Source organism: Bubalus kerabau, chromosome 2, assembly GCF_029407905.1.
Source record: "Bubalus kerabau isolate K-KA32 ecotype Philippines breed swamp buffalo chromosome 2, PCC_UOA_SB_1v2, whole genome shotgun sequence".
NCBI classification, from domain to species: Eukaryota; Metazoa; Chordata; class Mammalia; order Artiodactyla; family Bovidae; genus Bubalus; species Bubalus kerabau.
Window position 1 is genome coordinate 99,120,330 of NC_073625.1, and position 144,179 is coordinate 99,264,508.

Below are 144,179 nucleotides of genomic sequence, written 5' to 3' on the forward strand. Positions count from 1 at the left end.
AGCCCACCAGGCTCCCCCGTCCCTGGGATTCTCAGGCAAGAACACTGGAGTGGGCTGGCATTTCCTTCTCCAATGCATGAACACTGTCCTTTAAATGTTAGTAGATTTCAACTCAGAGAAGGCAATGGCACCCCACTCCAGTACTCTTGCCTGGAAAGTCCCATGGATGGAGGAGCCTGGTGGGCTGCAGTCCATGGGGTTGCTAGGAGTTGGACATGACTGAGCAACTTCACTTTCACTGCCTAATGGGCATTTCTGTTTAGCTATCTCATAGACATATCAACAATCCCCAAATTGAATTATGATCTGATAACTCCTTTTTCCTTCTTTATATCTGTTAGTGACAACTCTGTACTAGAAATTTGAGATGCAATCTCTTATTCAAATGCAAATTCATGCATTTTTAACCTATATATCTGCTGAATTTGCCTCCCAATCCCCTCTCCCACTCTTTCTCCTGACATTCTTCCTTCCCGGCTGGCTCAAGTTTTCATCTTTTTCACACTTTCTGCACTTGAACTGTGACCTAATTTTTCTTAACACTGTACCTCTGTCTTTCTGAATCTTACACTCCCATTGTACCATAGCCATCTGTCTGCAGTTCCCAATTCTGTCAGTTCCATGTTTAAACCCCTTTGGGGGTTTTCTATTATCGCCAGCAGTTTTCTCAACTGGTAGGGCTCTTTTGAAAGTTTGGGAGGGACAAGAAGGTCTTCATTGTGCTGGGCTGTCTCTTCACATTGCAGGACATTAAGCATCTCTGTAAGCACACTACTAAATGCTGACAGAAAATCTCATTGTGCTGAGGAGTGTTCAGATCAGATCAGATCAGATCAGTCGCTCAGTCGTGTCCAACTCTTTGCGACCTCATGGATCGCAGCACACCAGACCTCCCTGTCCATCACCAACTCCCGGAGTTCACTCAGACTCACGTCCATCGAGTCAGTGATGCCATCCAGCCATCTCATCCTCTCTCGTCCCCTTCTCCTCCTGCCCCCAATCCCTCCCAGCATCAGAGTCTTTTCCAACGAGTCAACTCTTCACATGAGGTGGCCAAAGTACTGGAGTTTCAGCTTCAGCATCATTCCTTCCAAAGACATCCCAGGGCTGATCTCCTTTAGAATGGACTGGTTGGATCTCCTTGCAGTCCAAGGGACTCTCAAGAGTCTTCTCCAACACCACAGTTCAAAAGCATCAATTCTTCAGCACTCAGACTTCTTCACAGTCCAACTCTCACATCCATACATCACCACAGGAAAAACCATAGCCTTGACTAGACGGACCTTTGTTGGCAAAGTAATGTCTCTGCTTTTGAATATGCTATCTAGGTTGGTCATAACTTTCCTTCCAAGGAGTAAGTGTCTTTTAATTTCATGGCTGCAGTCACCATCTGTAGTGATTTTGGAGCCCAGAAAAATAAAGTCTGACACTGTTTCCACTGTTTCCCCATCTATTTCCCATGAAGTGATGGGACCGGATGCCATGATCTTCGTTTTCTGAATGTTGAGTTTTAAGCCAACTTTTTCACTCTCCACTTTCACTTTCATCAAGAGGCTTTTGAGTTCCTCTTCACTTTCTGCCATAAGGGTGGTGTCATCTGCATATCTGAGGTTATTGATATTTCTCCCGGCAATCTTGATTCCAGCTTGTGTTTCTTCTAGTCCAGCGTTTCTCATGATGTACTCTGCATGTAAGTTAAATAAGTAGGGTGACAATAAAGAGCCTTGACGTCCTCCTTTTCCTATTTGGAACCAGTCTGTTGTTCCATGTCCAGTTCTAACTGTTGCTTCCTGACCTGCATACAAATTTCTCAAGAGGCAGAACAGGTGGTCTGGTATTCCCGTCTCTTTCAGAATTTTCCACAGTTTATTGTGATCCACACAGTCAAAGGCTTTGGCATAGTCAATAAAGCAGAAATAGATGTTTTTCTGGAACTCTCTTGCTTTTTCCATGATCCAGTGGATGTTGGCAATTTGATCTCTGGTTCCTCTGCCTTTTCTAAAACCAGCTTGAACATCAGGAAGTTCACGGTTCACATATTGCTGAAGCCTGCCTTGGTGAATTTTGAGCATTACTTTACTAGCTTGTGAGATGAGAGCAATTGTGCGGTAGTGTTACTGAACTGTAATTCAGCTGCTCTAGTATGAAAGGCAATGCTCAAGAGGTAAGTGCTGGTGGGAATGGAATGGTTGCTTTATTCTGAAGGCCAGTGACACGGGGAGATGGCGGACTTGTGTTCAAAAACCAACTCCAAAGATTTTGATCAACCATGAAAGTTTTTAAAGAGAGGATCATTTAGGGAGGAGGTCAGCATCTTCTTTATCTTACATGGTATACAGATTTTCTTCTGATTGGTCGGTGGTGAGGTAACAGGGTGGTGCTCCAGAAATCTTGTGCTCAGCCTGGAATTACCACCCTTCATCAAAGGTTTTATATTATACACACACACACATATATATTATATACACATATATATAATATACATATATATATATATATATATATACATAATAAATACATATATTTCTTGAGGAGGAGCCAGGGTCCTATCCCTGGGCAGCATTATTTTTTCTTGACTGCTCCTCCTTAGTTTCTGTATTCTCTCTCTTCCCTGATAAGCAACCCTTTGAATCTGCCCTGTGAAACTCAGGGAAGATCAAGGAGACTGAATGGAGTGTGTTTCCTACAAACAAGAAGCGGGGGACATAGAGAGAATTTGTATCTGCAGGGCCCCACAGGGTTCTGCTCCATTTAAGGAGGGGGCAGGATGCATCACCACACAATACACCATTTTGGCACATTGATTAATTGAATTAAATTTGTTTTGTAAACACCAGTGCAGGAAGGACATTCTGACCGCCTTTTGTTCCCCTGAAAACAGGAAATAAAATGGACCCTCCCTGGATCAGGAGGAAGAAAGTTATCTTTATACCAGACAGAGGAAGTTTAGGGCCAAGAAAGCTATATAAACAAAATTTCTCATTTATTTATCAGTTTACAATCCATGTTTGGATCACAAAACATGGTCCACTGGAAGAGGGAATGGCAAACCATTTTAATATTGTTGCCTTGAGAATCCCATGAGCAGTATGAAAAGCAAAAAAAAACATGACACTGAAAGATGAAATTCCCATGTCGGTAGGTGCCCAATACACTACTGGAGAAGAGTGGAGAAATAGCTCCAGAAAAAATGAAGAGGCTGAGCCAAGTGAAAACAACACACAGTTGTGAATGTGACTGGTGATGAAAGTAAAGCCCTATGCTGTAAAAAGCAATGTTGCATAGGAACCTGGAATATTAGGTCCATGACTCAGGGTAAATTGGAAGTGGTCAAACAGGAGATGGCAAGAGTGAACATTGACATTTTAGGAATCAGTAAACTTAAATGCACTGGAATGGGCAAATTTAATTCAGATGACCATTATGTCAACTATTATGGGCAGGAATCCTTTAGAAGAAATGCTGCTGCTGCTGCTGCTAAGTCACTTCAGTCGTGTCCGACTCTGTGCGACCCCATAGACAGCAGCCCATCAGCAGTAGACCTCATAGGCAACAAAAGAAGCTGAAATGCATTACTTGCGTACAATCTCAAAAACAACAGAATGATCTCTGTTTCTAAGGCAAGCCATTCAATATGACAAATCTATGCTGCAACCACTAATGCCAAAGAAGACGAAATTGAACGGCTCTATGATGACCTAAAAGACTTTCTAGAACTAACACCAAAAAAAAGATGTCCTTTTCATTACAGGAGAATGGAATGCAAAAGTAGGAAGTCAAGAGATGTCTGGAGTAACAGGCAAATTTGGGCTTGGAGTACAAAATGAAGTAGGACAAAGGCTAACAAAGTTTTTTGCCAAGAGAACACACAGGTCATAGCAAACACTCTCTTCCAACAACACAAGATATGACTCTACACATAGACATAACCAGATGGTCAATACTGAAATCAGATTGATTACATTCTTTGCAACTGAAGATGGAGAAGCTCTGTACAGTCAGGAAAAAACAAGACCAGGAGCTGACTGTGGCTCAGATCATGAACTCCTTATTGCCAAATACAGACTTAAACTGAAGGAAGTAGGGAAAACCACTAGACCATTCAGGTATGACCTAAATCAAATCCCTTATGATTATACAGTGGAAGTGAAAAATAAATTCAAGGAACTAGATCTGATAGACAGAGTGCCTGAAGAACTATGGACAAAGATCATAACATTGTACAGGAGGTGGTGATCAAAATCATCCTCAAGAAAAAGAAATGCAAAAAGACAAAATGGTTGTCTGAGGAAGACTTACAAATAGCTGAGAAAAGAGAAATGAAAGGCAAAGGAGAAAAGGAAAGATATAAGCATCTGAATGCAGAGTTCTAAAGAATAGCAAGGAGAGATAAGAAAGCCTTCCTCAGTGATCAATGCAAAGAAATAGAGGAAAACATTAAAATGGGAAAGACTAGAGATCTCTTCAAGAAAACTAGAGATACCAAGGGAACCTTTCATGCAAAGATGGGCACAATATAGGACAAAAATGGTATGGACCTAACAGAAGCAGGAGATATTAACAGGAGGTGGCAAGAATACACAGAGTTCAGTTCAGTCGCTCAGTCTTGTCCGACACTTTGAGATCCCATGGATTGCAGCACTCCAGGCTTCCCTGTCTGTCACCAACTCCCAGAGCCTACTCAAACTCATGTCCATTGAGTCGGTGATGCCATCCAACCATCTCATCCTCTGTCATTCCCTTCTCCTCCCATCTTCAATCTTTCCCAGCATCAGGGTCTTTTCCAAAGAGTCAATTCTTCACAACAGGTGGCCAAGTATTGGAGTTTCAGCTCCAGCATCAGTCCCTCCAATGAATATTCAGGACTGATTTCCTTTAGGATTGACTGGTTGGATCTCCTTGCAGTCCAAGGGACTCTCAAGAGTCTTCTCCAACACCACAGTTCAAAAGCATCAATTCTTTGACACTCAGCTTTCTTCATAGTCCAACACTCACATCCATACATGACCACTGGAAAAACCATAGCCTTGACTAGGTGGACCTTTGTTGGCAAAGTAATGTCTCTGCTTTTTAATATGCTGTCTAGGTTGGTCATAGCTTTTCTTCCAAGGAGCAAGCGTCTTTTAATTTCATGGCTGCATTCAATATCTGCAGTGATTTTGGAGGCCAAAAAAATAAGGTCAGCCACTGTTTCCCATGTTTCCCCATCTATTCGCCATGAAGTGATGGGGCTGGATGGCGTGATCTTAGTTTTCTGAATGTTGGGCTTTAAGCCAACTTTTTCAGTCTCCTCTTTCACTTTCATCAAGAGGCTCTTCAGTTCTTCTTTGGTTTCTGTCATAAGGGTGGTATCATCTGTGTATCTGAGGTTATTGACATTTCTCCCGGCAATCTTGATCCCAGCTGTGCTTCCTCCAGCCCAGCGTTTCCCATCATGTACTCTGCATATAAGTTAAATAAGCACAGTGACAATATACAGCCTTGATGTACTCCTTTTCTTATTTGGAACCAGTCTGTGTTCCATGTCCAGTTCTAACTGTTGCTTCCTGACCTGCATATAGGTTTCTCAAGAGGCAGGTCAGGTGGTCTGGTATTCCCATCTCTTTCAGAATTTTCCACAGTTTATTGTGATCCACATAGTCAAAGTCTTTGGCATAGTCAGTAAAGCAGAAATAGATGCTTTCCTGGAACTCCTGCTTTTTTGATGATCCAGCGGATGTTGGCAATTTGATCTCTGGTTCCTCTGCCTTTTCTAAATGCAGTCTGAACATCTGGAAGTTCACGGTTCATGTCCTGTTGAAGGCTGGCTTGGAGAATTTTGAGCATTAGTTTGCTAGCATGTGAGATGAGTGCAATTGTGCCGTTTGAGCATTCTTTGGCATTGCCTTTCTTTGGGATTGGAATGAAAACTGACTTTTTCCAGTCCTGTAGCCACTGCTGAGTTTTCCAAATTTGCTGGCATATTGAGTGCAGCACTTTCACAGCATCATCTTTCAGGATTTGAAATGGCTCAACTGGAATTCCACCACCTTCACTAGCTTTATTTGTAGTGATGCTTCCTAAGGCCCACTTGACTTCACATTCCAGAATGTCTGGCTCTAAGTGAGTGATCACACCATTGTGATCATCTGGGTCATGAAGATCTTTTTTGTATAGTTCTTCTGTATATTCTTGCTACCTCTTCTAAATACCTTCTGCTTCTGTTAGGTCCATACCATTTCTGTCCTTTACTGAGCCCATCTTTGCATGAAATGTTCCCTTGGTATCTATAATTTTCTTGAAGAGATCTCTGCTGCTGGTAAGTCGCTTCAGTCGTGTCCAACTCTGTGCAACCCCATAGATGGCAGCCCACCAGGCTCCCCCGTCCCTGGGATTCTCCAGGCAAGAACACTGGAGTGGGTTGCCATTTCCTTCTCCAATGCATGAAAGTGAAAAGTGAAAGTGAAGTCTCTCAATTGTGTCCAACTCTTAGAGACCCCATGGACTGCAGCCTACCAGGGTCCTCCATCCATGGGAGTTTCCAGGCAAGAGTACTGGAGTGGGTTGCCATTGCCTTCTCTGGAAGAGATCTCTAGTCTTTCCTATTCTATTATTTCCCTCATTTTCTTTGCATTGATCACTGAGGAAGGCTATCTTATCTCTCCTTGCTATTCTTTGGAACTCTGCATTCAAATGGGTTTATCTTTCCTTTTCTCCTTTGCCTTTCACTTCTCTTCTTTTCAAAGCTATTTCCTCAGACAGCCATTTTGCTTTTTTGCATTTCTTTTGCTTGGGGATTGTCTTGATCTCTGTCTCCTGTACAATGTCATGAACCTCCATCCATAGTTCTTCAGGCACTCTGTCTATCAGATCTAACCTCTTGCATCTATTTCTCACTTCCACTGTATATGCAGAGTACATCATGCCAAATGCTGGGATTGATGAAGCGCAGACTGGAATCAAGCCTGCCAGGACAAATAGCAATAACCTCAGATATGCAGGTGATACTACTGTTATGGCAGAAAGTGAAGAAGAACTAAAGAGCCTCTTGATGAAAGTGAAAGAGGAGAATGAAAAGTTGGCTTAAAAGTCAACATTCAAGAAACTAAGATCAAGGCATCTGGTCCCATCACTTCATGGCAAACAGATGGGGAAACAATGGAAACAGTGACAAACTTTTTCCAGGGCTTCAAAATCACTGCAGATGGTGATTGCAGCCAAGAAATTAAAAGACACTTGCTCCTTGGAAGATAAGCTTTGACAAACTTAGACAGCATATTAAAAAGCAGAGATATTACTTTACCAACAAAAGTCCATCTAGTCAATGCTATATAGTTTTTCCAGTGGTCATGTATGGATGTGAGAGTTGGACTGTAAAGAAAGCTGAGTGCCGAAGAATTGATGCTTTTGAACTTGATTTTGAAGAAGACTATTGAGAGTCCCTTGGACTGCAAGGAGATCCAACCAGTCCATCCTAAAGGAAATCAGTCCTGAATATTCATTGGAAGGAGTGGGTTGCAAAGAGTCAGACGTGACTGAGGATCTGAACTAAACTGAATCGATCCCAAGCCCAAATCCCTTTGCCTCGTCAGCTCCTCATAAATTCATTGTTTCTTTGTCTAAATGGTATAAAAGCTGCCTGCTTTCGTCAGTTCTTTGAGTCTCATATTTTTATGAGTTTCTGTACATATGTGCAATTAGGTTTTACTCCTGTTGATCCATCGTATGTCAATTTAACTATTAGGCCAACGAAAGAACCTAGAAGGGAAGAAAGAAAGAGTCCTTCTCGTTTACAGTGACAACCAAGAAATGCAAACACAGATGCCCAGACATGCGCTGCTACTTCCCCAGCTGACAATCTCCTCTAAGAAAAAACTCTGTATTTCTTACCATGGTCTGCAAAGCCCCCAGAGACCCTACCCGTACCTAGACTCCTGGCCTCCTTATCACACACTCGGTTCTCTGTTAACAGTGACTGCTGTGCTCTGCCACCTGTGTGACATCCAACCCCTCCCCCAGCTGACTGCTCACTGCAGAGTCTCGTCCCCCCAGAAACCTTCCTTGAACTCCTCCCTTGCTTCTCTTTGCCCCTTTCCTCTTGCCCCCACCCTCATTCTGACACTGACTGGACGAGAGTTTCTCCTCTGCGTATACCCTGCATCCTGGGAATACTCTCCCAACACCCAGACTACCAGGTTACCCGGACCTGTTAATGCTTCATGATTCCAGGAAGGTCTTTGTGGACAGTGCGGAAGAAGACAGATGGGCTTCCCAGGTCTTTCTTCCAGGAAGCACTTGCTGTTTGTAAGGCTGTCCTAAGGCTGCTGAAACAAAGTCCCAGGAACTAGGTAACTTAAATCAATAGGAATGTATTCTCTCACAGTTCTGGAGGCCAGAAGTCTGAAATCAAGGTGTCAGCAGGACAACGTGCCCTCTGAAGGCTTTAGGTGGAATCCATCCAGGCCTCTTCCAGCTGCTGTTGGCTCCAGGCTTGTGTCTGCATAACTCCAATCTGTGTGTTTATCTTCAAATGGCCTTCTCATCTCTGTCTTGTCTGCTCTTCTGTCCCTTATATGGACATGTCATCAGATTTAAGACCAATCTGCATAATCCAGGATGATCTCATATCATGATCCTTAATTACATCTGTGATACCCTTTTTCTGAAAAAAGTCATAAGTGAAGAGGAACTAAAAAGCCTCTTGATGAAAGTGAAAGTGGAGAGTGAAAAAGTTGGCTTAAAGCTCAACATTCAGAAAACAAAGATCATGGCATCCGGTCCCATCACTTCATAGGAAATAGATGGGGAAACAGTGGAAACAGTGTCAGACTTTATTTTTTTAGGCTCCAAAATCACTGCAGATGGTGACTGCAGCCATGAAATTAAAAGACACTTACTCCTTGGAAGGAAAGTTATGACCAACCTAGATAGCATATTCAAAAGCAGAGACATTACTTTGCCAACAAAGGTTCGTCTAGTCAAGGCTATGGTTTTTCCTGTGGTCATGTATGGATGTGAGAGTTGGACTGTGAAGAAGGCTGAGCGCCGAAGAATTGATGCTTTTGAACTGTGGTGTTGGAGAAGACTCTTGAGAGTCCCTTGGACTGCAAGGAGATCCAACCAGTCCATTCTGAAGGAGATCAGCCCTGGGATTTCTTTGGAGGGAATGATGCTGAAGCTGCAACTCCAGTACTTTGGCCACCTCATGCAAAGAGTTGACTCATTGGAAAAGACTCTGATGCTGGGAGGGACTGGAGGCGGGAGGAGAAGGGGACGACAGAGGATGAGATGGCTGGATGGCATCACTGACTTGATGGATGTGAGTCTCAGTGAACTCCGGGAGTTTGTGATGGACAAGGAGGCCTGGCGTGCTGCGATTCATGGGGTCACAAAGAGTTGGACATGACTGAGTGACTGAACTGAACTGATGGGTTTAGGAAGTGGACATTCTTACTTTGTGGGACCATTATTCACCCTGTTCCACTGTCTAGCTATGAGGAGTGTGCTCAGCGAATAGCCTCTGGCTGTCAGCTCCTTCAGGCGCCAAGGAACCAGCCTGTAGGAGTGTTGTGTTAGACCAGGTTGCCTGATGGTTGAAAGTTGGGATGGGTCACTGAAAATTAGGCCACTTGTTACCTGGCAGTGATTGGAAAGACCCGCAGTCACATTCTTTCTCCTGTACTTTCATTACCTTACACTCGCTGTGACCCACTTTCTCTGGGTTTCTTTCAATAGGAGTCATTTACTGAGAACCTTTGAAACCTGCCACAGAGTGAGAAGTTGAGGTTGTGACAGAAGAAGCCTCATAGATCTCCTTGTCCTCTTGGAGCCAGGCTGCTTGGCCGGGAAGACGGGAAGCAGTGAGAACACAGGTGGGATAATCACTAAGCACCATGACAAACCGTTAAGGAAAAGTGACAGCTTCAGAAAGGGAGCTGGGTCTCTGGCCATCAGCCGCATTTTCCTGAGCTGCAAAGAGGGCCTCATTCTGAAGTCCAAGTTCTTTCAACACCCAGTCTGCTCTGTGTGCTGAGATAATTAAGGGATTTTTATGAAAGCCTTGAGACTTAAGCTGACCTGTGACGTATAGAAGAGGTCAAACAGGAGAAAGAGAAGGGAAGACAGTCCAGCCTGAACAAGAAGCTGGAGGGCCTGGGCATCTGGAAGGAGAGGGTGGGATTTGCCTTCCCTGGAGGAGGAGGAGAAATGGCCTGGGAGAGTGTCAGGGGTTGGATGTGAAGCTGAAGGAGACAGGGTGGATGAGACAGGGCCGAGGTGCGGGGCTCCAGGACCCTCTGCTGACAGTGTGCTGGAAGGGTTTCAGAAAAGGAAGGAGATGAGATTATAAAAGTGGTACTGGGACTTGCCTGGCGGTCCAGCGGTTAAGATTCTGAGCTTCCACTGCAGGGAGCAAAGATTTGATCCCTGGTGGGGAACTAAGATCCTTCATGCCACTTGGTGTGGTCAAAATAATAATAATAATAAGTGGTATATGGGTGTTTTTCTTTTTTTTTAAGCTGCATGATGTGGCGAGCATGTGGGATCTTAGTTCCCTGACCAAAGATCAAACCCACGTCCCCTGCATTAGAAGCTGGATATCTTAACCACTGTACCTCCCAGGAGCCCGGGTATTTGTTTTTGAAAAAAAGTGTTTGAGATTCAGCATAGACAAGAAAAGGGCTTCCCCTGCGGCTCAGCAGTAAAAAATCTGCCTACAAGGCAGGAGACACAGGAGACGTGGATTCAATCCCTGGGTAGAGAAGATCCCCTGAGTAGGAAATGGCAACCCACTCCAGTATTCTTGCCTGGAGAATCTCATGGACAGAGGAGACTGGCAGGCTACAGTTCATCGCGTCACAAAGAATTGGATACGACTGAAGCAACTGGGCACACGCACGCCTAGGTAAGGAAAAGTGAGAGGCCAGAAACTGGAAGGTGACTCAAGACACTTTTTGCAGTCGCCCAGGTGGGGGACTTGATGTGATTGGAATTCAGGCAGCAGTAACATGAGAAACCCATCTCAGTGTTTGCTTTATCAACTGGTAGGAACTTAAGACAGAGAAATCTTAACTCCAAAGTTAGGATCCTGGGAAACATCCAGAAATAAGAACACTTGCAGGTCATAGAGATTAAAAAAGACTGTGAGCTTGCTCTGGGACCTGTAGAGTTGGGTACTGTCAGGACATTCGCATAGAAATGTCTGACTGCTTGTTAGGGACGCCTTATTGCTGCCCTGTCACCGCTGGGCTGTCCCCCTCACGGGCTGTCTCTCCAAGGCTCCTGGGAAGACAGCCTCCTGTTAGCGCCACAAAGGCATCTCTGCTATATTGAATGTGACCTTTCTTTTAATTTATACTATCTACTCTTGAATCTTTTGGTGTGCTAGCATCTGTTTTCCACTCTCTAGTGGATGAAAAGAAGCATCAGGGGTGATCAGGAGAGTGTCCATTTACTCATTTGTTCAATAAATATTCATTGAGTACCTACTTTGTGCCAGTTATTATGCTAGGCACTGGGCATCTAAAAATGAGTTAAACTCCCCTGGTTCCTCTTGTGGTGGGAAAGATGCCAAATGAGGGTGAAGAGAGGAAAATGCAGGATTCTTCAAACAAAAAGCAGGGATGTCTGAAGAATGCTGAAGGGTTACAAAAGGCTTTTAAAAGAAGCAGCATTTAAGTGACATCCTGAAGAATGCTTGGGGGTGACCCGGGGCAATGCTGCAGGGCTGTCCAGCTCCAAAGTCACCTTGTATGGTGTGCTCTGTGTGAATGAGAGGAGATGTGTGAGGACGTGGCCCAGAATGAGGGTTGGGACGTGTGCTGGGGGTGGGGGACAGAGGAGGGGAGGTACCTCAGATCTGATCAGTGTTTAGACACTGACTCATCCTAAAGAAACTCCTAAGGCATTAATAAATATAAACCAGCATAGCTGTTTGCTAATTTTCATGAGAAATTAGAGTATATATCTTTCACACAGAGCAGAGATTGACAGCTTTGAGGTGCTGACTCATGCCAACTAAACTCTCAAGGCATTAATATATGCAAGTCCGTTCTCCGGTTTGTTAATTTTCTAGGAGAAACACAGTCGATCTGTCAAGCGGACCAAAGATGGACATCTCGTCCCTCTCCCTGCATGGGGGCCTCCCCGGGAAGCCCAATTATCCCAGGGTTTCATGGCAAGCCTGGAATCAGAGGAAAGAGCAGTTAGTTACATGACCTGAGGACTTCAGGACCTCAGGCTATGTATCTGATGTGTCCATCTCTCCTCGGGGACAAGCTTAGTGGATTTGTGGGGGGAAAGAGAGGTGGTAAGGGCCTGGCCCACCCTGACCTCTTTGCACCTCTCCACTCCAAAGCTTATTAACCTTCCCTACTCTGACAGTCTTCCTTGAAATGTGTGAATGTTAACTATAGCTTGGGATTAACTGCTTACTGCATCCCTTTGTTCAATCAACTATGCTGTTGATGTTAGCGTTTCATGCCAGGGGCACTCCCAGTGTTCAGGTCCTCTGTGTCACCTCTCTGCTGTCTTTAGTGCATGTGTACAAGCTAATTTGGTATCTTGGGCTATTGTAGTAATTGCTACGTGAATGGTTTTAGGGCACAATGAATGCAAGTCAACTTTTAACCAAGGTAAAAAGCAAGGCAGGTCTTCGGATATACTTTAAGTCCTCTTACCAAGATTAGAACTCACACCTCCTGACTTCTGCTCTAGCCCCTCCCCCTGGTGCCTGGTGCAGGACTAGTTAGTTAAACATGCCCTGACACTGGGGCAGCTCAGGCCTGACCTACACTGGTTTTTTTTGATCTGGATACTTCGTGCAAAAGGTAGAAGAGTGTCCCCCCAAAAGAAGTCCACATCCTAATCTCTGAACCTGTGACTATGTACCAAGGGACTGATGTGGTTAAGAATCTTGAGATGGAAGATTGTTGGGGATTATCTGAACCCAATATAATCACAAAGCTACTTAGAAGAAAAGCAGGGAGGCAGGAAAGTGAGAGAAAGAGTTAAAATGACAGAAGCAAGAGGTCAGAGAAAGAGATTGGAAGATGCATCTTTGCTGGCTTTTCTGGGAGGGAGGAGACAAGAGCCTCTAGAAACTGGAGAGAGCAAAACAATGGACTGTGCCCTAGAGCACTTAGAAGAAATGCAGCCCTACTCCCATCCTGACATAGGGTTTCTAAAACAGAGAACTCTAAGATAATAAGTTTGTGTGCTATGACATCACTAAGCTGGTGGTAATCTGTTACAGCTGTGATAAGAAAATGATACATTCAGCTTCTCCTGTCTCCAGGACCTACCTAGTCTTGTCCACCCTCCTGTGTAGAGCCCCTCACTCTGGAGAGTCTGCTGATGGGAGACAAGACACGCAGTGCCTGCGCAGAGTGGGGGTTACGCTTCTCACAAATGGTGCAGCATTTAAAGCTCTGGTTTACTGCTGCCCATGCATAAGTGTTGATTCCATGCTCTGGAATTGCAGTTGCAAATCTGAAAATGCAGTTGCCCTCTCACTGCTTGTGCTGTGACACAGGCCTCCTAGGGTGCTGGTGGCGATGCCAGCTTCCTTTGAAGCTAGTCATTCAGATCAGCTCTATGGGAGCCCTCAAGCAAGGTGAGAAATAGGTCCAAGATTCTCATCAGGATGCAAGTTTCATATCAAAAATGCACAATCAATTGACTGGAACAGGAAATAATTAATCAGGACATTATAGAGCAGTTAAGTATAATTAATTCAAACAAAAGGATGTGAGTGTGCAGTCTTAGCTACCAGAGTAATTTTATTTCCTTGCAAATTTAGTTCGAGATAAACAAACATCTGAATAATCTTTTCAGGTTTTTCATGACTCATGGGTTAATTTCCTCCTTTCTAGTTATCAAAAATATTATTAAACTCACACGCCAATACCTCTAGGTTGATCATACTCTGTAGAAAAAGCTCCATGCTCCTGGTAAATGAGAAATTAACTCTGACATTAGGAATCAGTTTCCATGTATGTATGTGTGAGTTTGTATGTGAGGGGATGGTGCTGAATAAAAGCTGGAGGGAAATTTGATTTCTTATCTAATATCTTAAAATCTAAGCACAAATGCATAAACATTTATGTTATGAAAACGCCATCTGAGAAAGTGACTTAATCTCAAGGGTAAACTTATTGATACTGTGTAGGTTTTTCTTTCCTCTTATCTTTTTTTTGCCCCTAGAGCTGAGAGCTCTTATAAGGAAAGAGGTGAAAAATGTAAGGCAATATGAGCTGGCTGCAGCACAGCATTATTGTTCTCCTACCCGGTTTTTTTTTTTCCTTTCTTTCCTTTTTTGTCATTGTTGGGACATTCAAAAAGCCCATAAGACAGGCCTGTAAGCACGGCTTTATGTAGAGGTGGAAGAATTCATCATGCAGCAAGATTGGAGGGAGTATTTTCCCCCCTTTGTAGCTTCAGAGAGCACACTGAGCCCTGTTGAGCTAGAAAAATAGAACTGGGTTCATGTGATGGGTGATTACTGTTTGGAAGTGCAGATCCATCAAGTTAACAATGGGAGAGGCAGGGCTTCCGGGCAGCTCGCAGGCCTGCAGGGCTTCTCTCTCCCTGATAGATTCACTCCCCAGATTAACCTAATCACAAAGTACAGCCAAAGGGCTGTCTGGTCACCTAAGGTGGAGCTTGTAATGTGCTATTACGTGACAAATATAAACAGGTTCTAATTTCTGATTTAATTCACAGTGTAATAATAAATCAGTCAAGCTCCTGAGAACTTTACTCTGATGCCTTTGATCTCTACCTTCACTGTAGGGGATGGTTATGGATGAAAGTTATGACCCATCAACAGGTTTTTAAATAAATTTAGTGTATTGCATGTGTGCATGCTAAATTGCTTCAGTCATGTCCCACTCTTTGTGACCCTATGGACTGACTGTAGCCTGCTTCTGTGCCCAGGAAGATTGCCATGCCCTTCTCCAGGGGATCTTCCTGACTCAAGGATTGAACCCAAGTCTCTCAGTCTCCTGCATTGTCAAGTGGATTCTTTACCACTCAGTGCTACCTGGGAAGCCATTAGTGGATTATAACCAGCATTTTTTTGTAAAATAAAAGAATAGAAAAGAAAATATCAAAGCATATCACATGAAGTAAGATGATGGTGTTTAGTTTAGTTAGATGACAGTTAGTTTGAAAGATTAGTTGTGTGCGTCCAACTATATATCTATATTACAGCATGTACATTCACCTCCACAAGTGCATGTGTGTGTGTACTTAGTTATAATGAAAATCTATTAAACAGTGGCCAAAAAGGTTTGAAAGCATTTGCTGACTGTGTTAGACATTTGAATGCCTATTTCACCCACAGAAGAGATGCAGGGTAGAGCATCTACTAGTATAACAAAGCTAGTCTACACTGGGAAAGAGAAATGGACAGAGCTAGAAAGAACTGACGGTGCAGAGGCACGCACGCCGATTGTGACTGCTCTGGTCTGGGCAGCTGCCCTGGACCCTGTCGACGTTTCCAGGAGGTCTACTCACCCACCGGGCTCTTTACCGGGGTGCCGGGTGCCTGCGAGAGCCCCGTTTCCCTGTTGCTCTGTGTGCACACAGAGTGAGTTTTCAAACAGCAAATGGGACTTAATATGATTGATTAACTAGGGGAAATGAGCTTACACCCAGTATAAAAGTAGCTTGCTGGGGCAGAGGGAAAGACCTGCTGCTTGAGGTCACCACCCTTTGTGATGCTCCAAGTAATGGAAATGCATAAGAAATGCTGCCTTGTTGAGCACATAACACGTGATCCTTGAGCAAGAGCTAGAGGGACTCTCACACTGCATGTTTATGTGTACATTTAAGTATTCTAGCAGCACACATAAAACTATAGCAATGATTATTTTATAGCAATTCCTACAACCCTTGGAGTTCACCCAAGTTCGCATCCATTGAATTGGTGATGCTATCTGGGAGCTGGTGAAGGACAGGAAGGCCTGGCATGCTGCAGTCCATGGGAGTCACAGAAAGTGGGACACGACTTAGCGACTGAACAACGACGACGATGACAGCCCCCATTCCTCCTCTCTCTCTCTTTTGTAAAAATACAAGTTTGTATGACGCTGTTTTTGTTAAGGTAAGGTTGCCCGGGTACACAGCTCTCATATCCTTGTAGACAGCTCTTCTGGAGCCCCCATTATTTGGGCCAAGCCAAGGGAATTACTCTGACTAGTAACCGATAGGATCTTTGACTCAATAGTAACATATCCAATGTCTCAGATTCTTGATTTTTGATGTATATTTTTGGGGGTAGTTCTAGTAAATGAGAAAGTCATCTCAAAAGTGATGATATGACCTAAGCAATTATCGTCATAGCTCATGGCATCCAAAGATAGAGACAGTCAGGTATGATGAACCTCATGATGGAAATACTACAAACCCCAAACTAAGTCTGCACAAACCTCCAACTCTGCACACCATTTTATAAGAAATTGGGGAGAAAAGGAAGCTTATTAAACAACATCAGGGGCATGCCACCTGCGGAGCTAAACTGTGGGGAATTCAACCAGACAAAAGACCTGGGTTCTTCAACAATAACAACACAACCAACAGAAAAAAGTATAAACTTTGTTTGGATCCTGGGGCAAATAAACTACCACAAAAGGAAAAGGGAGAGGAACTCTCAGCATTAAAAATTTGCCTGCAATGCAGAAGATGTAGATTCAATCCCTGGCTTGGGAATCTCCCCTGGACTAGGAAATGGCAACCTGCTCCAGTATTCTTGCCTGGGAAATCCCATGGACAGAGGAGCCTAGTGGGCTACAGTCCATGGGGTCCAAAGAGTAGGACACAACTTAGTGACTAAGCAACAACAACAGGGAACTGTAGATACTAAATGGATATGAGATGATATTCAGGAATTGTTAGTGATTTTAGGGAGTGTGATGATCCTGTCATCATTGTTTTTTAAAAGCATCAGTCTTGGTTGTTTACAAATATATACAGATACATTTATCAGTGAAATGCCCTGACATCTGTGATTTTCTTCAAAATGACATGGGTTGGGGAGGGAGTGGAAGAGAAAACAAAATCACCTGAGTTGAAAATCCTGAATTGGGTGATGGGAGTTCACCACAGTACACTATCTACTTTGGTATACGTTTGAAACTTTTTCTAATTAAAAAAAAAGTCAGTGTCTATTTTGTTGAGATATTCGTCCTTCTCATAAACATATTGAAATCATACTGCCCGCTATATATTGGGGATATAGAAACAAATTAGTGTTCTGGCTAGACTTGTCATCATTTCATATTTCCTATTTCTAAGATACCATTGGTTTTAAAACACAATTATTTTTACTGCAGCTTTTGATATCTCTTGATTTAAGGTCAAAGCCCACTTGGGGTGGGGAGGAGAAAAGACAGCCCATTAAATGACATATTGACTTTGAGACACCCAGCTTTCAGACTTCCCAAACTACCTATCTTGGAATCAAGGAAGGATGGTGATTCTTATTTTCTTTTAGTTCTAAGGAAATATTTGTTTGTACAACCTGAAGCTTTCCTAAGAGGAAATGTTACTGTGTTCAGTGTAACTGTAGGTTTTGTCCTTTATATATTTCCTTCCCCTCAGTGTGTCGGAATCCAGCCATCAAGTTGAAATAGGTTAATCTGGTCTTAGCAGACATGTCTCAGTCATCTGGAAGAAGATATCAGCACAAGGAGGAAGTATGGGGACATTCTTTAGAAATTGTGTTTGCAGTTGGTTTAAAACTCTTCCAAGAATTCAAGGTGAATTCAACAGTATGAGACCAAAAAATGTTTCCACAGCACCATCTTTGCAGGCACAGCTGCAGAGAACAGAGGGAGCTTTGAGCCAGAAGGAACTGATCCTGGGTGGATCAGTTAGCGACTGAGTGACCTTGGATTGCTTCTTACCCTCTCCGACCCTCACATGCCTCAGCAATAAAATATGTCTGGAGAAACTACTGTTGAGTTCTGGAAGTAAATAGAATAACAACATACAGAAGCACACCTATGCAGTATTAGAAGTTAGAAACTCAAGTTCTGACCATTTTCCTGGTCAGGCCCCTATATACTCTGGAGGGAAGATGTTAGCCCAGCCTTCTGACTGGTGCTCACAGGTTAAGTGGTCATTCTGCAAAACGATCATTTGGTGGATTTGTTGCTGAAGAATTCAATTTGGGAGGTATCTTAGCTCAGGCTGCCATAACAAAAATACCACAACTGGGTAGTTTAAATAACAAACATCTGCTTCTCACGGTTCTGGATATCCTGTGAAGTCCAAGATCTGGGGTCCACCAGATTTCCCAGATCTGATGTCTGGTGAGACCCAGCTTCCTGGTTTGCTGAGGCCTACACTGACCTTCCCCTTTTTTGAAGGCACTAATCCCATCATGAGGTCCCCATCTTCGTTATCTAATCTAACTCTAGCTGCCTCCCAAGGCCCCACCTCCAAATACCATTATAGGAGAATCAAGGCTTAAACATACAAATTTTGGGGAGACACGTTCAGTCCATAGGAAGTGAATCAGCTGCTTCCACACTGACTTGGAGCTTCAGACATAGAAGCCTTGGAACTTTCTTCGGATCTGGCCCATGGTCAACAAACAAGCTCCTCTGTGGCTCTTGTGGCCTCATCCAGGGATGCTGAGGACTGTGTATTTTCTGGGTACCTAGCACAGAGTAGGTACTCATCAGATAGGGATTGAGTAGATGACTATCACTGAGGCAAGGCCACCCAGAGTCCACATCTGGGGCTATAATGTTACTGCACCCACACCAGTGCTACTGGGTTGCTCTTTTGCTAGGATGTTTATATACCCTCTGTGCATCATGACTGCACTGATTTGGCTTCTGCTCTCAGTCTCAGTTCCATTTCAGAGCTGGGATAAGTATTTACTCCCTTCCCAATGCCCTCTAGACTGGGATCCAGGCAGCACCAAGCAGCCTTACCTAGAAACCTGGGTGAGCTTATGGCCTATCCTTGTCCACGCCTGCTGAGGGCTCCAGCTCCTGGCTCTCAGCGGTCAGCCTCAGGTGGTGGCAGCTGGCAGTGGCCATCCCATGGGCAGCAGGTCCACAGCATGCAGAGACCAGCTGGCTCCTCTCCCGGCACCACTCCATCTGCTCAGTGAGGGTGACACCAGGAGAGGATGGGAGGAGCTGGCCAGCTTACAGCCTTCCAATATGTGTATGTTCATGTTGCCTTTGAGCTGGGAGAACAAGGAAGGGCTGGGTTGGAAGGGCATCTCACTGTCCCCAGAGAAAGGGCAAGGAAAAGTTCCCTTCTCAATCCCCTTTCTAGACCAGCTGATACTGGGATGCCACCCTTGGGGTATGATACTTACCTGTCTGAGCCTAAATTTCCTCATTTGTGTGAAAGATGGAGAAAGTCATCAGAGAAAGCCCTGTTATTAGTATCAAGCAAATGAACTATGGATTAATTTCCTAGATTCCTACCTGCCCAAAGGCTGATGGATGAAACTTGTCAAGTTTGCTGCTGATTATGACAAAGCAAGGTCTTAAGATAAGAGGACTCCTGCCAAGGTTAGGTGCCAAGCCTACCCCACCATGACCTTACATACCTCTGAAAGAGGAAGGTCTGGAAGAAAGCGGCAGACTGTCTGCAGATTTCCATCTTCCAGGTTTTCCAGGGAGAGGAGAAGAAGTTCACTGTTTTTGTGAGTTAGGCAGGTAGTGGAAATGAATGGAGTATGCTTGGGGTCTGCATAGTAAGCATTAACTACCTCTCCCACTTTCACAATGATGCTTTCTCTACTTGCTGGTAAAACAAGTGGTCCTCTGTGTATATGTTTTGTTTTCTCATTTTTTGTGAATTTGTGATCACAGGGAAATTATTCCTCTAGTACAAATTCTAAACTACAGGATCACATTGCACCTTTGGAAACCCAGAAGCTGTGCCACTGAGCCCTTTGTTGGGGGGTGGGCATGGGAACCAGTGTGGCCAGATCTTCTACTGTGTTTATTTAATAAACGCTGGAAATATATATATATATTTTTAAATGGAGAGCCTCCTGTTTTCACAGTTTCCTTTTATTCTTTTCTTTTAATAGTGCACATGTTGTTTAAATCTTTGTGTACACCACATAAAACCTACCCGTCTGTGGTCTGTTTGTATCCCACCTTCTGCATGGTACTCTGAATGTTGAAGTGTTCTTGCTAAATTATTCCAAATTTAGCATTCCACGTGTGCCTCCTCTTTCAGTTGGGAAGTTGGGAGCTTTGGGAACCCTCATTGACTAAGGGAAGCTATGTCTTTGACCTTAACTTGGGCCTCGTGTCCTTAGGGGATGTCGGGGGCTGGCATGGGCTGGACAGAGGTACAGTCTCCTTCACACAGCAGAATTTCTTTCCTGGGGTCTTTCTATCACCCTGAGCCATTGGTTCCTTCTGTGGGCCACCTCCTGGCTTCTTGTATAATGGATACTAAGAAAGGAACACTGCCCTGCTATTTGCACTGACTTCTGGGAGAGATGTCAGACCAGTAGTGCTAGGGAGAGCCCTTCAGGCATGGAGGCCAAGCCCCTCACTTTACACATAAGGAAGAAGAGATGCAGAAATCTCCCAACACCTTCGAGGGCCCACTGCTTGTGGATGACCCCTGAGGGATGAATCCCGGGACTCCTGCCTCACTGCCCAGCACTGTTTACTATCTCCTGCTGCGCCTGCCCACACAGGGCACACTTAGCCCTCCAGGCCTTCTCTGGAGGTTATGGGCATTCGCGTGCGTGCAGAGTCGTTTCAGTCGTGTAGCCCACCAGGCTCCTCTGTCCATAGAATTCTCCAGACAAGAATACTAGAGTAGATTGTCATGCCCTCCTCCAGAGGATCTTCCCAACCCAGGGATCAACTCTCATCTCGTGAGACTCCTGCACTGCAGGATGATTCTTTACCACTGAGCCATCGGGGAAACCAGATTGGATCTGCATAAATAGCAGACCTCAGAGCAGAGGCTGGGAAAAGTGAGGAAGGCCAAAGGGAAACAGAGGTGGGAAGGAACTTTGGAATATTCTCTCTTGGAAGTGAACAAAATTTTCCTGAGATCCCTCCAAAAAAGGCTTCTTGCTTATTTTGTTCCCAGAGCCTGGGAACACCAATAGGTCATGCCAGGCAAATTCAACTTGCAGGCCACCCTGGCAGAGCTGGTCTCCCCAGTTCACAGAGCTGCTCCCCCAGGTCAGCCAAGGAGCTGGGCACTGGCTCTGCAAAGACTTTGGCTCAACCTCCCAAGGTCTCTCCCTCCATCCTTTCGGCTCAGGGGTTTCCACTATCTTGAGATGAAAAACTACACACTTCTGACTCAGGCGAATGATTTGCTTTTTCTGATAGAATGTATCCTGGGAGGGAAAGAGTGGCTTGAAGATTCTGGTCCTGTGATCTCTAACCTGTGATCTGCTGTTTCGTCCTAAATGACGTATTCTTTTAAGTGAAGACCTTAAACTTTCTATTAAACAACAATCTATTTTTTTAAAAATTGTTAAGAAATGGGGAAATGTGTGAATTCAGTTTTTTTTCCTTTTCTTGCTTATGATGGGGGTGGGGGAAGTAACATGATTAAACTCTTAAGTTATATTCCACTAGACAATTTTATATACATTATCTCAAATAATCCTCAAAAAATTTCTGGAAGGCATGATACCTATTTAAAAAAAATTTTTTTTTCTATGTTACAAATAAAGGGATCACGGCTCAGAGAAAGTGAGAAACTTACTAAATACACAGCCCAGCTTGGAGGATTGTGTCTGTCATTGCAGCTGTATCCTTAGGCCTTTGTACGGTGCCTGGCCGGGAACAAGTGCTCAGAAGAGTTGCCAATAATGTTATTTCCCCTGTGGAAACCGGTGAGCAATGAGACCTTCAGGAAAGATGAAAAAAGACCTTGTAGGATGAAGAAAAGAAAGAGGTTTGCATAATTAATACTGAAATAAGAAATGACTTTGATTTATACCACCGCATCTTTCTTCCAAGGATTTTGAGGTATTGGACAGTTATCTCACTGTTTCTTCATCAGTCCTGGCAATACTCTTGCCAAGTGAGAGGACATGAAACACGGAAGGATTTAGAAAGGGCCACACACAGAGCCCCGGGGCAGACACAGTTACTTCCTGCTCTGTGTGCCTGCCTTCCGGCCCCACTGGAACCTTCAGGGCACCCCCTCTTCAGTACCTGTGCGGAGAGGGACTTCTGCCCCTGATTCCATTCCATCACCTTGGAGATGAACTCAGCAAAGAGGAATAACTCGAATTCACCTTGGACTCTTAGCAGGTACAGAGAAAACAACTTAGAAGAATTGACTGTACAGAAGTGTTTACCAGCAGTCTCCAACTTTCTGGCAGCAGGGACCGGTTTTGTGGGAGACAATTTTTCCATGGGCTGGGTGGGGGTGGGGGACTGATCTTTGGAATGATTCAAGCACACTGCATTCATTGTGCACGTTGCTTCTATCATTATTACATCAGGCTCCATCTCAGATTCTCTGGCCTTACATCCCAGAGACTGGGAACAACACAGATGAGAAATGACCTCCCAGATCTTCTTCCCCATATCTGATCTGTAATGCTTTCTGTAAGACCTAAAACATTGCAGGAAATTGAGTTGAACTGAAGCAAAACCTCATGTAAACGTAGTGCTGAACATTTCTGTGTTGCTTTTATTATTAGAAAAAAAAGAACATACTAATAATTTTAGCTATAGCTTTAAGCTTTGCTTTTTTAAGTCTGAAATGGTATCTTTTTATCAAAATGACAAAATGAAGGTAATAGAGGAAGGGGCTTTACAGTTGCAATACTATTAGGAGAGTTCTGTACCCAAACAGGAAATCTAAAGACCTGTAAACTGGAAGCTGAGGCAAGTTCATTCGAGATTCTTAAGTACACACTTGCCACTACCTGTCTCAAAAGCTTGTCTGAGACACAGAAGTCTTAATTAAATGCAGATGAAAAGGTGTCCTGAGTTGATTTTCTCATTTAACATTAACATTTCTTGAATTAAGCAGCTCAGTAAGAAACGAGACATAATTGAGTCTTGCTTTTAATTAAACATATAGAGATATATTTATTTATTTACTAGTTCCACTAAGATATTGCTGAATTTTCATTAACACCGTTGATTTTTTTCTTTCCACAGAACAATACTCTTGTTAATCTTGCTTGAATGCAATTAATTGTGCTGTATTTATCTTCCTGGCTTCACCATTAATTCCAGTGTAGAACCAATTATTATCCAGTGTAGAACCAATTATTTATATTTTTCACTGCTCCTAACATTCTCCCTACTGAACATTCATCAATAATGCCGTGACTCACAGTATACTTTAATTTGGGTGGAAGAAAGTGAGGAATCAGTTTGGAGGAAGAAATGAGAGAGAGGTGTCTATAAAAGATGTTTCATTGGGTAGCATGGATTGGAAATGTCCCTGATGAAGGACACAAGTGCCTACTTTTGGATATAATTATGGTGCTGTGATTGGCTTTCTGCATTACTCTCTCTTTCTTCAGATGCTGATGACAGACTAAGAAAAGACTCCTATAGTTACTGCATCTCTAAACACCCAACAAACATAAACAGTAAAACACCTTAACAGACTGTGACATATTGATTCACAACACACATCTGGCCAAGTCGGGAGTCAGGAGCTGAAACAACGTACGAGGATAGCTCAGATTCTGTCTCTGTGGAAAGTACCCAACAGTCTAAGCATTCAAGGCTTAATAGAAAACCAAGCCTTCAAATGAACTGGGGGCCTTTAATCAAGCACTCTCTGAAGCACGTTTTGTACTCCACTCAAAGGACTGCAGCCAGACAGCCCCACTTGGCTTTTGACCCCCCTTGAACTGGGCATCATCCGTGGCCATATGAGTAGGTGGAGAAGAAGTAAATAGAAGTCACTTCCAATTCACAGCATGTCTCCAGCTGCCTTTTTTGCTCTCTGCAGATACCCAGGAGCACTGGTAGAGCAGAGACGCTTATCATTTCAAAGAGAGTGAGCTGATTACATATCACCTAAGCCTTATTAAAACCCCTGACTGAAATACTTCCATTGGTGAAAGAATATTTACCAGGCCTCTATATTTTCAACAAGCACCTCCACTCCCATGTATCAATACTTGGCTTTAGTCTTTGCTAGTTATTAGCCTAAAGGCAGCTCTGAGTTCTCCCATGAATCTACAGTGATTTAAGGGCCTGCTCTTAGCACACTTTTAGAGTCTTGAGCATCAGCCTCTGATATGAATGAATAAATGGGTGAGTTGAGTATTGCTGGCAGGTAAAGTAGTTTCTAAAGACCCTCCACGTGTTTATGAGGACAAGCTCCTGTCTCTCCAGGAAAGGGCGAATCAGATCTTCCGATGCCTTTCTCTCTCACTTGCCATCCTCTGGTTTCACGGAAGGAACCAGCACACGTACGTGTGTGCTAAGTCGCTTCGGTTGTATTCAACTCTTTGCAACCCTATGGACTGTAGCCCTCCAGGCTCCTCTGTCCATGGGATTCTCCAGGCAAGTATACTGGAATGGTTGCCATGCTCCTCCTCCAGGCGATCTTCCCAACCCAGGAATCAAACCTGTGGTTCTTACCTCTCCTGCATTGGCAGGCAAGTTCTTTACCACTAGTGCTACCTGGGAAGCCCCAAGGGAACCAGAGGGTACACCTAACAAGAACATCGTGTTTGGATGGATCAGGTCTGCAGTGTAGCAGTGCTTGTCGTATCACTTTATATGCCAAGTCAGTTTATGTTTGATTTGCTTCTTTGGCAGTAACCCAACATAGGTAAGTATGAATTCCAGTATATGTTGTGCTCATCTCTAGACTATCATGCTAAGTTTTTTCCTCCCCAGCCAAAGTTTAATAAGAAGGGGAAAAAGAGAAATAGTTGACAGTTCCTGAGTACCTACCATGGGCCAGGTACTGTGCTAAATACTTCACATGCATTATCTTATTTCATCTTCATGTGTAAAAGGGAGGCGCAGAGGGCCCAAAGAAGTTAGGTTATTTGCACAGGGCCACACAGCTGATGAAGGCACTCTGACTCCATGCGTACTGCCTCTCCTTTAAGCACCTGCATGGGGAGCTGGCTCTAAGGTTTACTAGGTGATAGGAAGAGATGAAATCTAGAAGCATAGGCAGCATCTCTACTCCAAAGAAAAAGGAACTGTTGTCAGAAAACACTGCAACCACTGTGGCCTTCTTTCCAGGATAAGAATAAATTTGCTGAATTCTCCTTTAAGGCACTAATGACTGGGCTGCTGAACTCCATGAGCTATTATTGTTTTCCAGGCTGACACTTGGCTGGTTCTTTCTCTTCTTTACTTTCAGGCTAATAATTAGATCTAAATCCCTGACAGGACTCTAACCACCACCCCAGGGGGTTCTAGATTTCTTTACTATTGCTTGTAAAGATTTCATTTTAAAAAAGCCCTTTGAAGCTATAAGTTACACTCAGCCACAGCTTTAAAAAAAATCTATTATCTATTTGAGTCTTTTGAAGAACACACACTACCGTCTCTCTCCTCACCTTGAGAGATCAAATCTTATTTTTATCTCCAATTTGAAGACCAAAGATCCCCAGGAAGACCAGAGAAGTTAGCGTCATCAAATGTCGTTTCCATCAGCACCTGTGTCTTTGAGAGGCTCACTTGGATTGCATCCAGGCTGTTGGAATGTTTTAAATATAAATTTTCTACATATATGTGAAAATTATGGTGGTGGCTTTGCTCCTCAGGGCGGAAAATATAAAACTGCTTTTTATATGAACAAATGAATCTCTTGGCCTCATGCGAGGTCGCTTTGAGCAGGGCGTTTAGGCTTTGCTGTTTACCCAATGCTGCACTGCTCTCCTTCACACCCACGCTGATTTATAACCACGCTTGAGTGGTTGTGATCATGGAAAGCAGCTATCTGACCCAAATGGGGCACTCTAAATCCTTTGAGGAGCAAGAAAAGCCACACAAATATGAAGCTGGCTCAGGTGGGGGATCACGGGCCTCATTAACATATGTTAAAGCCACTGAGTGGCCTCTTGGGACCCAGTCACTCAGGAGAAATCTGTTCTGAGACTGTCTTATCACTTAATATTATAACTCCTTTGGAGAATCCCTGGTGCCTTTGAGGAGGGAGACAAAGGGCTGGCTGGTCTCTCTTTACTAAGTCTTGTCTATTCACACAGTAAAGTAAACGATTCCAGCCAGAAGGCCCAAGGATGTGATTTGGTAAATATTCCAGCCAAACATTTCAATCAAATGTTTTCTGGGAGATTGCATCAATGACTTTTTCAGAGGCATAAAATAATATATGAGTGTTTAATTTTACCAAACTTGTTGCTTTTGAAAAAGTTGAAAAAATGTTTTGTGTAATTTCAAGCACAATGATTTTAAGCCATTAATAAATAAACCACAGTCTGTCAATCAGCTTAAAGAATAAAGATTCTATAATTTTTTTTAACAACTTCCCTTGAATGGGGGTGAAAACAACTGATATTTGTTGATGCTTTCAAATACATCCCTGCCCAGGACCCAGAGTAGTATTTTCTATTCCACATAGTGATAGCTGTTAAGCAACAACCCCAGTTGATAGTTAGGCATATAGTTAAAGATATGAGGAGGCATGAGTTCTATTGAATCAAGGATAATAAAACTTTAAAAAACCCAACATATATGCCTACCAATTCAACCGCAAGAATTAAATGACTGTTAACATTGCAATAAAGAAATGTTTCTTGGGGTAACCACATATATGCATCTAACTTGCAAAGAGGTTTATGAACATTACATTCTAAAAATGTCTGGTGGAGCTGGGGGTGGAGACTCCCTGGAGAGTGAGCAGCATTCCTAGAATGACTTACCTGGGAGGTGGGTAAGTCATTCCAACACAGGGCTTACACGAAGGTGGTGGGGCAGCTACTGCTACAACTGTTGGAGAAAGAGATGTAGCAGTTTTCAGTGCTTTCTGGTTGCCCTCAGTATGAGTGCATGAGAGAAAAATTACCCCACAGAATTTACACAATGATTGCTATGTACCCCAAAACTTCACCCATAATGCAACCTAACCACAGCACCCCCAAAACAAACACTTTTTAAATAAAAATGACTCAGAAGGCCTTTATGGACTGGCTTAAAAAGATTAATTATCGTTTATTTAAGAAATTAATAAGTAGAGAGTATATCCAGGGAAGATATAATCCACATTTTAAACAAATACGCTTTAACTCTGAAAACTACATTTGTTTAGAATGGAAGTCCACCAGATTTTACGTTGTCAGTTTGACCTTGAAGAATTTAGCAGGCAATTCAAAGAAAATTAGGAAGCAAACCATAGTGGTTCTTTTTTTGGAAGACACGTCTATGATTAAATAAGGTCATTTTAAGAGGAGGATCTGGGCGCCCGGTACAGTGCATGCAGTTGCAACATCTGTAAGGGAAAAGCAGCAGCAGGTTCATGAATCCGCCAGATTTGCCTGCTATCTGGCCTCCAGATTGACATCGGATGGGTCTTCTGACATATAAATCATTTCTCTCCAAACCAGACTCTTTACCAAACATTTCTCATCCTCCAAACTGGGATGACATACCTGGTCTTCCACAAGAGACTATGAACAGAATTGAAAAGCTGCTGTCTTATCGCCAAATGACTAAATAAATAAATGCTGAATAAGTGGAGCTCTAATCATTTAATCCACGATCACTTCTATGTAGTCTGCAGTGCTGTCTTTGGCATTAAATAATCAATCCAATTATCCATAACTTAAATACTTCATTTCCCTCTGATCTGATGGATGGGTACTTGAGCATGAAACTTAAATACTCAAAATAAACACCAGGGGTTGAGTCCCAGTACAGTCTCACTTCAAACACCCAACTCTGTCAATTGTGCAGAATCTCTGAGCTACTGGTGAAATCATGTCCTACATGGATGGTGTTACCATAATACATTGTTTTCTAAAGCTGTCAGACTTGAGGCCTTGAGCTGGAAGGGTTGCCACACAAAAATGAAATCCAGATGCATCTGGAAGCCTACACCTCCGTGGGAGTTTGAAAGAAGTTGAGCGCTGTTCTGAGCTGCACAGAACAGCTTTCTGTACAGGAGGTAGGCTATTAAATGCCTTCTGAACTCCATTTAGTTACTCCTGCTGAGTGAAAAAAGTCCTCATAAATGCATAAAAATTAAATTGCCTATGAGGTAAGGAATGAGACGGTACTTTGCTGCCAAATATTATTTTCCATTCAAATGGTTTACAATCACACATACAATGCAGAATCACAGTATATACCCGCAAGAAACAGGCCTAAAATCTAATGCCATCTTAATTTGGTTACAATCACGGTTTTGCTCCAGTTAACTCCCTCTCTGTCCCCCACCCCTATCCCGGATGGAGTCCACAGCTCCATTCCCTCCAGGACAGACAGACATGAGGTTCAGGTTGGCCCAACCTGGGTGTCAGAGATACTGGGCCCCACTGATTGAGAGGCCCCTGGCCCAGGCCGAGCTCTGAGCTGCAATCTTGGGTGTATAGGACTATTCAGAAAGGGAGAGACACTCTTTTTTTCTCCCCTCTCCCCTCCCTGAACTCAGGAGAAGGTACGGGTACTGGATTGCAGTCAGCCATTCTGCCATCACACACAGGCTCTGAAGAAGGCAACAGGAAGGAGACTGAAGCTGAAAGTTGGAGACTCTGATCCTGAGGACACTGCTGGGAGGCCCTCTCCAGCTGGACAGGTGAATTTTCAGTTATATGAGCCAATAAATCCCACTTTTCTTAGATTTAGTTTTACTTTCACTTGCAATCAAACTAGACCTAGCTGATAACCAATTAACATGGAGAACCATTTCAATTTGCATTTCAGTCTTAAAGAGGCTGATCTGATTCTACAGATCAGGGGGGACACAGAGGCAGGTAAGTTGGCTTGCTGAGGTCCTCTGCTAGTCCGGAGTATGTATACCCAGGACTAGAAAAACTTAGTATTCACTCTATCATGGGGAAAACTAATGTATTGGACTTACTTGGAACTTTCAATTAAAACTCTGCTCTGATCAAACATTTACTTATTGGATATTGTTATACTTTAAAAAAAGAACTTACAAATTAATATTTTAAGTCATCATTTGCATTGGTACATAGGATATGGATCTGAAAATACATTGATAAACTAAAATTTCTCAGTAATGCACTTGTCGCCTGCTGAGGCAGCAATAGAAATAAGCCCAACAAAAATAGCTTAAAATGTTTTATTAAGTATATATAATATTACAGGGTAATATTTACAAAGTTATGTTTTTTAAATAAAAAAGTATCTTGGCAAAGATTGCAGATATTCAAAGCTTCAAACAGTGATAAATTGATTTAATACATATAAAAAGAAAACCTTTAACAGTAACACAGCTGTAAAACAACTTTGGTCTTTAAATCACTGCAAAAAATGGCTACTGACAAATAGCACACCTTTAATTGCTATGGAAAAAAGCCCCCAGGAGAGGATCTCACGCATAGCAACACCAGAGTTTCCTTTATTTAGAATCGTTAATGGATATTTATACAGTGTGGAATCTAATTCTCAACAATGGCTCTTTGTAAATAATGCTCTGTTTAATAAAAACAAAAATGCTTCCGTCTCTCACCAACCCTGATAACAACATTTAAGATTCCACTGATATTGCCTTACAGAGAAGTTCATTATAGATGCTCTCTTCTTTTCAAAAGGCTAAATTTATGGGAAAGCTGTTCTTAAATATTAAGGAAGGGCTGTCAAAAGCCAAAGGCAGGAAAGCTTCCTGTTCACTGCTCATCTTTGAAAAGTTACCTGGATTATCCCTATTAGCCATGGAAGATGACTTAACAAAGGACCCCAGTGGGTGATGGCAGTTAGTGGCTGAAAACATGACACGTGAAAGACTGTTTCTAAACAGAATCTTCATCAAATTACACACAATATAACGATAAAGCGTTGCCCAACAATCACTTCTCTAGTTTCCAATAACAGGTAAACAAGGGGTGTGCCATTCCATACATACACTACAGATGTCTGTTTTTGAATACCCATGTTAGGACAAGAGAAATCTAGGTGATACAGAGCTTAATTCTTATTAATGAGAAGGAAGCATAAACTCACAACTTTTTCAGCTTTATTATAAGTCAAATCACAATTTGGTTGGTCATTTACTAAAATAATTACAACATCCTGAAAAGAACAATAATCTCAAGTATGGGATAACCCCATTATTTTCATTCTGACATTCTCAGAAAATTAACAGATTGGACCTAGGGTTTTCAGGTGAAAAAACTATCACCTTTGAAGGTTTTCAGAGCATGTGAAATTTGTCTAAAAAGAAAAATTTCTGGCTCACTCTATTAACAATATAGGGAAACTGAAATACAGCCTACTCAATCATCAAATTTACAGAGTGAGCATCTAATGTATGCAAACACTGCAGGAAGAGAAAGGAAGGGGAAAAAAGGCTCTTGTTTTATGGTGGAATTTTTAAAACTGAATGAGAGGAGCAAGACAAAAACCCAACAGAGCTAAGCAGAGACACACAAAGTACTAGGAAAGTTAAGTAAGAGATGAGAGGCAGCCAGATAGGCACAGACCGCAAAGGAGAGCCAGAAGGGGAGCAGAGGTGGGAGGATAATGTTAAAGGAGAGAGAATTTGATTTGTTGCCAAAATGACAAATGTTGTCACTCTGAGAACATACAGTAAATAAAACTGAAGTCGACGGCAGAAATTGGGATCACTGATTAAAAAAGCATATTATGGGGGTAACAGATAATATTGATACTCAAAACAGCTAACAACTTTAATTTGGTGTCACAGAAAACTTACTGTCATTACAAGTCTAATTTAAAGAGAATGAACTGGCCCAACGATGCCCAAGTTAAGAGGACGCCTGCTGCTGTGGTCCCTCTTCCAGAGAAGTTGACAAGTAACAGCAAGGGTAACAGTAACATACCTGGCCTTTCTCCTGCCACCTCTGTGTGCTGTCTAGGGCAGGACTGCCTCCAAAGACAGGTAGTGTTAAAGAGAACACAAAGGATGGATAAGTCCCAAGACTGAGCTCCAAATAAATGAGAGCTGACTACATATTAAAAGGTACAACTCTGGTTCACAAAAAAGTTTATTATAAGATTTCATATAGAGAACAGGAGTTTGGATCTTTTTCAAGTCCATCTGCTTTTTTCCTCCTTTCATCAGAATTGATTTCTAAATTAACAAACTATATTAGTAAAATACAAATGTTTTCAGAAGGAAGAAGAGCAGTGGGAGCCATCAAATTTGTATAAAGGAATAGAGTTCCCTCTACATGTTAATACTTTGGACAGGAACACAATTAGGGAAGAACATTTATTTTTCTTTTTTTCAAAAAGAACTGTTTTCATAGTATGTTCACTTTTCTAAGAGGCATCAGCAGGTCATAAATTTTGGTTTGCCATGGGCAAACCACTTGGTCCCAACGTAAAATATGACGAGTAATTTGGCATAAACGAGGTACATGGGAACATTCAATGGACTAAGAATTAACTATTAATAATGCAACTACAATAGCAATGTCTTATTACACAAACAGGAAGAAAACCCAGTATTTTTAGAGGGCACTGGTGAGCAGTCAAAAAGCTTGGCAAATTACCTAGAACTTTTTAAACGTTTTAAGTGATCGACTATTCACATCAAATAGAAGTCCACCCAATAAAGATCTTTGTTTTTAAATGTTCTCACTAGAAGCATGAAATTAACATTTGCTCTCCCGTAGGTACCTCACTGTTGTCCATACAGAAGAGGTACGTGCCTATCTTACACATGTGCACACACAAACACACACCCGCAAGGGAAGAAAACCTAATAATCTAAAAGTACTCCAGGTGACCACAACTGTCAGAATGTTAATCTTCTAATGGGGGGTAGGAAACGTGGGGGGTGGGTTTGTTTTACTTTTCAATCTTCGGGTAAAGTGAATATGAGGCAGGACTACAGGAGGAGATGATGAGTGTTTATCATGCAACACAGATACAACAGTAGTAAAACCACCCGTTCAGGGCCGGCCTGTTGGCCTGACGGTGACACACATGTTGCCATGCAGGAGACTCAGAGTTCAAATCTCAATCTTGGTTTTTCATGCCCCAGATCAGAAAAGAAGCGAAGAAACACTGTAGATTGTGCCTTCAAATCCGAGGGAGGGGATACATATGTTACAACCATCGCTATTTCTGCTGAAAAGTGTGAACATAGTTCTTTGAGAATAAGTCTGGCTCCTTTCTGAAGTGATGCTACTGTGTCACTGGACCATGTTCAAAGAGGAGAAAAAGCGCTACATCTCATACAGCAGAAGCAAATAACAGGAGGACAAGACAGCATGTAAAGGGATGTGAAAAAAAAAAGGAAGAAAACATCCATCAACAAAATTACCCTCAATCTGGAAAGGGTCTGGTACACTGTATGTTGAGGGGACAACGTGTGAGTGGCAACCCCCAAGAATGAAGACCATGATCCTCAGCAGTATCATACCCCATGTAGGCAGCCGGATGTTCCTAAATGAATTTCTCGTCTGTACTTAATATTATGCCCCTGACCCAGAAGAGGCAGACATTATTCAGTTAACACCATAACAGCCAAAGTGGCTGTGCCAAAGTTTGCTAAGGTTTGATGGAAGCCTCTGTTTTCATAGATTGCTCTGGGTAACCAAGGTAGTGCCAGGAAATTTTCACCTTGAACCAATTTAAGTTGGTGACCTAGAGTTAAGAGGCCCCAGGATCTGGAAGGCATCATTCTTGGAAGTTGCCCACTCTACTTTTGCCCCTAATTGAATAAAAATAACAACAAAAACCTGGATTATCAATTGGGCACACAACACAGATCATAATTCATTTATTAATTAAATTTTAAAATGCTTTGAATAAAAACTTAACTGTAACAATCATTTAAAGGTCAATTATTTACTTTCTCCCATAGATGGAAACCAGTTACTTTTCTTGTTTTCTTCTCCAGGACAATGAATCAAGGCCATGGTGCTTAAACACAAGTGTATTTCTTTCATGTCATACTACTCTCCAAATTAGAGTCCATCACTCCACTTCAGTTATTCTGGAAAATTGAAAAATGAATATATAATTGCTATGCATGTCTATTTTCTATGCCTTAACAAGTTGATGTATTTTAAAAATTGAAAATTGTTTCAGATATACAGTATCTAAAAATAAGGAAAAATTATTTAATCTTAGATTTGCAAAGGTCACAAACATGAACTAGACAATCCATTAGCCTCTTTAGCTGCAGTAAGCAAAAGGCCAATGCCAAATGGAAATGTAAATCAACAAAGTCTGATAACCTCAGTTTGCTGGGTTAGCTGAGAAGAAATCAAGAGAGGTTGATTTTTCCAAAGCAAAAGACACTGATCCTAGAATAATATGCTATCACTTTCATTTTAGATTGACACCACTCATTTAATGTAAGAAAATTAAATATGTGATCAGGTGTTAAGTGAAAGAGGAAATGGGACTGTGGTCCCAAGGGGGCACCTGGTACCTCACTCACCAAAAAGGCAGATACACCATGGGCATTGTGACCTGTTAGTAGGAAGAGCCCACCACAGAGACATTTGGAAAAAACCCAACAATTTCTGAACAGCTAAAATTAACAAAATTAAGGGAATTTCAAAGGTTGCTATAGTTATCATGTGCTATGAAAATACAAAATCTGCTGTCTATCCAATGGTGCCCCAAAAGTCATATCTTAAGGGAAATTAATAAAGGAAGAGGCAACTCAAGGCTCTTCTACTGGTTTTCTGAAAATGGGGAAGAGTTCTTCATACGACTACAGAAGAATGACACCACAGTAGGAAAAGGAGAAAAACAATGAAATTAAAAAAAACAAAAACAAAAAACCAACAACAGAACACGACAATGCAAACACAGACAAACCATGCCACACTTTCAGGTATCAGTTCTTTTTTAAATGTCATTTAATGTTTTCCTTCTAATCCTGTTTTTTTAGGAGTGCAGTGGTTAGCAGAGCATGCATTTTTTGTAATAAAGGCTGTGACACAAATTTACAAAAGTGGGATCATTCTGTGACTGCTTACTGAACACAGTCCAGGCACCGTTTTAAACTGAGTTCACCAAACACAACTGGCGTGTTTTTAATCTTATGCAAAAATTAATTGCACTCAGGGGAATATAGCCTCTTGAGTTAAATGCTGCATTTTGCTGTAGAGGTGAGCACATAGGTCACAGACTTTAGAACAGTAAAACTGAAAGCAGACTATTTTACATGATCAAGGAATGACTATAAATATCAAAGGTATGAAGAAAGTTTTGATAAAATGAAAACATAATTATTCAAATGTTAACAGAACTCAAATATCAGAATATGATAAGGTAAAATTAAAATGAATGCTTACAGTACTCAATATCTCATACTAAATTAGCTTTAAGAACTAATAAATATAGGTCTTTGAAACAGTCATTAAAAATTAAAAATTATTAGCCCAGAGTCCCCCCTTCAAAAAGCTGGAGTGACTAAATATCTCTTTTTCAATCCTCTCCCAAAAGGTTAGAACCCAATTCTTGCTTGGAAAAGCAGAGATATTAAGTCTCCACAGGCTAAATGCAACAAAAATCACCAAACATGAGCACAAAAGAAACCCTGTCAAGATGATAAAGATTTGTGCCAAATTATCTAAGTGTCTTACAAAGAGCATTTAAAGTTTCAGTCATCAGACACTGCATCTGAAAAATGTTTGTTTATTTTTTAAAGCAGTTATTTTTCTTTGTTATGAGCAATATGACTGGAGAGTCTGATTAGTGATACCCTACAGCTTTTATATTATTAGTTTTGCAACTTGTAACAGAGTAAATAAGTTTTATAAACTGAGAAATGTGGGCCTTTATGATTTGACAGTGTCCCTTAAAAAAACACACCACACTTTCAAGAAGCAATTTTACTTCTTTTCAATGTCCATATTTTAACCAAGCTATAATTGCAGGTGGATTTTATACTTACCATCATTCATCATCCCTTTTGATTCTTTAAATGCTAAGAATTAGTAACAAGCCAAGCAGTTAGTAAGATTCCACAATTAGAAATCATTTCCAGGCAAACAAATATGCAGTAATATCATGCCCAGTTAATTTTAAGATTACTATTTATTTACGAAAGCCTTCCTGTGGGTTATACCCACAGGCTCCACAAAGGACACAAAGTCGTTGGGAATACAGATCTAGATTTGGGGAGAACTGAGATACTTTGGTCTCACTCCATGATGATAGACTGTATCTGAAATTTATAATTAAAAATTGAAACTAATTGAGATCCTTCTCTACTGGGGGTGTTACATTTCATCTTGGCCAATTAAAAAGGCAAGAGAGTCCCCCCACCCAAAATCACTTGGCTCGAGAGACACAGAACAGTGCATTTTTCTCTCAGAGATGACTACACTACAAAAGCAATACTCTTAATTCTTGATGAATAATCAAGAAAAGAGAGGCTAGGCAATTAAAAAAAACAAAAACAAAACTAGATTCTTCTCACGGCACAGAGAGCATTCTAACTGCTTTGGGGGCTAACTCAATTTATTATGATCTGGTAATGGATCAAGAAGAACATATAAATTTGTAATAACCACATACCATTAAGAGGTTCCTCTACAGCTTTCTGGAAAATATTTAAAATATATTTACATAAAAGAGAATTTATTTCATGTTCTTTCATACTATAATTTATATATGCTAACATTTAAACTGTATATAAACAGTGAATCCTACAGCCAAAAGACAAAGTAAGGCAATAAAGGTTAGGAAGACAGAGCTTGCCAAGTTTAGCTAATAGTTTGATAATAACAGAATCATTCTCTTAATACTTTCTGTGCAGAACTTCCCACCCTACCCTACCTCTCTCTGTTCAAGAAATCCTAATTACAGAACACAAACACAGATAGCAACATAATAAGCAATACAGTTAAGCCAGATATGAGAGCAATCATTTTCAAGTCATGCAAACTGAACTTGGTAACAGGAAAGACAGGTGTTAGGATTGAAGGGTCTAATGGCAGAATTATCTTTAACAGAGGCACTTTTAAAACTTCTAGCTGTTTGGGACCTGTGTAGCTATGGTATCAATCTTTTTAGAATGAACACGTGGGGTAAGGTGACCCCCACTTCCCTCACCTTTCCGGAATGTCTGTGGAGGCTTATCAGCTTTACAGGCATGTGTAATCACCCCTTCCTGCCACAGACAGGACAGAGTCTCACTTTTGGCATCCCAGACAGAGCTATTACTAATCCTTAATCCTTTTTAGGAAGATGAATACAATATAGCCCTTTACAGATCTTATTTCCATAAAGTAGTTCCTGTCCCTGTCACCATGATGAAAAAATGGCTTTTTTCATCCCCCACCATTTATCCCTTTCAGTTTACCTCCTAAATTGCTCCTTTTCTTGGAATTTTATCAGGTAGCTTATGATACAGAAAAACTACAGTGCAATTTGGAGGAAGAAAAATGCTTATAAAATGGGGGAAAGAGGGAAATGAATCAATTTAGAACAGCTACTTTTTGGCCATAGTTCCATTTATTTTATAGATTATTGTTTTTAATGAAATCAATTTAATATGAACTTCTCTCCTCATTTTTAAGCCTGAAATATCATTCTGTATATGCAACTCAAATGTGTCCAACAGGTGAGGCGATATATTGGAATCAGATTCTTTCAGCAGATAATGACCATTATTCTTACACACCAACTTTCCAGTTCTGGGCATGAGAAAACAGCACAATCTTAAGGAATCATTTATTCTAACCCATTGCTAGTAAATGACCAAGTTTTAAAATAGATTAGATCTATCCATGCAAAGGTCATAAAGTGACTTCGTACATGTGTGCTAAATTGCTTCAGTTGTGTCTGACTATTTGCAGCCCTGTGGACTGTAGCCTGCCAGGCTCCCCTGTCCATGGGATTCTCCAGGCAAGAATACTAGAGTGGCTTGTCATGCCCTCTTCCAGGGGATCCTCCTGACCCAGGGATCAAACCTGCCTCTCTCATGTCTCGTTCATTGGCAGGTGGGTTCTTTACCACCAGTGCAACCTGGGAAACCCTGAAATAACTTCAGTGTTCTCTTAATTTGATGTCATGGTGAACAGTGAGTAATGGGGTTCAATATCTCAATTACCATTCCTCAGAATAAATCATCAAGTATCACACCCAATTCATTTAAGAAATTTTAACTTACCTTAGGAGGTTGTATAGTCCTGTGATTGGAAGCTGATCACATTAAAAAAATAAGAGAATTAATTTAATAAATGAAAGAAATTAAGGCAATATTATGTTTAATTTTAAGATAAAACATTTAGGGCTAAAACTAAACATGTCAGAAACTCCACTGAAAGAGATTGGCTTTGACAGATTAAAGGTACAGAACACTCAATCATATACACTGACACAAAAAAACGATGCAAATAATCCATTCCAATCAAATAATAAACACACACACACTCTCATTTGTACATGCCATATGTCCCTCAAAATCAGTCACTTGTTATACTTCGTGGTGGAAAAACAGTCATCTACTCACCCCCGCAGTAGGCTTTACACCCGTCCCTACTCAACCCACCTGGAATGTGGAATTGCCCACCCTTAGCTCCCTGCTGTTGTTCCTGCAGCCCGTCCTTTTTTTTTTCTCCCACCATCTTTCCAGTTTTCAAAGCTCCAGCTAGCTTACAAACTAAATAAAATATCAGATCCCTCTGAGTTTAGAGAATTATTTGAGGCCAGCTAGTTTTAGCTACAATCAAGCCCTTCTCTGTCTGTATTCCTTCCTAGCTTTTCAAATTACCCTTCACTGCCTCTCACTGGATTGGTTAATGAAGATGAAGAAAGTGACACAAGAATGGCTCTAGTTGCACAGGGAAGAAGAAAAATGCTCCTTATAAAAACCAAGTGAGAAGGTCCAGGAGCAGCTAAAACTGGTCTTAAATACAGAATCGAGTCCTACAGATACAAAAGCATCAAGGGGCGACACCCTGCGGGTCATTCTGTAGGAAGAGGATGCTACTGGATGGTCAATTCCACTGATCTCTGGATTGGATGATGGCACTGGATTTATTTATGAGCAGACTGAGGCAGGCCCCTAGAACTGCTCTGGTCTTCTGTGCTCAGTATTTCCTACCACTTCTCCATGTCCTTCTCTATCAAGCTTCCAAAGCTGATGGGAAATGGGGGTAAGACCTGAGCCAAGGGAAGCCAATCTACAGACAAGTCAGAAGCTTGGTAAGACTTGTTCCAAAAGGGAAAATGGCAACTGACTGGCCTGAAAAGTTTCTTTCCCACTGGAACCTGGAGAGAAGAAAGAAGACAAGAAAGCTGGTGAAGGGAAAGAAAGGTGAAAAGGAGACAGAAAGTAAGCAAGGAGAAGCTCAAAGCTTAGAGCCAAAGGTAAGAAAATAGACCAGTGAGAAGACACGAATAGGATCAAAAAAAACAAAAACAAAACATTAAGGAGAGGATGAGCTATCTGGCTAGCAGGCAAAGAACCAAAGAGAGAGAGAGAGAGGAAGTAAGTACACTGGCAGGAGGGCATCCGCTATCTCTTGCTACTGAGAGGGCAAATCATGACTCATAGACTTCAAAGATGTGTTGGATTCTTCCAATTCCTAAACCACTTAGTTGTTCCACTCTCTGTGAGGATCAGTTATGTATCTGCTTTCACGAGATTCCAATCTCTGTTAGTGCCATGTGTGGTGTCAAAGTAAATCTCCTTTACTGGAGGCATTTGAAAGCACCCTTGAGACCAAACAAGAAGAAATGTCTTTTTAAAGTACTATGGAATAAAATGTGTTGGGAATATGGGTAATCACAATTAGCAACCTCTGAAATAAACCAAGCAGAATTATAGAACTTTATTTGGGACAATCATGGTAGTTAAATGTATATACAACTTACTTCAACTAAACCATGCTCTGTGTCCATGTTCTATCTAGGAAAAGAGAACTTAACAGCCATGTAATGTGAAGGGTCAGAGGTAAGATTTTAAAGCTATATTTTTGACCTCATAAATTGTTAGAATTAGTATTAAGAACTGCCAAGCAACTCTTTTAATAGTCTTAAAAAAGTGTGAAGAAGTTTCTGAGTTCTAATTCTTAGGTCCAAGGAGCATCACATTTGGCTAGCCCATTCTGAAACAAAGAGCTCTATAAAGAACATTGAGTCAAAGGGCACCAGTCAGCTGTGACCCCTCTAATGTAAGACCAAACAATGCAGAAGTGAATTTAGCTTGAGTTAATCCTCTCTAATAGGCATATGACCTATATGACTAAAGAATGATTGTGATTTGTCTGCTGTTGCTATGGGCCTAAGGCATGACAGCCATGTATGTATATATGTGAGTGTGGGTGTGTGTATAAATCACAAGCCTTAAGCATTTCATGTAAGCTCACTTGCAAAGCTTCTTCTCTACCAAAAACACTTGACACAAGGAGTAAATATATTTCCAGGTTTTAAATTTTCAGGGACAACTTTATCTTTTGATACCAGATTCACCTCTCCCCAACAATGGGCAAGAAAATTTCACTTAATTTTACATATCTATTCTGTGTCTTTCTAAAATACGTGAGATGTGGTCAATATGCTTCCTAACTGTTAGGAGGTTGATTTGTATCAAAACATTACTATATTCCCTTATACAGAATTAAATAGTAATGGCTTAAGAAAATTAACAAGTAATGACCCTTATGAAGAATGAACATAAGCACCCTACATAGATAATACACCCAACTTCACTGCTGAGTTTAGTTAGTTCTTTTTAATCTTCTATATTTTCTCATATTGTTATTGTTCTCAACCCTTGATTTCATTTTATGAAACAAATGTTTCAGTAAACAAACTTCAACACAGTTAAAAAATAACATAGAAAATGAAATTTAAAATCCTACTCTTTAAGTAATATTTAAGGCTACAAATTTAAATTGGGAAATAATGAAAATAATGAAAGTTAAATCTCTCACAGGGACATAAACAGCTTGGATTTAAAAGTCAAGACACATTCTTTAGACTTTTCCAAAATAAAGCATCAGCAACAAGTAAAAGTTACACTGAAAGCATTTACAATTTTTACTTCTTAATACAAATGCTCAAATTTGCAACCTTAAATGTTATATATACTCATATTTACATATTCAGTTATATATGAAAAATACATCAACTTTTCTAGTCTACCACATTATCTAAAGAGCTACTTCCCTGTACCTTTTCTCTTCTTGTCCTTCAACTGACCGAAGGCATTTCTCTGAACTCTAGTATCAGATAAGTTGATTTGAAAAGTTAATTTAGAAAAGTCTCAAAATGTAAATAAAACCTAACTTAATTCTTCACTTACATATACTTATAAAACTACCATAAAGAAAAAACAGTTTGAGGAACTTGCTAGGAATTCAGTTTCACTTTGAATTTGATGTGAGAATAATACATTTATAATGATAATGGTTTCACAGGCTTCTCAGGGGTGTAGTGGTGGAAAAAGGGAGAGAGCAACATCAAGGGGGCAGTAGCTAGAAGATGCCTATTTCCATTGAGTCAGTATCTCAAGACCTGCTGGTCATCAGACAGGGAAGGCAAGAGACAGCATGGGAATAAAAGGGAGGGAAATCCAGATAATGAGGGGAAAAAAGAACAAAGAGCTGACCACCAGTCAAAGACACCTAATACTACATCAGCTGCATGGATACTGCAGGTCACATACTATTCTCAAGTATTAATAGGGAGCAACATCATTAGCAGAGTCATCTTCAAGAACCAGACAAATGGTGATTAAAAAGTTAAACCCAGGTCTCAGGGATCGAACCCAGGTCTTTCACCTTGTAGGCAGACACTTTACTCTATGAGACACCGGGGAAGCTTGCTGCTGCTGCTGCTGCTACGCCGCTTTAGTCGTGTCTGACTCTGTGCGATCCCATAGAAGGCAGCCCACCAGGCTTCCCGTTCCTGGGATTCTCCAGGCAAGAACACTGGAGTGGGTTGCCATTTCCTTCTCCAATGCATGAAAGTGAAAAGTGAAAGTGAAGTTGCTCAGTCATGTCCGACTCTAGCGACCCCATGGACTGCAGCCTACCAGGCTCCTCCGTCCATGGGATTTTCTAGGCAAAAGTACTGGAGTGGGGTGCCATTGCCTTCTCCACAGGGAAGCTTAAAGGGAGACTAATATAAACCAGGGACTTCCCTAGTGGCTCAGTGGTAAAGCACTGGCCTGCCAATGCAGGAGACACAGGTTCGATCCCTGGGTCAGGAAGATACCTGGAAAAGGAAATGACAACCCACTCCAATATTCTTGCCTGGAGAATGCCCATGGACAGAGGAACCTGGAGGACTACAGTCCACAAGGTCACAAAGAGTTGGACACAACTGAGCAACTAAGCACAAGGCACAGCACAAACGATTTCAAATCAATTATTTAAAAAATAAAGTGGCATTTGCTGTGTTTTCTCATTTTTGGAATTACTCATGCATTTCTTTGGTCCTAGACAGTAAGAATCAACTAAAAGCATTATCCAGATTGTATATTTGAAATTCCTGGCATAGGCTAACAAAAATAAGGCTGACTTACCAACACATTTCATATAAACTAATCCAAGTAATTCTGCTAGAGCTATAATACCCAAACCTGAAATCAGAAGAGGACCATGCACCGGGATACACTCTGTAAAAACAAATAAAGTTCTATATTAGAAAGTCATATGAAATAATTGATTTTTTAAAAGAACTAGCAATGACAGTAATAATATTAAGTTTTAAGAAATTACCCTTTTATTAAGAAACAAAAATTATCTACATTTGTTCATCACTATTAAGTCAGTCAATGAAATGACTTCAAATTATTAAAAGAAAAAAATCCTTTGTCTGTATAATATGTACCTTATCACATCAAGACTAATGGGAAATAGTGTGTAAAGCCTAAGGCCCCAACCCACTGGATGGAGCCTAGTTATTTTAAAAGCTCTCTCACAGATATAGGCAGAGCAGTCTTGCTGCTGAAAGAATCAACCCACAAGCCATATACAGCCAGTATACCCATGGCAATGTGGAAAGCACTATCCTCGGTGCGGGGAGCACATGATACTAAATGCCGGCAAGGATGTTGAGCAACAGGAACTTTCATCCATTGCCGGTGGTAATGCAAAATGGTATAGCCACCTTGGAAGACAGTGTGGCAGTTTGCTGAAAAACTAAATATGTTCTTAACATACAACCCAACAACTGCACTCCACTGGAGTTGAAACTTATGTCCACACAAAGACCTGCACCTGGATGTTTAGAGCAACTTTATTCTTAGTTGCCCCAAAATGGAAGCAACCAAGATGTCCTTCAATAAGTGAATGGATAAACAAACTGTAGTATACAATACAACGGAATGTTATTCAGTGCTAAAAAGAAATGAGCTATCAAGCCACAAAAAGACAGAGAAATCTTAAATGAATATTACTAAGTAAAAGAAGCTAATTTGAAAAGGCAACATACTATGGACACATTAAAAACACTGGTGGCTGCTGGGGTAATTAGGGAGAGGGAAGATAAACAGGCAGAAGAGAGGATTTTTAGGGCAGTGAAACTGAACTGAATGATATCATATCCATGACTATGATCCATATCATTACACATGAATCAAAATCATAGCATATACAACACTAAGAATGAACCCTCATGTAAACTATGCATTTGGGGTGATAATATGTCAGTGTTGGTTCAATGACTATAACACATTTACCACTCTGGTGGGGGATGTTGATAGTGGAAGAGGTTGCTATGGGGGTACACAGGAACTCAGTACTTTCTACTCAAGTTTGCTGTGAACCTGAAACTGCTCTAAAAAAAATTGAAGTCTACAAAATAAAAGCAAGAAGAAAACGAAAGAGAACTCCATCCGAGAGAAAGCCCTACTAAGACAAGGTGAGACTAGAGAAGGCTGGGACTCTTACCTGAGACACAGAGGCTGAATCCAACCACAGAGAGCACATAGCCCAGTACCTGAATGATCAGTATGCTGATGGTGAAGGAGGACATCCCCATAGCTGGACGGAGGAAAAGCGGGTTGAGAGTATTTAAAAAGCAATCACTTCTGCTTGTATTTTCTACAATCAAAAATAATAGCCTATGACCAAAGACCACCTCTGGAGTTCTTGTCAGATGGTAAATTCTTTCCCAGTGACCTATCTTCTATGTCTAGATCTGTAATTTTATAACAAATCAATACTTTTCCAATGTACAGCAGGCCAGAGATAGGCTCTAAGGCTGAGAGTCACATGGGTAACAAGAAAAAAATAGATTTTAATATTAACAAAAATGCTAGTGATTTACTCCTAAAATGCAGTTAAAATGACACCAATTACAGGTTGGATATCTACATGTTAAGATTTGCCATAACTAAAAAAAAAAAAAGCTACTCTTTCTTATTTATAATTCTATTTTGTAGAACTAGTTAAAACCTGAAATAAAAATATGATAATAATCATTAGGAAATTATATAGCATAACTTTAAAAATACACTGATATCAAATATACATAAAAATAATTTTTTACAAGATAACTGAATGCCTTGAAAACCCAAGCCAACTTTAAAATAATTCCATATGGGTAAAATATCACTAAGAATAGCCTGGGAAATCTTTTAATAAAGCAACTTCTATTGAGTAGTTAAAAAAAAAATACAAGAATATTTTAACCAAAAATGCTGTTCTTTAAATGAAAAAGGTGGGCAAAATCATTCCATCACAACAAATACTCACCTATCATAAATACACAGTAATGAAGTAATATTAATATTACTGTAGGAAGTACAATTAAACCAAGTCCCGAAGCATTCTTTGTTGAATATTCACCTGTTAATAATTAAACATAATAATCAATATTTTCCTACAAACCTCCTACTCTTACAAAAGATTACTTAATTTATTAAATGTATTAATCTCTATACCACTCTTATAAACTACAAAAGGTTTAAAAATATTTCCCCCAAAACTTCACACAAAATAAATGACTATTTTTTTTATTATTCTAGACCAAATTTAAGACACGTAAATGTCAGCACATAAGTCTGAAGACATCAAACCTTGAGTTGGCTCTGCCTCCTTCTTAACTACTTCACATAATTACAATGAGAAACTCGGATCTCTTACCATTCCCTTCACTTACTATACACAACCTGTCCCAAAGTCAAAGCAATTGTTCTTTCAAATTGTCTTCTGAATTAATCTCCTTCCTCCCCCTGTTAAAGTAGTGCTCAAAATTCTACAAGTCAGGCTTCAACAGTACGTGAACCACAAACTTTCAGAGGTTTAAGCTGGATTTAGAAAAGCCAGAGGAACCAGAGAACAAATTACCAACATCTGTTGGATCATCAAAAAAGCAAAAGAGTTGCAGAAAAACATATACTGCTGCTTTAGTGATTACACCTAATTCTTTGACTGTGTGGATCACAATAAACTGTGGAAAATTCTTAAAGAAATGGGAATACCAGACCATCTGACCTGCCTCCAGAGAAATCTGTAGGTAGATCAAGAAGCAACATTTAGAACTGGACATGGAACAACAGCCTGGTTCCAAATTGGGAAAAGATTATGTCAAGGCTAAATCTTGTCACCCTGATTATTTAACTTATATGCACAGTTCAGTTCAGTCACTCAGTCATGTCAGACTCTTCCTGATCCCATGGACTGCAGCACAGCAGGCCTCCCTGTCTATCACCAACTCCTGGAGCTTACTCAAACTCATGTCCATTAAGCCATTGATGCCATCCGACCATCTCATCCTCTGTTGTACCCTTCTCCTTTCGCCTTCAATCTTTCCCAGCATCAGGGTCTTTTCCAGTCAGTTCTTCGCATCAGGTGGCCAAAGTATTGGAATTTCAGCTTCAACATCAGTCCTTCCAATGAACACTCAGGACTGACCTCCTTTAGGATGGACTGGCTGGATCTCCTTGCAGTCCAAGGGACTCTCAAGAGTCTTCTCCAACACCACAGTTCAAAAGCATCAATTCTTTGGCGCTCAGCTTTCTTTCTAGTCCAACTCTCACATCCATATGTGACTACTGGAAAAACCATGATCTTGACGAGATGGACCTTTGTTGGTAAAGTAATGTCTCTGCTTTTCAATATGCTATCTAGGTTAGTCATAACTTTCCTTCCAAGGAGTAAGGGTCTTTTAATTTCATGATCACCATCTGAAGTGATTTTGGAGACCCCAAAAATAAAGTCAGCCACTATTTCCACTGTTCCCCCAACTATTTGCCATGAAGTAATGCGAAAGGATGCCATGATCTTAGTTTTCTGAATGTTGAGCTTTAAGCCAACTTTTTCACTCTCCTCTTTCACTTTCATCAAGAGGCTCTTTAGTTTTTCTTTGCTTTCTTCCATAAGGGTGGTGTCATCTGCTTATCTGAGGTTATTGATATTTCTCCCGGCAATCTTCATTCCAGCTTGTGCTTCTTCTAGCCCAGCATTTTGCATGATGTACTCTGCATAGAAGTTAAATAAGCAGGGTGACAATAAACAGGCTAGACATACTCCTTTTCCTATTTGGAACCAGTCTGTTGTTCCATGTCCAGTTCTAACTGGTGCTTCCTGACCTGCATACAGATTTCTCAAGAGACAGGTCAGGTGATCTGGTATTCCCATCTCTTTCAGCTCTTTCCACAGTTTGTGGTGATCCACACAGTCAAAGGCTTTGGCATAGTCAATAAAGCAGAAATAGATGTTTTTCTGGAACTCTCTTGCTTTTGCGATGATCCAGCAGATGTTGGCAATTTGATTTCCGGTTCCTCTGCCTTTTCTAAAACCAGCTTGAACATCTGGAAGTTCATGGTTCACATATTGTTGAAGCCTGGCTTGGAGAATTTAGAGCATTACTTTACTAGCATGTGAAATGAGTACAATTGTGTGGTAGTTTGAGCATTCTTTGGCAGTGCCTTTCTTTGGGACTGGAATGAAAACTGACCTTTTCCAGTCCTGTGGCCTCTGCTGGGTTTTCCAAAAATGCCTGGCATATTGAGTGCAGCACTTTCACAGCATCATCGTTCAGGATTTGAAATAGCCCAACAAGAATTCCATCACCTCCACTAGCTTTGTTCACAGTGCTGCTTCCTAAGGCCCACTTGACTTCACATTCGAGGATGTCTGGCTCTAGGTCAGTGATCACACCATCTGGGTCGTGAAGATCTTTTTTGTACAGTTCTGTGTATTCTTGCCATCTCTTCTTAATATTTTCTGCTTCTGTTGGGTCCATCCATACCATTTCTGTCCTTTATTGAGCCCATCTTTGCATGAAAATGTTCCCTTGATATCTCTAATTTTATTCAAGAGCTCTCTAGTCTTTCCTATTCTATTGTTTTCCTCTATTTGATTGCACTGATCACTGAGGAAGGCTTTCTTATCTCTCTTTGCTATTCTTTGGAACTCTGCATTCAAATGGGTATATCTTTCCTTTTCTCTTTTGCTTTTCGCTTCTCTTCTTTTCACAGCTATTTGTAAGGCCGCCTCAAAGGCCATTTTTCTTTTTTGATTTCTTTTTGTTGGAAATGGTCTTGATCCCTGTCTCCTGTACAATGTCACGAACTTCCGTCCATAGTTCTTCAGGCACTCTATCAGATTTAGTCCCTTAAATCTATTTCTCACTTCTAAAGTATAATCGTAAGGGATTTGATTTAGGTCATACCTGAATGGTCTAGTGGTGTTCCCTACTTTCTTCAATTTAAGTCTGAATTTGGCAGTGAGGGGTTCATGATCTGAGCCACAGTCAGCTCCTGGTCTTGTTTTTGCTGACTATAGAGCTTCTCCATCTTTGGCTGCAAAGAATATAATCAATCCGATTTTGGCATTGGCCATCTGGTGATATCCATGTGTAGAGTCTGCTCTTGTGTTGTTGCAAGAAGGTGTTTGCTATGACCAGTGCATTCTCTTGGCAAAATTCTATTAGCCTTCGCCCTGCTTCATTCTGTATTCCAAGGCCCAATTTGCCTGTTACTCCAGGTGTTTCTTAACTTCCTACTTTTGCATTCCAGTCCCCTATAATGAAAAAGACATCTTTTTTGGGGTGTTAGTTTTAAAAGGTTTTGTAGGTCTTTATAGTAGTGTTGAACTTCAGTTTCTTCAGCATTTCTGGTCGGGGCATAGACTTGGAATACCGTGATACTGAATGGTTTGTCTTGGAGCACAAGCTGGAATCAAGATTGCCGGGAGAAATATCAATAACCTTAGATATGCAGATGACACCACCCTTATGGAAGAAAACGAAGAGGAACTGAAGAACCTCTTGAAGAAAGTGAAAGAGGAGAGTGGAAAAGCTGACTTAAAATTCAGCATTCAGAAAACTAAGATCATGGCATCTGGTCCCATCACTTCATGGCAAATAGATGGAGAAACAATGGAAACAGTGTCAGATTTTATTTTTGGGGGGCTCCAAAATCACTGCAGATGGTGACTGCAGCCGTGAAATTAAATAACGCTTGCTCCTTGGAAGAAAAGTTATGACCAATCTAGATAGCATATTAAAAAGCAGAGATATTACTTCACCAACAAAGGTCTATCTAGTCAAAGCTATGGTTTTTCCAGCAGTCATGTATGGATGTGAGAGTTGGACTATAAAGAAAGCTGAGCACCAAAGAATTGATGCTTTTGAACTGTGGTGTTGGAGAAGACTCTTGAGAGTCCCTTGGACTGCAAGGAGATCCAGCCAGTCCATCCTAAAGGAGGTCAGTCCTGAGTGTTCATTGGAAGGACTGATGTTGAAGCTGAAATTCCAATACTTTGGCCACCTGATGTGAAGAACTGACTCACTGGAAAAGACCCTGATGCTGGAAAAGATTGAAGGCGAAAGGAGAAGGGTACAACAGAGGATGAGATGGTTGGATGGCATCAATAGCTTAATGGACATGAGTTTGAGTAAGCTCCAGGAGTTGGTGACAGACAGGGAAGCCTGGCGTGCTACAGTCCATGGTGTCACAGAGTTGGACCCAACTGAGTGACTGAACTGAACTGAGCTGAACTTCCCCTGTCTTTACTAACTCCAATTGCAAAAAGAGCTACCATATTGATATTCCTAAACATTATGCCTATACTGTGTTCTGCTCAAAAAACAAGGCTTCTTCCAGTTTGCACTTGAGAGTCCCAGCCTGTCTCTGCTGCTCTTTTCATGTGATGCAGACCCTTCCCCCCAACTCACACTGCCATCCTTCATGGGCAACTGCAATTTCAGACCCATCTGGATTCCCAAGTTCATTCCCGCTACCAAGTCTTGGCTAATAAAGTGTGCCTCTGTAGTGGCCTAATGGCTGCCCTAAAGATATGTCCACCTCCCAGATACTCCAAATCTGTGAATATTAATGTATATAGTAAAATACATGAAGAAGTTAAGGATCTGAAAGAAGGAATGTCCCCTGGATTTCCCAGGTGGGTCCTGAATCCAGTGACAGGTAGCTTTGTAACAGAGAAGCAGCAGGAAATTAAGTGGAGACACAGAGGGGAGGAGTGACCATGGAGGAAGTTGGGAGCTATGTTACCACAAAAGCCAAGGAGATGCACAGATGGCCAGCAAACACCAGAAGCTAGGAGAGCATGGAATGGATTCTCCCCTAGAGTGTCAGGAGGGTGTAAGGCCCTGATAACATCTTTATTTCAGATTTATGACCTCCAGAATGGTGAGAGAATTTCTATTGTCTTAAGATACCCAGTTTGTGGTAATTTGTTAACAACAGCCCTAGGAAACTAACATGCACCTCTCCAGAAATGTCCTCAACCTTATCAATCCTCTTTTCCCTCATAATAACTGTATATCTTACCTGGGATGAAAAGAAAGGCTCCAACAATGACAAGGACAGTGAGCAGTAGTCCAGCAACTAATAGAAAAATGGCTTTCTCCTTCGTATAATTGGATTTATATTTAAGCGCTTAAAAAAACACAAAGAATTACATGAACTCAATCACAGGAAATAAAGCCATTTATGTAACTTACAAGGTACAAAGATTAAACTGGTAACTTACTATAATTGAATAACCTTTGAGAAACAAAACTCCACATCATGTCAAGCCACCTCAAATCTCTTTCATAATGAGTCAATGGCTAAATGGTATCATGGCAATATAAATATGGATGCTGACTTTATAGGTGATACTTTATTCCCCTAAAATAAAGTTATATATATAAGGCTTTCTTAATCATAGCATTATTAATACTTTAGGTCAGGTAAGTTGCTGCTGTTAGGCACTGCTCCACACACAACAGAATGTTTAGTACCATCCCTGACCTCTGCACATCTCATACCAGTAATAACCCCAAACGGTGTCAATTAAAAATATCTCCAGACATTGTTCCCTGAGGAACAGAACTGCCGTGTCTATTTATGACTGATAGACACACTGCTGAGGAGAAATAACTGGCTAATCAGTTTAATGAGAAAAAGAGAAATTTGTAATACCTTCTATAAAATTAGTAGAACGTCTGGAAATCCAGATATTTTGTTTTGAAGAAGTATACATTGGACAAATCCCACCCTCTTGAAATCCTGAGGTGGGGGGAAGTGCTTACATTGTTCAATTAAAATACTTTCATACAAATAAACTACAAATACTCCACAGGTTTTAATATATATGTTACACTTTTGATGCTAGCTCTGTTGTCAAGAATCCAGCTTCCGTAAAAGAGTGATATAATGCATAAACCTAAAAATGTTATTTTTTTAATCATGTATTTACCCTTCCAGTTTTGTTTTGGTTAAGATTAAAATTAGTGTTTCACCGAGAAAGTTGCTAAGAGTAACCTAAAAGCACACTGAGTAGCCGAGAGAAAGAGTGTGTGATTGAAATTCAGCTGTTCCATCCATACATGATTCTCTCCATGTTATTTACCAATGGGCAGTTGTCTTGAGGAGAATTTTTTCAATAATTTTATATTTAGCATTTAATTTTCATCTAGTAAAATGACAAACAGATAAATTACAGTAAGAACAACTAATAAACTCCTAAATGAACATGGTAAGTCCATGTTTAAGGTATTATAACCTAGAGTTAGATTATAACCTATGGCTAAGCATTTAAAAGGTATAATTACCTTTTAAACTACTCATACTTTAGACTGTAACCTCAACTTTGTCCTCTTTAGGGGGATGGAGGGCTAATCGTAATTAATTCTGAAACTGAAAAGTGAAATTCACATTAATCAGAAAAAAGTAAGAAACAATAAGCTTGCCAAGCCTTCATTTGATCTATCCAGCCTTGGAACTTATGTGACTATGACTCAGTCATGTCCCTGCCTTCTTATAGGGCACAGATTTTTTCCTATAAGCCTACTTTCTAGTCTCAAACACCGGCTATGATGATAAAAATTCAGTGCATATGTTACAAAAGGCACAGATAAAGACAGAAAAATAAACCTTCTCTTTTTAATTTTTTTTTTCAAAATTTACTTTTAATTGGAGGATAAATGCTTTACAATATTGGACATACAGCAAGGTTTTCATTTTAATCCCATGTATGTGTGCTCAGCCGCTCAGTTGTGTCTAATTCTCTGCGACCCCACAGTCTGTAGCCTGCCAGGCTCCTCTGTCCATGGGATTTCCCAGGCAAGAATATTGGAGTGGGTTGCCATGCCCTTCTCCAGGGGATCTCCCCAACCCAGGGATCAAACCCACGTCTCCTATATCTGCAGGCAGATTCTTTACCGCTGTGCCACCTGGGAAGCCCCAATCCCATGTATACTATTAACTAAAGAGAGTTTGAAATTTCTGCAAAAGGCTTCTAAAATAGAAGCTGTTTCAAATTACTTCACAATCAAATAAATATTCCTAAGATACACCCCTAGGTTTAACTCAGCACATAAAAGAGCTACAAAGATCAAGCAGCAAGACTTCACCCGAGTCCAGTGTGTGAAAGTCGCTCAGTCATGTCTGACTCTTTGAGATTCCATGGATTGTATTCTCCAGGCCAGAATACTGGAGTGGGTAGCCTTTCCGTTCTCTAGAGGATCTCCCCAACCCAGGGATTGAACCCAGGTCTCCGACATTGCAGGTGGATTCTTTACCAGCTGAGCCACAAAGGAAGCCCAGAGTCTAGTATGCTGCAGCTACGTCACTTCAGTCGTGTCCAACTCTGTGCAACCCCATAGACGGCAGCCCACCAGGCTCCCCCGTCCCTGGGATTCTCCAGGCAAGAACACTGCAATGGGTTGCCATTTCCTTCTCTGATACATGAAAGTGAAAAGTGAAAGTAAAGTCTCTCAGTCATGTACAACTCTTCGCGACCCCATGGACTGCAGCCTACCAGGCACCTTCGCCCGTGGGATTTTCCAGGCAAGAGTATTGGAATGGGGTGCCATTGCCTTCCCTAAGAGTCTAGTATAAGTACATGCAAAATGGCTGATTTATACCATTCTTAAGAAAAATAAGAGTTTGAACCTCATATAAAATTCAATCTCTTCAGGCTTAGCAGAGCTACAGGAGAAAAATAATGTCAACAACAGAAACAAAAATAAAATGCCACAAAATGCTATTACTGACAGTGTTTTACCATAGAATGGTCTTTTTAAAAACTTTTGGATGTAGCTTTCATTTCTGCTGATTGGTTCAACTAATTTTCAAGGCTACCTAAACTATTCCTCAAATTTAAGCAGCAATTTCCAATAAATATATTAGTGGAGTCTACTTAAGTAATCACAGGCAATGAAAGATTATGTCCATGCTTTCTTTAGTGAACCTTAAAAAGGGTTTCTTTTGACTCATTTTCTTTGCTCACAATGGCCATGTTTTAGCAGGTCCCATAGCAAGTCTGTAGAGTATCTTATTGTTAGGGTCTGTTGTTTTACAGTTGGAATCACATAGCATGTAGCCTTCTCAGATTGACTTCTTTCACTTAGGAATATATATTTAAGGTTCCTGCAGCAGCAGCAGCATATCGTTTAATGATTGACAGCTCATTTGTTTTTAGTGCTGAATAATATTCCATGGTCTGGATGTACCACAGTTTATCCATTCTCCTATTGAAGAATATCTTGGTTGCTTCCAAATTTTTGCAATGATGAACAAAGCTGCTATAAACACCCATGTGTAGATTTCTGTGTGGACTTCAGTTTTCAACTCCATCTGGGTAAATACCAAGGAGTAGGGCTTCCCTGGTGGCTCAGAGGTAAAGAATTCACCTGCAATGCAGGAAATGAGGGTTTGGTCCCTGAGTTGGGAAAATCCCCTTGAGAAGGAAATGGCAACCCACTTCCAGTATTCCTGCTTGGGAAATCTCATGGACAGAGGAGCCTGGTGGGCTACAGTCCATGGGGTTGCATAAGAGTTGGACACAATTTAGAAACTAAACAACAACTATTACTGGAAAATATGATAAGAGTATATTTAGCTTTATATGAAACCACCAAACTGTATTCCAAAGTACCTGTACCATTTTGCATTCCCACCAGCAGTGAAAGAAAGTTCTTTTTGCTCCACATACTGACCAACATTTGGTGTGGTCAAAACTTATGTTTTTAAGAAAAACCTATAAACGTAGTGCTGCCTGACACAGGAATACCAAATATACAGGGAGACAATGTCAAGTTTTTTTCAACAAATTAGGAATTCCAAGTTTCCCTTTTATACATTTTATAAAGTAATTAAATCTAGCCAGCTACTTCTCAGAGATGAGATGGGTAGTTCATTCATTTGTTCTATCTATACTGTGTGCCTACCATGTACTGGGCCCATTTATTAGCCCAAGTCACATCAACCAAATTGAGGCACAAGTAGAAGTTACTTTATTCAATAATAATAATTGATCACACACCTACTAAGTGACAATCACTATTCTAAGTGCTGGCAATGAACCAATAATTCTGCCTCAATGCTCCTTATATTCTAATGTATGAATGAATGTGTGTGTGTGTGTGTGTGTGTGTGTGTGTGTGTGTATTGGTGGTGGGGAATGAGTGATGGGAAGTGTTACTCCCAGACATTCTCCTCCAGTTAAGTAAAAGATGTGGGTCTAGCCTAAGCAAGGCTTATTACATATTTAAGCTTTCAAATTCATGTGAACAGAGAAATGACATGTCCCTCTAGCCACCTGAAGAAACGTAGCTAATACTATTGATAGATACTCCATTAAGGCTTTTTTGTGTCTTCATCACTGATGTAAAGGACATATACAACAATGCAGGCTGTCGTTGAAGAAGTCTCGTGAAATCACCAGGTTCAACCTGGAGATCAAATAAAACTATCATTTTAGTGTTCATGACATCCCAAAGATGGAATTCAATAAGCCCATATAGATCCACCACAGGCTGAAGTCCAGCTAACAAAACCCCAAAATTCATGAATTCAATGCCTGTTCTAACTGCATGACAATTAAATGATCCCTAAGTAATTAGTGAGTTTAGTAGTGAGATAGGAAGGTTAACCAGTGAGGTAAAAGACACATCAAATAAAGAATAAATAGAGAAGACATATGCTTGATTTTATTATTACAGTGCTATCTTCTGATAACTCTCAGAAAGTAATTTTAGGATGTTTTTGGTGTGGATCACAATGAACTGTGGAAAATTCTGAAAGAGATGGGAATACCAGACCACCTGACCTGCCTCTTCAGAAATCTGTATGTAGGTCAGGAAGCAACAGTTAGAACTGGACATGGAACAACAGACTGGTTCCAAATCGGAAAAGGAGTATGTAAAGGCTGTATATTGTCACCCTGCTTGTTTAACTTATATGAAGAGTACATCATGAGAAATGCTGGGCTGGAAGAAGCACAAGCTGGAATCAAGATTGCCAGGAGAAATATCAATAACCTCAGATATGCAGATGACACCACCCTTATGGCAGAAAGTGAAGAGGAACTAAAAAGCCACTTGATGAAAGTGAAAGAGAAGAGTGAAAAAGTTGGCTTAAAACTCAACATTCAGAAAATGAAGGTCATGGCATCCAGTCCCATCACTTCATGGGAAATAGATGGGGAAACAGTGGAAACAGTGTCAGACTTTATTTTTCTGGGCTCCAAAATCACTGCAGATGGTGACTGCAGTCATGAAATTAAAAGACTCTTACTCCTTGGAAGAAAAGTTATGACCAATCTAGATAGCATATTCAAAAGCAGAGACATTACTTTGCCAACAAAGGTCCGTCTAGTCAAGGCTATGGTTTTTCCAGCGGCCATGTATGGATGTGAGAGTTGGACTGTGAAGAAAGCTGAGCGCCGAAGAATTGATGCTTTTGAACTGTGGTGTTGGAGAAGACTCTTGAGAGTCCCTTGGACTGCAAGGAGATCCAACCAGTCCATTCTGAAGGAGATCAGCCCTGGGATTTCTTTGGAAAGAATGATGCTAAAGCTGAAACTCCAGTACTTTGGCCACCTCATGCGAAGAGTTGACTCGTTGGAAAAGACTCTGATGCTGGGAGGGATTGTGGGCAGGAGGAGAAGGGGACGACAGAGGATGAGATGGCTGGATGGCATCACTGACTCGATGGACGTGAGTCTGAGTGAACTCTGGGAGTTGGTGATGGACAGGGAGGCATGGCGTGCTGTGATTTACAGGGTCGCAAAAAGTTGGACACGACTGAGCGACTGAACTGAACTGAACTGAGCTGCACATTGGTACTCTCCCTGATGAAGGATAAAGCACATCTGGTAAGTTTTAAAAAAGGTTACAACTTCAAAATTTGTATTTAATTATATTAAAATTACTATTTTAAAAATATTTAACACACATTAAAAAAAGAAGGCTTTGTGAAACTGGTACTAGATAAAAATGAATAAGAATGCCAATAACAAACTGATTACTTGCCAGAAGGCGAGTAAAATAATTTTATAATGAACGCCATGCACTATCCAACTTTCTTTGATGAAACAATTTTGTCAAAATGAAGATGGATGAGAAATCACATTCCTAGTCTACAGGAGAGAGAAATAAAAGAGTTCAAGTTTCATGAAGTCTGGGCTTTGAAGTACTTTGACTATAAAAGATAAAAGAAGGCAACGCCTAACATACTGACTTCTTTTCTTTAGTTCCAAACATTCCTGGTCTTATGGACCATGCCACACCTTCAGAATAGATGTAGGAAGGTGGCACGTTTGAATTTGGAAAGAGTCAAAGTAACAGCAACTGTATTTCTACAAAAGAGTATATTGCTAAGCTGTAGGTTTGTTCAGTTCCTTCCACAATAAAATCAGTATATAAAAACATGTTTTAATAAGCAGAATTGGATAATTATGTGGACAGGACCAAGGAAAAGCAATGGGAGTTCAAGCTTATTTAATAGAATCTTAGTAATAATATTTACTATGATGATATTTTGCCTTCCTGGATGGAAGTTTCCTAGTACAGTTAATATGTCTTTGTGTGTGTGCATGTGTGCTTAGTTGCTCAGTCATGTCTACTCTTTGCAGTCCCACGGACTATAACCTGCCAGGTTCCTCTGTCCACAGAATTTCCCAGGCAAGAATACTGGAGCAGGTTGCCATTTCTTTCTCCAGGGGATCTTCCCAACCCGAGGATCGAACCCAAGTCTCCTGTGTCTCCTGCACTGGCAGGTGGATTCTTTAGCTGTAGTGCTGCCTGGGAAGCCCATATATGTCTTTATTTCTTCAGAATGATTTTTCTAATCTACAAAGAAATTCTGTTCCGTTACTTCTTTTAAATGTGGTTTCATGGCCTAATCACTTTCAAAATCAAGCTAGTACTCAAGATTGGACTCAAGAACTTAGCAGGATCTCAAGGGTGTTGTGATGGAGAAATTTTTCCTTTGAATTTTCTAACTGATTTCAGTAGAGGCCTCCAGTCAAAAACCTCTGAGCAGTAACCAAAATCATTGTGGAATAATATTGAGCAAGGACTAGAAAGTTAGAAAACAAAATGAAAGATGCCTACAATGAACAAATTTGAAATTACAGCTGTCCCTCTCTTTCCCTGGTTCTGATATGCATCAATTTCAGTTACCATCATTTAGTTAAATAACACAAGTCCTCCCAAAACACAGTTCAAATTTCCACTACCCCAATATAATAACTGAGTAATTGCATAAAGTGTAAACTTCACCGTTATCTCTTCAATCCACAACTCACTATATAAATAAGAGATGTGCATCACCATCAGTGACCAATCATGTCACCCTTTTCAAAGACTATTGGTGACTGCTCACTGCACATCTGTTATTCAATTCACACACAGACAGCAAAACATATGTTGTGCTACCTCCTGTCTCCCAGTCATAAACCACGGTGACATTTTACAATGGATAATCAAAAGAGGAAACTGGGAAATAAAGATGAAGGAGCAAAGAAACGAGATGTGATAATGCTAGAAGCGAAATTCCAATAGACAGTAACTGGCATTATAGAATAGCTAACTGTGGAAAGTAAATACTATTGCCATTCAAGAGACTCTAGATATACTGTTAGAAGAACTCAGTAAAAGTGAACTTATTGGCATACATGAGGACAATGAGGTGGCTGTGACAAAAACGAAGATGTCCCAGAAGAAGTGACTGGCAAAAAAAACTTCATATGAAAGCAACTCTTGGAGACAGTTCATGACAATATATGCATAAAGGATAGTTCAAGACATGAAAGTGCTGGGAGCTGATTAGAGCTTAGAAAGGAGTATGACAATTCACCAAGGTGTAGACAAGATGCATGCTCTGTATTCAAAGTTATATAACAAGAAAAGGCAAGCATTTTCAATCTGCTCTTGATAAAATTCACCAATTCTCAATGTTTTAGCATGTACTAAATATTAAATTTACTCTTTTTTCATTTCCTAATACATTTATTATTGACAATAAGAGAGGTTTTAATGTTTTGACAAAAATTTAAAGGTCATGGAACAACTGTAGTTTTTGCATTTATTATTAGATTGCTTTGCAGAGTTTCAGCTTACATGGTCATGTTTATAGTCCTGCAGTTCTGTGTAAAGCAGGGATTCACTGAATATAACAAAAGTTCTAAAAAATAAAAAATAAGAACAAGCAATCATATCACAAAGAATTTCAACATGTTATCTAGTTCTCAACATGGAGTTAAACATTAATCCTATAAAAACTGGATATCTTGGTGAGAAGCACTTGAAATCATTCATTACACAGCTAAATGATGGAAAATACCTGTCATATTGACAAGGAGTAAGGAAGAACAATCCTGAAAATCAGTCAGGAACATAATTGCCAGTGCAGTGGGAAACTGAGTTGGTACAGTTTTCAGAACAAAAACAAAATACCTGAAACAAAATCCTATTAGAGATTCATTACTTCGGCCAGCAAATCCATAATTTGTTAGCCAAAGTAACTTGGTTAGCAGAAGGCTCGGTGTTTGATTCTAGGATTCTCTGAGCAGTTGGTTTACCATAAGATTCTGTTCAGACGTTTGTAAGTTAAAGCTAAAGGCAAAGGTATTTCCCTGTGAGGGACCTTTGTGGTCGAAACATGGGCTAGGGCTCACCATATTTGGGAGTCCTTGGCTTGGCTTCCAGAGTTTAGAGGTCTCAAAGCTTTTTTCTCAGTAAGATTGATGGCATCCTGAGACAGAGTTCAAAATACAGTTCTGGTATAAAGAAACTTTCTCCTCAAAGTGAAAGTGTAATCTGATGTCTTTACTGGATGTTTAGCTGATGGAAAGTCTAGGTTTTATTTTGGGTGATCAAAAGAATGACACGCAGAGCCAGATAAATCAGAGAGAAATTCCCTGTGTATAAATGATATAAATGAAAGACTATAAATGATAATCAGGAAAAGTTAAAAGAACTGAAAATCTAGAAAGGGAAAGACATGGGTCTGAGTTACCATTAATACTGTAGAGGCTGTAAGATTCTGCACTCTAAAAAATGCATAACGAAGCAGCGAGTGCAAAACAAAGGGGTTTTCCTTGGATGGAATCCCCAGGCCACACACAGAACGTCTCCCACAAACAGTACCGAGAGAAAAGTGGATTTTAGATTCATGTCTATCATGAAGATGTAACAGAAGGCACAGAGCATGTACACTTACATATCACAACAGAAACGGGAATGCTATAAAGCCAGGGGCAATGCACATTTCATTTCCACATCTCGAGCACACAGCCCAGTGCCTAAGAATCAGTATGTACCCTGTCAAAAGACATTTATTTAAAAAAGTGAGTCCACATTCTATTCTATCAATAATGGTTTCACGTACTCAGTGTGTATACCCAGATACAGGTTCACCCTTTGTGGAAAAAAAAAGCACACTCTTAAAATAATTTCAAGACAAGGAAGCAGTATAATGTAGTGGTAAATAGCACTGTATCAAATCCCAGTACCATCAAGAAATGGCTGGGTGACTGTAGGAAAATTGCCTAGTCTATCTGTGCCTCTATTTCTCATCTATAAAATGAGAATGAGAACCCCAGTATCTATCCCTACAGAGTTCCCGAAAGAAGCAGATGTGATTTCAGATGTAGAGTACTTTGCATAGTGCTGTCACACAAAGCTTAGGTGCTATTATCACAAACACTTTAAATGTGAGTGCAGGCTGGGTCAATCAAGTATATTGGTTCCTCCTAAACACACACACACACACACACACAAGCACGTACGCGCACAAATGGGCTTCCATGGTGGGTCAGACAGTAAAGCATTCTCCTGAAATACAGGAGACCTGGGTTTGATCCCTGAGTCAGGAAGATTCCCCTGGGGTCGCAAAGAGCTGGACATGACCAAGCAACTAACACTACACACACACACATTTACCTGTTCTAAGATGAGTCTAAATAAACATTGCCACAATTTTTTTTTTTTAGGTTTATGATCACATTTGTTAAAATATGACCAACAAAAGGGAATTCCCTGGTAGTCCAGTGGTTAGGACTCTGTGCTTTGACTGCTGGGGGCAGGGGTTCGGTCCCTGGTTAGGTAACTAAGATCCCACAAGGCATGGTCAAAAAAAAAAAAATATGACCAACAGAATAAGTATAAAAAAGAATTACCATCACTAACACAAAAATGAAAATTAAGATGATGTTTTTTTCAATCATTGAATTACCAAAGATTTATAATGATGTCAAGTTTGTGAGGTGGAAGATGGGTGTTCTCACCTGCAGTAATAATTGATAAAATGGTGCTGGAAAACATGTTGGCAATATGTATTAATATCATGAGCCTTAAAATACTTTCTCTGCCATTTCAAGTGTTACATATCTTTAGCACACTTACTTTCATAACATCAAGAAAATTTGGAAACATACTTAATATCCATCAAGATGAGAGTTAAGTAAATTACAGTACATCCATGAAAGTAGAGCACAGGCAACTATAAAAAGATTTCTGAAAACACAGGAGGAAAATCAGCATTCACAAGTATATAAGCTATATGAATCCATTTATGGGTTTTCCTTTTTTAAGAAAAAAAAAAAGACAGAGAAGTGGGAAATTCCCCAGAATACCTCAATAGTTTATTTCTAGGTTCTGAGACTCTAGATGATATTTGTCTTTTCTTTACACTTCCTATGTTGCATAAGGTATCCTAAAGTGGTATGTATTACTTTTTTAATTCAGAAAAACAATGGTAAAGCTTACTTTTGTAAAAATATGGCTATTAGTGAACATACTCCTGGTTCAGTTGACTAATGATAATGCCATGATCAGCACAGTTCAATCAATCCACATGCAACAAGTCACACTTCTGTTAAGTGAGTTCATGATCTTAGAAAAAGGCTATTTCCCACCTAAATCATAAGACATAGGCCTTAACACCTGAGTCTGCCAATAGGATTAAAGGCTTCCCCTAATGTCAGTGGACAAGGTCTCGATGCTATACTAGTTATTTTCTTAATATAAAAAGCTTACTGAAACTCTAAGAAATTGCCATAAGAATTTCAGACATTGTTTTGAAAGAGTTGTGCAATGTCTTGACAGTTGTCTTTCTTAGCCCTTTCTTTGTCTTTTTTGCCTTTTAGACAAAAGCTGAGAACAGCTTTGAAATCACAAAGCATTTCCAGTGTGCTCTACATTGAAAAGAGTCTTTAGAATATATAATCAGTCGTCTCACTTCTACTTTTATGTATCACTCTAGATACACATGACTGAAAAAAAAGGAAAGTGAAGTTGCTCAGTCGTGTCCAATTCTTTGTGACCCCACAGACTGTAGCCTTTCAGGCTCCTCCATCCATGGCATTTTGCAGGCAAGAATACTGGAGTGGGTTGCCATTCCCTTCTCCAGGGGATCTTCCTGATGCAGGGATCAAACCTGGGTCTCCCACACTGCAAGCAGACTCTTTACCATCTGAGCCATCAGGGAATCCCATAATAGCTAATCTGCTACAATATTTTACTAGCTTTCTTTTTATAAAGGCTGCAGAATAAAATAAGTAAATGAAACCACCCATTAGTTACTCCTTGCCTTATTTAAATGTACTTTTCCCCTTTCCTTTCTTTAGTGGCCTTCAATGACTAACTTATTTCATTGCGTTATAAGGAGATGGGAAAGAAATCTTAAAGTTTAAAAGTTTAGACTATCATCTCAGAACTTTACTAATTTAGTAAATTTCCTTTACCAAACTGGTACAGAAATACAGTTGAATATAAACATCAACCAAAATGCAAAATACCATTTTTTTAACTACTAATGACAATTCTACATTGCTGATGCTAAATCTGATACTGAAAGATTTGCCCTGAGAAGTTCAGTCACATGATTATCATAGTAAAATATAATCCAATAACATCACTTTCTATGGCTACTTTCTTAGAGGCTGCAGAACTGTATAGAAAGGATGACAAAATATGGCTTAAATTGGGCTTTTCCAAGCACATGTATTTTCCTGGGAAGTTCAAACTGGAAAAATTAAGAGAGGGAAATAATTAATACTTAAAAGAACAACATCCTGAAGTACAGTTGACACATTATATTCATTTCAGTGTACAATATAGGGAATCAACATTTATATATACTACAAATTGATCACTGTAAATCTAGTAAAGATGTTACCACACAAAGTTAGACTATATTTTCCATGCTGCACATTACACGCCCCATGACTTATTTATTTTCTAACTGAAAGACTGTACTCCTAAATCTCCTTCACCCATTTTGCCCATTCCCCTCAGATCCGCCCCCTTCTGATGACTACTGTATCTATGAGTCTGTTTCTATTTTGTTTTGTTTGTTCATTTGTTTTGTTTTCTAGATTCCATGGATATTGAAACCATATTGTATCTTTTTTCTTTCTTAAGATTGTATATTCAGAGTCTTTTATATTTCCATGCAAATTTTAGGATTATTTGTTCCAGTTCTGTAAAAAATGCCACTGATACTTTGATAGAGATTCATTACATCTGAAGATTGCTCTGGGCAATATGGACATTTAAAAATATTAATTCTTTCAATATATAAGCACAGAATATCTTTCCATTTTGTTGCTGTTGCTCAGTCGCTTAGTTGTGTCCAACTCTTTGCAACCCCACGGACTGGCTTCCCTGTCTTTCACTATCTCCCAGAGTTTGCTCAAACTCATGTCCATCGAGTTGGTGATGCCATCCAACCATCTCATCTTCTATCTCCCTTCTCCTCCTGCCGTCAATCTTTCCCAGCATCAGGGTCTTTTCAAATGAGTCAGCTCTTCTCATCAGGTGGCCAAAGTATTGGAGCTTCAGCATTAGTCCTTCCAATGAAAATTCAGGGTTCTGTGTTGCTTTCAATTTCTTTCACCAATGTCTTTGTCTTTAGGGTTTTCTAAATGCAGTATCATGTTATCTGTAAATATGACAGTTTTACTTTTTCCTTTTCAGTTTGGATGCCTTTTATCTCCTTTTCCTGTCTGACTGCTGTGGCAGTCATTCCAATACAATGTTGAATAAAAGTTGTGAGAGTGAGCATCCTGTCTTATTTCTGATCTTAAAGGAAAAGTCTTCAGTTCTTCACTGAATATGATGTTATTAATAGCTGTGGGTTTGTTATACATAGCTTTTATTATGTTGGATATACCCACTTTGTTGAGTCTTTACCATAACTGGATGTTGGATTTTGTCAACTGCTCTTTCTGCATCAATTGAGATGATCAAATGATTTGTATCTTTCCTCGTACTAATGTGGTATATCATATTAAATTAATTTGTGGATACTAAACCATTCTTTCATTTCTGGGGTAAATTCCATGTGATCATGGTACATGATCCTTTTAATGTACTGTTGAACTTATTTTGCTACCATTTTGTTAAGGATTTTTGCATCTATGTTCATCAGGGATATTGGCTTGTAATTTTCTTTTCTTCTAGTGTGTTTCTAGTGTGTTTGTCTGGTTTTAGTATCAGGATAAATATAGTTTCATAGAACAAATTTGAGGGTGTTCTCTCTTCAATTTTTTGGAATTTTTTGAGAAGGATACCTAATAACTCTCCTTTAAATGTTAGTAGAGTTACCTGTGAAGCTATCTGCTCCTAGACTTTTTTCTGTTCAGAGTTTTTTTTTCCCTGGTGGCTCAGATGGTAAAAAAAAAAAAAAATCTGCCTGCAATGTGAGAGACCCAGGTTCAATTCCTCGGTCAGGAAGATCCCCTGGAAAAGGGCATGGCAACCCACTTCAGTATTCCTGCCTGGAGAACCCCATGGACAGAGGAGCCTGGTGAGCTATGGTCCATGGGATCACAAAGAGTTGGACATGACTGAAATGACTTAGCATACAATTCAATTACATTTCTAGTAATTGGACTGTTCAGATTTTCTATTTTTTTTTTCTTAATTCAGTCTTAGAAGATTGTATGTTTTTAAGAATTTATGTATCTCTTCTAAGTTGTTTAATTTGCTGGTGTATAATTGTTCTTAGTAATCTCTTACGGTCCTTTGTATTCTTGTGGTACCAGTTATAACTTCTCCTCTTTCATTTCTTATTATATTTGGGTCCTTTCTCTTTTTCTTAATGAGTCTGGCTTAAAGGCTCATAAATTTTATCTTTAAAAAAAACTAGCTCTTAGTTTCACTTATCTTTTTTATTGTTTTTTAAGTCTCTTTTTCATTTATTTTTGATCTGATCTTTACTATTTTCTTCTTTCTACTAATTTTGAGCCTTGCTGATTCCTCTTTTCCAGTTCCTTTAGATATAAGATTATATTGTTTGAGATTTTTCTTACTTCTTGACATATACCTGTATCACCACAAAATTCCCTCTCAGAACTGCTTTTGCTGCAATGCAAAGATTTTAGATCATTGTGTTTCCATTTTCATTTGTCCCGAGGTATTTTAAAATTTCCTCTCTGATTTCTTCAAGTGACCCAATATTTGTTTAGTAGCAAGCTGTTTAGCCTCCACTTATTTGTATTTTTTCCATTTTTCTTCTTGTAACTGATTTCTAGTTTCATACTGTTGTAATAAGGAAAAGATGCTCATTATGATTTAAATCTTTTATTTTAATTAATTAATTTATTTTAATTGGGGGCTAATTACTTTACAATATTGTGGTGGTTTTTGCCATATATCAACATGAATCAGCCATGGGTGTACATGAATCCCCACATCCCCTGCCACTTTCCTCCCCACACTATGCCTCTGAGTTGTCCCAGAGCATCAGCTTTGAGTGCCCTGCTTCATACATCGAACTTGCAGTGGTCATCTATTTTATATATGGTAATATACATGTTTCAATGCTGTTCTCTCAAATCACGCCACCCTCAACTTCTCCCACATAGTCCAAAAGTCTGTTCTTTACATCTGTGTCTCTTTTGCTATCTTGCATATAGGGTTATTGTTTCCATGTCTCTAAATTCCATACATATGTTTTAATATACAGTATTGGTGTTTCTCTTTCTGACTTACTTCACTCTGGATAACAAGCTCCAGTTTCATCCACCTCATTAGAACTGACTCAAATGTGTTCTTTTTTTATAGCTGAGTATTATTCCATTGTGTATATGTACCACAACTTCCTTATCCATTCATCTGCTGATGGACATTGAGGTGTTTCCCTGTCCTAGCTACTGTAAACAGTGCTACAATGAACACTGGGATACATGTGTCTCTTTCAATTTTGATTTCTTCAGTGTGTATGCCCAGCACTGGGATTGCTGGGTGGTATAACAGCTCTATATCCAGTTTTTTTAAGGAATCTCCACACTGTTCTCCATAGTGGCTGTACTAGTTTGCATTCCCAACAACAGTGTTAGAGGGTTCCCTTTTCTTTACACCCTCTCCAGCACTTATTGTTTGTAGACTTTTTGATGGCAGCCATTCTGACCGGCGTGAGATGGGTACCTCACTGTGGTTTTGATTTGTGTTTTCTGATAATAAGTGATGTTGAGCATCTTTTCATGTGTTTGTTAACCATCTGTATGTCTTCTTTGGAGAAATGTCTGTTTAGTTCTTTGGCCTGCTTTTTGATTGGATTGTTCATTTTTCTGGCATTGAGCTTCATGAGCTACTTGTATATTTTGGAGATTAATACCTTGTCAGTTGTTTCATTTGCTATTAGTTTCTCCCAATCTGAAGCCTGCCTTTTCACCTTGCTTATAGTTTCCTTCATTGTGCAAAAGCTTTTAAGTTTAATTAGGTCCCATTTGTTTATTTTTGTTTTTATTTCCATTATTCTGGGAGGTGGGTCATAAAGGATCTTGCTGTGATTTATGTCAGAGTGTGTTCTACCTGTTTTCCTCTAAGAGGTTGACAGTTTCTAGTCTTACATTTAGACCTTTAATCCATTTTGTTTATTTTTGTGTATGGTGTTAGAAAGTTTTCTAGTTTTATTCTTTTACAGGTGGTTGACCAGTTTTCCCAGCACCACTTGTTAAAGAGATTGTCTTTTCTCCATTGTATATTTTTGCCTCCTTTGTCAAAGATAAGGAGTCCATAGATGTGTGGATTTATCTCTGGGCTTTCTATTTTGTTCCAGTGATCAGTATATCTGTCTTTTTGCCAGTACCATACTATCTTGATGACTGTAGTCATCAAGTGTCGTCTGGAGTCAGGCAGATTGATTCCTCCAGTTCCATTCTTCTTTCTCAAGATTGTTCTGGCTATTCAAGGTCTTTTGTGTTTCCATACAAATTGTGAAGTTATTTGTTCTAGTTCCATGAAAAATACCATGGGTAGCTTGATAGGGATTGTGTTGAATCTACAGATTGCTTTGATTGGTGTACTCATTTTCACTATATTGATTCTTCCAATCCACAAACATGGTATATTTCTCCATCTATTTGTGTCATCTTTGATTTCTTTCATCAGTGTTTTATAGTTTTCCATATATAGGTCTTTTGTTTCTATTCAGTTCAGTGCAGTCACTCAGTCGTGTCCGACTTTTTGTGACCCCATGAATCGCAGCACGCCAGACCTCCCTGTCCATCACCAACTCCCGGAGTTCACTCAGACTCACGTCCATCGAGTCGGTGATGCCATCCAGCCATCTCATCCTCTGTCATCCCCTTCTCCTCCTGCCCCCAACCCCTCCCAGCATCAGAGTCTTTTCCAATGAGTCAACTCTTCGCATGAGGGTAAATTTATTCCTAAGTATTTTATTCTTTTTGTTGCAATGGTGAATGGGATTGTTTCCTTAATTTCTGTTTTTTCACTGTTAGTGTATAGGAATGCAAGGGATTTCAGTGTGCTAGTTTTATATACTGCAATTTTACTATATTAATTTATTAGCTCTAGTAATTTTCTGGTGGTATCTTTAGGGTTTTCTATATAGAAGATCATGTCATCTGCAAACAGTGGGAGTTTTACTTCTTCTTTTCCAATCTGGATTCCTTTTATTTCTTTTTCTTCTCTGACTGCTGTGGCTAGGACTTCCAAAACTATGTTGAATAGTAGTGGTGAGAGTGGGCACCCTTGTCTGGTTGCTGATTTTAGGGGAAATACTTTCAATTTTTCACCATTGAGGATGTTTGCTGTGGGTATGTTGCATACACCTTTTATTATGTTGAGGTATGTTCCTTATATGCCTGCTTTGTGGAGAAGTTTTTTTTTTAATCATAAATGGGTGTTGATAAAAATGAATTTTGTCCAAAGTTTTCTCCACATCTATTGAGATAATTATATGGTTTTTATCTTTAAATTTGTTAATATGGTGTATCACATTGACTGACTTGTGAATACTGAAGAATCCTTGCATCCCTGGGATAAAGCCCACTTGTCATGATGCATGATCTTTTTAATATACTGTTGGATTCAGTTTGCTAGAATTTTGTTGAGGATTTTTGCATCTATGTTCATCAGTGATATTGGCCTGTAGTTTTCTTTTTTGTGTGGCATCTTTGTCTGGTTTTGGTATTAGAGTGATGGTGGTCTCATAGAATGAGTTTGGGAGTTTACCTTCCTCTGCAATTTTCTGGAAGAGTTTGAGTAAGACAGGTGTTAGATCTTCTCTAAATTTTTGGTAGAATTCACTTGTGAAGCCATCTGGTTCTGGGCTTTTTTGTTTGTTGGAAGATTTTTAATTACAGTTTCAATTTCCATGCTTGTGATGGGTCTGTTCAGATTTTATATTTCTTCCTGGTTAAGTTTTGGAGGGCTATACTTTTCAAAGAATTTGTCTGTTTCTTCCAAGTTGTCTGTTTTATTGGCATATAATTGCTCATAGTAGTTTTTTATGACCTTTTGTATTTCTGTGTTGTCTGTTGTGATTTCTCCATTTTCATTTCTAATTTTGCTGATTTGATTGTTCTCCCTTTTTCCTTTAATGAGTCCAGCTAATGGTTTGTCTATTTTATCTTCTCAAAGAACCAGCTTTTAGTTTTCATTGATTTTTGCTACAGTCTCCTTCATTTCTTTTTCATTTATTTCTGCTCTGATTTTTATGATTTCTGTCCTTCTACTAACTTTGGGGTTCTACTGCTCTTTTTTTATGTTGCTTTAGGTATAAAGTTAGGTTGTTTATTTGATGTTTCTCTTGTTTCTAAGATAGGCTTGTATTGCTACGAATCTCCCTCTAAGCACTGCTTTAACTGAATCCCATAGGTTTTGGGTTGTCATGTTTTCATTTTCACTTGTTTCTTTTGATTTCCTTTTCAGTTTCGTCCATGGTGATCTGTTGGTTATTCAGAAGTGTGTTGTTTAGCCTCCATATGTTTGTGTTTTTAATAGTATTTTTTCTTTTTTTGCTGTCGCTGACATCTAATCTTACTGCATTGTGATCAGAAAAGATGCTTGAAATTATTTCAATTTTATAAAATTTACCAAGGCTAGATATATGACCCAGGATGTGATCTATCTGTTCCATGTGCACTTGAGAAAAGGTTTAAATCCATTGTTTTTGGGTGAAATGCAGATATCAATTAAGTTTAACTGGTCCACTGTATCATTTAAAGCTTGTGTTTCCTTGCTAATTTTCTATTTGGTTGATCTATCCATAGGTGTGAGTGGGGTACTAAAGGCCCCCACTATTATTGTGTTGCTGTTAATTTCCCCTCTCATACTTATTAGCATTTGCCTTATGTATTGAGTTGCTCCTATGCTGGGTACATATATAATTGTTATATCTTCTTCTTGGATTGAGCCATTGATCACTATATACTGTCCTTCTTTGTCTCTTATTATGGTCTTTATTTCAAAGTCTATTTTCTGATATGAGTATTGCTACTCCTGCTTTCTTTTAGTCTCCATTTGCCTAAAATATCTTTTTCCAGCCCCTCACTTTCTGTCTGTATGTGTCCCTAGATTTGAGGTGGGTCTCTTGTGGACAGCATATACAGGGGTCTTGTTTTTATATCCATTCGGCCAGTCTTTGTCTTTTGATTGGGGCATTTAACCCATTTACATTTAAAGTATTTATAAGTATGATCCTTTGCCATTTACTTTGTTGTTTTGTGTTCATTTTTATAAACTTTTTCTGTGTTCCCTATCCAAAGAAGATCCTTTAGCATTTGTTGACGAGTTGGTTTGGTGGTGCTGAACTGTCTCAGCTTTTGCTTGTCTGTAAATCTTATAAAATTTATTGAGACTGTTTTGTGGCCCAGCACATTATCTATCTTGGAGCATATTCCCTGTGCACTTGAAAAGAGTGTGTACTCTGTTGGTTTTTAATGGAATATCCTATATATGTGTGTATGCTCATATATATATGTGTGTGTGTGTGCTCATATATGTGTGTGTGTGTGTGTATCTGTTCAGTTCAGTTCAGTCACTCAGTCATGTCCGACTCTTTGCAACTCCATGAATCACAGCACACCAGGTCTCCCTGTCCATCACCAACTCCCAGAGTTCACTCAAACTCATGTCCATCGAGTCAGTGATGCCATCCAGCCATCTCATTCTCTGTCATCCCCTTCTTCTCCTGCTCCCAATCCCTCCCAGCATCAGGGTCTTTTCCAATGAGTCAACTCTTCGCATGAGGTGGCCAAAGTATTGGAGTTTCAGCTTCAGCATCAGTCCTTCCAATGAACACCCAGGACTGATCTCCTTTAGAATGGACTGGTTGATCTCCTTGCAGTCCAAGGGACTCTCAAGAGTCATCTGTATGTATATATAAGTTACATGAAGCCTGACAAGGAATTTTCTGTGCAGATGATCTATTCACTGATGTAAGTGGAGTATCAAAGTAACCAACTACTGTATTACTGTCAATTTTCCTATTATTTGTTAATACTTGCTTTATATACATTAGGTGCTCCTTTGTTGGATACATAAATACTTTTGAATGTTATATCCTCTTCTTGGATTGAGCCATTTGTCCTTATGTAACACCTTTTCTTTTTTTGTCTTCTATTAAAGTCTTTGTTTCAAAGTCTATTTTGGTTGATATGAGTACAGCTGTTCAGCTTTCCGTTTGTTTCCATTTGCATCAACATATTTTACCAGCCTTTTATTTCCAGACCATGTATGTCTTTGGGTTTGAAGTGAGTCTTTTGTAGGCAGCACTTAGATGGATCTTGTTTTTGTGTCCAATCAGCCATCCTGTGTCTCTTGGTTGGAGCATTTAATCCATTTACATTTAAAGTGATTACTGATAGGTATGCACTTTTATTGCCATTTTGTTAATTATTTTCTGGTTGCTTTTATAGTTCTTTTCTGTTTCTTTCTTCTTTTAGTTTCTTCCCTCATGGTTTGATGATTTTTAGCTTTGTGTTTGGGCTCCTTCTCCTTTACTTTTTGTGTATATATTATAGGCTTTTGGTTTGTGGTTATCATGAAGTTTACATATATGGATCTATCAGCAGATTATTTTAAGCTGATAGTCACTGAAGTTCAAATACATTCTGAAACTGTTTTTACTCCTCCCTATTCTCAAACTATGTTTTATGTTTTTGATGTCATATTTATATCTTTCTATTCTGTACACACAAATAACACTCACTGTATATAGTTACATTTGATTTTACAATCATTTTACAAAAATTATTTTTTGTCATTTCACTTTCACTTTTTAAGTGACAATCCTTTGCCCTTTGAGGATGACCTAGGACAAGATAGATGGCATCACTGACTCGATGGGCATGAGTTTGAGAAAGCTCCAGGACATGGTACAGGGAAGGCTGGTGTGCTGCAGTCCAGGGGATCACAAAGAGATGGACATGATTGAAAGACTGAACTGACTGTACTTTTGACTTCAGTTATTGTATTCTTCAGTTCTGATGGATTCTTTTCTTCTATTCTCTAACTCCTTGTTGAAGTTTTCACTGTTTTCATCCATTCTTCTCCAGACTAGTAAGCATCTTTATGATTATTACCTTAAACACTTTATCAGGAAAATTGCTTATCTGTTTCATTTAGCTCTTTTTCTGAGAGTTTCTCTTGTTTTTTCATTTGAAACATATTCCTCTGTCTCCTCATATTGCCTAATTCTCTGTTTATTTCTAGATATTAGGTAGGTCCATTACACCTCCTAATCTTAGATAAGTGGCCTTATGTGGGAGATGTCTTATGGGGCCCAGCGTCAAGGTTCTCTATGGCCACCAGAGCCAGATGCACCAGAAGTATCTCCTGTGTGTGCTCTTCTATTGTGGTGAGGCTGACTCCTGCAGGCACACTGGTAGGCATGATAGACTTCCCAACACTGCTGGCTGTGCAACCTGTCAGTCTATGACTATTACCAGTCTCATGACTGCTGGTGGGCTGCGCCAGCCCCAGGTGCTAATATGTGAGAGAGACAATTCCAACATGGTGCCCACCCGCTCAGGCATCAAGAGGGGTACTACAAGATCACAAAAATGGCTGCCACCAGCATCTCAGTTCTGGGGGGTAATCCCAGCTGCCTATGGTCTCCTAGCAAGGCTCTCCATGAAAAGTCACTGGGTCTGACCCAGACAGCTGTCAAGCGCTACCTCTGTGCTGGGACTTGAAGCAAGTATGCTTTTGGACACACCCTTTAAGAGCAAAGTCTTGGTATACCACAGTCACTGGTTCTCCCAAACCTAAGTCCCACCAGTATTCAAGGTCAGATACTTTGGGCACTTGAACTGCACTGTTCTTGCCTGGAAAATTTTATGGACAGAGAAGCCTGGTGGGCTACAGTCCATGGGGTCACAAAGAGTTGGACATGACTGAATGCATGTGCGTGTGTGCATGCATACATGCATGCGCGTGTGCACGCGCGCGCGCACACACACACACACACACATACTTGGTTTAGGACCTCCAGGATGGGGAGCCAGATGTGGGGCTTGACCCCTCAGGGAGGATCTCCACTGCTGTGATTTTCCTCCCACTTAAGGACTCCAAGTGTGGGTTCTGACCAGACCACATCTCTGCCCCTCCTACTCATCTGGTTGTGGTTTCCTCTTTACAGTTGTAGAATATGTTCTCTATTAGTCTTTGGGTCATTCTCAGAGACAGCTGCTCTGAAAACAGTTGTATTATAAGCTTTGATGTGCCAGGGGAGGTTGTAAGCTCAGGGTGTTCATATGCTGCCATCTTGATTCCTTCTTCTACAACATCCTATCTTATCACCAATGAAGACTGTAACCATATTTTTACCAAAGAAAAAAATATTTGTATAAATGTTCTGTAAACATTAAAACCAGCTGAGTCAAAGGTACTGTTATTATCAGGATTCACAATGTTAATTCTTAAGAAGTTAAAAAATGAAAACTTTCTGTGGAATTAAAAGTGAACCGAAGTAACTATGAAGGACAATATAGGCTTCAAGGAGAATATTAATATTGATTGCACATTCTTACTTATCACAATATCATACTTGCTAATACAGTTCAGCTAAATTAAACATTTTGCCAACACTGCCTCCCAGAAATAACAATTTAACCAGTAAAACATAAATGAAAAATAGAAATAAATACTTACTCACAATACCAAACTGTCCCCAGAACAGAAGTATAGCCAAAACTGGGAAAATAACAATGAGGATATTTTCATTTGGAGAAAACCATGAAACTGGGAAGAAAGAAAACAAAAATCACAATTAATACTTACTATAATCACTTTATAAATCCTAACTTCATATACTAAAATCACTTTATAAATCCTAACTGTGACTAGTCAACAATATATATTATTGTGGAGATGGAAAATAAAAATAATTGAATTAAAAGTTCACCTTTAAAATAAACAAACTACACATATAATTTACTTATACCACAAATTTTACTTATGAAACAAAAAATTATTTATGTAAGTGCTTTTCACCACATTTTCCCTAACCTATGACTTCTAGAAGGAGGTGGTATGGCACAGGAATTAAGAACAAGGTTCTACAGCCACAGTGTCTGGCTTTGAAACGCAACGCTAATTTACAATCTCTGTGACCTTGAACAAAGTCTTAACCCCTCTTGTTCTTCAGTGTCCTCATTGTTACACTGGACTGTTACACTGGACTATTGTGACTGTTAACAAAGTTAATACATAAAAAAACCTTGGCACTTACCAAGTGCTCAGTAAACATTAACTACAATTATAATTATGCACTCCTACAATGAATACCTGTTACATGTAAATGCCAAGAATGTATCTTAAGCTAACAGTGACGCCTTTCTGTAAAGACTGACTCAGGGTATCAAAGTGAGTAAGTTGTACTACTGGGTACCTTCACCTTACTCTGACTAAAACCAAGACAGATGTGAGCCCTAGCTTTTCTCAAACTTACTCTAGATTAGAAGATGCATTTATGAATAATTAGGCCTCAAATGATTGTTTACGTGTAAAGTAACTTGAGGGGCTTTAGGTATTAAGTGAAGTGAAGTGAAAGTCACTCAGTCGTGTCTGACTCTTTGCAACCCCATGGACTTTACAGTCCATGGAATTCTCCAGGCCAGAATACTGGAGTGAGTAGCCTTTCCCTTCTCCAGGGGATTTTCCCAACCCACGGATCAAACCCAGGTCTCCCGCATTGCAGGCGGATTCTTTACCAGCTGAGCCACAAGGGAAGCCCAAGAATACCAGAGTGGGTTAGCCTATCCCTTCTTCAGAGGATCTTCCTGACCCAGGAATCAAACATGGGTCTCCTGCATTGTAGGCGGATTCTTTACCAACTAAGCTATTAAGGAAGCTTCTATTAATTGTGCAAAGAGCCGACTCATTAAAAAAGACCCTGATGCTGGGACAGATTAAGACAAAAGAAGAGGACAGCAGAGGATGAGATGGTTAGACAGCATTACCGACTCAATAGACATGAACTTGAGCAAACTGTGGGAGATAGTAGAAGACAGGGAAGGCTGGCATGCTGCAGTCCATGGGATCACAAAGAGTCGGATACGACTTGGTGACTGAACAACAACAATTAAGTGTGTTACAAGTTACCTAGAGAATGATATTATAAAATGATACATTCTATATAAAAGAAATTGTGATGTTAAGTCTTCAAAGAAGGTTTGTTGAGAAATTTAAAAAAATTAAGTTTAGTTGCATATGGTCTTAAGACCATAATTTTACCTGTGAAATTTCTTCTCTAACAATAAAGCAAAGTAAATGCACTGAAAGCATTTCAGAGTTTGTCTGTATAGAGGAAATGCTAATTTTATCCAAAGCAAGCACTCATGTTCTTCTAAAATTAACTCTTTCAAATCTTCCACTGTTCTGCCTCTTTATCAGCAAGTAAGGAAACTATCTGGCTTTCATACAGTAAGGCTAACTATGCATTTCCCACCTTAGCTTATAATGTTAAACTCTGGTAGATGTTAACAGTAATCCACAGAATATAATAATGTTATAAACTCTATCTCACAGATATTTGCTTTCCATAATCTAACATTTTGCCCTACACATGCAGAGACTCAATTGGTTTGTTGCTGAAGGTCCCAACAGTCAAAAAATACTGAGTGAATGAAAGACAGCTTTTTTGGGTGATGGGTGGATGCTCTCATGGTTGCAGGTCTCTACCAAGAGACAGATGTCTTCTGAATTAATACCTTAATTTTCAACAATTACTGAGCATCTTCCTTTACCAAGGAAAATCCATTTCAATTCAGTCTAAAATCCTACCAAGAGAAACCTTTATGAATTATCCCTAGGTTTTCACATCTAAATGCCCAAAGGATTTGGTAAAAGCTCTATGATTTAATGATTATTCTTAATTGACTTATTTTTCTCTACTTCATTATTTTGTTTTGAGTTGTGTGTATCATTAACTCCCCAAATCCTCACAATTATTACAGGAGGATTAATTAACCCCTCCTTATCATATGGGAACTAAGGCCTAGATAATTAAGCAACTGACTTCTGACACAAGTTCCCCCTACTCCTTCACCAAACCTACCCTCTCAGTTTCCCCATTTCAGTAGTGGTGACCCCATTTCTCCAGTTGCTCAAGCTAAAAGCCTTGGAATCATCCTTGACTCCATGGTTTCTCTCACACCCTACTTCTGGTCTGACAGTAAATCCTGTGGTTGCTGCTTTCAAGATACAGCCAGTATTTGATCTCATGTTCAAGATGGGCTGAGAAGGAAACGTTATTTCACAGGCCTCCCTGCCTACACAACAGAATGATATTCAACATTCTTGGCATTTATTAACAGAAATCTACCAGTGAAAATAAGAAGTATGTTTGACCTGGTCTGACCACTCATTTTTCATTTATTACACAAAATTTATTAAAAGCCCACCATGGGTAGGGTGGGTTTCCCCAGCAGCTCAGTGGTTAAACAATCTGCCTGCAATGCAGGAGACAAAGGAGATGTGGTTCAGTTCCCTTGATTGGGAAGATCTCTTGGAGAAGGGAATGGTAACCCACTCCAGTATTCTTGCCAGGAAAATCCCACGGAGGGAGGAGTCTGGCAGGCTACAGTCCATATTGTCACAAAGGGTTGGACACAACTGAGCAACGCATGCATGGATTGGATTTCTTCTAGGTATCTGAGATTCAGCAATGAACAAGCTAGGTGAAGCCATAGACTTGAGGAGGGGGAGGGGCTGAGGGACAAGACTCTTGTGGGTAGTAAGGAAAGGCCTCTGGGGAGAGGAATTGGCCCCAAACCTTGGACTGGAAATAGCCTGCCATTTCCAGACAGGGGAGAAGATACACCAAAGGAACAGCAAGTTTGAGCAACTAAATGATGGCCAGTGTGACTAAAATTTAATGATACACAATGAGATGGAAAGAGTTTGCTGGGATTAACATCATGCTGGGTCTTATTAGCTTGTTTAGAAAGTTTGGATTTTATTCTACAATGAAGAGTTATTGGAAAGCGTCAAACAGAAAAATGATTTACTTAAAATCTTCCTTGGTAGCCATGAGGAGAATGGATTACAGAGAAGCAGGACTTATCAGAAAGTTAGTGTAGCAGTCAGGTAGTAGCACAAAGGTAGGATGTGTTTGACAAATGCAGTCCAGTCTTGTGTTCAGTTTACTCATCAAATTTAAAGACATAATAGGGAACTGTTACAAAGGAAAGTGACTAGAATGGGGATGTTGAAACTATGAGCAATGATTGAAAGAACTGGGGATTTTTACCTTAGAGAAGAAGAAACTTGGGTGAGAAATACCACAGCCCTCCTAGTGAGTGAGAAATTGAAGGGTTGCAAGCTTTAGTTTGACTTCAGGAAGAATTAGAACTGCCTAATAATAGACTAAAATCCTTTGGGAAGTAACAGCTTTCTCATGTCAAACATTTATGTAAAAAGTCTGAATGACCAACTACTTATGGTGTGATAGAAGGAAATCATGAATTAGATGGGGAAACAGACTAGATGACTAACAGCTAACTCTATACCTCTAGGCAGAAATAACACGTATAAGAGCTATTTCAAAGATGTGGGGTAGGATTATGAATAAATAACATTATTGACTAAGTGATTCTTAACTGAAACTTATCAAAACCACCTGGGGTTTATCCAAACATCACATACTCTCCAGGGCTTCCCTCATAGCTCAGTTGGTAAAGAATCTGCCTGTAATGCAGGAGACCCCGGTTCCATTCCTGGGTTGGGAAGATCACTGGAGAAGGGATAGGCTACCCACTCCAGTATTCCTGGGCTTCCCTTGTGGCTCAGCTGGTAAAGAACCCAGCTGCAATGCAGGAGACCTGGGTTTGATCCCTGGGTTGGGAAGATCCCCTGGAGAAGGAAAAGGCTACCCATTCCAGTATTCTGGCCTGGAGAATTCCATGGACTATACAGTCCATGGGGTCATAAAGAGTCGGACACGACTGAGTGACTTTTGTTTCACTTCACTTTACATACACTGCCCTCTCAGCTTTTACTCCAACAATTGTGTGTGTGTGGCTATGGGGGTCGGGGCGGGGGGGAGGGGGTGTCCACAACTTACTGTTTAAAATCACTACTGTAATTTATCTTCTCTCATTGACATAAACATGGTACCTCTAACTGGTAAGATGGGAAAAGTATGATGATCACTGAATTGGATATTCAAATATAAAATGAGATTCTAGGGTAAAACCAATGTTTTATATAAAATTATGTATATGACCTAAAAGATGATGCTGTGAAAGTGCTGCACTCAATATGCCTGCAAATTTGGAAAACTCAGCAGTGGCCACAGGACTGGAAAAGGTCAGTTTTCATTCCAATCCCAAAGAAAGGCAATGCAAAAGAATGCTCAAACTACCGCACAGTTGCACTCATCTCACATGCTAGTAAAGTAATGCTCAACGTTCTCCAAGCCAGGCTTCAGCAACACGTGAACCGTGAACTTCCAGATGTTCAAGCTGGTTTTAGAAAAGGTAGAGGAACCAGAGATCAAATTGCCAACATCTGCTGGATCATCAAAAAAGCAAGAGAGTTCCAGAAAACCATCTATTTCTGCTTTATTGACTATGCCAAAGCCTTTGACTGTGTGGATCACAATAAACTGTGGAAAATTCTGAAAGAGATGGGAATACCAGACCACCTGACCTGCCTCTTGAGAAATCTATATGCAGGTCAGGAAACACCAGTTAGAACTGGACATGGAACAACAGACTGGTTCCAAATCGGAAAAGCAGTACATCAAGGCTGTATATTGTCACCCTGCTTACTTAACTTCTATACAGAGTACATTATGCGAAATGCTGGGCTGGAAGAAGCACAAGCTGGAATCAAGATTTCCAGGAGAAATATCAATAACTTCAGATATGCAGATGACACCACTCTTATGGCAGAAAGTGAAGAAGAACTAAAGAGCCGCTTGATGAAAGTGAAAAAGGAGAGAGAAAAAGTTGGCTTAAAGCTCAACATTCAGAAAACTAAGATCATGGCATCTGGTCCCATCACTTCATGGCAAATAGATGGGGAAACAGGGGAAACAGTGTCAGACTTTATTTTTGGGGGCTCCAGAATCACTGCAAATGGTGATTGCAGCCATGAAATTAAAAGACACTTACTCCTTGGGAGGAAAGTTATGACCAATCTAGACAGCATATTAAAAAGCAGAGACATTACTTTGTTAACAAAGGTCCATCTAGTCAAGGCTATGGTTTTTCCAGCAGTCACGTATGGATGTGAGAGTTGGACTGTGAAGAAAGCTGAGCACCGAAGAATTGATGCTTTTGAACTGTGGTGTTTAAGACTCTTGAGAGTCTCTTGGACTACAAGGAGATCCAACCAGTCCATCCTAAAGGAGATCAGTCCTGGGTGTTCATTGGAACGACTGATGTTGAAGCTGAAACTCCAATACTTTGATCACCTCATGTGAAGAGTTGATTCATTGGAAAAGACTCTGATGCTGGGGGGGGACTGGGGGCAGGAGGAGAAGGGGATGACTGCCGGGAGCCAGCACAGGAGTCCCCACCCATGACAAGGTCATGCAGGAGAGCTCTGATGGGCAAGGCGAGTCAGAGCTCGAGGGGGCCTGCCCCCCGGACCTGCCTGAGTGTCTGCCCCAAAACCAAAATCTGTCTGTTTTACTATTTTACGACTTTCACCAACTCTTCTGACATTAACGGGGGGCTATCCCCGACCACCTTTCTCTGTAAGAAAATCAACTTAAAACTCTAGTTAATAAGTCTCCTGGGCATAATAGGAGTGTTTCAATTCAAACCCCTCTGATGACTTTCTAGCTTGCCTGACAGGTTTGTTCAGATTCACAGCCTCCCAACCATGAAAGGCACAGGAAGCTTAAGATATTCTAACAATGCAGAGCTTCTCAGAGAGTTAAAATTGTTAAAATAGAACTAGTAGAGGATTTCTTTGTTGAACTAATGCTTGCTGCCAAGTTTCCATATCCCTTACCTACTGTGTCACTGGGAGTGTATTGATTAATATAGTTGGTGTATAGAAATGTAAGTAGTAGCTTTAATGTTTATAACCTTGGGCCCTTGAGTTAATTTTTTTCTTGTTATAGCCCACCACACTTCTGCCCTATAGGAATGCAACTTTATCTAATGCTTTTGGAGGGTGGCGCCTGACTTTAGAATAATCACCTTTAGAGAAAAATAAGTTTTCTGAAGAAAAGTTAACAGGCCTCCTGGCCAGATGATGTAAATCACCTAAAACTTTTGCATATGATAAGTTTGCAGAAAGAAAGCCTGGCTTCCATAAGGATCAAGGACTGCTGACCTTGCATGACTCTACCCCTTCCCCCATTATCCTCTATGCACAACTTAAGGTATAAAAACTACTTTGGAAAATAAAGTGCGGGCCTTGCTCACCAAAGCTTGGTCTCCCCATGTCGTTCTTTCTCTTTCCTTTTCCTTTTCAGGCTGATCCCCTGGAGCACAAGGGCCCTCTGCGTTCACTTTCCTGCCTGGGCTTCTAAGACCCACTAGAGAAGGTGCCTAAGGTGGGGCACCTTCAGCTATTCGAGAGGGCGCCTGCGGCCTACGTGAACAGAGCAAGTCCTGTGCTGGGGCTTTATTGGCTTTCTGCGTAAACCAAGAAATATCAGCCTCTTTTCTCTCCTCTATTTTCTTAACTGCAAAATTCTTTCCTTATCTTTTTCTCTTTTTATCTATCCTTTCGCCAACGCCGTCCTCCCGAGGGAATCCCTGGATCCAGCCGGGGCTGGACCCCGGCAGACAACAGAGGATGAGATGGTTGGATGGCATCACCGACTCAATGGACATGAGTTTGGGTGAACTCCGGGAGTTGGTGATGGACAGGGAGACCTGGCATGCTGTGGTTCATGGGGTCGCAAAGAGTTGGACACCTGAGCAACTGAAGTGAACTGAACTCACGTATATGATCACTTTCCTGGTCGCTCAGTGGTAAAGAATCCACCCGTCAATGCAGGAGATGTGAGTTCCATCCCTGGATCTGAAGGAAATGGCAACCCATTCCAGTATTCTTGCCTGGGAAATCCTATGGACAGAGGAGCCTGGAAGGCTACAGTCCATGGGGTTGCAAAAGAGTTGGACACAACTTAGTGACTAAACAACAACAACTCCTTCAAATATATACAAGGTACACCTCCATGCACAAAGAACACATTTCCATAAAAGAAGATCACAATAAAATTTCTAACAATAAAATTCAAACCACATTTTTAGTGATGCTTTAGGATTGTGAAGGGGTTTTTTTGATGTATTGACTTGGCTAAGATATAATCCCTAGTTATTTAATCAAAGCCAGAATTCTAAGGTGGTTCCCAAACCCTGCCCCCTGCAAGCCTTTTTTTTAAAAACTCCTTCCCCTTGAGGGATGGGCCTGTGAACATGATGGATTTCATTCCCATGATTATGTTGTGTCACATGGCAAAGGGATTTTGCTGACTGTAAATTAAGGTCCCCAATCAGCTGACTTTGAAAAAGAGTGATTATTTTTGAGGGAGAGGAGGCAAACCTAATAAGACCTTAAAGGATCTGGATTGTTCTAGCCAAAAAAACCCCAAAAATCAACATGTGCAAAGGAATCAATAAGAAGAAGATTATTCTTAGCTGACTTTAAATATGGAAGAGGTTCTGGAGCAAGAATGGAGCAACCTCTAGGAACTAAGCGAAGCCCTCATCAGACATCCAGCAAAGAAACAGGGACCTCAGTTCTACAACCACAAGGAAATTAATTTTTCCACAACCATGTGTGCTTGGAACATACCCTGAGCTTCTGATGAGAACACAGCCTTCAAACATCTTGATTTTAGCCTCATAAGACTGAATGGAGAACCTAGTTATACCATGACCACAACTGTGATCTACAAAGTGGTGAGCTAATAAATGGGTGCAGTTTAAAGCTGCTACATTTGTGGTTGTTTGCACATGCACTAGAAAACCAACACAAGGATCTCAAAATGCCTTCATGTCAACATTAGGAACATAACATATTTCATGTTGATAATAACGGAAATGGCAACTTTTCTAAACTTGAACAGACCTTTTAAAACAAAACCCTAAGAGCTTACTCAGAAAAAAAGTAAAGATTTATGCTTCTAAGTTTTTGAATCACTATACTATACATACAAATAAGAGTAACACATTGTATAACTATTATTATTTACATTTAGTGATTTAGTTGTTTACAAGATGTTTTCATAGCAACCATATACAGTGGTAGTAAACATACTGGTTTTAAAGAAAGACAAAACTAGGTTAAAATCCTGTCTATGACACTGATTTTGAACAAGTACTCAAAATCTCTTACTTCATGTGTTAAATGGTAAGACTGATAACTAACTCCCAGAGTTCTTAAATTAAAGACACAATAAACATAAACTACTTGGTATGTGCTCTTATAAGATTATTTTACCATGGTACTGTACTATCACTTCCCTGAAATCAGGGATTTCGCCTTAGTCATCACTGAATCCACTGTGCCCAGGACACTGCCCAGCACACAGGAGGTGCTCAATAAATCTCTGGTTAAGTAAGCAAGACATTTTGAGAAAGACTTTGATGAAATGGTCCGCATTTAGCGGGTAAAAACAGAGGGCCTGACAGGTTGACTTTCTTATCCAAATTTTCTTGAACTAGAAAATAAAAATGCATATAAAAAGCTTTCTAAATTTGAGTCCTGTGCTTTGTCCATGGTACCATATTATACATAGGCACCAGAGGTATATAAAATATATATATATATATATATATATATAAAAGATTTTCTATATATTTGACAGTAGTTCTAAAATACTGTACTTAAAAGTATGGCACAAAGAATGGCCACCTTAATTCACATTCTACTAAGTACAATTCTCTATGACACAATTTCAGTTCCTCATCTGTGCCTAAAAAATTGGTTTCTATTACCTAAATCCCCAATGTCCATATAAGGGCAAGTTCCATGATCACAATACATTTGTATTCCACTGTAACAGTCCTGCTCCAGTTAACTTTTTGTTGGAAGAAGGTTCTTTTTTTTTTTCCCCAGTAAAAAATGGATGCAAAACAATGATATGACAACAGCAGACGCTAGCAAGGATGTGAAGAAATGAGATCACTCATATGTTGCTGACGGGGTGTCAAATGGACCAAGCACTCTGGAAACCAGTTCGATGGTTCCCTTAAAAACTAAGCATACACATGCAAACAACCAAATAATCTGTACTTATTCAGAGAGGTGAACACTATGCCCACCTAAAAAACCTCTACATGATTAATCCACTGCAACTCCAATTGTAATAGCCAAAAACTGGAAACACTCAAGATGTCCTAAAACAGGTGAACAGTTAAACAAGCTGTGATATGCCTATACCATGGAATATTACTGAGCCAAAAAACACAGAAAGAGAACAAACTGATACAGGCAACAACTTGGTTAGATCTCAAGGGCACTGTGCTGACCGAAAAAAGCCAGTCTCAAAAGATTACACACCGTATAATTTCATTTACATAACAGCGCTAATGTGACAAAACTATGGACAAGGAGAACAAATCAGTCCTTGCCAGGTTAGCGTGAGGGAGAGCTCTGTGCTAAAGAAATCGTTCTACATCCTGATTGCAGTGGTAGTTACACAAATATACATATCACAAAATGACAAAGAAATATCCACACATTGTACCACTGTCAACTTCCCAGTTTTGTTTTTTTTAAAGTTACACAAGATTTAAGCATTAGGGGTAACTGAGCAAAGAGTACACAGCACCCAGCACTGTTCTGTATTATTTTTGTGAATCTTTTATTTCTGTGAACTTCCTGTGATTCTATAGTTATTTCAAAAAATAAACAATGAGTGCAAAGCCAAATGTCTGAGACCTCTGGTAGAATTTTATACATTCTCGCCAATGAATACTTCCTCAATGAATACTTCCTCCAATGAATACTTCTCTCCAAACAATACTTCCTCATTTGAATGGCCCCAAAGTAAACATAGTTCATATTTTTATAGGGTACTTTGAAAATAAAGAAAAATAAAACAATCACAGACACACAAAATTATAAACTTTCTCTTCATCTCCAGATGCTGGTATTCCTTTCCCATTCATCTTCATTCCATCTCCTGGCCTTTTGAGTCTCATATCTTGAGATTACCTCTCGGTGACCTACACAACTACCAAATGATTGATCCCTATGTCTTGTTTTTTCATTCCAATGAAACTGTACATTCCTTCAGAAAAAATTTCAACTAGATATTAGATTATGCAATTCCAGATTCGACCCCCTGTTGAAGGGTATACTTTAAAATAAACAAAACAAAAAAAGCTCTTCAGCCTAAATTACTACAAATTAATACAAGTTACAATGTAAGAGAGATTTCTGAGCAGAAAAGCCTTCCAGATTCTGCTAGCCTACTCGAAGCCATCTCTCAACCTCTCCTCATGGTGCAAGAATCCCTCTTACAACTGCAGGCCAGCTTCACAGCTTGACACCATCCTTTATAAAACAAACATCCAAAGAACACAATTCACAACTGTAAAGCACTTCAGTTCACATAGTGCTTGTACACAAGGGACCTCATTTGGTGCTCATCAGACTGTTAGGATAAGACATAAAGGCAGGAATCTATCTTCATCCCCATGTTAGAGATGAGGCAACTTGACTTGGCAAAGTAACTTCTCAATAGCATAAATGTGAACAGTTAAGTTGCAGAATAGGGGATATAACCTGGATCTGCTGATTTCATAATACTAAGCAATGTCAAAGGATTCTATCAACCCAAGCACCTCATTGCCAGTGTGGTAACAGACATTTATTAATGGTAAATGCAAGAAGAACAGAGGCAAATAGTGGATCCAATGGAACTGATCTGAGTCCAGGAAAAGAGCAGATTCTCAAAATATGGTCTAATCCTGAGATCAGTAATATAGCTAGCAATTCTAAATAGAGATTTTAAAACAGAAAGCTGAAATGTACCTCTGTGTGGCTGAAGAACTTAGCTGGCACTGCAAGGAATAGGAAAGAAATGAAAACTTTTTACTCAGCTAACTTTACTGCTTTATGCAACTCACCAACTCAGAAATGGCAGGATCGTGCTACTATAATCAAAGCTGAATTTAAATATATTAAATTGAATCCCTAGCTCTCCCACATCTTAGCCAAGGTGGGGAGGGGGGAACAACACCAAAGCAAGGCTAAGCACAGGAAATCTCAAGGAATCAGCTATGATAACATGATTTTTAATATTCTTATTCTCCTCCTAATCTGTTCTTTCCAGAGGAAGCATGTTTGGGACTTGGCAACCCTTGATCAAAGTGTAAGGTTAAAAAAAAAAGGTGAAATAATTGGGAAAAAGGCTTGAAAATTAATCACATGAAAGAAAGTACTTCTGATGGCAGCAAACAAAACCTCAGAGGAGATGACCCCTGGACTGCTCCCTGCAAATGTCACAGTCCTCAGACCTAAAGTTTGAGGACCATACAATGCACAAATTATCAACCAACAAAGGAGATTTATTGAGAAAAGGAGAAGAGCAAATAAGATAAAACTCACGATCTTAATGCTGCTAAACACTCCAACATTTAGTATTAATAGTATGCTTTTTGATTCAAAGAAGTTCCTAGCCCCATTTTACCCTCCTTTAACAGGATCATGTTGCTGCAGAAGAAATAACAGGGAAACTTTATAGAAGTCTTACCAACACGATATTTTAGTTCTATGATGGTTTCCCCTTCTCTGCTCAATTCCGTTACTTCGCAAGTGTAGTTTCCTAAGACGGCATCACTCTTAGCCATCTTCAAAGAGGCAATGCCACGCAGTAATTCTGATGGTGTGATTTTTGCACTAGAAAAGTTACTGCTGGACTTGGACATCCGCTGACTTCCATCAAAGATGAAAATGTTTTCTCCTTTAAATTTCCATCTGACATACAATTCAGTAATGTTCTTCGTCTCCACATTATTAACAAAACATGGGATGACAACGGTTTGATTGCAAAGGGTATATTCTACCGATTTGATTACATTAAATATTAGTTGAGCTGAACCTGGAAAAGAGAAATAAAATTGTTTCATTTCATACAGAACACTATGAGATCTTAGGTATGTTACAAATTCTTAAGATAAAGAGAAGTGCTTCTATTGTTCACTTAAGCAAGTGAGCAACTATAGAGAAGATGGGTGAAGTGAAAAGAACAAATTATTTTAATATTAATGTGCTCAGCTGATAGACAACACTGTACCTCTTCTTTATTCATTCCCTCTAACACAAAATATACATTCTCATGTATCCTGGGAATAAACTCAGCAACTGTGTTAGAACATGCAGATGTAGTATCTGGCTTTGGAAACTCTGAAGCTTGTGCATTCTGATATTTAAAGAAAAATACTTACTTTACTATGAGAAAATTTTTAAATTGAAAGTAAAACCAAATAATATATTCAGTCTCAACTTCTATACATTTTCTCCAAATAGAACTTGCTAAACTGATAGGAAGTTTATTTCTATGCCTAGGTTGCATTTCCAAAAAAGGTAGCAGGCTCCACTGTACTTAAATATAAAAAGTAAATCACATGAATCACATCACATCTTTCCACTAGGATGGTAAGCCTTAGAATGCTAAGGATTAAGGAAAAAAAATATTCTCTACAGCTATTTTCCCATTGCAAGATACAGACAGCCACAGACATTCAGTATGCATGTATCATAAAGGATTATACACAATTGAATGGCATTTTCCCACTCCCACATTTCACTGAAACTAAGGAACAACTTCCAAATATATTACAGGCGTCCTTTTCTTCTAGAAACCACAAACCACCCAAAACAAAGCTAAGATGCAAGCTGAAACCAAGAACGGATACTACTAATAAGTAGCATGTATCAGATCAACTCTTTTCAATAGTATAAACTACTGGTTGTTGCCTTATAAAAGAGAGGTTGAGAAATGGGTCCCCTTTCATGTGGAATGTGCAAAAATGTGGACAAACTGTACTTGTCCTCCATATTCTTCAGCCACTTATGACTTCTTTCATGTAAGCAGTGAGTTGGTGTTTCCTTTCAAAAAAGGATTGACAGATATAAATAAAACCTTAGGTTTAATTGTTCATCTTTAAGATTTTTCCTTTATCAGGGGCACAGGATATTATTACTCTAGGAACATAATTACTCTTCAATAAATGCCCACTGAATTGAATGCTGGGCTGCTGCATGGAATATGAACTGAACAATGCTCAGAAGCCTGAGAACAAATCCCATCTCTGTCTGTCACTTTTCAGGGTGCAACCTTAAGCAATTTGCTTAACTTTCTATGCCTTGGTTTACTCTCTATAAGTAAGAGGATCAAAAAATGAACACTGGGCTGCTTCACAGAATTGTGCATGCTAAGTTGCTTCAGTCATGTCCGACTCTCTGTGACCCTATGGACTGCAGCTTGCCAGGCTCCTATGTCCACGGGATTCTCCAGGCAAGAATCCTGGAGTGGGATGCCACGCCCTTCTCCAGGGGATCTTCCTGACTCAGGGATTGAACCTGCATCTCTTGCGTCTCCTGCAATGGCATGCAGGTTCTTTACTACTAGCGCCACCTGGGGAGCCCCTCACAGAATTGTGGTCGGCATCAATGGAGAAAACATTGGTAAGTGCTCTGTACTGTGCTATAAATATGTAAGGTCATACTATTAAAACTAGGCACTCCAGCATCTTAATGTAATGCTCTGGACCTTCTCTGACTGGCAGGTCTAAACATTTCTGGGAACTGCAGTCTAAATCAACCCTGTGGTCATCCACAGTTCACCTTCCCCCAGTTCTCTCCATTTCTAGCCACCTAAGTATCAGGAAGCTCCAGACAAAACCTGGACTTCCAACTGCATTCTTCAAAACACTGGAGTTATGAATTACTTCCCCTGAGAAATAAGCACTGGGTGGAGACTATAGAGTGTACAAGGACAGAAGAAAGTGGTTATGATGCTGGAATTAGAAAGGAAGGAAAGTGTCAGAAACTATGGTCAATGATTTTGAAACGGACTAAAAGATTATCGGGAGTCCTTTCAACGGGCTGCTGGGCCTTATCAGACAGATCCATTTGGAATAACTCTATAGCAGCCTGGGCCTCTTGCCAAGACTAGGCTGTTTTTACAGTTTTGTAAGATGTAGGAAACTGATGGTAATGCAAATGATTCATATCCATAGAGATACAAACAAACTTTGTTCTGCAGTTGATTTGGACCTGTTAGAAGAGAGGAATTTTTTTAAAAATGACGTTTTAGGGACTTCCCTGGCAGTCCAGTGGTTAAGACAGTGCTTCCACTGCACGGGGCATGGGTTTGATCCCTGGTTGGAAAACTAAGATCCCACATGCCACACAGCATGGCAAAAAAAAAAAAAAAAAAAAAAAAAGATTTTATTGCCCTGAGGATACTGACCAACTTTGCATCTATCCACAGATTCATTTCACCATTCCTGACTGCCTATATGTACATGTGTCTATTCTTTCAATTCTTTTTTTAAATTAATATTTATTTGACTGCATTGGGTCCTTAGCCACAGCATGCAGGATCTTTAATTGTGGTGTGCAAATTCTCAGTTGTGGTATATGGGATCTAGTTCCCTGACCAGAGATCAAACCTGGGCCCCCTGCACTGGGAGTGCAGAGTCTTAGCCACTGGACTGCCAGGGAAGTCCCTTCCAATTCTCTTTTAAAACCAAGATGGTTATACCATCTTGTTGGTTTGCTTGTTAACTAATGTGTGAAATAAAAACTTAGACACATGAGCATTTCATATTTGTTTGAGTCAAACTATACCTCTTAAAAATTATCCTTTAATTAAAGAGATACAAGTGAAGAGCTAAGTTACCTCAGCAAACTTTTTTAGAAGCGACGGGGAAGCCTGGTGGGCTGCCTTCTATGGGGTTGCACAGTCAGACACGACTGAAGCGACTTAGCAGCAGCAGCAGCAAGTGAGTACAAAGTGGTCAGCAAGCACTCAGTGACTTTATAACTTGTGTTTGGAAAATGAATTTTCTAAAGCATACAGAAAGCACTGATTCCACTGCAGTATTTGTTGTAATATCAATACAGCCCTTTTTATAGCTGAAGCAATTTAAGTTTAATAAATGCTGTCAATAAAATTCAAAGTGAAATTGATCTGGATCAACTATAATTTGAATAATCCTTGCACTAACAATTAATAAATACAGTCCAAAAATGTTGCTTCATCAGCTGTTAACTACAACTTCACCCTCTACAAACATTTGTTAAACAGCTATTAAGCAGTGAAATTATTTGATTTGGTTTTTCTCTATTTTGCCTACTGCCTTCTGATGAAACAGCAAAGTGAAGAAAGGATCTAAAATATACAGAGCAAATAAAGGATCATATAGATAATTATCATGAATAAGTAAATTCTGAATAATCAAGAAATGCCTACAGCAGTCTAATCAGATAGAAGTATAACCATTGATAAGTATAACCATCCATGATGCTGGAGTTACAGATAAATTAACAAATGAAATGGGGAAATTAACATATCAAATGCCAAAAATATTGGACCTTACAACTTCTATGAATACAAACTGCCAGCTCAAACCATCTCATCTGATCTGAAACACTTAACAGGAGGTGAGGATACAACAATGAAAAAAATGTAGGAATCATCTTTAAAAAACTTAGAATTCTCACCTGGGGGACTGATGAAAGTGAAAGTAAAAGTCTCTCAGTCGTGTCCCACTCTTTGTGATCCCATGGACTATACAGACCATGGAATTCTCCAGGCCAGAATACTGGACTGGGTAGCCGTTCCCTTTTCCAGGGGATCTTCCCAACCCAAGAATCAAACCTAGGTCTCCTGCATTGCAGGCGTATTCTTTACCAGCTGAGCCACAAGGGAAGCCCTGGGGGACTGATATATACTTTTTATAACCCAAGGTTGTTAAGTGCTTTCTTTCCTATATGAACAAAGTGCTATGGATGGGCAAGAGAGTAATTAGTCTTTAGACTTATAGGAAAATGTTTGTTGCTACTACAGGAAAAACAGAAGACTATCATAGACTCTGTCCATTTATTTAAGCCTTCATTCTTTTACCTTTTCACATGTTCCATGGAAAATTTCTCTCCTTTAGAACAACTCTGAAAATACTCTCCTTTTGTAAGAGCTTATCCAATACTCTCCAAAAGAGCCCTCCCTTCCTAATTACTTCAAATTGAGTCCTCCAGATAAGAAACCAGAAGCTTCCAATACTTCCCCCTGGACATTCTCCTGCTGCCCTGCCTATCCACACCTCGCTTCCCCTCACTTCTTCCACTTCAGAAATGAACTCCTTCACTTGAGAGCTAGTTTCCATTTCTGTCTCCATGCTCATCAATATCAAGGACTTCCCCTAGTTGTTTACCATCCTGTGACATCCCCCAAGTTCATTTACAATAAGTTTTTAAAATCTTTTTAAAATACTTGAATATCAGCCAATTGAAAAAAAAATCCTTTGTACTTGTCTCTCTCTTTCCTAGCATCTAGAAAGATAATCTAAATGCATTTCTTCATCTCTTACTTCCTACATCCCTGCTACCTGGCCTCCACCTTGCCTTCTTCACTACAACGGCTCTTGCCAACGTCGCCAATCATCCCATGAAAATGGAATGCACATGGTTCGCTCTCCATTTTGACTTCTCTACAGTTCTTGAGCCTGTGGGGAGCCCCTTTCTTGTCTCTTGGCTTCTGTATCTCTGAATTTCCTCCTAGTGCTTTCTCCACCTCATAGCAGCTTGCTTGCTTTACTGAAATCTATTCCTTGACTCACAATACATATTAGGTTGCTAAGGACTTCCTACCAAGCCCTGACCCCCACCCCTCCCCACTCCAGCATTCTCCCTAACTCCAGGTTTTAACTACCCACACATTTTATTAACTAGGTTCCGCCTTTCTCCTTAGCTGCAGAGCTTGAGAAGACAACCATGTACTATGTGTTTCCACTTGGATATACTACAGTTACTTCAGAGTCAACATGAACAAAAATCTATCTACTTTCTGCCTACATTCATCCCAAATCCTCACCTCCCTAAAGTACTTTTTATTATCTAGCAGTCAAGCAGACCTAGAGAAGAATCATGCTAGATTCTGCCCTCTCCTCAGCCAGGCGAGTTCTGGGTAGGCTCAACCTATGTAACTGCTCCTAAATCCAATGTCTGCTATATGAATTAACTAGACATTCATCATTTCTGCCTTGAACTATTGCTGCAACCCCTAACTAGCTCCCTGCCTTCAGCCTCAAAGTTTCCCCATCCCAGACATGCATTTTGCACAGTTCCCAAAATAACTGTTCCAAACACAAATGTGCACTCCTTTGCCTAATATACTTTAACAGCACCCCTTCCCCCACTTTCAGGCTAAATTCAAGTGCATTATCATGGAATACAAACCAAGTCCTTCAGGATCCTGTCCATCCTCACCTCCTACACTCTCTTATTTCCCAAGTAAGCTTCAATCATAATGACCTAGCAATTCCCAGATATGCAAATGTACTCTCATCTCCAGGCCTTTCCCCACTCATACAAGCTGTTACCCAGCCTAAGGAGGCCCATACCTTTCACTGGAGGTACAAGTAAGAGCACACACTTGGCTCAAGACTTAGCACTTCCTAGGTGTATAACCTTAGGCAAGTTACTTAATTTCTGTATCTCAGTTTCCTCACCTATAAAATGTGACCAGTGATCATGTACACCTCATAGAGATTTTGTTGAGATTTAACGAGATAATGAACATGGAGTTCCTGCTGCAATGCCTTTCACTTACACAGCAAACGTTCAATAAATGGCAGCTACAATTCACTAACTTTGGCTCTTCCTGAAGGCACAGCTGAGATGTTCAACCCAGTCCCCATCATTGCTACTACTCAACTCTATTCTTCCCTCCGTACTGCTCCTATTCCCCCCGTTCAAGCGCTGTTGCTCAGTTCCAAATTTTGTAACTACTGTTTTACTCTACTGATTTCTCCATTAGGATAAAAAGGTAGAAACACAAGGACAATGTATTCATTTGATATCCTGTGGATCTAATTCAGGGTCCAGCCAGTAGGGCTCAATACATTCCTCCTGAATGTAAAAATTTAAAGTATGAATCCCATGAAAAGAAAATCTAAATATCATATCAGGGAAGATTCATTCCTCTTCCTTATTTCAAGAGACTCCTCCAATGTTTCTTACTTCTATAGCCCTAATTGTAGTATTATGAGGCTACATATTTTAATGAAAAATCTAAACCAAGTTGGATGCAGATTGGATGGAACAGTTCCTTTAAAATCACTTGACATCTCTAAGAATGCTCCTCCTACCGGGCGGTGTTTAAACTGGATGAGTTGCAATGTCCTAGAAAAGGAAGGGCTTTTCAGGCCATAACAAGTACAGAGGAATACAGAAAGAATACCCGAAGGGCAATGATTATTCAAGTGAACTCCAGGAAAAGGGGCTGGAAAAGATGATTAAGACTTACTGTAAAGGCTTCCTTGAATGTCATTGTGGGAAGTCTGGAGCTGATAACCTAAGTAATGGCAAACCACTCAGACTTAATGACATTAAAAAAATAACAATAACACAGCAGTATGAAGGGTGAATTGAGGACAGGAAGAGCTTTGGGAAAGGAGATTCATTAAAAGATGGCTGCAATAATCCAGGAAAATGACAAGTGAAGAGAAGGCCAAAAATAATAGTGAAAGAACAAAAAAAGCAAACGGACTAAGTCAGATGTGAGAGGTAAAGGAGAAGAAGCAAGAAGAATTACAGTTATTAACTAAAATGGTATGTATAACTATTTAGATTGTGGATTAACTATACAGTAAAGATACTTAGGAGATTCAGCAGTAAATATTCTTTCAATATTCAATAGTCTGAGTATTAAAAGTACCAGTGGCACACTGAAATGGAGATGTCCAGTAGATCCCAGGATATGTCAATGTGGATTTAAGAAGAAAGGTCTGGGCTACAGAGACTTGGGAATTACCAAGAATATAGCTGGTAACTGAAACTGTGAGCATAAACAAGATCACTCAGAGAGTCCCTGCAAACAGAGCAGGTACCAGAGAATAAAATGCTGGGGAATATCAATATTTATGGAGCAAATAGTTAAAAAGGAACAAACTAAGGATGTGAGAAAAGAGGTGAAGTAGGTGAGGCAGCAAATAACACCACTGCAGACACAATGGAAGGGTCTTAACTATGGACAAAATAGATGTTAAGCAGGGTGAGTAAAAAAAAAAGAAACCTCTAGATTTAAATTTTCATTCTTAGCTTCTTTATCTGCAGCGATGTCAGCAGACGAGGGACTGGAGTCAGACTGTGTTTGGGAAGTGAAGGGGAGGGGAGAAAGAAGAGGCAGTGATTCTCTATGAATAAATTTGGCAGCATAAGAAAGCAGGCTTCCTTCGTGGCTCAGCTGGTAAAGAATCCGCCTGCAATGCGGGAGACCAGGGTTGGAAAGATCCCCTGGAGAAGGGAAAGGCTACCCACTCCAGTATTCTGGCCTGGAGAATTCCATGGACTGTTTAGTCCATGGCGTCGCAAAGGACTGAACGACTTTCACTTTCACTTTTGTGGGCTTCCCTGCTGGCTCAGATGCTGCCTGCAATGTGGGAGACCCAGGTTCTATCCCTAGATCAGGAAGATCCCCTGGAGAAGGGAACGGCAACCCACTCCAGTATTCTTGCCTGGAGAATCCCATGGACAGAGGAGGCTGGTGGGCTACAGTCCGTGGGGTTGCAGAGTTGGACACAACTGACTGAGTAACACACACAAGAGAGCAGAGAAAGAAGGCAATAATGGAAAGAGCATGGAACCGCTCTTCTTGTTTGTTTTTAATATGGAGTCAAACTTGAGCATGTCTTCAAACTAAGATGAAGGAATCAATGAAGAGGGAAAGATCTAAGGTACAAGACTGAAGGATTAAGGTGATCAGGCAGGTCTCCAAAATGGTGGAAGTGCAAGACCTGTAGACAGGGGGGGTCCTTCCTTGGAAAGGTGAATAGGGGCACTTCCGACACTGGGTGAAGGAGGAGAATGAAATGAATGTTGTCTAAGATATTACAGACAAGTTTAGTAATGGTGGGTGGGAAGTTGAAAGAGTCCACACCACACATCACTATTTTCTGCAGCAGAGTAGGAAGTTAATTATTTGTTCAGGATGGATGATCAGGAATGGGGTAAGAAGCCCCAGCAGTCACTAAGGTAAATGAAGCAAAGCTCATGAGTCAAGACACTTGCTAGAAATGAATCCATCTAATTTCTGCCATCAGGCTTGGGTTCTGGTATGAAGAACTGGAGTCTCAAACTGAATCAGGTTAAATTTAGGGTCAAAGCTAGGATTTAGTCAGATCTCTCCTCAACAGAGACCAAATAAAGTCAGGTTTTTAAAAAGGCAGGTGTCCACAGGTGTTTGGTTCTGACTCAAACTGATCTCCCACTGGGGTTTTAAATGGTCCCTATAAGAACAGAAGTAGTCAACTTAGAGTTATAAGGCCCAGGGCAGTTTAAAGGCAGTAACATCCACAATTACAGCCTTTTCAAGCACTTAAAATATATTAAGTACTATTGAGGTATAAAAACAAAAAAATCCCTTCTCTTTATAAACTACATTTAAGTTATTAAGAGGCATACAGTCTGAAATTTGTCTGTATGCCCAAGAAGGCCTTGCAAATGCTTAAAGCATAACATGGGTTCATACTTACTTGAAACAGAATAAGCAATGTTGACAGGCCCTGCACTTCCCCAATCCCTTGACTTACTGTTTAACTTGTGTGTGTGTGTGTGTGTGTGTGTGTGTGTGTGTGAGTCGCTCAGTCATGTCTGACTTTTTGCAACGCCAACAGGCTCCTCTGTCTATGCAATTCTCCAGGCAAGAATACCGGAGTGGACTGCCATTCCCTTCTCCAGGGGATCTTCCCAAACCAGGGACTGAACCCAGGTCTCCCACATTGCAGGCAGATTCTTTACCATTTGAGCCATTAAGTTCAAATATGCACTTAATTTAAATCCGAATTTAAATCTCAAACCCTGGGATTGGCCAGATTCTGATGGCTCAGTGTTAAGTAATCGACCTGCAATGCAGAAGACACAGGAGATGAGGGTTCAATCCCTGGGTCTGGAAGATGCCCTGGAGGAGGAAATAGCAATCCACTCCAGTATTCTTGCCTGAAAATTCCCATGGATGGAGGAACCTGGTAGACTACAGTCCATAGGGTCGCAAAGAGTAGGACACAAATGAGCAACTGAGCACACACACATCATGGAGATGGAATAAAATATTCAGAGCAGGGTGCAGCTTCTAATTCCTGTTTCAACTCCATGTAACCACAGAGAATGAAAATCCAGACTCTACTGTCTTAGTCTAGGTATATCACAATCAAATTTCCTGAGTGCTCTATACATTTTTTTCACTTTAGTACTACAATGTGTTTAGCAAAACTGATTCTACACTATCATTCTTGTTCTTTTATCATAGAAGAAATATCAGCACTAGTACACAGAGTGAAATTTGCTTTCTCACAGCCCAAGAGTGTATTATATTAGGCTGAGCCACAAGATACAGAAATTTTTTTCTTGTATAAAAAGGTATGACAGCAAAATAAGCTAAAAGAGGGGTAAAATGGTTACATGAAAACTATGTCTCTAAAAGAAGATGAATGTATTTAAAAAAATGACGCCTATTCTAGCTAGAGTTGATTTAATATTAAGGAATGCAAACTTAGTTTTAATAATGCATTTTGGATTTACAATGTTTATCAATTTTGGGGAAACCACCTATTTCTCTATTTTAGAACCTGGCCTTTCAAATCTTCATTAACAACTCAGTGGCAAACATAAAACATCTGCCAAAATACAGATGACAGCATAAGCAAGTGTCCTAATAGTAGGCACTTAGCTCGATGCTTTAGCACCCTGCCTCTAGACTGCTGGGCGGCCCCGGAAATAAGTACATTTAAAGAGGCATTTACTTCCTTAAAATGGCAAATTGTGGTTCAAAGTAATGTATCTGTTAGGAGAAAAGAAAACATTTTTGTTTAAGCCAACTAAATTACTACTAGACTTAGACAATAAAAATGCTTTAAAATCATGTGTACCCGTGATTCTAAAAACTCACTTTAAATAAAGAAAAATCATTCAACCGCTGAAAAGACGGTTCCTATCAGTGTCATTATCTGAGTAACCTTTTATTTACCAGTTAGTGAATATCACTGAAACTGATGATGTGCTTTCAAACAACATATAATTGGACATATGGAGGAGGGAGGAGGAAAGGAGAATAGTAATAATTCATTCTGTATCTTGTAAACCAATACAGAAAACTGTATTTTGCCTGTAATTAAAAGGAATGGGCATTTTAAATAACTTTCTTTACTGTAAAGATCAACTGAATCTGTAGTGGCTACCAGGAAATAGCCTTTGACCACCAATCATTTATAAATGAAACCGAAAGCAAAATCAAACCTGAGTACAAATAAACATACAAATCCATGACTTCCTTACTCATTTGAGAATCTAAATTCAGCCTTCCAAATACTTGGGTTTACAAGTACTTGTGTTCTGAAATGTAACATTTCTTCCTACATGCTCTTTTAAAACTACATATTAAACACACATGCACAAAAATACATTATAGCTTATGACAAACACTATCCCTTCCTGTTTTATATTCAACACTTAACAACTCAAATGTATAATATCTCTGTTTTGTTTTGTTTCTTAGGTCATTATTAACTAAGTACAATAAAAGACCATAAATTCTGAATTCTAAGACTCTGTAGGGACTTGAGCATATTAATATTGTATGTAAATGAAAGCTAATCATACGTGATCATACCTATTACTAAAGGAGGCCTAACCATTTCTATCCTCAAAAGTACCATTCTAGCAGTTCTTTCTAATCTACTTGAAAATAGGACCCTTGTTTTTAAAACAGTGCATGATTCACATTTTTTTATGCTTCAAACTAGCTTTGAGACCACCGGTCTGATTTAGTAATATTTTATTAAAAATTCATTACCGGGTTCAGTATAAGGCTTTCCGATCATACAACAGGTTTCTGAAAGCAGTATTATCTGAGCTATGATGGTAACGGGAAACAAGATGTTAAGGATGATAACAGAAAACACTACCTTACCTAGTATCAACCCTTTAGATAACAGAGATTGATTATTAAGAGCTCCAACATCCCAGGAGGTTTCACAGAAGGGAAAGAAGCTAAGTCGGGACATAAGGGCATTTTGTAAACAGCTTGAAGTCACAAGCCTTCACAAATGGTAGAGGGAGGGTAATAACCCATTTAAAATCTAATTAATTTAGCATTCCAGAATTAAATGTAACAACTGCTTGATACTACTACTCTAACTCAATTCTGAATTTTACAAAAAGTTCACAACAGAATGTATAGATATGAAGCATGACAGGCACTATAGAGCCACGAAAATTCCTATTCCTTCCTCAGTTTTTACAGGCGAAGCACACGTTCTAAAAAAGCGAAATGGATTCCAAAAGCTTGGGGGGCCAAAATGTCTTTGGCGTTGAAAGACACCAAATCCCACTCTACCGCAAATGTGTTTTGACTAGAGGTTACTATCTTCATACTTGAAGCGAAATCTGGATTACTTTTAAAACGGTTCCCCTAAATAATGTAGGAAAACTTGAACGCGCAATTTAGAACGCGTATTGAAGTGGTTGATGGTGGTGGGGCGTGGGGGTAGAGTTTCCACCCAGTAAGCTATATTCCTAGGGTTAAAAAAAAAAAAAAAAAAAAAGCCAGAGAATCTTCTGATTAAACGCTGGGTTGGAAATGAAACTTAATTGTGTCCTTTACGTCCTCTTAACTCCTATGTTCGTGTGGGAGGGCAAACGGAGGAAACCCCTTCTAGCAGACTTTGCCAAAATGCGTACTTGCATCACAAGAGGCTGGGGCCCTCCTACTCTCCTTCCTTCAACCCCCAAAACGTTTAAAGCACGGGGAGGGACGGGTACCCTAACAGCTGCCAACCCCTCGCCTCCGATCGTGCCCCTTCTCTTCAGAGCTAATTTTTGCGCGAGGTGCACGGTTGGAGTCTTCCTCGGTGGTGACAAACAGGGGAGGATGTGCCCCGCTCTCACCCAGGGGTAAGAGGAAGAGGAGGGAAAGGAAGAAAGGAAGGGGGTGCCGATTACCCGCTGGGCCCTACCGCGTCCGCACCCGGGGCCTTGCACCCGTGCAAGGGCCCGCTCGTCCCGCGCCCCGGCCACCCTCTTCAGGGAGCCGCCGGGCCAGCCGGGACGCAGCCCACACACACGCGGGGGAGCCTAGACACAAGCTGTAGAGAACCAAGAGCTAGTGACCACTCACCGCAGCGCACCGAGCCCAGCAGCAGAACCACTACCAGGGACCACATCTCCGCGCCCGCCGCTGGGTCGCCGCAGCCGCCGCAGGCGTCTAGAGCAGGCGCCGCAGCAGACACAGAGAGGACCCGCCGCCACCTCCTGTCACAGGCAGGACCCGCTGCCCAGGCTGCCTGGCTGGGCGCGCGCGCGCGCTCCCGCCCGCGCGGGCCGCGCACGCGCACTCGCCTCGCCTCCGCCCCGCCTCGGTGGCTGTTGACGCCGCGCCCTCCAGACTCGCAGCTCTAGTTCCCGCTCCCGTCTGCTCCCTGGCGGTGGCGCGCGCGGCGCTTCCCCGTCACGCCCCGCGGCCCCCGGCCGCCTCCTCTCACGTCAATGTCCACACACCGCCCTTCACCCCCCACCCGCTGGAGGCTGAGTGTGTGTTCTCCCGCTCACCCGGGACCTCACTGGACCTGTCCCTGTCTGCTGTTCCCTTTTATGTCCCTGGGGACCCCCTATCTTATCTCAACTGGTCCTCTCCTGCGTTCACGCCCAGACTCACGCTTCAGGAACCCCCTCCCCAGGCGCTGCTCCGAGGCGCTACCTCGAAGCCCACTTCCCTCTGGAGCCCACAATGGCTCGCCTCTCCCTTCATCCAACGTCCTCCCGCGCGATGGGACCTCCGCGGCTCCACACTTCTCACCCCTCTCCATTTCCCCCAAAGCTCCGCCGCCTGCAGTGGGAGCGTACACCACGTGGGGGCATCTCAACTTTCCCCCCGCCGGCAGCGAGCCCGGAGGGACCACGCCTAGGACAGGTCGCAGGCGGTCGCGTGTCCTCTGGGAACTTCCACTCGCTGCTCGTGGGCTGTCGGGCCTTCCGGGGTTCTCCGCGTCCCGTCTGCTTTGGTTTTCTCGGCCGCTCTCAGATCCTCCGTTCTTTTTCTCGCCTAGTTCTGTTGTGTTTTCAACCTTTGAAGGGGATTACTCAAGTTCCTTTCGTGGTGGTGAACACTTTGTTGTTGTTCAGTCTGTAAGTCCTGATACTGAAACCCTAGCAACCATCAGGGGTGGTCGCAACGGTTAGCAGAAGTATCCACGATGCCCCTTCCTGCAAAGTCATTGGGCCTGGTTAGTTCCCTCGCAGTGGTCCCTCTTCTATGCTGTTTGAGTTTACCTTGCTTAATGGGTTCAAAGTGTGTCTCCAAGCCACACTGTGGACAAGGTCTTTGATTAGCTCTCTGAATCACACAGACCACATCATTTATACAGAAGCAAATTCCCTTTTAGAACTCCCTTTAACATTTACCCAAAATGATGAAAATGCTTGCTGAAAAGTCATGCTTGGTGACTACTGTATTGGCGTGCATATTGTCAACTTAAAAATTACATGCAATCTAAATGTTGAGGGTTAGGTTTTATTCAGCAGACATTTTTAGAAGGTAAGCCAGGGAGGGAACCTCTCAAGTAACCCTGAGAGAACTCCAAAGAGGCGAGGGGGAAGGAGCCAGGTTACATAGAAGCTTTGCAACAAAGGGCAGGTAGTCTGAACATGAGAAGGTTATTGTTAGTTAAAGAAATCCAGATATCCCAAGTTAAGGAATTTAGTACTTTTCTATGTATGGAAGGGACCACTTTTCCCTGGTGGTTCAGAGGTAAAGAATTTTCCTACCAAAAAAAAAAAAAAAAAAAAAGAATTTTCCTACCAATGCAGGAGACTGGAGTGCAATCTATGGTTTTGATCAGTGGATGGGGAAGATCCCCTGGAGAAGGAAATGGCAACTGGTTTCCAGTATTCTTGCCTGGGAAATTCCATGGACAAAAGAACCTGCTGGGCTGCAGTCCCTGGGGTTGGGTAGCAAAGAGTCAGACACAACTTAGTGACTAAACCATAACAACTGTGTATGGGAAAATGCAAGAGTCTGGGCTCACTGAAATCATTCCTTTTATAGGCATCATAGCTATCTGGGGCCAGCATCCTGTGTTTTCATTCTTGAGCTTCCTTTCCCCAGGGCTCATAATAGAGTTTGGCTATAGTCTACTGGCTACTAGATAGCAGGTATTCTTCTACCTAAGTTCCCTTAGGGCTCACCTGCTCACCCTGGATGGGTGCAATCACTGATGATTGTGACATCTTGTGTACCAACCTGGTAGGAAGTATTCCATTTCTCAATATCCACTGCTCCCTTGGTTGTTTTTCACTCACCTGGTGGAAAACAAAAAATCTTCCCACCACAATATTCCAGTCCTCCAAATCCTCTACCCATGGTGTCTCTTTCATTGCATCCCCATAGTAATAAAATCCAGGAAATAAAATTACCACTCTCTGACCTTCTGTAGCATTGTGTTATATATACTGCATAACTTTCCCTTCGATTTTTGTGTGTGTGTGGGTGTAAATCTCTTCCCCACAGCATTATCCATTTTTTACAGTCAGAGAGGATATATTAAGTATTCCCTTCTCCAAGACTTCCTGTTGAACTAGGCAAACAGAAGGGGTTTTAATAAACATGTAGATGTGACTTGAGGCAAGCATTGCTCCAGTGAAATTTGATTGTTTTTTAATGATTAAAAAAAGAATGAAAGAAAGAAAAAACAATTGCCTGGCAGATATCTTACTAAAACAATGGTTAATAATTATGATGGTAATGATTTGAATGACAGCTTTGACACCCTGAGGCTACCAAAGGGACTGATGGACTCTCCTCCAACTGCTGCTTCTGTGGATACAAAAGAATCATCCATCAGACTTTGAGCATTCGGGACATTGTGTATCACAGAGCAGCTGGTTGGCTAAATAAGGCTGTCAGCTGTCCCTGAGATCCACCAACCCCCCTAAAACTAAAGAATGACTGGGAAGAACTGTCCCTAACCTTCAGAGGTGGAGATCAGTGATGCTCTGTTTTATTGTGGGAACTGCTGACGTCATGTGCTTAAGGTAGTTTGTGAAGAAAATGGAATAGCTTAAGTCAGGTGAATGAGAGGCCACCTGGGTGACCACTTCTGCTTTGGGAATCTGACCAGGATATGTTTTGATGGTGGGGCATGAGGAGGCCTGTTCCGGGAGAGATGATCCAAAGCAACCTACCTAAGTTTGATGATTTTCTCTTTGAGATAACCTTGGGCTCCTGTCTCTAGTATCTAAGCACCTCATATTTAACATTTTAACATTCCCTTTTAACATTTGCAAGCATTTTGAGGTGGGGGGGTGGATTTTGAGCTCATCTTATCTTTACATAAGGAGTTTTCTTGGATAGAAAGCAAAAGAATAATGCATAGAATGTTTTGAACAGAAGTAATACACATTAGGTATATTACCTAAATCTTCACAAGAACCTTGGAATGGGTTTTATGATCTTCATTTCAGTGACAAAGAAGCAAAAGGAAAGAGGGATGATGAGCACGTTGTCTATGATCCTTTGTGTCTAACTCACTTGCCTTCTTTTTCCTACTTTTTCTTTTCACTCTGTAACATCAAAGATGTTATAGTTTCCCCTTCGTAGGTAAATAAACTCACAAACCCAAACAATTGCTACCCTTTCTCATCATCATTACCCTTACAAATAAGGAAGGTGAACTGTGCTCAGGGAGGGGATGGTGGTTAGTCTGACTCCAAGGCCAGCGAAAATGTTCACAAGCTTCCCTTCTCAATTCATGGTCAGTTCCCCTTTCTTTCACTTTCTATCTTAACAGTATATCTACTTTTATCTTCCTCCCCAAACTATACCTACATCCTACCACATGGCCCATATTGTTAGGATATTATCTAAAAATTTGTGTTGATACAGTTATGTCCTTACTACAATTTTTCATTCAACTAGAACTTTTTTTGTTCCCATGTTGGTGTGCCATACTTGATCCTTGATACTTTGGAGAGTTAGCTCAGAACGGTACCTGCCTAACTGTGCAAGGCCTATAATTTGTGGAGGGCTAGATACATCTTTTTATGTAAGTGAACCTACATCAAATGATCCCACAGCAGACCAAAGCCCAGGATTCCCCCACTGTAAGTTCAGGGCCCCTTCTCCGTATTTTCTGTTGTTTGGTACATATCAGTTACTTTGTTATATTAAAAAATACCTGTTTGTGTTGCTTTCTTCCTGTTCAATAGTAACTCCTTCCTAAGCCCAATGAGGGGAGAGGCCACATGAGTCTTGTTCTCTGCTAGCCCCACTGCCTGGCACACAAGAGGTAATCAAAAATCGATCATTAAAATGATGAACGAAAGAATGATCAATAACCTCTCAAGGCCAGGAACTCTATTTTCTATGATTGTCTGGCAAAGTACCCATCAAAAGGGGATGCTCCATGAACTGCACTAATGAGCTAACCCTGATGCTTGTCTGGTACATCAGAGGCTTTTATCACCATTAAGTTCCATTTTGGGGCTTATCAGTCATCAAGTTAGTTGCCGTACATGATGAATATTATCTCTCTTAGTGTTTCTGAATATAATTTGAGAGGGGGAGCTATTTGTAATGAAGATTCTTGTATTTTTAACAATTCTGGCCAATGTGCTCCTAGCTAATTTTCATGCCCCGGTCAAGCGCTTTACACTCGTAACAGTGGACTTTTCCTTGCTGGGACTATTCTATTTTCAAGCTTCCGTGTTTCAGTCATGCTGTTCCCTCTGCCTCATGTGTCCTCCCCCACATTTTTTTTCCTTCTCTCTTCAAGCCAAAGAATTCCAACTCATCCTTCAAGACTAAGACCAAATTTTACCTCCTCTAAGTAGCTTTTCTCAACCTTATTTTTCCCTTTTCTCTTAACTCTCTCTGCCACTTTTAAGGTCTAATAACCTCTTCTATTTGTTCATGCCTCAATAAACATTGCGGCATGAAACAGTTGTGTTCATGACACAGTAAAATGTGTCAATATATATTTCTATATACCTGTCCTCTTCTATCATGCTATCAATGAAAAAAATGAAACGTTTCTGGGTCTATTTGTATCTCCAGGGTCTGCCACAGTGCCTGGTTGAGGTCTAAGGGTTCTGTGTGTGTTAAATCAATCAAGAGAACTCAGTGTGCTGCGTGTGTACAGAAACACCCCATAGCACACTGAAACACATTAGCCTAAGTGTGAGTTACAGCCGTGTACCACCAGCCAACCTTGGACAAGTTATATAATCTTTCTGAGTCCTATTTTTCCTTTCCTCGTTTTAACAGTTAGATGACAAACTGATAAAAATAATAGGAATTAACTCTTCAAGTTGCCTTGAGAATTTAATAACACTTTTATAGCTACATAGAGCTGTGTACACAATAATCACACAATCAGTATCAGCTCTTAGGATTACAATCTTCTTATAGTGAGATGGGTCTCCTAGAAGGGCAGTGAAAAGTATTTCAAAAGGATCCCCAACTGCTGATCTGGAGCCTTGAAAAAGCAATGTAGTTGGTGAACAGTCTACAATTTTGACTTAAGCTAGAGGCACATGTCTGTGCCCAGTGGGAAGTCCTTAATCCTCTTGCTCTTCTGCACACTGTGTTGGTGATTGAATGCTGAGGAACCCTTGTCTCCCTCACCTAGCTCAGGGCCCAGTGTCCTAGGATGTTACTTCAATTTGACCCAGTTATTAAAGCTCAGGTGGTGGTTTAGTTGCTAAGTCATGTCTGACTCTTGTGACCCCATGGACTGTAGCTCACAAGGCTCCTCTGTCCATGGGATTCTCCAGGCAAGAATACTGGAGTGGGTTACCATTTCCTTCTCTAGGGGATCTTCTCAACCTGGGGATCAAACCCAGGTCTCCTGTTTTGCAGGCAGATTCTTTACCTACTGAGCCACCAGGAAAGCATAGGAGTCCTGGTCGTTGAAGAAAGCTGAGTAGCAATGAGGGTCTGTATTCTCTGGGTTTGGTTCGTTAGGCAGCTGAAAAATATCCATGTATGGCTGGGGAAATGGATTTGGTGAGAGAGTTGGAAGGAAGGCTCCAGCAGCAGGAAATGATCTTTTTCCTCACTGGTGTTTCAGTTAGACGTGAATACTGGAAATAGAAGCTGCCTCCCTGGAGGAGGATGGTAGCAGGACTAAAGGTTTCCAGTAAGAGATATCCTACCAGAGAGATGACAGCCTGCTCTGGTGTGAATTTCCCTGCAGGTGTCAGAGGTGCACAGGCTTGTTTCGCTTGGGTCACAAGGAAGCACAGCGTGTCCTGCTCTTCCTGCTGCTGCTGCTGGAGGTTACCCCTGTAGGAGGCCCATCCTCATGACAGCTGGAAAGTGCTAGAGAAAGACAGCCTCCACATTAGGCTGCAAAATTGCCACAGGCTTATTTCTTGAAGAGCACATGACATTTGGGATGCTGGGAAGGCCCCTTGTATCTTGCCTACCTCTCCTCTTTGAGGGCAGGGAACATATATATAGGGGGTCACCTTAGGTACCAGACATTTCCACGCTAGTGTGTCATTTTCTATCATTGAGGGTGATGCGGGCCTGCTCAGTCGTGTCCGACTCTTTGCAACCCCATGGACGGTAGCCTACCAGGCTTCTCTATCCATGGGATTCTCCAGGCAAGAATACTGGAGTGGGTTGCCATTTCCTCCTCCAGGGGATCTCATCAACCCAGGGATTGAACCCACATCTTCTGAGCCTCTTGCATTGCAGGCAGATTCTATTGCTGCCAGAACAAATTACCACAAATGTAGGGACTTAAAACAACACCCATTTATTATCTCACAGTTCTGTAGTTCAGAAGTCCAGTGGCTCAGCTGATTTCTTGGCTTCTGGTCTCACAAGGCCAAGATCAAGGTGTTGACTGGGCTCCTTTCACTTCTGGAGGCACTAGAGGAGAATCCGTTTCCAGCATCACTCCCATGGTTGGCAGAATTCAGTAGCTATAGGACTAATGTCCACAGTCCTTTGCCTGCTGCCTTTTAGGGGGGCTCTTTAGCACCTAGACCTCTTTGGGGTCATTGCAAATAGTTGCACGTAGTCTCAAAACATGTCAGAACTAGCAACAGTACCCCAAATCCTTCTTCTGTTGTCATACTTCTTCTGCCTTCTCACCTTCTGCCACATTTCTATGACTAACTCTTCTGCCTTCCTCTTCTTTAAAGTGCTCAAGCGATTAGATTGGGCCCCTCCAGTAATCCAGGATAAGCTCCCTATTTTAAGGTCTGTAACCTTAATCATATCCACAAAGTCTCTTTTGCCATGTAAAGTAATGTAGTCACCGACTCCCAGCGATTAGGGACTGAAATCTTTGGGAGGCATTATTCTGCCTACCACAGTCAAGCTCTTTCCCAGTTATGTCCCTCAATCCTCATCACAGTCCAATAAGGAAAGCATGATTATACCCATTGTGAATGTGTAGAAACTGAGGCTCAGAGAGGTTTATATTACAGGTAAGAGATGGTAGAATTGGAGCTTGAATGTTGCTTCAGAGCTCACACCCCTTCCTCTGCTAGGGAAAAGGAACAGTGGAAGCAAAGCAATTGTATGATCTGTTACCGTCACTGTGGTTCCCACTATTGTTTTGCTAGTGCTGTTTCTCAACTTAGTGAAGTAGTCACCATTGTGTCCACCAAGTTTTCGGTTCTTCTCCTGGGTCCCAGAGACGTGTATCCACTGGGCATCAGCAGAAAACAGGTGGCACACTCAAATGAATGATTTAGAAGAGACTGGTTAAAGGACAGTTTACAAGGATGTGGGTAGGATTAAAAGAAACCGACAAGGAAAGAAGAGGGGCTTTTAGCTAGCAATAGCTATTGCTCCCAGGTCCCTAGGTCTGGAGGTGCAAGAGGAGGAAGCGATTATAAGAAAGAGAAAGGTGAAACTGAAGGAGGGCTTCTGGGCGAGAGCTGGTGGCCTTTGATAGGGGAACACAGCCACTATCAGCCTGGCAGAGAAAAAGGTGTCAGAGTAAGTCTTCACTCCCATCCTCTGAATTCCTGCCATGGGCAATTCTCAGCCAGAATCCACAGGGGGAGAGGTCTGAGCAGGCAGTTCTTGAAGTTCCGTTTTCCAGGCTCTGCAGAGTATGAAAGGGTGGAGAGTTGGTCTGAGAGAGAATATTCAACACAGCAAGACTATCCCTCTCCATTCCCCTGAAATTGGCTGAGACTGACTTTGCCCAGAGTCTTAGTTTCCTAGGGCTGCCCTATGAAATTACTATTAAGAGGGGGCTTAAAACAAGAGAAATATATTCTAGAAGTCTGAAGCCAAGGTGTCAGCAGAGCCACACTCCCTCTGATGGCTCTAGAGAAGAATCGTCTCTTGCCTCTTCCTAGCTTCTGGTGAAAGTGAAAGTCACTCAGTTGTGTCTGACTCTTTGTGACCCCGTGGACTATACAGTCCATGGGATTCTCCAGGCTGGAATACTGGAGTGGGTAGCCTTTCCTTTCTCCAATGGAACTTCCTGACCTAGAAATTGAACCAGGGTCTCGTGCATTGCAGGCAGATTCTTTACCAGCTGAGATACCAGGAAAGCTTCTGGTAGACCCTGCCACTACTGGAGGCAACACGTCACCCTCTGCTTCCATCCTCATGTGGTCTTCTGCTCTGTCTGTGTCCTCTCTTCTTATGAGGACACCAATTGTTGGATTCAGGGCCCAACCTAAATTTAGTATGATGTCATCTCCAGATTCTTAACTGAATACATATGAAAAGGCCTTACTTCTGAATAAGGGCACATTCTGAGGTACCGGGAGGGGACATGAATTGGGAGGGGATACCATGGGATCCCAAAGAGTCAGACAGGACTGAACGATTGAGCACACATACAGGCACTAGTCAACTCACTAGAGCCATTAAAGCATGTCAGATCTGAGCATGGGATTTGCCACTCTCTCCTCCCCTTCCCCATGGCAATCAGCAGCCCTCCCGACAGTGGCTGCTCCCTCAGCCTGGGTCCCGGAGTGAAGATGCAGCAGAGTGGTGCCCCAGCTGATCTACAAAGGAAGCACAATAAGAATAGAAATAAATGTGTCATCTCTCCAGAAGGGATCACATCTGAAGGGTTTAATGACACCGTCAAGCCCTTCACAGATATTTCCAGCAACTAATGCGGCTCCCCCATTCCCTACCTCACCTAAAAAAGAACACCCTGAATACTGGCATTACCCAAAAGGACTTTTGCAGGCTCACTGTTCCTGTTAGTCCCAACTCCACTGGCAACATTTTGCTGCTTATCCTTCCTCTTTGGGGGCCAAGGTGTAAAAACAGAAAGGTTTTATTTTATTTATTTATTTTATATTTTATTTATTTATCTTATATTTTATTTATTTATCTTATATTTTATTTATGTATTTGGCTGTGTTGTGTCTTAGTTGTGGCACACAGAATCTTCATTCCAGCTCAAGAACTCTCTAGTTGCAACACACAGGCTCTGGAGCTCAGTAGTCACAGACTTAAATTGCTCTGCAGCACATGGGTTCTTAGTTCCCCACCAGGGATCAAAATGACATCCCCCCTGCATTGCAAGGTGTATCTTTAAGTACTGGGCCACCAGGGAAGTCTCAAGAGAAAGATTTTAAAGATAGCCTTTTGTATCCTTAGAGGAGCAAGTTTTCCAGAAAGAGAGAAGAAAAAAAAAAAAAAAGAATGAAGGCTAGAGCACATGGGTGTTCTTTGAAATTAGCTGCAGAGGAACTGTGTACATTTCAGGTTGACAGTCTCACCTCCAGTTTCAGAAGAGTTCCCCACCTGCAGCAGCTGGGAATGTCTGCTGAGGAACCTTTGTTCTCCACCAAAACCAGGACTCCCTCAGTGTGCTCTTCCCTGCCCTACTACAACCATGACACAAAATGACTCAAGACTCTTGTGCCTCGTGAAGTTTGCTTAGGTCTACTTTTATGCCAACCTACTTTTCTCTAATACTGGCCTAATTGCTACGGGCATGGATCAGAGACTCAAACTATCATCAGATGAGCTTTAAAAGTGAAGTGGATAAACTAGGATCAGACCGCCAGACAAGACAGATGTATATATTTGGAATCATGAGAAAGGTTGACTAATTCCATGTGCTTTTACTCTCACTTATCTGTGTGTCTTGAATAGCAGCCTGGATTTGAAGGCACCACATGCCCCCTGCTGCTGCAGCTGAAATTTCTATTGCTTTCCCCCAATCACAGGTTCCATGAACCCCAATAGCAGGAGGAAAAAGAAAAAGTTATCAAAACACTGTGCTTAGAAGGATGGTTCCCCAAGCTTGGTATCTGGATCAGCAGCTGCCGCAACACTTGGGAACTGGTTGAAATGCAAATTCTTGGACCTTTCCCCAGAAACTCTGGTCTGAGGGCTAGGAATCTGTGTTTTGGGGAGTCTTCAAGGAGGTGCTGGTGCATGTGAGAATCTGAGAGCCACCAGCTTAGGGCTTGATCTCAGAAGTCAGGTGGCCTGCCTAGGAGGTCATCCATCTTGGTAAAAACATCATCAGCTCCTCTGTCCCCTTTGATTTGGTGGGAAGTCCCACATGTAGTATAGTGGAGAATCCCCTGCAGATAGATTATTAGATTACTAATGCAGGTAGCCTACAGCAAGTGCAAAATGCCCCAGGTTATCTCCCGGCCTCCAGGCATTAGGTCACAAGTGTAGGCAGGCTGTGGTGGTGACCTGAAGAAAGAATCACAGCACCCACAAGAGAAGTGTCTCTCACCTTGGGAGCACGCTTTCTCTGATATCTCATGGTGAAGGAGCTCATACTCTGCCCCTTTCCGAAAGAAACAGATGTGTACTTCCAAGTAGCTTGAGGATCTCTTTAGTGCTATACTGAGTGAATTTAGAAACTGGTTTTGTTGTAGTTTACCAATGGCCTTTCCTGTGTGTCCATCAGGGTACTTAGGACCTGAAATCTGTGCTAATCTCTTCTGAGTTTCCACATACAAGATGCCATTTTGATGAAAATGCAGAAAATTTCCATATGGTTACATAATTGTGCTTCTTTGCCTAGAAAATGAAGTGACTAAAATTGGGGGATTCCCTGGAGGAAGGACGCATCAGTACCTGTTACTTCAGATGACAAATTCAGAGGTACCACAGGGCAGCATGTAAAGTAGGAGAGAAAAAAAATCATACTCTATCGTAATTCAAAAGAAAATGAGGTGTTCATGTTCAACAGCTACACTGGCTAGACCACCTGGAGCAGGTTCTGGTAAACTAAGGCACAGGGCGCGTCTTAACCCTCTCTATCACTAAGGGGTAAGTGACATTTTTGTCCAGGGGGTATGCCTCTGGAGGCAAGAGAAGGGCTCTGGACAGATGAATCAGTCAGATTTGCTAATGGGTATGTTCCCTGGTGGCTCAGATGGTAAAGCGTCTGTCTACAATGCGGGAGACCAGGGTTCAATCCCCGGGTCGGGAAGATCCCCTGGAGAAAGAAATGGCAATCCACTCCAGTAATATTGCCTGGAAAATCCCATGGACAGAGGAGCCTGGTAGACTACAGTCCATGGGGTCACAAAGAGTCGAACAGGACTGAGAGACTTCACTTTCGCTTTCATGTTCCTCTCCAGTTGTTTGGATGGTTCTCTTAATTTTGTTGGCAGTACTGGAATGCCAGAGAAACTCCGCTGGTTTCCTGGCACAGCACAAAATCTTGTGAACTAGGAATTTTATTTTTTGTGACTTTTCTGTGATTGTGTTTCTCATGCTCTTCCTCCTTCCACCCTGAGAGCCCTCACTCTGTTTTGGAGCATGGTAAATTCAGCCCCAGAAGGCCAACTGAACATGCTTGTGGTTTGTGCTCTAAAAGTCATCTCACCTTTCCCCGTCTCCCCTCTTTGGGGAGTTAAGTCTATGCTTATCCAGCTTCTTCTCCCTCCCCAAGAAGTGGCTTTGTGCCAGTGGAACTGTAAGCTAGATGAAAAGCTATCAAAGCACAAAGGGAAGGAATCGATAGTAATATGTGTAAGTGTGGGTATATATCACAAGTGACAGGCTCGTTTCCATGCAAGTTAAGATATTCTCAGTGCATCTAATTGATGCCCTGCCTATCTGTGTGTGTGTGCGCACATGCACACACACACACACACACACACTTTTATGGGGATATACACAGCTGGATTCACCCTATAGAGGTAAGTGGACAGCTGCCCATGGGCTGGGATTTGATTTTGCTCTAGAGCCCTCTCTGTGACGACCCCAAATGGCCCAGGCCATTTGCCTGCTGGGAATTCCCACATCACTGGCGTCTTTGGATTCAGGCACTGAAAGCTGTTTAAATGCAAATTATTTTCTAGGTGGTAGAGACATTATTATTCATTAATATTTGGGCTTTAATGAGTTTATTAGCTTAGAAAAGAACAGACCAGAGTCTTTGGGTAATAGAAGCCAGAGAGATATGTTTTAATAACAATAGGTGGAAAAGACTACAGTGAAAGTGAAAGCCTCTCAGTCACGTCCAACTCTGTGACCCCATAGATTCTAGCCTGCCAGGCTCCTCTGTCCATGGGATTTTCCAGGTAAGAATACTGGAGTGGGTTGCCATTCACTTCTCTAGGGGATCTTCCCAACCCAGGGATTAAACCCTGGTTTCCTGAATTTCAGGCAGATTCTTTACTATCTGAGCCACCAGGGAAGACAGAGTGAGACTGAAAATACTACAGAAACTATAGCCATAGGCTCAAGGAATAGCATAAGGACATTAATTACATGGTAAGAAATGAGATGAAAAAAAGGAGCATGGGAAATAAGGTGGGTCCCCAAGTCCTTGGGTCATTTAGGCCAGCTACTCCTAGAGATTCTTTCCCAGGCAGGTGTGTTTGTAGAAACCCTTGCTGATACACGGGTACATTTCACATTTGCTGTAGCATCACTATTTCCAGGGGTTTATTTAGCTATTCACAAATATTTATTGAATATCTAGTACATGCCTAGCCACTGTGAGTGTATGAGAACAGCAGATGGGACAGACCTTAAAGAGCTTGCATTTTAGTGAGAAGGGGTATGGGGTGTGGGGAGAGACAACAGACACAATGCATAAGGGAAGCGTGGTAGGTTAAATGCTGATAGGAGCTCTGGAGAAGAAGAAAGCAGTGAGGGGCTGGGGAGGAATCGCCATTTAAAATAAGATGGTCAGAGATGGCTCACTGAAGGTGACCCTTGAGTAAAAAGTGAGTGAGGAGTAAGGAAGCCCCACAGGTGTCCATGAGGAAATCATTTCCAGCAGAGGGGAGAATAAAAAAATACAAAATCCTGCATCAGGAATCTGTCTGGCTAATTTGAGGAAGGGTGGGGGTGTGTGTGTGTGTGGGGGTGTGGTCAGACAAAAGTGAGCACGGGGGAGAATAGCAGGGATAAGGCCCAAAGATCATGGGGCAGGGTGGGGATGAGGTCCAGTTCACACAGAACCTTGAAAGACTTAACCTTTACTCTGAGTGAGAGAGTTTTGAGGGGCAGTGTCATTATCCAACCTTCAATTTAATAGGCTATTGCTGGGATTGGCTAGAGATGGTGTGTGCTGTGCTCAGTCGCTTCAGTCGGGTCTGACTCTGTGACCCCATGGACTATAGCCTGCCAGGGTCCTCTGTCCATGGGATTTTCCAGGCAAGAATACTGGAATGGGTTGCCCTGCCCTCCTCCAGGGAATCTTCCCGACCCAGGCATTGAACCTGTCTCCTGCACTGTAGGCAGATTCTTTGAGCCACCGGGAAAGCCTAGAGATGATAGGTATCTTTAGTAGGTCACAATGTATCTGTTGTGACTCTTTGATGATGCTGCCATAGCAGAAGGTAAACTAGTGAGTGTGGCTGTGTTTCAATAAAACTCTATTTACAAGAATAGGCGGCAGGCCAGATTTGGCCCCTACTGATCCTTGTGTTGTTGCAATAATGCACAGGAGAGATGAAGGTGGATTGGACCAGGTTGAAGCGGTGAAGTTAGATCAGATATTGGCTACATTCTGAAGCTAGTGCCCTCAGGACTTGCTGTCAGACCAGATGTTGGGTGTGAGAGAAACCAAGGAAAGTGACAAGAGAAACCAAAGATGACTGTAAGGCGTTTTGCTTGAGCAACTGGATAAACAGAGTCACCACTACTGAAATAAAGGGAGAAAACCCAGCGGGGAGGTTAGTGTAGGACTGGAGGGTATCAGGAGTCAGTTTGGGAAATGAAAATGCAAGATGCCTTTAGGATAAAGGAATTGGGCCTTCAGTTCCCTCTAACTCTCTGTCCAGTCCTCATATTCTATGATTCCACAACTGTGAGAGAATAAACAGCTACCCTAGTGGCTTCTATCGTAATTGTGTTCTTCAGAGAGATCTTCCACTCTGTTTTACTCCACTTTCCCAAATGCAATTGGTGAGTATGCTAGCTAGAGATCAGTTGCTGGAAGGCAGGCACACTGAAAGGGAGCAACTGCCAGCTGAAACTAGCAGAAGCACTTGGAAGAGCAGCATGAATGGTGTGCGTGCTGAGGAGGTTTTGAGAGCTGGAGGCAAATTCCTGTGTATCTTAGTTTCCTGGAGGTTACTCATAATGGAGGGTTGTCAGCCGACCAGGCTAAGAATGTTCAATTTGTTTTCAGAGAAAAAGCAAAACATCTTCTTCAACTTCACCTCAGCTCCACTCTCAGAATGGCTACACTTCAGACCCACTCACCCTCTGCATAGACACCCGGGAGCGAGGCACTGATCCCGACGGCCCCTGGGGACCCTCAGGACACAGACGTGGTCTTTGCCACTAGCTTCTGCAGGCAATTTCCTTCCTCTTTTCTCTCCTCCCTGGGAGGTATATCCTCTGTCTGCCCGAATTCTTTCCACCCAAGAAGTGGCTCGGTGCCAGTGGGGTTGTTTGCTGTGTGGGGAGCTGGCAAACCACTTTGAGAGTGAGCTGATAGTAATATATTTAAAATATGAGCATTTATCAGAGCAGCAGATGGAGGCAGCAGAGTGGAGCTCCCAGAACGGAGGGCAGGGAGTGTTTCATTCAAGTGTAAAGCTCGCACCATCTAGACTCAGCTGGCACCAGCTTCTGAAACCAATGAACAGGAGGGAAACAAAAAAGGCCACCTTTGTGCTAAGTTCCAAAGGTCACAGCGTTCCCTGACCGGGTGTCCTCAGTGCCTCAAAGGCTGCATTCACTACAGAATGGGAGGGAAAACCCTTCTCGGTTGTTTTCCTTAATATGTTTTATTTCCTTAAAGCTGAGTAATTTTGATAGAAATTCCAAGCCTTGGAGCAAATGGAAATAGAGACCAAATTAATGCATTTATGTATGCGTGCATAAATTCATTCCACAAGCACTTACTACATGCCTGGACATGCCAGGAGCTGTGGCATATTCTGGGACAGTGAACCAGGCAGATGTATGCCTGTTGTAATTCCTAAATATTACAGCTGTCAGAAGTATTTTCATTTTAATTTTTTACCACCATCTCCACAACCCACCCTAAAAGTAAGAATATATTTAAGACCTATTCTATACACTATTTGAACTATATAAAAGAGTGTATTTTTTAGTGGTAAATTTCCTGAGGGTCCAAGTGTTATGCTCAATACATTAGTGTGAAAAAAAAACTATGATATTAATTTCAAATTGCCTGTTTAGAAGCGTGTTATTTTTATCATGTCAGGATAAAGTAGATATATTAGGTAACACTTGGTTGTTATGGATGACTATATCTCTAATCTTCAATCTACATGCTCTTAGAGCTCTATTGTTCTTTTTATTTTTTATTTTTTTTGTTTTTAAAGTCATTTATTCAGCAATGTTTTTGAACGTTTATTCAATTTCAGATTGTGTGATTCCCTGGGCAAGTATGAAGGTGATCAATAGGCATTCCTGCCCTATACACCTGCCCTCCCACACTGCAGGAGGTTGGGCCAGTACTACATTCAGGAGAGCTAAGGACTGTGGAAGGAAAGAGCCAGGAAGTACCAGGGTTGGAGAAGGAGACTGTGGTGAGAATGATCAAGGCTTGAAGGAAGCTCTAGAGTTGGTCAAGTTGACTAAAAGTTCTCAGCAGAACAGATATTGCTCCCTCCAAGAGTTTGAGAACCTTAGTGGATGTTACCATTGGTCACTGATAGGAGGCATTTAGTGGATGAAGGCCAGAAATGCTAGATGTTCTGCTACGTATGATTTGATCTTACTCACAAAGACTCATTCTGCATCCAACAGGACATTTGAGTGTTCCCCCAGACATCTGTCTGGGTGACAGTTTGGTTACAATTGTCTGAGCCTAATATCCAACTCATGTCACATGTAAACACAAAGTATGCTTTACCCAGTTTTAATAAAAAGTGCATTTCCAGGAATACAACTCCCTTATGAGTCAAAGAAAGATTGTGTTCTGTTCTTTTTGGAATTTTGCCAAGAGTCATTCACCAGCCTGAAAAGTCATATCACTGACTGTCTCATTGCTCTTGGCATTTGTGTCTCTGAAACAATACACTTGAATCGGTTCATTTGTACCTATCAGTCCCCTTTCGTTCTAGGCAAACATTTGTTATGTCTTTGAGTGTAGGTGTGCCCAAGCATATACATGCAGAAACATCCATTTTATTCCATACTACTTGCATTTTTTCCTATTACAGTTAAAGTATTATTTTGGATTTTTAAAAATTATGAGTGTATATATCTTATCTATAGCATTTGTTGCAAGATAGTAAAAAGCAGGATACCTTTTAAAAATATATAAAATGGGGGCATTCCATCTCTAGGGTGAGAACCCATGACTTGGGCAAAGTAGGTGGAAAAAGCATTCTAGGCAGTACTCTAAAATTTTAATGTGAATAGAATCACCTGGAGATTTTGTTAAAACATGGATTCTGATTCAGTAATAAGCTCTTGGGTGATGTTGATGCTGCTGGTCCATGGTCCATACTTTGAGTGGCAAAGTATAGATGATTGTAGGTACAAAGGTATGAAGTCTTAGAAGAGTTTTTCTGGGAAACAATCAGGAACTTTGTATAATCAGAGCACAAAATGTGAAGGTTGTGAGGTGGGAAATAAATTAAAGAGGGAGGCAGGATCAGATCAGGTAGGACCATGGCCACCCTGTCTTGACTTCACTTTGTAGACAGCGGAGTGCCCTGCAAAAGCTTTAAGCAGAACTGTGTAAGGTTACATCTCTGCCACCATGGGTGACGGCTCTGTCGGATGTAGGAAGTTGTGAGAAGGGCTTTCACAATTAAGTTCCGTGAGAAAATAACAAAAATAAGGACCTGAACTGAGGAAGCCAAAGCAGAAGTGGAAGGAAGAAGACAGGTTTGATGATTTGAAGTTAGATTTACTGGGACTAGATGACTGATTGAACACAGGGAGTAAAAGACAGGAAGCATCAAGAATGACTTTCATGCTGCTGGCATGAGCTTTGGGTGTATAATGATGCTATTATTGACTAGTATTGGGAGCAGAGAAGGATATACAAGTTTGAGGGAAATGTTTAGGGAAACTGACTTTCAGATAAATGAATTCCAAGTGTCTTCCCAATCAAAAACTAAAAAGATGTCCAGTTGAACTTCGATGTGAGGACTTTTATTGAGTATAGCATGGAGAAAAAGAACCCTGTACACTGTTGAAAGGAATGTAAATTTGCATAACCACTATGGAAATTAGTTTGAAGGTTCCTCAAAAAATAGAAAAAAAATACTATTTGATCCAGAAATCCCACTTCTGGATATATTCTCAAAGGAATTAAGATCAGGATCTCAAAGAGACATCTGCACTCCCATGCTCATTGCAGTGTTATTTACAATAGCCAAGGAATGGGTGCAATGTAAATACAATGTAAATGTCCATCAACAGATAAATAAAGAAAATATGGTATATACATACAATGGAACATTTTTCAGCCTTAAAAAAGAAGAGAATCCTGCCATTTGTGACAATATGGATGAACCAGGAAGATATTATGCTAAGTGAAGTTAGCCAAAGTAGGACAACACATGATCCTATTTACATGAGGAATCTAAAATAGTCAAACTCACAGAGCAGAGAGTAGAATGGTGGTTGCTGGGGTTAGGGGGAGGCAGAAATGAGGAAGTTATTTGTCTAAAGGTACAAAGAGAGTCCCTTGGACTGCAAGGAGATCCAACCAGTCAATCTAAAGGAAATCAACCTTGAATATTCATTGGAAGGACTGATGCTAAAGCTGAAGCTCCAATGCTTTGGCCACCTAATGCGAAGGACCAACTCATTAGAAAAAGACCCTGATTCTGGGAAAGATTGAAGGCAGGAGAAAAAGAGGATGACAGAGGATGAGATGGTTGGATGGCATCACTGACTCGATGGACATGAGTTTGAGCAAGCTCCAGGAGCTGGTGATGGACAGGGAAGCCTGGTGTGTCTAAGGGGTCGCAAAGAGTCAGACAAGACTGAGCGACTGAGCTGAACTGAACTGACAAAGTTTCAGTTCAAGATAAATAAGTCCTAGAGATCTACTACTACAAGCAAAGTGCTTATAGTTTATGATACTATCTTATATACTTAAAAGTTTTCTAAGATGGTAGCTGTTATATGCTATTACAAAAAATTAAAAATAGTAAAAGGCAGTAGAAAATTTTGGAGATGATAAATATATTGATATTTATGGCATAGATTTTGGTGATGGTTTCATGGAAATATACATATCTCCAACTCATAAAGTGATATATGCACAAACTATATAGAGCTCTTTGTATGTCAATCATGCCTCAATCAAATGGTCTTTAAAGAAGCATATTGTATTTCACTCTAATAGGCATCACTTTCGTAGGAGTTCATCTGTCACACAGGGAGTGGAGGAACATGTGCAGTTCCTACAAGCTCCATGGTTGTCCAGCCCAGCAGTGATAATGAGAAGAAAAGGGGCAGTGCAACATATTTATTTTATTATGAAAAGTGGATGAAGTACTGTAATCATCTGGGAGGTGTCAGAGACTCTTCACGGTCCCATGGACTGTAGCTTTCCAGGCTCCTCTGTCCATAAAAGAATTCTCCAGGCAAGAATACTGGAGTGGGTTGCCATTTCCTTCTCCAGGGGATCTTTCCAACCCAGGGATTGAACCCAGTCTCCTGCATTTCAGGCAGATTCTTTATCGTTTGAACCACCAGGGAAGCCTGTAGAAGACACAGGTGGAATTATAATTCCTGCTTCCCAGGGTCAATCTCTGTCTCTGTCTTTCTGTTTGTGTCTTTGTCTGTCAACATACACACACACATAAAAACACACACACACACACCAGAGTCCTGTCTTTGTGTTGTTGCCAGTTTACAGACATTGGGATGGCAGTGAGTTTGAGGTGGTCCCTGTGAGGTCATGGGCCTGGAGTTCCCTTTTTTGTGTTTAGTTGTATCAATCTCCACAAACACCAAGAACAACTAGTCTACTTTGAGAGCTCGGAACCAGTCCTTGCCTTCATCTCAAATTGCTTTATCTTATTTGATTTTATATGAAAAAAAATCATAAATGAGAAAACCGAAGCTTGTAGAGAGAGATCAGGTCATATGCCTATGGTCACACAGAGAGAAGGAACGACAAATCTAGCCTGGATCCCATTTCCTTTCTTACTCACTCTGTAATTCACTTCCTCTAACCTCTCCCAGTCACACCTAAATAATGGCTGCTCCTTAACACCCCATGCTGCTTCACACATCTGTATACACTGGATACTTCTGCTTGGACTCCTCCTCTCTGATATTCAGCTGTCAAAGTCCTGCCTAGTATTATGTCAGAATTCTACCCAGGGACCCTTGTATCTGTGGACACTCTCCTGAGCCTCCTGTCTCGATGCCTGTACACATTCTCCTTTAGCATGTACCAGGCTTCACTGCAATGATGTGTTTTCACACCCCTGCCTCTTTCCAGGTTGTGGGCTCCTGCAGGCAGGGCCAGTCTTAGTGTTATGGTGTCAGGTAGATATAACTATCCAGTAAGGGGCTCTGAACTAAACTGTTGAGTACAGTCATTAGTGAGTTCTCAGTAAATGTTACTGGACATAATAGTGCCTGGGAAGAACACACCAGTTTCTAGAGAATGTAAACACTAGAAATGCGGGGGGGGGGGGGGATGACTTGGAAAATCATAATCTTTGAACATATTATTTATGTATAAAACTTTTAATGAATGTCTTCTTCTCCTGTAATCCTTCACCATTAATATTAGGCTTACTTATTAAGTTTAGTTTATTGGGAGTCAATATTTAATTTAAAATTTTAATTCTTATAAGGGTTTTAATAAATAACATGTAATAACTGTCAATGATATTTTAGCAAATAAAGCACATAATTTTTAACATAATTAATTTTTAATAAAATGTAATAGAAAAAGTCAGAGAAGGCAATGGCACCCCACTCCAGTACTCTTGCCTGGAAATTCCAATGGACAGAGAAGCCTGGTAGGCTGCAGTCCATGGGGTCGCTAGAGTTGGACACGACTGAGCGACTTCACTTTCACTTTTCCCTTTCATGCATTGGAGAAGGAAATGGCAACCCACTCCAGTGTTCTTGCCTGGAGAATCCCAGGGACGGGGAAGCCTGGTGGGCTGCCGTCTGTGGGGTCACACAGAGTCAGACACGACTGAAGTGACTTAGCAGCAGCAGCAGCAATAGAAAAAGTACTCTATATGCAACTCTACACCTGAACAAGTTTTAGGTCTAATCTTATCCTTGTCTCTTTGTATTGCTCATTCTACAGCTTTCTCTCTCTTTCTTCTCCCTATTATTTCTTCAGTAAGGTTCATGTGAAAGAAGATGGACTTTCTTCAGGCCTACAATAAAGCGGGGGAAACAACAATGACTAAAGAAAAAAAAACAAAATATAGTTATTTTAATATATAGGAAGATATAAAAATTTATACAAATAAACATTTTTGTGTTTAAAAATTAAATTCCATTTTTCTGTAGCCTGTGGTTAATTTTATTATAAATCAACATGTATTTAAAATACCTACAATACTGTCTTCCTGGCTTTTGTGATTCAGAAGAGGTTCTGGTACTTTGGGGCATACATACATACACACACACACACACACTTTCATATTAATATCTCTAAAAGCATTTAACTAACAGAAACACACTGCTGCTGCTGCTGCTACTAAGTCGCTTCAGTCGTGTCCGACTCTGTGCAACCCCACAGACGGCAGCCCACCAGGCTCCCCCGTCCGTGGGATTCTCCAGACAAGAACACTGGAGTGGGTTGCCATTTCCTTCTCCAATGCATGAAAGGGAAAAGTGAAAGTGAAGTCTCTCAGTTGTGTCTGATTCTTCGCGACCCCATGGACTGCAGCCTACCAGGCTCCTCTGTCCATGGGATTTTCCAGGCAAGAGTACTGGAGTGGGGTGCCATCACCTTCTCCAAACAGAAACACACTACTGTATATAAAATATCAATAGATAACCAACAAGGACCTACTTTATAACACAGGGAACTAGATTCATTATCTTCTAATAACCTATAATAGAAAAGAATCTGAAAAAGAATATGTGTGTGTGTATAGCTTCCCTGATGGTTCAGTGGGTAAAGATTCCACCTGCAATGCAGGAGACACAGGAGATGTGGGTTTGATCCCTGGGTTAGGAGGATCCCCTGAAGGAGGAAATGGCAACCGACTCCAGTATGCTTGCCTGGGCAAACTCTAGTTTGACAATGACTTTTTAAAAAACAGGTGTCTAAATATCTTGAAACTGATGTGCTTTGCCAATGCAAAATATAATGAGTGTAACCCTCCCCCTACCTTCCTTAATTTCAATTTCTATTAATGCATACTAAAATTTCTGTTAGTTTTTTAAAAAAATAATACCACATTTTTGACTCTCACTGAACTTTATATCTTTTCAAGTGAACTGCTGTCAGTCCAGAGCTTTTCCACCTTATATTTAAGTAGTTGATTCTTTGAACTTAGATGCAGAACTTAACATTTAACCCTATTAAGTTGTATATCATTAATTTCATTCTACCTTTCTCCTTTGTCAAGGTCTTTTTCAAGTTTGATTCTTTAATATGGTTTATCAATTTTTACTCCAACTTGGAATCCACCTAACTTACTGATTAATATATTTAAGATTTCAGAAAAGAGAGCAGAGAACTTTGGTGTGGCTCTCAGATTTTAGTGTACAAAAGAATTATCTGGAACATTTGTTAAACATGCAGATTGCCAAGTCTCATTTCTGGAAATTTTGACTCAGTAAGTGTGGGATGGGACTTCAGATGTGCATGTCTAACAAGCACCACATGTGATCCTGATGCTTTGGTCCTAGAGCATACTTTAGAAACTTAGAAATTTCCTTTAAGCCTGAGTTGACAGTAGTGTGTTCATTCATTCTAATAGGGTGGTTGTCTCTGTAGTGCCGAACACATGATTAATACTGAATGAATGAGTGAAGGAATGAAGAATGGGAAGGAAGACTCAGCTAATCACCCACTTTATATTTTCCATTTTAATCACAATACCAATATGATTGACTTTTTCAAATACTCTGTTGCAATTAAATTGTATCTTTGATTCCCCTCTGGGAAAGGTGTTTTGCATGGCTATTCTTCATAACAAACATAGACAACATATTATAAAGCAAAGACAGCATTTTGCCAACAAAGGTCCATATAGTCAAAGCTATGGTTTTTCTAGTAGTCATGTACAGATGTGAGAACTGGATCACAAAGAAGGCTGAGCACTGAAGAATTGACGCCTTTGAATTATGGTGCTGGAGAAGACTCTTTTTTTTTTTTTTTGACAAGTTTAAAACATGTATTTAAAACGCAATTTATAAAATGCCTCATCTGCCCACTCAGGAGCCCGCGGTGCGGGTGGGGTGGGCATGCCAGCTGGACCAGCAGAGCAGGACGGCAGGGGACAGGCTCCCTCCCAGGCCCTTCGCGTTCAGACGCCCGGGGGCCACATGGCTGAAAACAGGACCCCGGAGGCTTCCAGAGTCTCTGCCTACCGGGGATGGAGAAGACTCTTGAGAGTCTCTTGGACCGCAAGGAAATCAAACCAGTAAATGCTAAAGGAAAACAACCCTGAATTTTCATTGGAAGGACTGATGCTGAAGCTGAAGTTCTAACACTTTGGCCACCTGATGCAAAGAGCCAACTCATTGGGGAAAAAAAAAAACAAAACCCGATGTGGGAAAGATTTAATACAAAAGGAGAAGATGGCAGAGGATGAGATGGTTAGATAGCATCAGTGACTTAATGGACTGAATCTGAGCAAACTCCAGGAGATGGTGAAGGACAGGGAAGCCTGCCATGCTGCAGTCCATGGGATCACAAAGAGTTGTACATGATTTAGCAGCTGAACAACAAAAATTCTTCATAACATATGTCATCTCCTAATGGTTATTCTTTTGCTTTCTAAGTGCTCACACATCATGTATTTAATTCCTCTAAAATTTCATTGAGAATTAAGTGGTGTTTAAATGGCAACCCACTCCAGTACTCTTGCCTGGAAAATCCCATGGACAGAGGAGCCTGGTAGGCTACAGTCCAAAGGGTCGCAAAGAGTTGGACACAACTGAGCGACTTCACTTTATATTAAAACCCAGAGATCTCCCTCTACTAATTCCTGCTTGACTTATAAAAAATTAGGGTGTATTTTTAGTGTTTGACTTATTCGTTCCCATTCAGGCCATGTTGTTCATCTTTTCTGTTTTAACAGGTTTGCAGATAAATAAGAAGCCAAGTGCCAGACACTTCAACAAGAAAAGATATCTTACTTTTCCCCTGAATTTATAGTTTTGAAAACGTCAAAGTCCACAGAAAGACTCAAAGAATAATACATACAATGTATTTTACCTAGATCAACAATTACCAGAATTTTGTCCCAGTGTTTTTGGGGTTTTTTTTGCATCTAGTGATCAATGCAAAGAAATAGAGGAAAACAACAGAATGAGAAAGACTAGGGATCTCTTCAAGAAAATCAGAGATACCAAAGGAACATTTCATGCAAAGATGAGCTCGATAAAGTATAGAAATGGTATGGACCTAACAGAAGCAGAAGATATAAGAAGACATGGCAAGAATACACAGAAGAACTATACAAAAAAGATCTTCACGACCCAGATAATCACGATGGTGTGAACACTGACCTAGAGCCAGATATCCTGGAATGTGAAGTCAAGTGGGCCTTAGAAAGCATCACTACGAACAAAGCTAATGGAGGTGATGAAATTCCAGTGGAGCTATTCCAAATCCTGAAGGATGATGCTGTGAAAGTGCTGCACTCAATATGCCAGCAAATTTGGAAAACTCAGCAGTGGCCACAGGACTGGAAAAGTCAGTTTTCATTCCAATCCCAAAGAAAGGCAATGCCAAAGAATGCTCAAACTACTGCACAATTGCACTCATCTCACACGCTAGTAAAGTAATGCTCAAAATTCTCCAAGCCAGGCTTTAGCAATATGTGAACTGTGAACTTCCTGATGTTCAAGCTGGTTTTAGAAAAGGCAGAGGAACCAGAGATCATATTGCCACATCCACTGGATCATAGAAAAAGCAAGAGAGTTCCAGAAAAACATCGATTTCTGCTTTATTGACTATTCCAAAGCCTTTGACTGTGTGGATCACTATAAACTGTGGAAAATTCTGAAAGAGATGGGAATACCAGATCACCTGATCTGCCTCTTGAGAAATTTGTATGCAGGTCAGGAAGCAACAGTTAGAACTGGACATGGAACAACAGACTGGTTCCAAATAGGAAAAGGAGTACATCAAGGCTGTATATTGTCACCCTGTTTATTTAACTTATATGCAGAGTACATCATGAGAAACACTGGACTGGAGGAAGCACAAACTGGAATCAAGATTGCCGGGAGAAATATCAATTACCTCAGATATGCAGATGACATCACCCTTATGGCAGAAAGTGAAGAGGAACTAAAAAGCCTTTTGATGAAAGTGAAAGTGGAGAGTGAAAAAGTTGGCTTAAAGCTCAACATTCAGAAAACGAAGATCATGGCATCGGGTCCCATCACTTCATGGCAAATAGATGGGGAAACAGTGGAAACAGTGTCAGACTTTATTTTTTGGGGTTCCAAAATCACTACAGATGGTGACTGCAGCCATGAAATTAAAAGACGCTTACTCCTTGGAAGGAAAGTTATGACCAACCTAGATAGCATATTCAAAAGCAGAGACATTACTTTGCCAACAAAGGTCCGTCTAGGCAAGGCTATGGTTTTTCCTGTGGTCATGTATGGATGTGAGAGTTGGACTGTGAAGAAGGCTGAGTGCTGAAGAATTGATGCTTTTGAACTGTGGTGTTGGAGAAGACTCTTGAGAGTCCCTTGGACTGCAAGGAGATCCAACCAGTCCATTCTGAAGGAGATCAGCCCTGGGATTTCTTTGGAAGAAATGATGCTAAAGCTGAAATTCCAGTACTTTGGCCACCTCATGTTGACTCATTGGAAAAGACTCTGACACTGGGAGGGATTGGGGGCAGGAGGAGAAGGGGATGACAGAGGATGAGATGGCTGGATGGCATCACTGACTCGATGGACGTGAGTCTGAGTGAACTCCGGGAGTTGGTGATGGACAGGGAGGCCTGGCGTGCTGCGATTCATGGGGTCGCAAAGAGTCGGACATGACTGAGCGACTGGTCTGATCTGATCTGATCTGATAGCTCCATAGATTTCTGTCCCCTCAACCAACTAGTCACCATGTTTCTTTGTTCTCTTTTAGTCTTGAAAAATTTCTCTATCCTGTTTTCTGCCTTTTGGGGTGGACATCTGGATTATCTAAATATGCGTCTTGTTTTTGTTTGTTTAGTATTGTAAGTGTTGCCTTTTGAATTACATTGTTTTACATATTCAAAAAGTAAAATTAAAGAGGATTTTTTTTTTAAGTTAACTTTAAAATTTGCTCCTAAAGGGGGATTGGAGCACATCACAGGGTTCACCATAGATTCTAAGAAATCAGATCCTGAGTACAGGAGAGGGAGACAAAAAGCTGGGTGGAAGCTTCTGGGACTCTGTGAAACCTCAGGAAGCTTCAGCAAAGCCATGGGGGATTTCTCCAGACAAAGTTAGTCATCAGATCAATCTCCCTGCTGGCCCAAACACAAGGATGAATTTCAGATCCCAGTCCCGGGTCTGTGAGAGGAGACCTGAGAGGGGACACAGGCTGCCATGCCAGAGTCTTTCCCTCTTCCCAGGGTGGTCCTCACCTGATTGGTTGCTGGGGTCCTAAGACCACTGCCCTCCTGCCCCAACTCAGGGGCGTTTCCCACAGAGGCTTTGTTAAGATTTCATCACAATGTCCGGCTCTGTTCAATCCTTCTTCCTTCCTTTAGCTACACCCGTTGAGAATTTAAGGCACATTCCCTAATAAACTCCCACACACCTATCTCCAAGCACTGTTCCAAGCACAACATATTAGCTATGAAGGTATGTGATCCGCAAATGCTATGAAAGTGAAAGTGTTAGTCACTAAGTCTTGTCCAACTCTTTGCAACCCCATGGACTGTAGCCTGCCAGGTTCCTCTGTCCATGGGGTTCTCCAGCGGAGAATACTGGAGTGGGTAGCCATTCCATTCTCCAGGGAATCTTCCCAACCCAGGGATCAAACCCGAGTCTCCTGCATTGCAGGCAGATTCTTTACTGCATGAGCCACCAGGGAAGGCCCTGCATACCCATCTCCAAGCACAGCTCCAAGCACAGTATATTAGCTATGAAGGTGTGTGATCCTCAAATGCTATGATGTAGGTCTATTAGCCATTTTATATGTGAGGACATGAAAACACAGAGTGACTAAATGATTACCCAAACAAAAAAGATGTCCTTTTCATTATAGGGGACTGGAATGCAAAAGTAGGAAGTCAAGAAACACCTGGAGTAACAGGCAAATTTGGCCTTGGAGTATGGAATGAAGCAGGGTAAAGGCTAATAAAGTTTTGCCAAGAGAATACACTGGTCATAGCAAACCCCCCTCTTCCAACAACACAAGAGCAGACTCTACACATGGATATCACCAGATGATCAACACTGAAATCAGATTGATTATATTCTTTGCAGCCAAAGATGGAGAAGATCCACACAGTCAGCAAAAACAAGACCAGGAGCTGACTGTGGCTCAGATTATAACTCCTTATTGCCAAATCAGACTTAAATTGAAGAAAGTAGGGAACACCACTAGACCATTCAGGTATGACCTAAATCAAATCCCTTGTGGTTATACAGTGGAAGTGAGAAATAGATTTAAGGGACTAGATCTGATAGACAGAGTGCCTGATGAACTATGGATGGAGGTTCGTGACAGTGTAAAGGAGACAGGGATCAAGACCATCCCCATGGAAAAGAAATGCAAAAAAGCAATGGCTGTCTGAGGAGGCCTTACAAATAGCTGTGAAAAGAAGAGAAGCGAAAAGGAGAAAAGGAAAGATATAAACATCTGAATGCAGAGTCCCAAAGAATAGCAAGGAGAGATAAGAAAGCCTTCCTCAGCAATCAGTGCAAAGAAATAGAGGAAAACAACAGAATGGGAAAGACTAGAGATCTCTTCAAGAAAATTAGAGATACCAAGGGAACATTTCATGCAAAGATGGGCTCAATGAAGGACAGAAATGGTATGGACCTAACAGAAGCAGAAGATATTAAGAAGAGGTGGCAAGAATACACAGAAGAACTGTACAAAAAAGGGCTTCATGACCAAGATAATCACAATGGTGTGATCACTCAGCTAGAGCCAGACATCCTGGAATGTGAAGTCAAGTGGGTCTTATGAAGCATCACTATGAACAAAGCTAGTGGAGGTGATGGAATTTCAGTTGAGCTATTTCAAATCCTAAAAGATGATGCTGTGAAAGTGCTGCACTCAATATGCCAGCAAATTTGGAAAACTCAACAGTGGCCACAGGACTGGAAAAGGTCAGTTTTCATTCCAATCCCAAAGAAAGGCAATGCCAAAGAATGCTCAAACTACTGCACAATTGCACTCATCTCACACACTAGTAAAGTAATGCTCAAAATTCTCCAAGCCAGGCTTCAGCAATACGTGAACCGTGAACTTCCAGATGTTTAAGCTGGTTTTAGAAAAGGCAGAGGAACCAGAGATCATATTGCCAACATCCGCTGGATCATAGAAAAAGCAAGAGAATTCCAGAAAAACATCGATTTCTGCTTTATTGACTATTCCAAAGCCTTTGACTGTGTGGATCACAATAAACTGTGGAAAATTCTGAAAGAGATGGGAATACTAGACCACCTGACCTGCCTCTTGAGAAACCTATATGCAGGTCAGGAAGCAACAGTTAGATCTAGACATGGAACAACAGACTGATTCCAAATAGGAAAAGGAGTTCGTCAAGGCTGTACATTGTCACCCTGCTTATTTAACTTCTATGCAGAATACATCATGAGAAATGCTGGGCTGGAAGAAGCACATGCTGGAATCAAGATTGCCGGGAGAAATATCAATAACCTCAGATATGCAGATGACATCACCCTTATGGCAGAAAGTGAAGAGGAACTAAAAAGCTTCTTGATGAAAGTGAAAGAGGAGAGTGAAAAAGTGGCTTAAATCTCAACATTCAGAAAACGAAGATCATGGCATCTGGTCCCATCACTTCATGGGAAATAGATGGGGAAACAGTGGAAACAGTGTCAGACTTTATTTTGGGGGGCTCCAAAATCACTGCAGATGGTGATTGTAGCCATCAAATTAAAAGACACTTACTCCTTGGAAGGAAATTATGACCAACCTAGATAGCATATTGAAAAGCAGAGATATTACTTTGCCAACAAAGGTCCATCTAGTCAAGTCTGTGGTTTTTCCAGTAGTTATGTATGGATGTGAGAGTTGGACTGTGATGAAAGCTGAGCATCAAAGAACTGATGCTTTTGAACTGTGATGGTGGAGAAGACTCTTGAGAGTCCCTTGGACTGCAAGGAGATCCAACCAGTCCATCCTAAAGGAGATCAGTCCTGGGTGTTCATTGGAAGGACTGATGTTGAAGCTGAAACTCTAATACTTTGGCCACCTCATGTGAAGAGTTGACTCATTGGAAAAGACTCTGATGCTGGGAGGGATTGGGGGCAGGAGAAGGGGATGACAGAGGATGAGATGGCTGGATGGCATCACCGGCTCGATGGACATGAGTCTGAGTGAACTCTGGGAGTTGGTGATGGACAGGGAGGACTGGCGTGCTGCGATTCATGGGGTCGCGAAGAGTCGGATACGACTGAGCGACTGAACTGAACTGAACTGAAAGGTACAAGGCTTGACTCACACACAGACAACTGACAGCCCTGTCACTTCCTGGTCTGCCACAAGTGGCTCTCCTCTGTGATAAGTGATGGCTGTTGGCACACACAGTATGTTAACGCTATCATTTTTTCCAGATGCTTCCTAAGCAAAGATGTAGAAAAACTCCCTGTAGATGTAGCATGGGAGGGGATTTATCCTGATGGTTCAAGAAAGGCAGGTAAAGGCAGTCTAACCTGAATCCTTGTTCTTCCAGAGGGCTTTAGCCCTAACTGGGGGTTCACTTCACCCTCTGAGCTGATTCCCCTCAGCTCCTCTAAGCTGAGCTCAGTTTTCCTCTGGTTACATGTTACACCTGCCACTCCCACTCTTGCAAAAGGAAAGAATATGCTCAGCACAAAAATGAAAAGAGAGATAAATAAAATAGGTTTCTCTTCTCGAAGACAAGAAAGAGGTAGTTGTTTCCTGACCTATTTGGGTATGCTTTCAGAGCCTGTGTAATGTAGCTTAACCAGCCTTAATGTAGCACTGATGCAATCTGCCCTGCTTTCAACAAACTCTTTGAGGCATGACTTGTTTAAAACTCTTGATAAAAATCTGCAAGGTCAAAATAGCCACTTCTATCTATAAGGAGACTCAAGGAATCATTGTGACTGCTTTTGCAGTTCACAGTTGGGATTTCTTTCCACCCGACTGATTTTTTTCAAGCCAAAAGATAGGATGACCAACCGTCCTGCTTTTGCCTGGGCTGAGAGGGCTCCCAGGATGTGATATTCTCTTTGTTAAAACATGTGAGTCCATCACCCTACAGTAGACACTTTATGACCCAGCACTATTGTGTTACAGGAAATGCCTGTTTATTGTGTATGCTTTTATCTCAAAAATATTATATTTTATTATTAAACTAGAAAATTTAGAATCCATGGAAAGAAATATGGGAGAAACTAAAAACCACACAAGTCCATAATGCAGTGATCACGATTTAAACATTTTGGCAACTTCCATGCATTTTCCTTTGGGTGTGTGTGTGTGAGAGTGTGTGTGTGTGTACATGTATTTTACAAATCTAAATTGTGCTGTACGAATAATTCTGTATCTGATTTTCACTTAGCATGAGTGTGCCTCCATATCAGTAGATACTTTTTTAAAAACACCATTGCTAATAGTTGTATGCTTTCTGCTGAGGGTTGCTACACTTTATTTAACCATTTTCCTATTGTTCAGCATTTGCACAGATTTTTTCCCGTTAAAGATAATGTTGCTTTGAACATGTTGCTTTCAGTGTCTAATGATTTCTTTTGGAAAGGTTTCCAGTACCGAATTGGGTGAAAAATTATGGGCTTAGTTAAAGCTACTGAATTCTAGCTCTAAAATGCTTCCAGAAAATGTACATCAGCAGTGTTTATGCCTGCTCCACTGACCTCCTGCCAGCACTAAGGATTTTTTCAATCTTCATCAATGTTACCAATTTTTAAAAAGTTACCCTAACCAATCTGCACTTTTTGTTTATGAATAAAGCTTAAACCTCTTTCATAATATTTGTCATGTGAATTTTTCTGTAAATTGTTCATATACTTTCTCAGATTTTATATTTAATATCTTGCTTCTCAGTTTATATGAACTCTTTATAGACTAACTATAATAACTCTTTTTATGTCATACTTGCTTCAGATACTTTTCCTGATTAATTATTGGAACAGTTCGGTTCACTCGCTCAGTTGTGTCCGACTCTTTGCGACCCCATGAATCGCAGCACGCCAGGCCTCCCTGTCCATCACCAACTCCCAGAGTCTACCCAAACCCATGTCCATCAAGCCGGTGATGCCATCCAGCCATCTCATCCTCTGTTGTCCCCTTCTCCTTCTGCCCCCAGTCCTTCCCAGCATTAGGGTCTTTTCCAGTGAGTCAACTCTTCACATGAGGTGGCCAAAGTATTGGAGTTTCAGCTTCAACATCAGTCCTTCCAATGAACACCCAGGACTGATCTCCTTTAGGATGGACTGGCTGGATCTCCTTGCAGTCCAAGGGACTCTCAAGAGTCTTCTCCAACACCACACTTCAAAAGCATCAATTCTTCGGTGCTCAGCCTTCTTCACAGTCCAACTCTCACATCCATACATGACCACTGGAAAAACCATAGCCTTGACTAGACGGACCTTTGTTGACAAAGTAATGTCTTTGCTTTTAAATATTCCATCTAGGTTGGTCATGACTTTCCTTCCAAGGAGTAAGCGTCTTTTAATTTCATGGCTGCAGTCACCATCTGCAGTGATTTTGGAGCCCAGAAAAATAAAGTCTGACACTGTTTCCACTGTTTCCCCATCTATTTCCCATGAAGTGATGGGACCAGATGCCATGATCTTCGTTTTCTGAATGTTGAGCTTTAAGCCAACTTTTCCACTCTCCTCCTTCTGTTTTTAAAATACCCTTAAAAACCTTGGATGTTTATGACCTTTATGCAGCATATCAAACTCTGATTACATACAAGCACATACATACTACCCTTGGCAGAGGTATATGGACCTCTAAAAGTCCATTTTTTAAAACTCTTAGTTTATCAGATTTAAAATTGTTCTGTAATATTTGAAAATAATATGTGTAATATATATGTGTCATTTTAAAGAAAAATGGTAAACCAAAATCACATGACTTAACCACTTAACCTAAGAACTGAAACCTACTGATGGCAAATTTTGTGTGTCAACACGACTGTGACCCAGATTAAACCTTATACCCAGGTGTATCTGTGAAGGTGCTTCTCTAGATGAGATGACATTCCAGTTGGTGGACTTAGTAGATTGCCTTCTTCTGTATGGGTGGGAATTATTCAACCTGTTTCAATCAATCAGTTCAGTCACTCAGTTGTGTCCAACTCTTTGCAACCCCATGGACTGCAGCTCGCCAGGCTTCCCCATCCATCACCAACTCCCAGAACTTGCTCACACTCATGTCCATCGAGTTGGTGATGCTATCCAACCACCTCATCCTCTGTTGTCCCCTTCTCCTCCTGCCTTCAATCTTTCCCAGCATCAGGGTCTTTTCCAATGAATAAGTTCTTCACATCAGGTGGCCAAAGTATTGGAGTTTCAGCTTCAGTATCAGTCCTTCCAATGTATATTCAGGATTTATTTCCTTTAGGATGGACTGACTGGACCTTCTTCCAGTCCAAGGGACTCTCAAGAGTCTTCTCCAACACCACAGTTCAGAAGCATCAATTCTTCGACGCTCAGCTTTCTTTACAGTCCAACTCTCACATCCATACCTGACTACTGGAAAAACCATAGCTTTGACTGGATGGGCCTTTGTTGGCAAAGTAATCCAACCTGTTTAGGGCCTGAATAAAACAAAAATGTAGAAGAAGGAAAAATTTTCCCTTTTTGCTTCTGCCTGTTGAGCTGAGATGTTGGTCATCTCCTGCCCTTGGACTGGGATCTCCCCAATAGGCCTCACTGACTCTTGGGCCTTTGGACCAGAACTGTACCACCTGCTTTCCAGGGCCTCCAACTGACAGATGGCAGGTTGTGGGACTTCCCAGCCTCCATAATCTTATGAGCCAATTCCTTATAATGAATCTCTACCTATGCATATATTATTGGCTCTGATTGTCTGGAGAACCATGATTTATATGCTCCTCAATTTCAGATTCCTGTCTTTCCCAAGATGTAGATGTACCACCTGTTTTTGTCTTTATCATCCCTTATTTTTTTAAAAATAGTTTTGTCCTGTATATGTTTGTGCCTCTGACCATATGTTTAGTTCTCATATATTTGAGCTTTACAAAAATAGATTCAGTTTTTAGCTTATCTACTCAGTCTTGCTTTTTTCCTGTTAAGTACTATAGATAAGATTTATCCATATTTTATGTGGATATATGATTTATTCATCTTCACCCCTGGATAATATTTCACCTCATGAATTATATATATTTTATGTATACATATTTGTTGTTGTTTAAATGGCAATCCACTCCAATATTCCTGCTTGGAAAATATCACGGACAGAGGAGACTTGTGGACTATAGCCCATGAGGTCACAGAGTCAGATACAACTGAGCAACTGAGCATAGCGCACAGCACACTTATTGTTGTTTAGTTGCTAAGTCATGTTCGACTCTTTTGCAAGCCCAGGCTCCTCTGTGCACAGGATTTCCCAGGAAAGAATACTAGAGAGGGTAGCCATTCCCTTCTCCAGAGGATCTTCCCAACCCATCTCCTGCATTGCAGGCAGATTCTTTGAGCCACCAGGGAAGCCCAGGTATACCTATACATACATGTGTATATTAATACACAGATATGGAATGACTGGGTTGAAGTGCATGTTCATGTTCAACTTTATAAGCTTTTGCTAAATTGTTTTCCTGTGTGGTGGTACTAATTACATTCCCAACTGCAGAGTATAAGATTCCTGTTGCTTGACTTCCTTGCCAATACTTTGATATTTTCAAGTATTGAAATCTGGTAGCCATTTTTCACTCAGAAGATTTGCACTCACTTTTTAGGCATATTTTTCCAAGCTCCTAAAGTCTGAAAACTAGTTCTCAAGACAAATCCAACCTCTTTGGATTGGGGCTTCTAGTTTCTCCCGGAGGTCAGTTCACCTTGGCATGGTGACTTTCCAAGGAAAACACTTAACAAGCTGTTTGTAATATGTCTTGCTGGGTCTGACTGTTCAAGCCCTTCGAAGAAGAGGCCACATCAGTTTGGACAAGTGAACAGCAGATGGAGTTAGAAATTGGGAAGCTTGGGCTCTAACTTGGTTCTGCCCCTGCCGCTTTGCAGGGCAGGCTTATAAGTCATGTCACCTCTCAGCATTCCATCTGCTCACTAGGCAAAATAGAGCTGACCTTCCTCCCTGCCCTGCAGTGAAGATGAAATCCTGTTGGGGAGCACTTTGAAATCTTTGGATGAAAAGCGCGACAGAAGCGCCAAGTGTGATTGTTACCCATGCCAGCAACACTATAAGACAGAATAAAAATAGAAAGCAAAGAAAATTTCATTTTACAAAAGCATCAGGGAGAAAATTGGCTGGTCACAATGTCAGTCCCTGTTTTTGGTTCACATAGACATTGGCTTTTATAAAATTAAAAAAAAAATAGAATGTACACATTTTTGTCTTTGCCAGGCGGAAACCCTTTGATCATCGCCATCCCTGTGACATCAAATGAGTCACTGATGCAGAAGGGAGATTAATACCTTAGGAGATTCTGTGAAACCAGTTCTTTGTAGTTAACCCCAAATCTTGCCTTTCATTATAAGGCAATAAAGCCATAAAGTTTGAAGAGAGGTTACAGGTTGAAGTTTGGGGAGGGTCTAAGCCTCAACACTGTCATAACATCCAAGAGATCTTCAGCTGAAATCGACACCTGGCCTCTGCTAAGACACTCTCAGACCCCTGTCTGCCCTTCACATGAGCGCATGAGATTTAAATTCTCATACAGGACCTTTGGACAACCTTTGACATATTAGGAACCTCCCAAATAAAGTGAATCAAGCCAATTAAGGTTTAGGTTCATTCCAAAAATGACTTAGGCATAATTTTAGTAGCTTAGACCCATCTTAGGTGTAAAGCTGTCAGTGACTTGTGAGGAGCTGTAATCACTTTACTTATGAATTGACTGCACTGTGGAGACAATTTCAAATCCCAGAAACAACCGTTTCAAACCCTGATCTTGCTGGCGGTTGACATCAGAGGATTTAGAATAAGAGATTTTTGATTCTTTTGCCACGTCTTCATTACCCAAGTTTTTTTTATAGTGGAATTTTAAAAAGCCAACCCCCTCCAGGGTGGTTTGGTTGCTGCACCACACTGAGAAGCTGAGAAAGTAAAAGGTTAGAAGGTGTAGCCATGGGCGTAAAGGGGGACGTGAGTGACATGAGTCCACCCACAGCAACTGTTCCATGAAGTTATGAATCACTGTGCTCAGCAACTAATTTCCACCCAGGAAGGCAGAACTACTGAGCCTACAGAAATGTTTTGTTCAGATTTTCTCAGAGAGGGTCCTCACAGTGTTCTGTGGAATAATTTCTATTCTAAATGGCATAATTAAATTATTTCCCTAGAATTGGCAAGGGGTGACTTTGGTAGAAATACTTTCCATTAGGAAATGCTCCTTAAGAAAAAAAAATGTCCCCTGTAGTACTCAGTCAGATGGCAATCTCTGTTTATTCTATTCAATAACCTCATGAGAAGGGTCATTCGCACTGGATTTTCAATTGCTTACCTGAAGAAATTACTTGAAAAGTAAAAATCCAACCTGCTGATGGTTTCTTTATTTGCCCACACCTAGTAATTGTTTTGACTGATTTTTCTCTTTAAATTGACAGATTATTTATGCCTCTGTGAATTAAAATGTTACTAGGGTCTTTCTTCCAGAGAAGGCAATGGCAACTCACTCCAGTACTCTTGCCTGGAAAATCCCACGGACGGAGGAGCCTGGAAGGCTGCAGTCCATCGGGTCGCTGAGGGTCGGACACAACTGAGTGACTTCAATTTCGCTTTTCACTTTCATGTATTGGAGAAGGAAATGGCAACCCACTCCTGTTCTTGCCTGGAGAATCCCAGGGACGGGGGAGCCTGGTGGACTGCCATCTGTGGGGTCGCACAGAGTCGGACACGACTGAAGTGACTTAGCAGCAGCAGTAGGGTCTTTCTTCAAAAAAATTTTTTTTGCACATTAGAACTGTCCATGCTGTCTGTGTACGCTCAGTCAAGTCTGATTCTTTGTGACTCCATGAACTGTAGCCTGCCAGGATCCTGTCCATGGGATTTCTCAGGCAAGAACGCTAGAGTGGGTTGCCATTTCCTCCTCTGTGGGATCTTCCCCACCCAAGAGTTGAACTCGAGTCTCTTGAGTCTCCTACCTCCTACATTGGCAGGTGGATTGTTTATCACTGTGCCACCTGGGAAGCCTAGAACTGTCCATAGCCAGGGTAAAACTCCATTCTCATCTTCATCATTCTTATTTGTATAATATAAATTTCTGATAATGGTAGGAGACTGGATAACTGTGCATCCTAGAAATACCAAGTTGATAAAAACAATAGAGCACCATAGGGAAATGATGGCATGTTAAGAGAAAAAGAATATGAAAGTGTATCTGTACCATGATTTCAAACACACATGTTATGCCCATGGACTGAAAAGGGAACATGGACAAAGGAAAAAGATGGTTGGTTAAGATGGTGGGATTATTAAAGTTCCCCCCACTGGTTTTTTTTTTAGTTCTCCATTGATACTCTTACAATATCACTTGTATATATTATAACTGTACAGTTATATATATATATATATATATCATATATAATTAGTACAGTTATAAAAGTATTATATTATCCCGGGTGGCTTAAATGGTAAAGAATCTGCCTGCAGTGTGGGAGACCTGGGTTTGATCCCTGGGATGGGAAGATCCCCTGGAGGAGGGCATGACAACCCACTCTAGTATTCTTGCCTGGAGAATTCCATAGACAGAGGAGCCTGGCGGGCTACAGCCCATGGGGTCACAAAGCGTCGGACACGATTGAGTGACTAACACACACATAAAAGTTTCAGTTGGGTGAAGGAGAAGATAAATCATGAACCTAGTAAAGTGTACGTAGCAGATCCCCTCACTTATCTGGCCCCACAGGGGTCTGAGTTGCTGAGCACTGTAGAGTGTTCCAGGTGGAAAGAGGAGCAGCTTGACAATCAAAAGTGTTTCTGGTAAATTGCCTGACAAGATCTCAGAAGAAAAGGACCTAATTCTTCAGTGATCCTGAAATCTGTCATGATCTATTTTCTTATTCAAAGTAAATATTTCACTTCCATGCCTAATTTTGTATTTGTAAATCTGCAATTTTTTTTTTACTTTAAGAGGGCTCTCTTAATTATAGAAGCTTCATGCTCACAAACTTTGAAGGTGCCTTTGATTACTTGGGTCCTCAGAAGGTCCACTGAAGACCGCCAAGTGTGAAGTCAGCCACCAGATTCCATCCCTGACTTTTCCTAAAACCACTGAGAAAGTGCTGTTGTGTTGTGTCACCTCACTCCTGATTCCACCTGTCTCCTCCTAAGCTGTTTTCGGTTCTTCTTCATGGGAAAAGCAGCTCAAAATACCAGTTCAGAATCTCAGGGTAGGGAAGGGACCTGTGCAGGCGTGCTAAGTTGCTTCAGCCATGTCTGACTCTTTTGTGACCCCACGGGCTGTAGTACTCCAGGCTTCTTTCTCTATGGAATACTCCAGGCAAGAATACTGGAATGGGTAGCCATGTCCTCCTCCAGGGGATCATCCCAAACCAGGGATCAAACTCAGGTCTCACAGATGTATAGAACAGTCTTTTGGGCTCTGTGGGAGATGGGGGGGATGATTTGAGAGAATGGCATTAAAACATGTATAATATCATATAAGAAACGAATCGCCAGTTCAGGTTTGATGCAGGATACAGGAAGCTTGGGGCTGGTGCACTGGGATGACCCAGAGGGATGGTCTGGGGAGGGACGTGGCAGGGGGGTTCAGGATGGGGAACATGTGTACACCTGTGGCGGATGCATGTTGATGTATGGCAAAACCAATACAATATTGTAAAGTAAAATAATAATAATAATAATAAAATTTAAAAAACCAAAAAACTCAGGTCTCCTGTGGCTCCTGAATTGCAGGCAAATTCTTTACCATGGAGCACTAAGGAAGCCCAGGGAAGGGACCTACCTGAAGGCAAAGTTCAGTCACTCTTCTGATGTTCCATTCTCCTCTTCAGCTTTTCTGAGCCTGAGCTGCAACCCATAGCCAGAAGCAACACATTCAGCTCAGTTCTGTTCAGTTGCTCAGTTGTGTCCAACTCTTTGTTACCCCATGGATTGCAGCACGCCAGGCCTCCCTATTCATCACCAACTCCCAGAGTTTACTAAAACTCATGTCCATCGCATTGGTGATGTCATCCAACCATCTCATCCTCTGTCATCCCCTTCTCCTCCTGCCTTCAATCTTTCCCAGGATCAGGGTCTTCTCCAATGACTCAGTTATTCGCATCAGGTGGCCAAAGTATTGGAGTTTCAGCTTCAGCATTAGTCCTTCCAATGAATATTCAGGGTTGATTTCCTTTAGGATGGACTGGCTGGATCTCCTTGCAGTCCAAGGGACTCTCAACAGTCTTCTCCAACACCACAGTTCAGAAGCATCAATTCTTCAGCACTCAGCTTTCTTTACAGTCCAACTCTCACATCCATACATGACCACAGGAAAAACCATAGCTTTGACTAGATGGACCTTTGTTAGCAAAGCAATGTCTCTGCTTTTTAATATGCTGTTTAGGTTGGTCACAGCTTTTCTTCCAAGGAGCAAGTGTCTTTTAATTTCATGGCTGCAGTCACCATCTGCAGTGATTTTGGAACCCCAAAAATAGAGTCTGTCACTGTTTCCACTGTTTCCCCATCTATTTGCCATGAAATAATGGGACCGGATGCCATGATCTTAGTTTTCTGAATGTTGAGTTTTAAGCCAACTTTTTCACTCTCTTCTTTCACTTTCATCAAGAGACTCTTTAGTTCTTCTTTACTTTCTGTCATAAGGGTGGTGTCATCTACATATCTGAGGTTATTGATATTTCTCCCACCAATCTTGATTCTGGCTTGTGCTTCCTCCAGCCCAGCATTTCTCATGATGTTCTCTGCATATAAGTTAAATAAGCAGGGTGACAATATACAGCCTTGGTGTACTCCTTTCCCGATTTGGAACCAGTCAATTGTTCCATGTCCCATCCTAACTGTTGCTTCTTGACCTGCATATAGATTTCTCAGGAGGTAGGTCAGATGGTCTGGTATTCCCATCTCTTTAAGAATTTTCCAAGCAACACATTAGGAAGGCTTTTTTCGTGCCTTGAGTCAAATCCTATTTCTGTTGGTATTGTTCTGTGCTTCTGGGCTCAGGAAAACAAGCCCAGCCTTTCAGATGATAATGGCAAAGTCCAGAGAAAAGGAAATAACTCAATTCTCCGTGGACTTCACAGTGAAGGGTTTTAGTACAGTGTTGATTTAATCAGTACAGTAACTCTCTGAGGTAGGTATTATTAGTATTATTAACTAGTGTTATTAGGTTTAGTAAACAAACTAGAGAATGCACAGTTAAATTCAAATTTCAGATAAAAGCAAATAATTTTAATATAAAAATGCCTCTTCCCCTCTCCCCAAATTGTGACATTAAGGTGTGCATAGAGAACAGCTACCAAAGTGTCATATATTTTGCAGGCATCCCTATTATTATGTCCATTTTGGAGTCCTTTCACTCTCCTCTTTCACCTTCAAGAGGCTCTTTAGTTCCTCTTCACTTTCTTCCATAAGGGTGGTGTCATCTGCATATCTGAGGTTATTGATATTTCTCCTGGCAATCTTGATTCCAGCTTGTGTTTCATCCGGCCCAGATGTGAATTTTAAAAATACATTTTCTGGGTTTTATCCTAATGCATATGGTCTATAGACCTATGACTACCAAATGGTTTTTTAAGTATGATCTACAATGAGCAATGCAAACATACAGAATAGGGCCTTCAAGGCATTCAATCCAATGACTTCATGCAAATCGGAGGACATGAGGCCCTGAGAGACGGAGGGACTTGCCCAAGGTCACACAGCAAGAAGGATCGGATTAGGAACTCAAATTCTGCCTTCTTCTCTGGAGATCTTTCTACCAGGTTTCCAAGGAACATCCTGCTAATGAGTGTTCTACTATAAAATTCATTTTTAAATTCATGCCTTACTATATTTCCCTCAAACAGGCATTTCGATGTTTCAAGATCACAAGGGCCTCATAAAATTACCCAGAGGAATTCTAAAAAGGCAATTGAAGACAGAATTCTTCATTTCAAAATCTCTGTTTTTCATGAAGACAGCTTTTTTTTCCATCAGATAAAATTAAATTTTTCTTTTTTCTCTCCTGGTTTTCTTCTAATTGTGTTTAGGTCTTCCTCTTAAAAATTCTTTGAAATAGTTCTTTCTTTCTATACATTAGTCACCTTACACTACTTCCTTTTCGGCAAACAAAATTCCAAAACTTTTTTAAACTGTTAGTCCTTTTCCCTTATCACAATTCATTTTCCCTACCCTGTTTAATCAATTATATAATTATTTTCTCAGCTTCCAAATAGTTTGCTATTGTATATGTCCTAGTTTTCTTCTGGATGAGAAATCTCTCATTTCACACAATAGTGACAGTGCTTTTATTATTCTTCCTGTCACTGAGTGGGGACAAGATCAAGAACCAAACAATAAGACTTTTATTTACAGTAACTGGAGAACTGTCTTGAAAGTTATCACAGGCCTCCGCCATTGTGTGCTTCCATCTTGGACGGGCCGTCTAAGACATGCAGAATGGCGATGATCTTGGTCTACTAGACTGCGGAGTCTAATCCCGTCATTTCACAGAAGAAACTGAGGTAACCAGGTCATCCTGCATAGCTTGCTAGAGGCAGATACTCGGGCCTCCAACTCTCAACACACTGTCTTTTTGTCCTTTGTGTGGTAAGTCCCCGGAATTCCTCCGGAACTCCTTGAGCTAAACTCCAAACCAGGATTGCAGTCCATTTGTGTTTGTGTCAGCATATGGAAGAAAAGAGGATGTCATGACTCCTGGGTCAACAATAAATTTACATAATAATTTGCATAATTTGGCTGATTAGTTTCAAACTGCTCCAACTACTACCTTCAATCCATCTTTGGAAGTTCTTCCATCTATCAGAATCCAGAAATGGTCATAAGGATCCTGCACATGACTTTGTATTGGCCAGCAGATTGAACCAAAGCAAACTATTAAGCTCTCCTTGCATTTGTAAATTAAGGATGCTGATAGCAGCTCCTCACGCTGCTGTCTTTGAGGATTAAATTTAAAAATGTATGGAAAGGGCTTCATGTTCATAACAACTCAGTAAATATTAACAACTGTTATTCTAGCTACTGATGAGGAAATTACTTGATAGTGTTTTAATAAAAAGGTATAAGGAAATGTAAAAGAAAACTAGTGCAAGAGTAACAGTAAGGAGCATCACGGAACCAGATCCAAGCTCTGCCTCTAACCAACCATGGGGCCAGAGAGAAGCAGGCGCATCTCTCTCGATTTTTTAATCAACAAGTTTAATTCTAATCTCTAAATGGGAGAAAAGGACTCCAGAGAAGTATAATTTAATGGACTCAAAATCTGCCAAACCAATCCCATTTCAAGCCAGAAGAAGGTGAACCCCTGCCAGGAACCACCATCTTCTCCACAGCCAGGAAGCTATTTCCTTGATCCACCTCCATGACCGAAGCTATTGCTGGGACACTGCTCTGAAGCACTGTGTCCCTGAAGCAACCCAGAAATAATTCCATCCTTGCCTTTGCGTGAGCCACCTGCCTGAGCTCCAGCCAGAGAAGAGAGCAGATGAACAATGAATGTCACTGCAATTAGTTTTGGCAATTAGGCAGGCAATTAGTTCTGCCGCATGGAGAATGGGAAGAGAAAGTAAATCAGTGCTGAAAGGTGACAGGGAAATATGATTAGGACATCAGGTTCCAGTGACACCAGGTGGAAAGGCATGCATCAGCAGTCCAATCTCCCCTTTCCCTCCACTTCCGTAATAAAGGAGGGTGCTTTCCAGAGGCCCTGGAAACAGCTCTGTATGGAAGGGGCTTCTGGTCCACAGTTCTCTTCTGTTCTTAGGGTCACCAAATACCTCCAGTGTTCACGCCAAGCTAAAGCTCTTGCTGGTTTCTCACCAGGAATTCTGCCCACAAGTAAACAGAGCAATAGTTTCCTCTGGGTTGTTTTCTCTTAGTTGAAAATATGTTTGATTTCTTTGTTTGCTATTTTCTGGCTCGATGTTTACTTGTTTGTTTTAATTGCTTTGGTAGTTCTCTCTGTGCATGCTCAGTCGCTTCAGTTGTGTCTGACCCTTTGCGATCCTATGGACTGTAGCTTCCAGGCTCTTCTGCCCATGGAATTTTCCAGGCAAGAATACTGGAGCAGATTGCCATTCCCTTCTCCAGGGGATCTTTCTGACGCAGGGATAGAACCCTGGTCTCTCATAGTTCCTGCATTGGCAGATGGGTTTTTCACCACTAGCACCACCTGAGAAGCCCATGAAAACAACAACACAACATTGAATTTATTACAATATTGTTTCTGTCTTATGTTTTGGTTTTTTGACCATGAGGCATGGGGGATCTTACCTCCCCTATCAGGGATTGAATCCTCACCCTTTGCACTGGAAGGGGAAATCTTAACCACAGGACCTCCAAGGAAGTCCACATTTTGCTTGGAGTGGGTCAGGGGGAGATACTATGTAATTGTATCATGTGTTGAAAGAAAAGAAAAAACAACTGAACTTTAAAACCAAAGACCTGGGCTTGGATCCCAGCTCTGCTTCTTGCCAGCCTCTGAACCATAGTTTCCACAGCTCCAAAATGGACATAATAATAGGGATGACAGTAAAATATATGACACTTGGTAGCTGTTCTCTATGCACACATTAATGTCACAATTTGGGGAGAGGGGAAGAGGCATTTTTATATTAAAATTATTTGCTTTTATCTGAAATTTGAATTTAACTATGCATTCTCTAGTTTGTTTACTAAACCTAATAACACTAGGTAATAATATTAATAATACCTACCTCAGAGAGTTACTGTAATGATTAAATCAACACTGTACTAAAACCCATCACTGTGAAGTCCACGGAGAATTGAGTTACTTCCTTTTCTCTGGACTCTGCCATTATCATCTGAAAGGCTGGGCTTGTTTTCCTGAGCCCAGAAGCACAGAACAATACCAACAGAAATAGGATTTGACTCAAGGCAAGAAAAAAGCCTTCCTAATGTGTTGCTTGGAAAATTCTTAAAGAGATGGGAATACCAGACCATCTGACCTACCTCCTGAGAAATCTATATGCAGGTCAAGAAGCAGCAGTTAGGATGGGACATGGAACAATTGACTGGTTCCAAATCGGGAAAGGAGTATACCAAGGCTGTATATTGTCACCTTATACAAGGCTGTATATTGTCACCTTAAGCTTATTTAACTTATATGCAGAGTATATCATGAGAAATGCTGGGCTGGAGGAAGTACAAACCGGAATCAAGATTGCTGGGAGAAATATCAATAACCTCAGATATGCAGATGACACCATTCTTATGACAGAAAGTAAAGAAGAACTAAAGAGTCTCTTGATGAAAGTGAAAGAGGAGAGTGAAAAAGTTGGCTTAAAACTCAACATTCAGAAAACTAAGATCATGGCATCCAGTCTCATCATTTCATGGCAAATAGATGGGGAAACAGTGACAGACTATTTTTGGGGTTCCAAAATCACTGCAGATGGTGACTGCAGCCATGAAATTAAAAGACACTTGCTCCTTGGAAGAAAAGCTATGACCAACCTAAACAGCATATTAAAAAGCAGAGACATTGCTTTGCTAACAAAGGTCCATCTAGTCATAGCTATGGTTTTTCCAGTGGTCATATATGGATGTGAGTGTTGGACTGTAAAGAAAGCTGAGCACTGAAGAATTGATGCTTCTGAACTGTGGTGTTGGAGAAGACTGTTGAGAGTCCCTTGGACTGCAAGGAGATCCAGCCAGTCCATCCTAAAGGAAATCAGTCCTGAATATTCATTGGAAGGACTTATATTGAAGCTAAAACTCCAATATTTTGGCCACCTAATGTGAAGAACCGACTCATTGGAAAAGACCCTGATGCTGGGAAAAATGGCAGGAGGAAAAGGGTAGGACAGAAGATGAGATGATTGGATGACATCCCCGATCTGATTGACATGAGTTTTAGTAAACTCCAGGAGTTGGTTATGGATAGGGAGGCCTAGCATGCTGCAGTCCATGAGGTCACAAAGAGTCTGACACGACTAAGTGACTGAACTGAACTGTTTCATATTTTAGACCAGGAAGTTCTATTGGCCTGTTACAATGATTCGAGAGCTGCCTGCTCATTCTCAGGCCAAACAGGAAGCAGACTGTTCTTTTTCCTGTTTCCTTCTTTGTTTAGGGGAGGGCGCACATTTTTGTGGCAAATCCTAGCCGCAAACCATTCAAGAAAGCACCTGTGCAGCTCAGTGTGGCCCGTGACTCCAGTTCCTCCCGAAGGCCCTCACTGAGCTGTTCACTGCTGGGGTCGATGTGTGCTCTGTATGGCCGCGGGGCCAGGTTGGGGCATCAGGGACGTCAACCTGGGAGTGACTGGGAGAGGCTTCCTGCGGTGGGGTGGAGGCTCAACCACAGATCTAACGGAAACACCTGTCACAGAGAGGTCACTGAAACTTGAGAGATACTTGAGGACTCTGGGCTCCACCATTATTCTGGTTAGAATGCGCTTATCAGATCACAGTGCCATGTAGGAAACCAAGAAAACCACAGTTTCGAGCACTGGCTTGCAGAGATAATAAGCCAATGAAATAGATCTGCGGTGGGGGTCAGAGGGGCTGGGACCCAGGCGAAGTCTGGGAGTGAGAGTGGGGACATAAGGGGGCCAGACACAGTAGTCCAGGGTCTTGTCTCACTTCAGATACGTGACCTAAGACCTGGCTCTGTGTGTGTGTGTGTGTGTGTGTGTGTGTGTGTGTGTGCTCTCACACGTGTGCGCACACAGGGGAGGGGCTGTCACTGGAAAGGAAGCGTGGGGAAAGGGAGGGAGAAGAGAATGAGAAAACCATGAGAGGATAAAAAGCATCTGAAATGTTGAATTACTACAAAGTATTCTGAGCCTTTGTCTACAGTCATCGCTTCCATACTGCAGGTTGTGGCTTGCAGACAGTTGTTAAATCAATTTAGTCAAGCAGGGGTTCTTAACTTGGGTCCATGTATGTGGCCCTTTTTCCCCACAGAGGTGCAAAGATAAGACTTTCAATATAGTTGATTTTCTTTGTAATCCTATGAGTTTTGTTTTGCGTATTTAAAAACATTAGTCCAAGAAGGAAATCCATAAGTTTTACCACATTGAGTAGAAATGGCACCAAAAAAAAAAATTAAAAATCCCAAGATCAAGACCAATATATTTAAAAAGTTATTATTGATAGACTCGATTAAAAAGAAAAAGAACAATTTGAGCTTCACACATAATAAAGGTGATATTGTTTTGTGAAATTTTAGTTTCAGATATATAAAAATACATATGTGTACAAATGCACATATGTATAAACACATGCATGTATTTATACATATATATATTTATTTCTGGGCTTCCCAGGTGGTGCTAGTGGTAAAGAAAGTGAAGTGAAAATGTTAGCCACTCAGACGTGTCCAACCCTTTGTGATTCCATGGACAGAGGAGCCTGTTGGGCTACAGTCCATGAAGTATTCTCCAGGCCAGAATACTGGCAAGAATACTGGAGTGGGTTGCCATTTCCTTCTCCAAGGGAATCTTCCTAACACAGAAATTGAGCACAGCTCTCAACCTCCCTGTTAAGGCAGGAAACATAAAAGATACTGGTTCAGGAAGATCCCCTGGAGGAGGAAATGGCAGCCCACTCCAATATTCTTGCCTGGAGAATTCCATGGACAGAGGAGCCTGGAGGGCTATGGTCCAGTGTTGCAAAGAGTCAGACACAACTGAAGTGACTTAACTTGCACACATATTTATTTCTAACAGTAGAGTATGGTCAAAAAGTTTGGTAACCACTAATCTAATGGCTTCTAGACATGAGGATAAAAATTTTAAAAGCCAATTTAAAAATTGGGTGTATAATGTGATAAAATATTTTGGACCAGAGGTTTCTGCAGATATTTGATACTATATACTCCATACAGTGACTTCATCCCAGCCAACCTCTTGGTGAATGGTGACCAGCTGACCCTGATCACAGTCTGTAATGCATGGCTGCATTCCTTTCTATCTTGTTGAGGCCTGAGTTCACCTGAAGTGACGAAACCTCTTAGAGATGTATGTTGGTTCTTGTGGCTACAATGTGCCAAGAAGTGTTAGAAACAGAGGTCTAACTTCCTGAGACGTATGTCTTCTGTTGTTTTCTGCCAGAAAGTATGTTTTTTTCCTGCCAAAACAACAAGGCCGTCTGAAGACACAGAGAGAACAACTCCCACTGAGGGTGGCAGCAAAAAAAGAAATGCCAAAGTGAAGATAGGGAAGTAGGGGCCAGAGAAGTGAGATGTGCAAATGTTCAGGAAAAGAGGGGGTAGGGTCACCAAGGAGAGAAAAGCAAAGAGAAAAAAAAAAGTGTGTGAGGCAAGCAGCAGGCCAGCTGAACCGCAGTGTAGTAAGAAGTTACCGCTCTAGTCTGTTAGCCCCCTGCAGGATTCACAGCATCAAGGATGGTGAAACTAAAAGCAAGAAAAGGCAGTTCAGCAGGAAAGATCAATGAAGACAAAGCCCGGGACAAGAACAAATTGGGATTACACTTGAACCAAGACAGAGACGAAGAGGGCATGGCAACCCAATCCAGTATTCTTTTTTTTTTTTTTTTTCCCCACCCTGAACCCTCCTCCCTCCTCCCTCCCCATACCATCCCTCTGGGTCGTCCCAGTGCACCAGCCCCAAGCATCCAGTATCGTGCATCGAACCTGGACTGGCAACTCATTTCATACATGATATTTTACATGTTTCAATGCCATTCTCCCAAATCTTCCCACCCTCTCCCTCTTCCACAGAGTTCATAAGACTGTTCTATACATCAGTGTCTCTTCTGCTGTCTCGTACACAGGGTTATTGTTACCATCTTTCTAAATTCCATATATATGCGTTAGTATACTGTATTGGTGTTTTTCTTTCTGGCTTACTTCACTCTGTGTAATAGGCTCCAGTTTCATCCACCTCATTAGAACTGATTCAAATGTATTCTTTTTAATGGCTGAGTAATACTCCATTGTGTATATGTACCACAGCTTTCTTATCCATTCATCTGCTGATGGACCTCTAGGTTGCTTCCATGTCCTGGCTATTATAAACAGTGCTGCAATGAACATTGGGGTACACGTGTCTCTTTCCCTTCTGGTTTCCTCAGTGTGTATGCCCAGCAGTGGGATTGCTGGATCATAAGGCAGTTCTATTTCCAGTTTTTTAAGGAATCTTCACAGTGTTCTCCATAGTGGCTGTACTAGTTTGCATTCCCACCAACAGTGTAAGAAGGTTCCCTTTTCTCCACACCCTCTCCAGCATTTATTACTTGTAGACTTTTGGATCACAGCCATTCTGACTGGTGTGAAATGGTACCTCATAGTGGTTTTGATTTGCATTTCTCTGATAATGAGTGATGTTGAGGATCTTTTCATGTGTTTGTTAGCCATCTGGATGTCTTCTTTGGAGAAATGTCTATTTAGTTCTTTGGCCCATTTTTTGATTGGGTCATTTATTTTTCTGGAGTTGAGCTGTAGGAGTTGCTTGTATATTCTCGAGATTAGTTGTTTGTCAATTGCTTCATTTGCTATTATTCTCTCCCATTCTGAAGGCTGTCTTTTCACCTTGCTAATAGTTTCCTTTGATGTGCAGAAGCTTTTAAGGTTAATTAGGTCCCATTTGTTTATTTTTGCTTTTATTTCCAATATTCTGGGAGGTGGGTCATAGAGGATCCTGCTGTGATGCATGTCAGAGAGTGTTTTGCCTATGTTCTCCTCTAGGAGTTTTATAGTTTCTGGTCTTACGTTTAGATCTTTAATCCATTTTGAGTTTATTTTTGTGTATGGTGTTAGAAAGTGTTCTAGTTTCATTCTTTTACAAGTGGTTGACCAGATTTCCCAGCACCACTTGTTAAAGAGATTGTCTTTAATCCATTGTATATTCTTGCCTCCTTTGTCAAAGATAAGGTGTCCATATGTGTGTGTGAATTTATCTCTGGGCTTTCTATTTTGTTCCATTGATCTATATTTCTGTCTTTGTGCCAGTACCATACCGTCTTGATAACTGTGGCTTTGTAGTAGAGCCTGAAGTCAGGTAGGTTGATTCCTCCAGTTCCATTCTTCTTTCTCAAGATTGCTTTGGCTATTCGAGGTTTTTTGTATTTCCATACAAATTGTGAAATTATTTGTTCTAGCTCTGTGAAGAATACTGTTGGTAGCTTGATAGGGATTGCATTGAATCTATAGATTGCTTTGGGTAGTATACTCATTTTCACTATATTGATTCTTCCAATCCATGAACATGGTATATTTCTCCATCTATTAGTGTCCTCTTTGTTTTCTTTCACCAGTGTTTTATAGTTTTCTATATATAGGTCTTTAGTTTCTTTAGGTAGATATATTCCTAAGTATTTTATTCTTTCCGTTGCAATGGTGAATGGAATTGTTTCCTTAATTTCTCTTTCTGTTTTCTCATTATTAGTGTATAGGAATGCAAGGGATTTCTGGGTGTTGATTTTATATCCTGCAACTTTACTATAGTCATTGATTAGTTCTA

At 40.9% G+C, this 144,179-nt stretch overlaps 1 protein-coding gene across 1 annotated transcript; it reads right to left on the reverse strand.

Annotated features, from left to right (window-relative positions):
• Positions 1-32,822: 32,822 nt before the first annotated feature.
• CD47 (CD47 molecule) lies at positions 32,823-96,040 on the reverse strand. The gene is made up of 11 exons (XM_055568071.1): positions 95,806-96,040; positions 83,158-83,505; positions 71,133-71,222; positions 48,781-48,888; positions 43,736-43,828; positions 42,929-43,021; positions 41,560-41,652; positions 37,195-37,226; positions 35,598-35,622; positions 34,972-35,004; positions 32,823-33,054 (listed from the first exon to the last, which is right to left on the reverse strand). The coding sequence occupies exons 1-11, from the start codon at positions 95,849-95,851 to the stop codon at positions 33,050-33,052; spliced, it is 966 nt and encodes a 321-aa protein (XP_055424046.1). The 5' UTR covers positions 95,852-96,040; the 3' UTR covers positions 32,823-33,049.
• Between the last annotated feature and the right edge of the window lie 48,139 nt (positions 96,041-144,179).

Bases quoted from the DNA above. Each gene is read 5' to 3' on its own strand.
- CD47 (XM_055568071.1), bottom strand. From the start codon at position 95,851: ATGTGGTCCCTGGTAGTGGTTCTGCTGCTGGGCTCGGTGCGCTGCG. The intron at 43,829-48,780 runs GTAAGATATACA...AATTATTAACAG, and splicing joins AGCCTTTCTTTTCATCCCAG to GTGAATATTCAACAAAGAAT. The intron at 35,623-37,194 runs GTAAGTTAAAAT...AATATTTTCCAG, and splicing joins GGACTATACAACCTCCTAAG to AAAGCTGTAGAGGAACCTCT.